The 134,008-nt window shown below is 57.8% G+C and overlaps 8 protein-coding genes and 1 pseudogene across 28 annotated transcripts in view; 4 read left to right on the top strand and 5 right to left on the bottom strand.

Annotated features, from left to right (window-relative positions):
- Positions 1-2,909, bottom strand: part of Diras1 (DIRAS family GTPase 1) — a 7,101-nt gene extending 4,192 nt beyond the window's left edge. Inside the window, exon 1 of one of the 2 annotated variants that reach the window (XM_004865783.4) lies at positions 2,812-2,909. The gene's annotated coding sequence lies outside the window, so the exon portion shown is untranslated. The remainder of the gene's footprint in view (positions 1-2,811) is intronic. The other variant, XM_004865784.3, reaches the window with a different exon arrangement.
- Positions 2,910-9,058: 6,149 nt separating this feature from the next.
- On the bottom strand, positions 9,059-13,880 carry Slc39a3 (solute carrier family 39 member 3). The gene is made up of 3 exons (XM_004865785.4): positions 13,750-13,880; positions 12,166-12,505; positions 9,059-9,991 (listed from the first exon to the last, which is right to left on the bottom strand). Exons 2-3 carry the CDS (start codon positions 12,373-12,375, stop codon positions 9,251-9,253), a joined length of 951 nt encoding a protein of 316 aa, XP_004865842.1. The 5' UTR covers positions 12,376-12,505; positions 13,750-13,880; the 3' UTR covers positions 9,059-9,250.
- A 4,415-nt stretch (positions 13,881-18,295) lies between these two features.
- Positions 18,296-40,497, bottom strand: Sgta (small glutamine rich tetratricopeptide repeat co-chaperone alpha). 9 transcript variants are annotated; one of them, XM_013065984.3, is made up of 13 exons: positions 40,358-40,456; positions 32,466-32,635; positions 29,446-29,551; positions 29,141-29,247; positions 28,916-29,000; positions 27,877-27,976; positions 24,895-24,999; positions 24,199-24,337; positions 23,379-23,441; positions 21,928-21,965; positions 20,889-20,978; positions 20,596-20,717; positions 18,296-19,228 (listed from the first exon to the last, which is right to left on the bottom strand). In XM_013065984.3, the coding sequence occupies exons 2-12, from the start codon at positions 32,508-32,510 to the stop codon at positions 20,603-20,605; spliced, it is 993 nt and encodes a 330-aa protein (XP_012921438.1). In that variant the 5' UTR covers positions 32,511-32,635; positions 40,358-40,456; the 3' UTR covers positions 18,296-19,228; positions 20,596-20,602. The 9 variants fall into 9 exon arrangements, with proteins under 9 accessions (XP_012921438.1, XP_087057801.1, XP_087057802.1 ...); XM_087201675.1 differs by having other exon boundaries at positions 40,274-40,411; XM_087201676.1 differs by lacking the exon at positions 32,466-32,635 and having other exon boundaries at positions 40,358-40,497.
- Positions 40,498-42,572: 2,075 nt separating this feature from the next.
- Positions 42,573-43,861, bottom strand: LOC101717062 (small ribosomal subunit protein eS1 pseudogene; annotated as a pseudogene).
- Positions 43,678-59,000, top strand: Thop1 (thimet oligopeptidase 1). Of its 2 annotated transcripts, none has more exons than XM_004865792.4 (13): positions 43,678-43,875; positions 46,845-47,051; positions 49,826-49,974; positions 51,273-51,380; positions 52,175-52,277; positions 52,557-52,717; positions 53,342-53,477; positions 53,556-53,922; positions 54,257-54,458; positions 56,923-57,109; positions 57,187-57,315; positions 58,053-58,189; positions 58,568-59,000. In XM_004865792.4, the coding sequence occupies exons 1-13, from the start codon at positions 43,860-43,862 to the stop codon at positions 58,721-58,723; spliced, it is 2,058 nt and encodes a 685-aa protein (XP_004865849.1). In that variant the 5' UTR covers positions 43,678-43,859; the 3' UTR covers positions 58,724-59,000. The 2 variants fall into 2 exon arrangements, with proteins under 2 accessions (XP_004865849.1, XP_021100680.1); XM_021245021.2 differs by having other exon boundaries at positions 43,713-43,891.
- Positions 59,001-61,921: 2,921 nt separating this feature from the next.
- On the top strand, positions 61,922-68,290 carry Dohh (deoxyhypusine hydroxylase). Of its 3 annotated transcripts, none has more exons than XM_013065859.3 (5): positions 61,922-62,217; positions 65,047-65,370; positions 66,034-66,110; positions 67,138-67,378; positions 67,493-68,290. In XM_013065859.3, the coding sequence occupies exons 1-5, from the start codon at positions 62,184-62,186 to the stop codon at positions 67,813-67,815; spliced, it is 999 nt and encodes a 332-aa protein (XP_012921313.1). In that variant the 5' UTR covers positions 61,922-62,183; the 3' UTR covers positions 67,816-68,290. The 3 variants fall into 3 exon arrangements, with proteins under 3 accessions (XP_012921313.1, XP_004865851.1, XP_004865852.1); XM_004865794.3 differs by having other exon boundaries at positions 61,922-62,265; XM_004865795.3 differs by having other exon boundaries at positions 62,184-62,282.
- A 1,341-nt stretch (positions 68,291-69,631) lies between these two features.
- Smim44 (small integral membrane protein 44) lies at positions 69,632-70,597 on the top strand. Its single transcript, XM_021245071.2, is given in 3 exon segments — positions 69,632-70,104; positions 70,219-70,374; positions 70,377-70,597. Coding segments are annotated over 3 exon segments (546 nt in total). The 5' UTR covers positions 69,632-69,788; the 3' UTR covers positions 70,451-70,597.
- A 1,466-nt stretch (positions 70,598-72,063) lies between these two features.
- On the top strand, positions 72,064-74,816 carry Smim24 (small integral membrane protein 24). Its single transcript, XM_004865796.4, has 4 exons — positions 72,064-72,241; positions 72,957-73,068; positions 73,320-73,382; positions 74,358-74,816. The coding sequence occupies exons 1-4, from the start codon at positions 72,175-72,177 to the stop codon at positions 74,476-74,478; spliced, it is 363 nt and encodes a 120-aa protein (XP_004865853.1). The 5' UTR covers positions 72,064-72,174; the 3' UTR covers positions 74,479-74,816.
- Positions 74,817-80,808: 5,992 nt separating this feature from the next.
- On the bottom strand, positions 80,809-133,349 carry Nfic (nuclear factor I C). 9 transcript variants are annotated; one of them, XM_087201479.1, is made up of 11 exons: positions 133,115-133,349; positions 117,716-118,247; positions 99,065-99,136; positions 96,265-96,339; positions 95,534-95,657; positions 94,702-94,826; positions 91,300-91,425; positions 89,130-89,314; positions 88,072-88,210; positions 86,285-86,370; positions 80,809-83,187 (listed from the first exon to the last, which is right to left on the bottom strand). In XM_087201479.1, exons 2-11 carry the CDS (start codon positions 118,131-118,133, stop codon positions 83,170-83,172), a joined length of 1,368 nt encoding a protein of 455 aa, XP_087057605.1. In that variant the 5' UTR covers positions 118,134-118,247; positions 133,115-133,349; the 3' UTR covers positions 80,809-83,169. The 9 variants fall into 9 exon arrangements, with proteins under 9 accessions (XP_087057605.1, XP_012921337.1, XP_021100824.2 ...); XM_013065883.3 differs by lacking the exon at positions 133,115-133,349 and adding an exon at positions 132,353-132,676; XM_021245165.2 differs by lacking the exon at positions 133,115-133,349 and adding an exon at positions 126,235-126,367.
- Positions 133,350-134,008: the final 659 nt, after the last annotated feature.

Here is a 134,008-nt window from a genome sequence, read left to right as displayed (position 1 = left end):
CACCCTGGACAATTTAGGAATTTAGCAAGACTGTCTCAAAGATCAAAAAGGAGCTGGGTGTGGTGGCACACATCTGAATCCCAACACTCAGGAGGCTGAAGCAGGAGGACTGGTGCAAGTTAGAGGCCAGCCTGGGCTACATAATGAGACCCTGTCTCAAAAATCCAAAAAAAAAAAAAAAAGGGGGCCAGGGATTTAGCTGAGTGGTGCAGCACCTGCCTTGCAAGTGCAAGGTCCTGAGTTCAATCCCCAGTACCAATAAATAAATAAATAAACAAACAAACAAATAAATAAATAATTTTAAAGGGCTGGGGGGGGCGGGGATTTAGCTCACTGCTTTTGCCGCCTGCTGCGCAAGTGCAAGGACCTGACTTCGATCCCCGGTACCAAAAGAAAAAAGGGGGGTGGGCTGGGGATGTACCTGAGTGGGAAGGCCCTGGGTTCAGCTCCCAGTACCTCAAAAAATGCAGATTTCAGGGGCTCAGTCCTACAAGTGCCAAATTAGTTGGCGTGGGTCATAGCCAACTTACACTTTATTTTATTTTTTGCAGTGCTGGGGATGGAACCCAGGCCTCACATATGCTAGGCAAGCTCTTACTACTGAGCTATAGCCCCAGGGCTGGGAACTAGTATTGTTTAAGCTACCACTCTGTTCCCCGATAACTATGACCCTGGTGCTGAGGGTCTAGGAACCATAATTTGAAAATTGTGATGCTGATTTCCTACAGTGGTACCCAGGGAGGCAGGAACTTTCAGCCCAGGTAAAGATGAGAATCAAAACTAGAGGTAAGCTGGGCACGGTGGCACACACTTGTGATCTCAGCACTTGGGGAACCTGAGGCAGGAGGATCCCAAGTTCCAGTCCAGCCTGGGCAAGTTAGTTAGCCAGACCCTGTCTCTAAATTAAAAAATGAAAAAAGGCTGGGAATGCAGCTCAGTGTGAAGGCCTTGGGTTCCATTCCCAGTACAAAAAAAGAATAGAAAACTCCTGGCTTCCTAAACTCGGCATCCACATAAGGGTCTGGCATGCCCTGGCCTCCTGCTCAAGCCTAATGTGTCCTTAGGAACAGAACTCCCTGGGGAGTCTCTTATCTCTCACTTTTGTGCTCAGAGATGCCCAGTGCCTCAGAAGATCACACAGCACGGAGATTCCTGAAGTGCTTTAGTGCAGGGAGAATTGTGGGCAGAAGCAATGTCCTCACTCAGATAAAGCAGGGGAGACCCCTTCCCTTCATCCTTCCCAGTCAGCTCTGGGTCTGCGGTCCCTCCTCTGGGGAGAGGAGTCACACATTTACCCTGGCCTTGGCCTCCACCTGCCCGGGCGTTTTGGCCAAGTTCCTCTCCTCAGGTGTGTGGGGAGGGTTTAAGGGTCACTTCCCATTCAGGCAAGATCCAGGGCTGTAAACCAGCACTCTGGGAAGGTGAGGCAGGAGGAGTGAAAGTCGGTACTCTGCCTGGGCAACTGTTTCAAAGTAAGAAATTAAAAAAGGGCTGGGGGTGGCACTCAGTGTGAAGGCCCTGGGTTCAATCCCTAGGACTTAAAATTTTTTTTTTAATTATTATTACAGTCCCCAGGCTGCGGGGTGCGGGGGGAATGGCACATATAGCTGCACCAAGGGTTTCGAAGGCACATTCTGAATTATCAAAGGCACCAGATTTGTTAGAAAAGAATGATAAAAGTGGCAGCCGACACATGGCCCAGGGATGCACTGGGTGAACTTTTTGGAGCTTGGAGAGAGGGACCATCTGAAACAGAGAGGTGGGTGCTCAGGGCCCAGGCTCGGCAACTGAGCATGAGGAGGCGGGGGCTGCTGGCCGGGGTGTGGGTCGTGCCAGCCCACTCCCTCTCCGGTGGACATGGGGTACATCCAGACACTGCTACCATGGGGACCTGGGGGGACCTGTGGTGCTGCATTCTGCTGCCCTAGACCCAAGTTCTGATTTGTTCGGTACCGAGGGCTATGCCCTAAGTATCACGCTGTCTCTTCCTGGGACCCCCCATTCAATAACCCCGGTCCACACGCCTGGTGCCCTTTGCATCCACCCCAGCTCCACTGCAGAATGGGGGTCGTGGGTGCCAAGCCTGCGGGGGACAGACAGTCTCAAGGTCACAGAGGCAGGAGGTGGCAGGGCAGAGCAGGACCTGAACTCATCCGGGCTTGGTCATGGGGCCCTGGGGTCCTCCCCTGAGCAACAAGGAAGCCCCCCAGCCCCCCAGGCCAGGCAGAGCTGCCCAGCCCTGGGTCTGCGGCCAACACGGGGCTGGGCCCTGGGACCCTGATGGTAACCTCAGTCCCCAACAGCCCATGGCCCTGGGGAATGCCGTGGGTGGGAGGGACGTGGAAGGGGCGTCTGAGCTGGGGCTGTGGGGCCAGGGAAGGGTTTGGTGGGCACAGGTCCGGCTCCCGGTGCCTGAGAGAGGGGAAGGATGATGGGGGGCTGCCAGGGGCTCCCTGGACTCAAGGAGGATCTACATCCAGGGAGGGGTCCCCATGAGGTCTTGGGTGGGCAGAGGGGACCTAGGGCTGAGTGGTGGGGGAGGTGGGGACGCAGGGCCCAGCAGCCTGCGTGAGGAGGGGACTCGGGCTGGGGAGGTCAGCGGTCAGACGGTCCCGGGCTGGGGGCGCTCAGCCTGCAGGAGAGAGGGAGGGGCGGGAGGAGGAAGGGAGGGAGCTGTCCGAGGTCCGAGCCGAGGCCCTGCGCCAGCCCGGCAGGAGGCCAGGAGGGTGGGGCCGGGACAAAGGAGGGTACGCGGGAGGGTGGGGCCGCCGGGGACCCCCGCCCCGACCCCCACCCGGCCCCGCTGCCTACCTGGGCCGCTGCTGCTCGGGCTCCTGTCCGCGCCGCGCCGCCCCCCGCCGGCCCGCCGCTGCAGTCGTGCTGTCCCCGCCCTGCCCGTCCGCTGCTGTCCCCGCCCTGCCCGTCCGCTGCTGTCCCCGCCCGCCCGCCGGTGTCCCCGCCCCACCGCGCCCGGGACCCGCTGGCGCCCAGGGAGAGGTCGCCAGCCACAGGGACCCCTGCCCGGCCTGGCCGGGGACGTATGGGCCCTGGGGACCGCCAGGGTGGGGGTGGCAGGCGAGGGTTTGGGCAGAGGGGTCTGGTTCAGCTGGGAGCCCAGAGTGGGACAGGACGGCCCAGGGCAAAGCAGAGCGGCCTTTCGGGACCTGGGGGCACAGGGCTGGGGGTGTGGCCAGCCCCAGAGCCTGGACTCAAGGGTTCAACCTGCAGAAAGCACAAAACAGTCAACAGCTCTGAGAGGGCAGAAGCGGGGCTCAGAACAGTGGGGCTTCCCCCACCCCATACCCCAGGGTTTGTCTGGGGCAGGGGTGAAATGGGTGGATAGAAGTCAAGGGCAGGCCTGGGCTGGGTGGGTGAGCCTGGGGCAGGGGCAGCTGGGCTCTGGGGCCCAGGGAGGGGCGGGGCCAGGGTCTAAACTGGGGACTCTGAGAATAAACCTGTACCCTGGGACCTGTGTCGTCTGATGCCTGTGAGTTGTCAGGCCAACCAGAAGCCACTGTCCCTCATCCTCCCTAAGGCCTGGAGCTCATATCCCTCTCCTCCTGCCCCTGGCACTGGGGCTTCTGTAACATGCTCCATGCCCAGCCTTTTATTTAATTTTTTTGAGGCAGGGCCTAAGTTACCCAGGCTGGGCTGGAATTTAAGATCTGCCAGGGCTGGGGATTTAGCTCAGCGGTTCTGCCGCCTGCCTCGAAAGCACAAGGTCCTGAGTTCGATCGCCAGTACAAAAAAAAAAAAAGATCTGCCTGCCTCAGCCTCCTGAGTGCTGGGATGTCAGGCCTGCACACTCCTGCCTTCGAGCTCTTCCTGACCCCATCTGGACAGATCTCAGAGGAAACTGGACTTTGGGCTTGAATTCCACACCCAAGAAGGCACCTGGGGTGGGTGTGAGGCAGTCCCGGGCCAGCATGTCAGAGGAGGGGCCCCTCCACGGGGAGGCCGGCGTTGGGAACCCTAGGAGGGGCTTCCTGGAGGCTGGCAGGTGAGGAGGAGTGTGTTTTCAGTCTCGGGTGTGAGCTGATGCTCTTCCTCTGGCTCCTTGGCTGTTTCTGGGCTGTGACTGAGGTGGGATCCTCCTGTTCTCTCAGACACTCCGAGTTGCCCCAAGCCCACTGTGGCTGAGGCTCTAGGGCTGAGCGCTGGCTTCGCCTTGCCTCATCCCTGGCCTTTCCGGTCCCTTACTCCAGCATCCAGCCATCAGCCCCAGCTCTAACACCGCCCGTGGCTTCTTTCACCTCCTGCATCAAGGTGCAGCTTCTAGGCCTGGGTGCAGGTTCCACCGTGACCTGACCAAGCCTGGCTCCCTGAGCATCATTGGGCCCTGAACATCATCTCAGGCCGCTCGCTCAGGCAGCTACCTCAAGTGACCAGCAGCGCTGCTGGCTGCTCCCTAGGGCTCCAGTCCCAGCCGGCTGGGCTGACTCAGGCGGGGAGTTGGGCCCAGCAGCGATTCCTCGCCACCGCCTGCTATTTATAGCTTCCCAGCCGGCTGGGCTCCAGGCCTCGTGAGCCAGCAGAGGACTGGTCTTGGTCCCTCCTTGCTCTGCCTCAGATCTGGAGCACCAGAGCCAGGGCGGCAGGACCCCTCCCATGGCAGCCAGGGTGGTGGGCATGGCTGGCCCTGCCTGTCCTTGGCAAACTGCATAATCCAGATTTCAGGGGTGGGAGAACGTGGATGTCGGGGAGACTGAGCAGGCTACTGTGGAAACGGGCTTGCGGGTCACCTGGTGCCCATGCCCACTCCCTCTTTGGAGACTCCCTGGGCCTCTGAAAGGCAGAGGTGGCTGAGGGAAGACTCAGAACCGGCTGCTTCCCTGGCAGGAAGAGGGGCCCCCAGTGGCCCAGCTGTAGTCCTTCCACCTCCCCCACCCCGAGCCTGCAGGACATCCAGACAAAAGTGGCACCCTGGCTGGCACTAAGCTGTGCCTGGCAACTGTCCTGCCCACATCTGGAAACCAAGGCTCAGAGAAGTGACTTTTTCAAGGTGGTCCAGCAAGGAAGAGGCCACGGGACTAGAACTCAGCTCCTTGCGGCCCTCCTTCTCATCTGTGGCTGCCTGGAGGCCTGATCCGGGGACTTCTGGTGGACTCTGTCCTCCCGCCACTGAAGTGTGAGGGATGGTCATCTGGCATGTCCTTGTCCTCTCCACACCCCAGTGCCCTGCTGTGGTCATGCAGGCATCATGTTTTTAAAACTGCCATCAATATTTTACTTTATTTGTACAACTTAGTATTATTAGTTTTCTTTTTTCTTTTTTGTCAAGCTGGGGATTGAACCCAGAACACTGCACATTTTAGGCAAGCACTCACCACATTGTTACATCCCCTGGTCCACGGCATCGATATTTTAAAACAAGGAGATCATTTGTCAAAAGCCAGTTTGCTTCCAGAAGCACAGGCTGGCATCTACGAAGTATCACCGTCAGCATCCGTCTGCAGGAGCAGCACTGGATGACATACCTCACTGCAGCACTGGCTGGGCCCCTAGAGGCAACCTGGGCTCCCCTAGCATATGGGAGGCTGTTACAGTGCCATCTTGGAGGAGTGGGGTCCTCAGGCTTTTATCGCTGGTGGATGAACCTCCAACCCCAACACTCGCATCTCTTTACAGAGCCCAGGCTGCCTTGGTCATCAGGAAACTGCGGCCCCAGGGTCTTTGCCTGAGACACTCTTCCTCCAGTGCCTCTCCAATGTCACCTCCTCTGAACCACTTCCTGGGCCCAGGGTAAAATGCCCTCCTCCTGCTTGGCACCCACTGCTACCTGATGATGTGCTGTGTGCTGATGTTACTGGTCTTCCTTGTTGTAACACGAGCTGCCTTAGTTCTGGGCCAGGGGTCCCACCAGGCCCCCAGGGATGCGGGGCAAGGTCCTCGCATGGAGTGGGTGGAGGGCAGGGGCACTGCTCAGCACGTGGAGTGCTCAGGACACTTGAGCAGTGCTGAGGCGGGCAGTCCCTGTTCGAGGGCCACCTCACTGCCTGAGTCCGGCAGGGTCTACACACGGAGACAGAAGCCTCCGAGTCCCTGGGCACCCTGGGGAGAAATGGACAGAGTGGGGGCTGCTCATGACGCTCTCTGGGCAGTGCTCCGGAAGCAGGGGCTCCAAGCTGTCCCTCCTCCAGCCCTGTTCGCCCCGTGACAGGGCACAGTTAGCTGAGTGTGGTGGTGCACCGTTGTCATCCCAGCACTCTGGGAGGCTGAGGCAGGAGGATCATAAGTTGGAGCCCAGCCTGGGTGACTTAGTGAGACCTTGTCTCAAAATAAAAAGTAATATAGGGGCTGGGGATGGAGTTCAATGTGAAGCCCAGGGTTCAATCCCCAGTACAACAAAAATGAAAACAAAAAAATAAAAACTAAGAAATACAGGGCCTAGTGATTATGCTGGCCCTTGGCCGAGGTCAGCAGTGTCATAGCCCCTGCAAAGGGGTCTCCTTGCCTGCTCTAACCTGGCTGCACCACTGCACCCAGGAGCCATGTTCAGGTTTCACAGGGAAGTCCCCACACCCCCCAGTGACATCTTTTAAGGTGAGGACCTTCCTCTACCCCCGGGAGCTAGAGCCCCACCTGTTACTGGGGCACACAGAGAGGGCCACAGGGCATCTTCAGGTATGACGGGCAGGTCCCTGGCTTTTTCTGAAGCCCTAACATGACTCGGTGCCCCTGACCAGCAAGGGTGGACACTGGGCCAGGTGGGACAAGGGCGGGATGCGCAGGGCACGGTCTCGCCTGTCCCCAGCGGCATGTCTGGGCCCTGGAACTCAGCTCTCCCCATCCCGCCCACCCGCAGGGCAGGAACACAAACAAGGGAGAACACAGGCTCGACATGCTATTATTATGGTGACTCCATCGGCAGGCCCGGGGCCGCCCCTTCCTCTTCCCTCTGCTCCAGGCGGGGGAGAGCAAGGTGATTCCACCTGGTGCCTGATGCCGCTGTCTGTGTTGAAGTCTCCCAGGAGGGGCAGGCTGGGGTGGGTGTCCCGGGGTGCTGAATAGCATCGCTGGCCTCTAGCCACACGTGTCCCCAGACAGCACCCAGTGTCCCCTGGGCCAGAATCACCTCAACTGAGAACGCCAGTCAGTATGGACCCCAAGGAGGACTGCCAGCCTCCACAGCCGGGGGCAGTTCTTGGTGTCCCAGCAGCACAGGGGTTGAAGCCTGTCACCTGTGGTGGCGGACTCTGGCCAGCAGTTCTGTGGAGCTCAGGGTGTCCCAGGGTGGTGGCGACTCCTGTCTCACTCAGGCGGAAGCTCGTATTACCATGTGGCAGTGGTCAGGACCCACACGCAGGGCTGGAGCCAGGAGAGGCCTGGGTCCGGGCCACATCCGGGTGTCTCGGAGAGAGCTGTGCTACTTCCTGGGACCCCAGTGGAGACACCTCCACTACCTTTTGAAAAGTGGGGACAGCCACCAAGTTGGGCCCAAGAAACACCATGTAGCTCACTGCTTGGGTTGGGTCACATCTTCCTGTCCCCCTGTGGCTCCAGGAGGCCAGGACCTGTGCTGACGATGCCTCTCTTACCACAGGAGACAGGAGGGGTGGCAGGAGAGCAGGCTGGCCCCGTGACCACAGCCCCTGCCTCCCCCAAATCCTGATGAGGCCTGGATGAACTTCGGGGGCTGGAAGGGATGAGGATCTCTAGGGGCGAAGGGCAGCAGGAATGGCCACAGCCAGATGAGCTGAGGTGTGGCAGCAGCAGGGATGCCCTGGGATGAGGGGTCCCTGGTGGTGCTGAGGACCCTGGGGTGAGCTCCAGCTGAGGGCATGATCTCGGAGGCTCCTCTGGGGGAGGCAAGGAAGAGGCCTGGGGACAGCTCGACAGGCTTGCTGGTGTCCCCAGGGCCATGCCAGGGAGCTGATGTGTGGAGGAGGGTACCCTACTGTGCACTTTGGTGGTGACAGGGGGAGGGACAGAGCTGGGGCCACCAGAGCTGGGACCATTCTCTGCTGTATCAGGGGCACCTGAGCTTTCCTGTCCTGGCCCAGTCATGTCACCTGGCCATGTCTCACACTCATGCAGAGCCTGGGTCCTCCCCAAGAAGCTCTGGCATCTCCATGACACCCACCCTCTGGTGGCAAAAGCAAGGGCGGACAGCGCCTGGTGACGGGGCAGGAAACAGTGCAGGACATAGCGGAGATGTCTTAGCCACAGGGCCACTTCCCGGGCCATGGCAAGGTCAGACTACACCGGGCTCACAAAGGCACAGCCAGAAGTTGCTAGAAAAGGGCCTGACTTCCAACAGCACCAAGGGGAGGCCTTGCCAGAGGACTGGGGTCCCTGACACATGCGCTGGGCCCCAGAGGTGGGGTCTGAACCCTGGCTGATCTACAGGGGTTAAGGTGATTCCTCGCCGTGACATTCAGGCCACAGACGTCCCCAAGGTCAGTTCTCCTGCTGGAGTCCTGGTGGCTGGCCAGGCAGTGGCACCCTCAGGGTGCTTGGCGAGTGACGAGGGACAGGGACCCCCTGGGAGAAACGAGGACCTCTCCTGGTTGGGGAACCTGTCCCACAGAGGGCACAGCACGGGGATGTGGGTGGTAGCTGAGCATCAGGCACAGGAATAATTTGGGCACAGAGAGCACGGTCTGGGTCTGGGGACTACAGGGCAGTGGGCTCTGTGGGGCCACCTGGGAGGCTCTGGCATCCAGCATGTGACCAAGGCCCAGAGATGGGGCTCAGGCTCAGAAGCCTGCTCCTTCCCACTAGGCAAATTCCCCAAAGCAAAGCTGCTCTCGGAACTCCAGGTCCCCAGATGCAGGCACAGGTTTCCAGGGTGATAGGTCAGGCTGGGAGGGGTTGCTAGGACACAACTCGCTCCCTGCCCCATGGGCTTTTGGCCCTGGGAGGGTTACAGTGTGTGTGCTCATGCAAGGGGTGGGTCAGTGCCCGTGCCTGGCCAGAGCCTTGCAGCCGCTCGTCCAGCGTCCTTGGCTGGAGTGTGGCAGGGCAAGCCTGGGGCTGACCTGGCCTGGACATGCTGACCAGGCCCCACCTCCCTGCCCTGCCCAAGGTTGACATGTCCACACGCTCTGGCAAGTCCTTTAGAGTGTTTTTAAAGTTGTATTAGTGGATAGACATGTGGGATCCAGGATGGGGGCCTAGCCTGGTGTGGGGAGGCCACAGCCTCGCACTCCCTCTCCAGGGAGGTGGGGCGTGGGGCGTGGGCTGTGGGCTTTGTGCGGCCAGGGGCTCAGGGCAGTCACAGCGTGGAGGACCAGGAGGAGGAGGCGACTCACCACTTGAGGAAGACCATGCCGGCCAGCACAGCGTAGCCCAGCACCAGGAAGAGGACCTTGAGCAGCCGGTCATTCTTGTCCTCCAGCTCCTTGGCCAGGATCTCCAGGAAGGTGATAAAGAGGAAGGTGCCACCCGCCAGGCCCTGCAGCAGCACGGAGGCCACGCTGCTGGGAATGCCGCGGGCACTCTCGATGCCCAGGCCAATGCCGATGCCCAGCGGGATCATGACGCTCACGGTGACCGCCAGTTTGGCTGCGTCGCGTAGGCGCATGGCGCTGCGGGCCATGCTGATGCCCAGGGCCACTGCCACCAGCGTCTCGTGGATGGCCACGCCCACGAAGAGGCTCACCACCTTCTCGCCCTCCTCCTGCAGGCCCAGCGCCAGGCCCTCAAAGATGGAGTGCGCCGACAGCGCAAAGACCAGGCTGAGCAGGCGCAGCGGCCCCGAGCGCGACAGCTCCTGCACGCTCAGGCCCGCACCGTGCGCATGCGCGTGGCCCTCGGCGTAGAGCACGTGGCCACGAGCGCCCCCTGCGAAAGGGCTCTCGTACTCCGAGTCACTGCCCGCGTCCGAGCCCGCGTTGAAGGTCTCCAGGTCGATGAAAGACGGCTTCTCCTTCCGGAATGTGAGCACCAGCTGCTCTAGGAACACGGTCACGAAGAAGCCCAGCAGCAGCAGGGTCTCTGCCAGCGGGTAGTCGGTGCTCAGGTGCCCGAGGCTCAGTACGCGCTGAAGCTGGCATGGGGACAGGGGCCGTCAGAGGTGGCAGTAGGACACAGCTGCTCAATTCGCAAAGCCCAGAAATATCCCATGTGCACCGGACGACAAAACCTAGGAGGGCTAGGCGTGGTGTTGCATCCCTGTCATCCCAGCACTCTGGGAGGCTGAGGCAGGAGGATCACAAGTTTGAGCTCAGCCTGGGCAACTTAAGTGACTTAGTGAGATCCTGTCTCAATAAAAGGTACGGGGGCTGGGGACATAGGTCAGTGCAAAGGCTCTGGTTTCCATCCTCAATAAATAAATCAATATATCTGCCCACAGGGTCATTAAAGAGGTGACAAATTTTAGCATGAGGCCACGCAGTGGGCCCTAACCCACAGCACAGGGCCCTTCAAAGAGGAGACACCATGGGTCCCTCACAAGGAGCCACCAAGAGGCAAGGCGGTAAGAGGCAATCTGCAGCCCAGGAGGCCACCACAGAGGGGCCATTGATTTCAGCTCCCAAGTGACCAGGAGGGCTCTTCTCCCCCCATTCTGACCCAGGCAGGCATGAATATGAGGTTCACCCTGTGGGTCTGTCGAGCTGGAGCCACCCCACAGAACTTTCTAGAGGGAGACGCTGCTCTCTCGCCATGTTGGACCATGAACTGCAAATGTGGTATAGACAAAGATCAGGATGCTGGATGTTATTTAACTCTAATTTGGACACCTTTCTGGTTTTCTGAGATAGATTCCCACTATGTAGTCACACCTGGCCTTGAACTTGGGATCCTCCTGTCTCATAAGTCATTGAAACTTGAAGAGCTAGATAAGGCGGGTGGCTGTGGGGTCCATGTGCCCTCCCTGGCCTCATCCAGATGTAAGCACGCCAGGCTCTCTGCAACCCCAGGGCCTTTGCACATGCTGCCCACACTGTCAGGGATGTTCCTGCCCCAGCCTGGTCATGGCTGGTGGAGTCTCAGTTTACATGAAATTTCCCAGCAGTGAATTCCTAGAATTTCAGGTTGCCACAGCAGCTCCTCAAAACATAGGTTTAATTTTCTTAGCCAGCAGGGCTTGGTCACCCAACAAGTTCCAGCTCCCATTGCCTGGCTCTTCCACGGGACCTGACAGATCTCTGCCCTGCACAGCCGTTCCTGAGGGCTCCTCGCTGTGGATGCTGTACACAGCCAGTTGGACTTGCCCACTGACCACACCCCGCATGGTGATCCCACCTGTCTCAGGACACCCATAGGAGGAACACTGCTTGCTTTAAAGCTTTTGGTCTTAGCACTTGGCAGCTGAGTATGCAAGTATGAGACCAGCTTGGGTACATAAGACTGTCTCAAACAAAACCTAAAAAGGATCCCCTGGAATGCCTGCCTGGGTGATACCCATGAAGGCTGTGGCTCACAGGTCCCCCTTCCCCTCTTGCTACCCACACATGGCTTTGGGAGCTGTACCCAGAGGGACCCCTTCCTGCTGGCCCCAAGCAGCATGCTGCCCTGCCTCTCTGACCTGACAGAGGTGTTGTGTTTTGTAAGCTGTCACCCGGATGCATGCCTGAGCCTTGTCCTCCTCTCAGTCAGGGCCGGCTCCCTAGCAATGGACATAGGCCAGACAAGGGCCCTGGAGAGCACGTGTGCTGGGGTCCCAGCAACAGGCCACCTGTGAAAGGCACATGGTGAACACAGGTGCCACCTCCCCAGAGAGAGGGACATTAGGCGCCATGGGGCCTGGGCAGGGGCTGGGGAATTTGGGCTGCACTGGAAGTCCCGCCCTTCCCGCAGGGTGGTGAACCAAGCCCAACCTGCACTGGCCCAGGCTCGGCAGAGGTCACCTAGCAGGCACAGCCAAGTTGTTGTGACTTGTTATGCAGCAGTAGCTGACAGACCCAGGAGGCAAAGAGTGGCCTCACTTAATTTGGGACAAAGTGTGATAGTTGGAGTACGGGGACTGGTCTGGATGTTTAGCCCTATTGGGCTCATCCATCTAGTCCTACCCAGGTCTAGTCCAAACCTGCTGTTAACCAGGTAAGGTACAGAGAGGGGTGGCCACCAACATAAGGTCACACAGCAGTTCATTTTCTCCTTTCCCTCACCCTGACAACATTGAGCCCCTCACTGGACTTGGTAACAGTGTTGAAAAACCATCAGAGACCCCTGGGCTAAGGTGCCCAGGGCTGCAGCCACCACCCAGGGAGGCCTTACCTTCTCCCGCACAGCGGGCAGCAGCGCGTTGAAGCAGGTGGCCAGAAAGACCCCACCACCGAAGGTGTTGCAGAGGGAAAGGATCTTTTTGGAGTGATGGGCTTTCTCAAAGTCTGTCTCGATGACCTTCACCGGGAGCAGGGAGCCCAGCAGCATGAAGAAAAACACACCCACCATGCAGAGGATTTTGGCCACCAGCAGCTTCACCATGGTGGCAGGCTGGATTGTGCCAGTCACCGGGGGTCCAAATCGTGCATGGACACATAGGTCAGTCCCACAGACCACTACCGAGCCGATCACGAAGCAGGAAGTTCATGCTCTGCCCAGCAACTGTGAACACCTGGGGGCAACCATATTAGCTGTGGGGTCATCTAAACACCTCTGGGAACTCGGTGTGTCATACCAAGTACTCTGGTCGACTCCACGGCTTGTGCCTATCTCCGCCTCCCTCAGGAAAAAAACCCTCCAGGGGCTGCAGCATCCAATACAGCAGCTAATGACCACATTTGTCTCTACATCAATTACAATCGAACAGTTTAAAATTCTGCTTGGTTGCATTACAAGTGCTTAGTAGCCACTGGCACCTGGTGGCTTCTACCTTAGGCTGCAGAGACAGGAATCGCTTCCTTTGTGGTGAAATTACTTGGGGGCATGGCTTGGGGTTTTCCACTGCCCTGATACAGACTGCAAACTCTTTACACTGAGCTGAGGCTTTGCATGACCGGTTTCCCCTCTCCTCAGCCCATATCAGTGTTCTTCAAATGTGCCAAACTCCTTCCTGGCTCAGGGCCTTTGCATGGGTTGTTCTTTCAGCCTGTAACACCCTTCTACCCCAACCTTCCTTCCAAGGATGTGTTCTCATTTAGGTTCAGTGTCCCCACCTACCCCTTCCCCAAACTGTATCTCCTGAACCCACAAGGCCTGGTGCAAACCAGATACCCAGTGGCCACGAGGTGAACCAGCGGAGTGTGTGGGCCTCTGCATGGGGCTCGATGGACCAAAGTAGAGTTTTCACTCTGGACCCCCAAATGTGGAAATATTAGAAGGAACCTCAGGTCCTCCATCTTTGTGTTTCCCCCGAGTAGGCTCTTTCTCTCTGCCGGCCAAGCCCCACCCCGGCTCTTCTCTCGACCTGCCCCTTTCCTTCATTCATGTTAATAGGCATCTGTTTAGATGATGGGGTTCACAGGGCCCTCCTGTCCCCTTTCCTGCCAGTACTGGCTTCTATTTTGTGCAATAGAGGGAACCATATTATTTAAAAGCGTTCATACTCGCCCCTCCCTCCACAGTGTGCACCCCGCAAAACCGCAAAGGCACACAGTAGGCGCCCCATAAATACCTGCCTGTGTTGTCTGGCTGCCCTAGGCCACGGAGTACGTGAGGGCGGCCTGAACGCTCTCAAACTGGGGGCCGATCGGGCTGGACCGCGGAGGGGACTGGGCCATTCTTTCAGCACTTAGTGAGCGCCTACTGTGTGCCCGCGCAGCCGTACAACGCAGCGGGGCCTTGGCTAACGGGCGGAGTCCCCCAGGCCTCCCAGCCCTGCCCCGCAGCCCAAGACCCCACCCTTCTCCCTGCAGGTACCTGCCCTGGCCCTCTCGCCCCGCCAGCCAGCTCCGCCCGCCGCCAACAGCTGCAGGTTTGCCAACCGATCTCCGCGGTCTAAGCGAGCTCCCGGCTCAGCGCGCCGATGTCCACGTCCAGCCCATAACAACACCTATTGGTCTCCCCGAGCGCCCGTGGCTGAAAGTTACGTGTTATTGGCTGATGAGGCTGCCACTCATCCTACCCCTCCACTTCTCCCACTGGTACGGGAGAGTAGTTTCCTCCCGCCGAGCCCAGGGCGCAGCCACTATGCGGTCCGGGTGGGAAAGTTGAACCATCGAGAATTGGTTCCGAAAGAATTTGGGTTCCAGAACTGTCCATGAGCCTCTGGTGCTGAATCTTGCTCGGCTGGAGGTTTGGCAAGAAGCGATTTACTCCCGGGAAGGTTTCTGTGGAAGCATCTTCGCTGCTGGTGCCCTTCTCGGCAGCTTAAGAAATAAAATACACGCTGGGCGCGGTGGTGCACACTAGGAGGATTCCAAGTTCAAGCCCAGCCTGGGAAACTTAGTCACTTAGCAAGACCCTGTTTCAAAATGAAAAAATGGGGCCGGGGATTTAGCTCAGTAGTTGCACCGCCTGTCTCGCAAGCGCTAGGTCCTGAGTTCGATCCCCGGTACAAAAAAAAGAGAAAGAAAGAAAGAAAGAAAAGAAAAAATGTTGAAAGGGCTGGGGTTTTAGCTGGAAAAAAAAAAAGAGAAAAAAAATAGATATAACTAAATCCAATAGGCGATCTTGGAATAAATCCTGGTTTAAAAATTCTGTTTTACATCCAGGTACAGTGGCACACATTTTATTTATTTATTTTGGTACTGGGGATTGAACTCGGGACCTTGTGCTTGTGAGGCAGTAGACAGAACCACTAAGCTAAATCCCCAGGCCAAGTGGCACACATTTTAATGCCAGCTATTCAGGAGGTGGAGGCAGGTGCATCACTTGGATGCTGTCTCCAGGTAAAAATTTAAAAACAGCCTGGAGGTGTACCAAGGCAGAGAGCTTGCCTAGCATGTGCAAGGCTTGGATTCCATCTACAGACTGCAAAAGAATAATTTTTTTAAAGTTAAAAAAAGAAGTACAATATTTTTTTAAAACATTATTTTAGAATAATTATTTACAGCCAGTTATGGTGATGGTGCATGCCTAAAATCCCAACACTTGGAAGGGTTAGGCAGGAGAATCACCTTGAGTTCGAGGCCAGCCTGGGTTACACAGTGAGTTCAAGGTCAGCCTGAACTGCATAGCAAGATCCTCTCTCTCAAAAAAACCAAAAAATCTAGGGTGGGGATTTAGTTCAGTGATGCCACGCCTTGCTGGAAGTGCAAGGTCCTGAGCCTGATTCCTGATAACCCCCTCAAAAAAAACCCCTATTTATAGAAAAATTGCAAAGAAAGTTGAGTTTACACACTGTCCACCGGTTTCCCTTTTATTAACATTTCACATCCATGTGACATCATGTATTTATCTGGGGTTTTTTTGTTGTTGTTTTTTTTGGTACCGGGGATCAAACTCATGTCCTTGTGCTTGCACAACAGGTGGTGAAACCACTGAGCTAAATCCCTGGCCCCTGTTTTTTTCTTTTTTTTTTTTGGCACTGGCGATCAAACTCAGGACCTTGCACTTGTGACGCAGATGCAGCACCCCTGAAATAAATCTCCAGCCCTTATTTACCTTTTACTTGTCATATTATTAAACAATAATGATACATTGTTAACAGAGATCGAAATTATTCATAATCTCTTAGTTTTCCCTAATATTTTTTCTTTTCAGTACTGGGGATTGAACCCAGGAAATGCTGAGCTACATCTCCGGCCCATTTGCAAATTTTATTTTGAGTCTGGGCTTCACTAAATTGCTCAGTCTATCCTGGAACTTACAATTGTCCTGCCTTAGCTTCTGGAGTAGCTGGGATTACAGGTGTACACCACCATGCTTGGCTACTACTAATGTCCCTTTCTGCCCAAGACTCTGTCCAGCATCTGGGGAAGCCACTTCCCTATCGTGTCTGCTTGTGCTTCTCTGGGCTGTGAGAACTTCTCAGGTGTCCTTTGTTTGATGACTGCGGCAGGGTTCTTGTTTTGGCTTGGTGTTTAGAGACAGGGTCTCACTTTGTAGTGCAGGCTAGCATTGAACTCACTACATAGCCCAGGCTGACCTCAAACTCACAGCGATCCTCCTGCTTCAGCCTCCTGAGTGCTGGGATCACAGGCCTGCACCATCATGCCTGACTTGACCTGGACAGTTTTAAAGAATACTGGTCTATATTTTAGGAAATGCTCCTCTGTTGGGAATTTTCTTCTATTTTGCTACCAATTGTATTGTATTTTTTCTTTTGTTTTTTTGCACTACCGGGGATGGTACCCAGGGCCACCACACTGAGCTCCACTCCCAGCCCTTTTTTCATTTTGAGACAGGGTCTCGATAAGTTGCTAACTTGCCCAGGGTGGGCTTCAACTTTTGATCCTCCTGCCTCAGCCTCCCAGAGTGTTGGGATGACAGGGGTGCGCCATCATGCCTAGCTTTGGAGTTATGCTGCTGAGGACCATGGGGTTGCAATGCCCTGGTCCTGACACTGTGGCCACAATCCATGCTGTCAATGTGACGCAGCACTGTTGACCACCTGCCTGTGCAGTGCTTCTCAGGTCATTCATGGTGAAGTCCTCTGTTCTCCCCATTTCTAGTCTGTCCTCTTGGAAAATGCCACTACATGCAGCCCATGCTAATGGAGGGCAAAGAATCTGTGTACAAGCTGTGCCATCTCAGCAACTCAGGAGGCTGAGGCAGGAGGATTCCAAGTGGAAGACCATCCTGGACAACACAGAGAGACCCTGTCTCAAAACAAAAAATAAAAAGGCTGGGAGTGGAGCTTAGTGGTAGAGTGCCTGTGTAGCATATGCAAGACTCTGATCCAACCCCTAACATTTCAAAAAAATCTATATATGATGTTGAAATTTATCTGCAGGAGAGACTGAAATGCAGTATTTTTTTATACTGTGAGCCCATAGAAATAATTTCTACTCATGAGACATCTCCCCCAAATGGAAACGATAGAAGGGATGTTTAAGGGGAAAAGAGTTAAAGGACAATTTTTTGAGGGAGTGTCTATGTGGTCCAGGCTGGCCGATGTTGCCCATTTTGCCCATTTTGGCATGTACTATTTCCCTGTATACAAATGGGTTGGGACATCTATTTGCTTGGCACATTTATCTGTGCTGGTGACAGATCAGGAGCTGGCGATCATATTCTGAGGTGGGCATCTTGGGCACTGCAGGTGCTGGGCAGCGTCCCTGGCCTCCACCTGCTCCATGCCAGGACTCCCCCAGGGTTACAGCCACACGTGTCCCCTGACATTGACCACTGTGCCTGGGGAGGAAAATTGCCGCCAGTTGGTTTTGTGAAAGACACAACCTGCTCCTTGATCCTTCATGGACTAAACTGGTGGCATCTGCAATCTAGGGACTTCTTCCCCAAGGCTGCAGAGCAGCAGGGAGCAGCCTTCAGAATCCTCTAACTTAAGGAAAGCAATTGCTGCCTCAAACTGCAAGGTTTAACCCACACTGGGGAAGGCAAGTCACGACTTACACTAAATCCACGTTAAATCATTAGTCTTTCATTCTGGCAGGAATGTTCAAAAATAACTCTATTTCCAGCTCGTGTGGGACTGAGCAGTAATTATCTATGACAACTTCCCATTGAAGAAGCAGAAGCCTCCGGTTCAGGGATGAGATGGTGACAGGTCAGCTCTTTAGGGTGCAGGGTGGAGAAGAGGCTGGCCACAGACATAACGGGCGAGGAGCCCGGGTGGCTGCCCTCAGGCTTCTTGGGAGTCAAAGCCCCTGGGAAGATGCAGGAGGTCAAGCATCTGCATTTTCGGGATTCAGGATGGGGGAGATGGAGAGAAGGAAGAGAAAGGATTGAGGTGCGCTGTGTGCGCGCCAGTGCCCCACATGAATGTACCCCTCCTGTCCTGGAAACACGCACCATTAATAACCTGTATGTTCACCACACGTCCCAGGGCCTGGCAGTGTGCAATGCATCATCCTCCCCAGGGTTCTTGACCTGGGCACTGTGGGCGTCCTGGGCACTGCAGGTGCTGGGTCTCATCCCTGGCTACCACCTGCTGTGCCAGGAGGCCCTGGCTGCCATACTTTGCCATCTCTCCTGTCACCAGTGGGAGCTCTCCATGGTGGCGGGGGTAGGGGAGGGGCACGACCTCCCAGCTGCCTGACCCTGGCCTGGCAGGGGAGGCTTGGTAGCCCCAGCGAGCTGCTGTCACCCCACGCTGCTGTTAGGGAGGCTCCCTGGACCACGGGAAAGGGAGAGCACAGCTGACCAGGGCCACTCTGAATGCAGCACCCAGGGGTGATGGGGACCACGGGGCCGCCATCAAGAGCGGGGCCCCTGACAGCACAAGGGCTCACTTGGGGCCCTGTGGTGACTTGGTCATTGGAGTCCCCATGGTCGCTGACAGGGTGTGGGGTGTGGGGAGGGAAGGGAGTCCATGATACCCAGAGGCCAACACAAGCCAAGAGGAGGTCACCATGTCTATTTATTCCCCGCACAGTTCCTGCAGACGGGACGGGCTGGCCGTGTCCTGCCAGTGAGGGCTGAGGAGGCCGTGCCGCCTGCTTCCTACTGGCTGCCTATGATGCACACCGCTGCTGCCACAGAACCCCGCGTCTGGGCCAGTAGCAGTGGGGACATCTGTGAGGGCCACACTTCCCAGCAGCTGCTGCCCCAGAAGCAGCTCCCATGCTGTCTCAGAGCTGAGCGGGAAGCATCAGGGCTGACCTGCAGGACAAGATGTCGTCCTCCTGCACAGGCTGGACAGAGGCCATGCCAAGCCGCTGGCTGCAAGGACCGCAGGAGGATGGAGGGAGCAAGCCTGTCCATGCGCCAGGCTACATGAAGGAGGCGGGGCCAGGGATTTAGCTCAGTGGTTCTGGCGCCTGCCTCGCAATCACAAGGTCCCAAGTTCGATCCCCGGTACCAAAAAGAAAAACCCCACAAAGGAGGAGGCAGGAATCAAGTTGGGCGCCGCAGCTCGAGGTCCTCCGGCAAGGCACGCACAGTCCAGGCTGCGGGTGCCTAGGCTGGGGCTGGCAGTGAGCTCGCCCCAGGCCGAGGGGTCAGCTCAGCTCAGCTCGGCTCTCGAAGTCCATGAGGACAGATCGAGGGGGCGGCAGGGACTACGGGGGCCGAGTTCAGTGACTGCGGGGCTCTTGGAGCCGGGAGAGAGGTCGCTGCTGGTCGGCACTGGGCTGGCTGGCTCTTTCCTCACAAGGGGCCTAGGGCATGGAGGGACAAAGGGGAGGCTGGGCAGGGGCAGCAGGGGCGGGGTCCATCCTAACATGCAGGCCCGACTTCATCTTCTGGTTCTCTCTTGAGCAGTCCAATGAGAGAAAACGGCAAAACACTCAAAGGTTTCTGGTCAGCCAGGAAGGACAGGATGGCGCTGGCTCGGCTGGGGGACAGAGAGACGGGCAGTCAGGGGCGAAAGTGAATGTGAGGCCCATGCACGAGGGAGGACGGCAAGGCTGCATGGGCAGGGGCACTGCAGTGTTCATGAAAACTAATAGGAGAGGTACAGCTGTGGTGTACACCTGTCATCCAGTGCTCTGGGAGGCTGAGGCAGGAGGATGGCAGATGTAAGCCCAGCCCGTGCAACTGAGCGGCTCAATGAGACCCTGTCCCTGGGGGTGTAGCTCAACTGAAGGCTTTAGATTCAACCCCCAGTACTGGAGAAAACTAAAGGGGTTCAGCTCCGTGGTGAGCGCTGGCCCAGCATTCCAGTGCTGCAAACAAAACACACAGCCACCAAAACCCTACCATCACAGTCCCATCATGCTCTGGGCAAATGTCTGATGGCTGTGCGGGGCTGTGGTCACTGACAGCACAGACAGGACAAGGCCATTATTGGGAGGGTGAGACCAGCTTTAAACCCATGTACATGGCCGACATGGATACAGAACTGGTCGCAACTAAGGTGTTTGTTTTCCAGTATGGGAGAGTGAACCCAGGGCTTTCACACTGAGCTCCATCCCCAGGCATTCTCGTTTTTTATTTTAAGACAAAGTCTTGCTAAGTCACAAAGTTGGCCAGTCTGGGCTCAAACTTGCAATCTTCCTGTCTCAGCCTCCCAGGGGGCTGGGATGAAAGGCACTTGACATTGTGCTTGACTCCTGGCTCAAGTATTTTTTTTTCTATAAAATCTTATTGAGCCAGGCATGGCAGTGCATGATTATCATCTTAGGACTCGGGAGGCTGAGACAGGAAATCACTGTGAGTTGGAGGCCTACCTGGGCTATACAGCAAGACTCTGTCTCAAAAACCAAAGCAAAAACAAAAAGCTTATTAAAAGGAAGAGGGCTGGGGTGTGGCTAGGTGGTGAGTCCTTGCTTAGCATGTGCAAGGCCCTGGGTTCTAGCCCCAGCACCAAAGATAAGGAAATTTTAAAAAAAAGGAAGGGCCGGGGATTTAGCTCAGTGGTTTCTCCGCCTGCTATGCAAGCGGAAGGACCCTGAGTTCGATCCCTGGTACCAAAAAAAAAAAAAAAAAGGAAGACACTGAACTTGGAGACCCCAGGGACTGAGACCCAAACCAACCAGGGCCAGCTGGGACACAGTTTAAGAAATCACCAATGTGACACCTGCTCTCTGAGACCAAACAATGGAACATCCCACAAAGTGCAGGCAGTGCTGCCCTGTCCCTCCCGAGACCTCGTCCCCATGGCTGTGCATGCAGAGCAGCACACTCAGCCAGGGCCTGTGCTGGGGAGCATGACGCTCTAACCCCAGGCCCTGTGCTGCCCGTCCCTCTGGCCAGGCTCACCTGCCTGTCACTCCTGCTGCTCATCGTTGCTGGCACTGGGGGTCCGGCTGCGTATCTGGCTACGCAGCTGCTCGATGAACTCAGGGTTCTGCAGCTGCATGTGCTGCGCGAACTGCTGGCCCCTGCGGACAGCTCGGCTCGTGGCCATGCCCCTGTGCCCCCTCAATCCTCTGCCCTCCAGGGTGGTGCCCAAGCAGGGTGGAGGGACTGGGTCCCCAGGGCAGCTGGGACTGGTCCTGAACTGTCCTTGTCCCACCCACCTGCACCCTTACCCCGGGTGTGGCCCCACTTACGCCTGGATGAGGCTGCTCAGGTCATTCTGTGAAGGGCTGGTGCCTGGGGTCCCCAAGGGGTTGTGGCTTCCCGAAATCATCCCGGACATGCTGCAGGAAGATGTGTGCTGGGGTCGCACAGTCCCGGCGCACCGGTCCCACCCGGCCCGGGGATATGCCCTGGGAGGATCGCCTCTCAGCCGATGGCCATTCCAGGAGGGGACAGTCTGTGGCCTCCTCCCCAGGGCCTGTGGCTTTGTCAGTGTTCCCAGAATAGCGGGTCTCAGACAAGGGAGTTCTGCCCCGAGGGGACACTGGGTGACATCTGTGATTGCCAAGACTGGAATGATAGGCACAGAGCGGGCCAGGACGCTGCTCAGCACCGTGGTACCCAGAAGACAGCCCCACAGCTCTGTGGCTCAGAAACTGTTCACAACTGGATCCTGAAGGCAGCCAGTGGGGCCTCAGCCAGTCAGCACCTGACCCAGCGATGACACTGCCAGGTGGGCACCCAGGAGGACAGGGACTCAAAAATGTTCCAATGGGCTTGTGTCCCCAGACACCAGCAGCACAGTTCACAGCAGTCTGTGAGCAGCAGCAGCAGCCCACGCATATCCGGACAGGTGAATGGACACAGTGAAGTCCACCCCACTCAGGGACATCACCGGGCCACGGAGCAGAGCGAGGCTGTGACACTTGCCCTTGTGTGGAGGGACCCCAAGGATGCCGTGCTCAGTGAGACGCCAGACACAGAGGACGCAGTGTGGGCTCCATGGACAGGAAATGCCCAGGACAGGCGACTCCAGAGACAGGAAGTGGCCTTGTAGGTGCCAGGCTGGGAGGGGATGAGTGACTGCTATGGGCACGGATGGGGCTTCTTTTGGGGTGGCAGAATGTTCTGGAATTACACAGGGCAAATGGGTGCCTGCATTGCGAATGTGCTTACTGCCACCAAGTTGCGTACTTTAAAATGGTTCAAAAAAATTTTTTTAATACTATGCCCTTTTTTGCTAGCCAAGAAATGTAACCATGGCAGACACAAAGGGACTGTGTCACTTACAGCTGCTGGAGCTGGGGGTTGTTCATTAAGCTTGATGCCTGAAAAAAAGAACATCTTTCTCACCAAAGGCACTATCCCAACACGTTCTCTTTAACTGAAGTTTTCTTCCCATCTGGTGGTACTGGGAATGCAGGGGTGCTCTACCACTGAGCTACACCACCAGCCCTTTTAAAATTTTGAGACAGAGTCTAAGTTGCCCAGGCTGGTCTGGAACTTGGGATCCTCCTGACTCAGCCCCCCAAAGTGCTGGGATGACACACATGCACCCCTACATCTGCCTAACTGAAACCTGTTCATCCTCATCAAGTGTCCTCATCTACACCGTGGGCCTGGCCTTTTAATTCTTGCCCTACACTTTGCGTCCCTCTGGTCACGAGCTGTGGTTCCTGAATTTGGTGGCTCCTGTCCTATCCTGTCAGATCTTCAGACAGACCCGAAGCCCCACACGCTTTTCTTGCTAGAAGCCTGGGTTCTCTGGTGCACATCTGTCCTTCGTTGTCAACACTGTTTACTTCCAGGCAGCTGGGGCTCTCTGCTTGGCTCTGCCTGTGGACAGTGCTGTCCTGGGCCTCTGCGTCACTCACTTTCCCGTCTGGGATTATTTCATAAGAACTCATTTTTCTGTTTGTTTTTGAGAGAGAGTCTGTGCATGTTGCCTAGTCTGTCCTCGAACCTGCAGCAATCCTCCTGCCTCAGCCTCCCGAGTACTGGGATTAAAGGTGGAAACCACCACACCTGACAGGACTGACTTAAAGCAGCCAACAGTAAGATGCTCTGAGCCTGTGGCCTGCGGTTCTCGTAAAGGGTAGAGTATGTCCAGCTCCACCAGCCGCAGGCTCTGTGACCCAGCTGCTCAGCACAGCCTCTCCAGGATGAGGGTGGCCACTGACCACAGTGTCCAGGCAGGTATGGCTGCATCCCATTAAAAACCCCACTGGTGGTCATGACCTGACAGTTCCCGATGGCTGAGGGCGGGCATCAGAGACCAGGTTCCCTGCTGTGCTGAGAGGCCCCTGAAGGGGTGGTGCCAGGTCCCCATAACAGGGTGAGGGAGATGCCGGGTAACACCAGCAAGGCAGCCTCTGTGGGCTCCATGCCAGAGAGGCGGACAGCACCCTGCAAATGGACAGGTGTTCAGGGCACAGCCCTGTGAGCACAGTGGTGAGGAGGCTGCTGCTGCAGGCCGATGTCCCTCGCACACAGTGGCTGCTGGCCCTGGAGGCTGGGATTGTGGCCCCATTATCTCTGGACCTAGGAGATGCCATGGCAGTGCCTGTCTGTCACTGTCACACTGCCAGGAGGAACTAAGCTGGGGACTGGGGCTTAACTGTCTGGGATTGTTTGGCCAGGACAGGTGGGTGCAAGCCGGGGAGGCCCAGCAGGGCAGTGATACTCGCACGTGGGCAGGCTGCGGTGCGGACACCGTGGAGCAGGGATGGTGGGGTCCTTACCATGTTTATGAAGCTTGGGTTGTTCAGCAAGCCAGCAATGTCGAAGCCGCCCACACTGCCCGTCTGGAGATGAGAAAAACACTGGTTAGTGACACTGAGATGGAGCCCAGGCCAGGCAGGCCCAGGACCTGTGGGAGGGCAGGCCCGAAGCACTCGGATGTCCCATCAACCCAGGAGCCAGCACTGTGCCAGGGTGCTCCGACCACGTGGCTGGCTGGTGGCCATGCCTCTCTGTTTCTGTACTCAGATGTTCACATCTTGGGGCCAGGCTGGCCCTGCAGGAAGAGCCCGATGCCCGTGGTGACAATGTGCACACAGGCTGCTGGGCAAACACAGCCCTAGCCCTGTGGGCTCCCATGCTGACATCACCGCCCACCTGCCCTGGCCACCAGGACCGCCGTCCAGAGCCCACTGCCTCTGCCTCCTGATGTCCCATCACTGGCCCATGGGACCCCGCCTGGAGTGTGCCAACTCAGGGGTCCGAGCATGAACCGCCCTCCTGCCTCTCACCAGTGGTTTCACTGTTTGCAGGTCCTTTTCTTTTTGTTCTATTTCTAACACGGGGACTGAATTCAGGGCCTTCACAATGCACCACACCCCTCCCTTTTTTATTTTGAGACAGGGTCTCACCAAGTTGCTAAGTTGCTCAGGCTGGGCTTGAACATGTGACCCTCTTGTCACAGCCTCCGAGAGGGCTGTGAGGACAGGCATGTGCCACATCTGTGTCTTAACACACCTGGCCACAAGGACCCCTGCCCCAGAGCCTGTGTGCCCACCTGGCCTCCAGTGCATCACCCACCACGGCCACACAAGGACTCACAGGGCTCGGTGCCTCTCTGAGCTTCAGCTCTTCTATCTTGAGGTTGGACTTGTAGGTCTCATTGTCGGGGTCCAGCTCCAGGGCCTTCTTGTAGTAGGCCACAGCCTCCCCATGCTTGTTCAGGCTGGACAGCGCCAGGCTGGGGGCGACAGCGCGGTGGTGGGGTCACCTCTGCCTGGCCCTCCTGAGGCCCTGGACCCAAGGGGACCCAGCAACTAACCCCCTATTCCTTTGGACATCATCGCACCACGACCACTTTCTCCATGGAGACGAAGCCGGCTTCTGGGGGGCTCAGCTGGCAGGGAAACCTGAGCCCGTGAACCCACGCCAGGCACTGCCACAGCCCAAGCAGAGGCACAGGGGCAGGGAGTGAGAGGACAGAGCTGGCCTTGGCACATATCCAGGCACGGCACTCCCAAACCCTCAAACTTAGTGACAGAGTCTCCTGCTGTTTCCAAGGAGCCCCCGGGCCACACCTGAGTCTCTGTGGCTGAGAGAACTTGAGCCACTCCTGTGGCTCAGCAGGAGGCCAGCGACAAGAGGACCGAGCCTTGGGCGGGAACTCAGCTGAGGTGGCTTGTCCAGCTCCAGGGACAGAGGGGACCTGGGTGGCCAGCTATCATTGGTGTGCTCTGCAGCCCCTCTGATGACAAGCAGGACGAGGAGCACAGGACAAACCTTCCTGCTCCCACTCACCCCATGCGGCCGTAGGCCTTGCTGTAGGTAGGGTCGATGCAGATAGCACGCTCGCAGTCCTGCACGGCGCCTGCGTAGTTCCCCAGCTTGCTGTAGGCCGCCGCTCTGGGAAGACAAGGGCAGGAGGGGTCCTGGGTTCCCGGCTGTTAGCGAGAGACAAGGCCCCACTGGGCAGTGTGTGGCCTGCACAGGGCCCATCTGCAGGAAGCAGGGCTGGGCCCAGAGTGGCGGGACCCCTAGAGAGGCTCCACCCCTGGAGGGCTCTCTGGGCCAAAGCCAGCTGCAACCCACGCACACGCGGTGCTCACGGTCCCTGGAGCCACACTGTCCAGTGCAATCCCAGCTCAGCCACTTCCCAGCCAAACCTTACTTTCCCTGTCAGATGGGAGAGCCAGCCCTCACTAGGTGACCGGGAGGCACAGCGAGCCCCCACTGCCCAGCATGGCCCACAGCAGCCAAAACAAAGAGACCAACTGTCGCCCAGTCTCAGTCGTCAGCTTGGCCACACAATGTTTGGTTCCATCCTTTCTTTTCCATTCAGGAAAGCAAACACCAAGCTTCTGTACACCACCAACAGAGTGAAGAGACAACTCACAATGTGGGAAAAAATTTTCACCTGCTGTTCCTCAGACAAAGGTCTACTGTCTAGAATATATGAAGAGCTTAGAAAATCAGACCTCCCAAATTTAAAGACCCAATCCAAAAATGGGGATCTGAAACGAACGAGACATTTCTCAGACAAAGAAGTAAAAGCAGCAAATAAACCTATGAAAACACGTTCAACATCACCGGTCATTCGAGAGATGCAGATGAAAACAACACTGAGATTCCACCTCACCCCAGAAAGAATGGCTGCTATCATGAAATTAACCAATAACAAATGCTGGCGGGGATGTGCGGAAAGAGGAACCCTGCTCCACTGCTGGTTGGAGTGTCAACTGGTGCAATCACTGTGGAAATCAGTATGGAGATGCCTCAGAGAACTAGGACTGGAAGTCCCATTTGACCCAGTTATTCTCCTGCTGGGTATCTTCCCCAAAGAATTAAAAGAAGCATACCACAGTGATATATGTGCACTCGTTCATAGCAGCATGATTTGTAATACCTAAAACTTGGAAGCAGCCCAATTGCCCATCAACTGAAGGCTGGATAAAGAAAATGTGGTTTTTTAATAAATGGAGTACTACTCAGCCATAAAAAATGAAAAATTAGAGACATTTATAGCTAAATGGATGCACATTGAGGTGATACTCTTAAGTGAAATAAATAGGACACATGGATACATACCGAATAGTTTCTCTAGTGTGAGAAACTGAAAGTGTAAATAAGGACTAAAAGGTGTAATAGATAATGTGAAATAGGAAGAAAAGGGGCAAAGGGGAAGGGGAAGTGGGAGGAGTAGGGGAAAGGAAAGAAGGGAACGGAATTAATACAAGAAAATGAAAAAATGGAAACAAAGTCTTTGTAAATAGGGAGGGATGGAGGGGTTGAAGGGAGGGCAGGGGAATGGGGAAAGGTGCAAATTTCCAACGCTGAATATCATTATATTGTACACCTAAAATGTACCAATAAAATATGAAAATGTTAAAAAAAATTAAAAATGAAAAAAAAAAGAAAAGAAAGCAAACACCAGGGTCCCTCCATACCCATGGGGATGCGTGCTAAGGCCACAGAGGGTGCCTGAAGCCACGGCACCAAGGGTCCCCTGAGTAAGCACCTCTGTGACAGGCTTTAATTTATGAACTAGGCAAATTCAGAAATGACAACAAGTAGTAAAACTACAACAAATATACTGTGCCAGAAGCTCCAAATGCAGTTTAACAACTAGGAAAAAAAATAATGCAATACAACAACTGTAGCAACGTGTTATATGAAAAGGTACGGTGAATATACTCTCTCTGAATAGAGTGCAGACAAGTATTAACATCTTCAGACTGTGGTCTACAGCAGATAACCAAAACGGCAGAAGTAAATCCATGAGGCAGGGATGGTGAGGCATGCCTGTTACCAGCACTCTGGGAGGCTGAGGCAGGAGGACTGCATTAGTGACTTATCAAGACCCTGCCTCAAAATAAAAAAACTAGCCAGATATGGTGGTATACACCTGTAATCCCAGCACTCAGGAGGCTGAGGCAGGAAAATCAGTGAGTTCAAGTCAGCCTGAGCTGCATAAAGTTCAAGTCTACCCTGAACTACATAGTGAGACCCTATCTCACACAACAAAACAAAATAAAAAGGAGCTAGGGATAGTAGTGCATACCTTGAAATCCCAACACTTGGGAGGCTGAGGCAGGAGGATCATGAGTTTAAAGCCAGCCTGAGTGCCACAGGGAGTTCAAGGCTGGCCTGGATTACAGAGTGAGACTCTGTTGCAAAACCCAAAACCATGTAGTGCCTGCCTCACAAGCACAAGGTCCTGATTTCGACCCCAATACCAAAAAGAAAAAAAGAAAGAAAGAAAAGGAGGAAGAAACCAACTTTGGGCTGAGGATTTAGCTCAGTGGCACCGTGTCTGCCTGGCAAGCACAAGGTCCTGAGTTCAATCTCTGGTACTGGAAAAACCAAAACAAAACAAAACAAAAAACCCAAAACCAAACCAAACCAAAACCCAAAAGTGGCACCTGCATGTTCACAGGGCTTCAGCTCTGACAGACAGCTCTACTTTCCACACATGGCCTTGGGCCATGAAACCGGTGGGCAGGCGTCTCTTCGGTGACCACTAGCCCAACATGTGCGGGCCTGGGGTCACCTCTGCACCGTGCGGAGGAAGAGGGAAAAAAGAGCGGCCAGACTACCTCCGTGGTGAGGCCATTCTCGACATGCTCCCACAATGCTCTCCAAGTTTTGGATTGTCCCCTTGGGGTGTGTCCTGTGTGGGACTCGCACCCCGGGGCTGTGAGGTCACTGCCGAGTGTCCCAGATGTCCCCACCGGGAGATGCACGCTGACTACCCGACCTGTGGCACTGACGCCCCCACCGTACCTGTTACAGAAGTAGACGGCATTGGCAGGGTTCAGCTCGATGGCCTTGCCGTAGAGGTGCACGGCAGCCTCAAAGTTCTCCACCTTCATCTGCTCATTCCCTGCAGAGAAAGACGGGCAGGCGCCCAGCTGTTCACACGGAGCAGGGCGGGACTCCACGCTTCCATGGGGGCTCTGGCAACATGGGACCCACGGAACCCATGCATGGCTTCTCCAGTGCCATGCTATCTGCACCACGAGTAGCTGTGCCAGGGGGCAGTCACCAACCACAATGCTATGCGCATCCTGGGGACAGGAGGCTGAACATGCGGATCGGGCCAGTGTCCCTCTAGTTTTTGCCCTGGGAAACAGCCTGGTGGGGGCCCAGACTACACTGTCCGCCCTCGGTGTCCGAGGGACGTGTGCCAGGACCCCTGCCCACCAGGACCCGCAGGAGCTCAAGTCCCCTGCACAAAACTATCAAAGGGCATTTGCACAGAACCTGTGCGCTTCCTCCTACTTTTTTTTGTGGCACTAAGGACTGAACCCAGGGCCTTCACACAGAACTATGTACCCAGCCCTTTTATTTTGAGACAGGGTCTCCCTAAGTCACTAAACTGCCCGGGCTGAGCTGGAACTTGTGATCTTCCTGCCTTAGCCTCCAAGAGTGCTGGAAACCATCTCTAGGTAACTTTTAACAACTAACACAATACTACAGGAGTAGAATAGCTGTTACCCTGTCTTGTTTGTCAAGGAAAAACCTATGTGTTCAGGATAAATATAATTTTCCCCCGAGTTTTTCACATGCAGCTGGTTGACTTGGCCAGTGTGGAACCTGTTTATGTGGTGCCCTCAGATACGGCAGGAATGTCAGACTATTTCTCAATGTCACAGGCGACCCAGTCTTTCTTGGCAGCGAGGGTCCCATTTCTAGTGGCTGGGTGGGCACAGACGGGGCACTGCCGGTAGTCTCATCAAGCTTTGCCGGGACACCGTTCAAGCTCCACAGACCTCCATCCCCAGGGCCACCGCCCACAGCCTGGTCCACCACAACCCCTCACCTTCGGTTTTGAGGCGCTCCGCCTCAGCCGAGTCCTCCTCGGAGGGTGGGGTCCGCTCAGGGCTCCTCAGGTCCTGCGGCACCTCCTGCCCAGACCAAGACAACCCACTGTGCCTCGCCCAAACCTGCACCTTTTAGCCTGTTACCCTTGGGTGGCCGCAGGTGGGCTTTGCAGGCAACTTCCTGGCCCTCAGGCGTGGCCCAGGATGAGGAAGGCCCGGCTCACCTTGCCTAAAGCAGCTGCTTCAAATATCTCCGGCAGGGTCTGGGGGAGCGCCAGGTCGCTGTCCTCCGTCGTCACCCCGAACGCGGTCTCCAGGCATTGAATGGCAACTGTGAGGGAGGACAGGTGCCTCTGCCATGTGGCCTCCTCCTCAGGATGCCCCAGTCGCCCCTTCTCTGTGCCCCACAGGGCTCTGAGCCAGTTCCTCTCCTTCCACCAGCCTGGGAGCCCAGGAGAGGGTAGCCTCTGCTCCCACCACCTTCCACGGCGGGGCCGCTCCACAATCCCCAGCCCAGCAGGCCGCATACCTTCCAGGCTCTCCTGGGCATCCGATGAGAGCCCGCCATGCCGCAGCTGGTCATGCAGGAACTGGATGATGGCGTAGGCCAGGCGCTTCTTGTTGTCCATCTTGAGCTGCAGGAGGAGATGCCTGGGATTTCGGATCTGTCGGGCCACGTGCAGAGCTGGGTGGTGCCGAGTCACAGGCAGCCCCTTTGACCCCTTTGCCCGGCCTCTCAGCTCCAGCCACCAGCCACTCGCCAGTCCTGAGTGCCCCACAGTTTTAGCACACCTGTGTCTAAGATGGGGACCCCAGGCTTGGAGGTCCACAGATCTGTCCACGCACACAGAAAATGACCTGGTCCCGAGCGCCATGGGCACCTAGTTCACAGCCAAAGCTCTTGCCTCTGAGTACTCCCTTCCTCATTCATTCATTCATTCATTCATTCTGCAGTACTGGAGATTAAACCCAGGGCCTTCCCACTAAGCCACATCGTCAGCCCTGTTTACTTTTTATCATGAGGCAGGGTCTTGCTAAGTTGCTAAGTTGCGCAGACTGGGCTAGAACTTGTGATCCTCCTACCTCAGCCTCCCTGAGGGCTGGGATGACAGCCTATGCCACTGTAGTTGGCTGCTTCTTTTCTGGGTGAGCAGCAAGCATGGACAGGGCATCTGCCTTTAGCTGGGACCCTCTGGGGCCACCCCTGGGGCTCTCTGAGGATGGCTTGCTCCTCCACACCCCTCTGCCAGAGGTCAGCAGGTGCTTAGCTCATGTCCATGGTCCCTGAAAGCCCTGTCAAAGCGCTAGAGGTGCCAGACAGTGAGACCAGGAGAGGGCCTTGCTTCACATGGGTGACCTGGTGCCCAGACCAGCATGGAGGGACTCTAGCCATGGCAACTGTCATGGTGCTGAGCGGGACACACAGGCGACAGGTGCAAGCGGAGGTGGGACAGGAGTGGGGCCTGTCATACAGCTGTGCCACCTCAGGCAAACCTGGCCTGAGCTAGCATCTCCCCCTGGAGGCCAAGGGATGACACAAAACCTTCTGATGTGACAAAAACCAAAGAGGAGAGGCAACACTCAGGGCCCCCTCGATCGGGACTGAACAATGTCCCCCAAATCATGTCCCCCACCCTTCAGAAGCAAGGTCTCCTTAGATGTTGGCAACTCCAGAGGAAGTCACGAGGGTGGTCACGAGGTGTCCTCAGAAGGGGGGAATGTGGACACAGGTGCGGGAGGTGGTCACATGGTGACGGAGTGTTGTAGCTACAAGCCGAGGGAGGTGCCCAGGGCCTGCTGGTGGAGGCAGGAAGGACCTCCTTTGGGGGCTCGAGGAAGTGTGGCCCACACACCCCTGATTTTAGGCTCCAGGGCTCTTGGCCAGGAGACTCACTCTCTACTGGGTTGGGTTTTTTCTTTTTTCTGTGGTACTGGGGATTGAATCCAGAGCCTGCAGCACTGGCCCTTTTTAAAATTTTGAGACAGGGTCACACTAAGTCACTTAGGCTGGGCTCAAACTTATGATCCTCCTGCCTCAGCCTCCCAGATACTAGGAGGACAGGCATGCACTACCACACATGACCCATCCTGGCCATTTTCAGCTCACCAGCTTGTGGTCGCCTGTGGGCAGCCCAGCCCTTGAAGGTGAAGGGGCCAGAACAGCAGTGGGTCACCCAGGTCACAGCAGCGGGACACACAAACCCACGAGGCTAGGAGCTGGATGACCTGTTGGGTCTCTGAACCTCAGTTTTCCTGTCTGTGACAGAGGATTAAGACATACCACTGTGGCTCCGTTTGAGTCAGGGAAAAAAAATAACTGGAAAGCCTGAAGCCCAGCTCTCAGTCCCTTGTGTGACTCTTGGGAAACTCCAGTCTGGGGGCCGTGGCCCGTGGAACCTCTCCACAGGTCACAGGTCATGGCTGGTTGTACCTGGACAGGTGTGGTTACTCCAGCAGGAGGGCAGGGGACATGGCTCCTCTGGGTGGAGGCAGGGTGTCCCATGATGCTAGGGACACCTGGTGGGGAGGATGAAGCCCTGTGGCCATCCTCAGCCATGGGTCCTTCGCCTGCCCCTCTAGCACATCCTGCGCTGTGTGCTGGCACCCACTGAGCTGTGTGTTCCCTGCTGGATGGAGAGGGTGTAGGTCAGGGCTGGGGGTTCTGGGTCTTCCTCCTGTGCGGCTGTGACCTGTGTCCCGGGTGCCAAGGCACAGGAGAGGTGGCCCAGAGTTTCCAGAGCAGGCGAGGCACTCTGGTCGGAAGTGTGGGTGCTGTGTAGACTGGCAATGGATGGCTCCTGCCGGCCGGGCCACCAACAGTGTCAGTGGACCACGGGATAGGATGGCCCGAGGCTCCCACCTCTGCTGCTACAGCTGCTTTAGACATGTTCCTCAGCTGTGCTTCCAGCCTGGTCCCAGGCTCAAAGGCACTAAAATGCCATGAATTCGGAGAGGGCAGGGCTGCAGCCTCCTCCGCTCTAACAGCACGGAGATGGCACATGAATGCCACTGGAGGCTGGGTCCACCACCGAGCACATACATGAGCAGAGGTGAGGGCCCCAAGGTCTGAGCCACGTTCCCTGAACACCACACGCTGAGCCCCAACCCCCAGGACCCCAGAATGGGACTGCACTTGGAGACAGGGCCTTCAAATACAACATCAGGCTCAAAAGAAGCCAAGGCCTGGGCCCGTGTGGAGGGTACATCTGGATACACACATGGCAAGAATATGGGGCACACATGAAGGCAGAGATGGAGTGACCTTTCGACAAGCAGGGACCTTGAGACTCACCGGCAGGGGACCTGGGTGTAGATCCCTTGGGTTCAGGAGGGGCCAGCCTTGTCTCAGACTTCCAGCCTCCTCTGCCCCACAGCCTGTGGCCCTTGCCAGCCAAGCAAGGCCCATCGGGGACAGGTCACCCCATCCCCCAGCTGGGAGCACCAAGTCATCCTATTTTTAGGTGAGCCGACTCAGGCAGAGGTCCTGGTAAACTGCCCAAGGTCACGCCAAAAGGACACACTGGCTGTCAACACGGAAGCTGTGCTTACCCTGGCAGGACGTGGCTCAGGGACAAAGGAGTGGTGACCGGTCATGCACTGCTAGGGCCGCAGCAACGAAGCTCCCTTGTCTCTGCATAAAGGCCTGCGCTGAGCGCCCGAGACGCTCAGGTTAGCACACTCACGGACAGCGCACCTGGACACAACCAGCCGAGTGCAGCCTGTGTGGTACAACGGGAGGCAAAGTGCTGCATCACCAAGTGCTCAGTGCCGCCTATGCTGCTGGGCGACCTCAAACACCCACTTTGTAAAACACCTGTGGCTGTGGACAAGGAGGCAGGGCAGGAGCCCCCAGAGAAATGTTTTTCTTCTGAGGCAGGGTCTCACTATGTTTAAGATGGGCTTGAACCTCTGGGGTCAAGCAATCCTCCTGCCTCTGCCTCTCAAGTTCTGGGACAACAGGTGCATACCACACCTGGCCTACCAGATTTTTTTTTTTTTTTTTTTTTTTAAGACAAGGTCTCACTAAGTCACTAAGTTGCCTAGGCTGGGCTTGCACTTGTGATCTTCTTGCTTCAGCCTCCCAGAGTGCTGGGGTGACAGGCATGTGCCACTACTCTCAGCTGGTCACCCCCTTTTAATTTACTGTTTAGAAAGAAAAGACCTCATCTAGGGGTGGAGGTGTGTGTCACAGTCACTCAGGAAGTGACAGGCAGGGCTGGGATCCAAACCCCAGAACTTGCTGTCCTGCCCCCATGCTCCACGAGTGATGACCTGTTAAGTGTTTTGTTCCCCTAAGATGCCTTACAGCCCGTGACTGCAGAAGATGAGAAGCAGGGTTACTGCCATACTGACCATACTGCCTTTAACCTGACCCTGCGCCACTGTGCGAGTCCTCAACCCCAAGGTGGTAAGAACCAGCCACACACAGACCCAGGTCATGGGGGCATCAGGGTGCTGATGGCACCACACAGCAGGCTCAAGATGTGCTGGGTTTGTCTGTGGGGCTATTTCTGTGTTGGGGAAACGTCCCAAAAGAAGGCGGACGCAGAGCGTGGTAGTGCACACCTGTCATCCCAGCACTTGGGAGGCTGAGGAAGGAGGATCACCCTGAGTTCAAGGCCAGTCTGGGCTACACAGCAAGACCCTGTCTCAAAAACAACCACTAGGGCCGGGGATTTAGCTCAGTGGTTTCGCCGCTTGCTGCGCACGCACAAGGACCCGAGTTCAATCTCTGGTACCAAAAAAAAAAAACAACCACTAGGGCCGGGGATTTAGCTCAATGGCGCCATGCCTGCCTCCCAAGCGCAAGGTCCTGAGTTCAATCCCCAGTACCAAACAAAACAAAACAAATTAAACCACCACCACCAAATGAGAAGGGGGGAGAAGCCAGATATAGAACAAACAGTGTGGCCTCTATGGACAGGAAATGCCCAGGACAGGTGACTCCAGAGACAGGAAGTGGACTCGTCGTACAGGGGGTGGTGGGATGGATGGGGCTTCCTTCTGGGGTGATAGTGTGGTCTAGAACTAGAGAGGGGACAGTCACAGAACCTTGTGGATGTGCTAGAATCCATCCAGTTTGACGATGTTAACTACATCTCAACATTTACAAAGAGAAAAACTGGAAAGAGCTATGCTTCCTTTAGAGAGAAGCTCCGGTCTCCCTAAGTGCTCCTTGGGGGCATTGTCAGTTTCTGTCCCCATCTCTGGACCCTCAAACTTTGAGACCTTGGATGAGGACAGGCCAGAACCTGGAGAGCAAACAGCCAGTCCCAGTATCTCCTGGGATACAGCAGGGCCCACGAGGTCCACCCAGGAAACGGGATCCCCATCTAAAGGGGCTCAAATATGAACCAGTCAGGTCAGCCCAGCCAAACCTACTCCAAAGGCTAAAAGTTTTGATTTACAGAAGCATGTTCTAAAGATACGTGTCCTCACAGCAGCCCTATTCACAACAGTTTAAAGGTGGAAACAGCCCAAGAGTCCTTTAACAGACAAACAAATAAACACAACATAGCCCCATCCATCTGCATAAAAGGAATGGCGTTCTGACACATGCTGCACTGGGGACCACCTTGAAGACACTGTGCTGAGTGAAACCAGACATGATGCTACTCCCAAGAGGTCCCTAGAGTTACCAGAGCCGCAGAGAGAGTAAGGCAGTAGTGCCCGGGCCTGGGGAGGGACAGGAGTTAAGTGTTTCATGGGGAAAGAGGGTCAGTTTGGGAAGATGTGAACATTCTGGAGGTGAGCCAGGCATGGTGGCACACATCTGTAATCCTAGCACTCTGGAGACTGAGGCAGGAAGATGACTGAGAGTTTGATGGCCAGCCTGGGCTATGTGGTGAGTTTAAGGCTAATCTAGACCATATGTTGAGACCCTATCTCAAAAAATGAAAACAAAAGTCAAAGCAATCCCAGCACTTGGGAGGCTGAGACAAGAGGATCTCCAGTCGTGTGATTCAGCCTGAGCTTCATAGTGACTTCAAGCCTGAACTACAAGCGAGACCCTTTCTCAAAAAAACCAAAAAAACTAACACAAAAACAAAAAAAACCCACAAACAAACCCTTCCCCCAAAACAAAACAAACAAAGCAAAGCAAAAGTTCAGGAGTAGGGTGTGGTGACAGCTGCACTAAAATATAAATGTGCTAAAGGTCTTGAACCATACTTAGAAATGGTTCAGATAATCAAGCTCATATTTTATATTTATTTATTTTTTGATACTGGGGATTGAACTTGGGACCTTGCACTTGTGAGGCAGGCGGTGGAACCACTGAGCTAAAATCCCTGGCCCAAGCTCGTATTTTATAACAACCAAACTTTATTAAAAAGTATTTCCCAATGAGGTCTGGGATTCTCCCTTACCATGAGAATCTGTGAACCCACACCTTTTTTTGGGGGGGGGGCAATACTGGGGATTGAACCCCAGGCCTTCCCACCGAGCTCCATCCCAGCCCCCTTTAAAAATTTTTCTATTTTGAGCCAGGCAGTGGCTAAGTTGTCCAGGCTAAAGGTGGACTCACTGTGACCCTCCTGCTTCAGCCTCCTAGGGGCCACAGGCATGTGTAACAGCGTCCTGCTGATCCTAGACCATGGCTCTTTTGGACGTTGTGGTTTAAACCACGGTGCAAGGTCTCAGTGGTTTCTGAACCTCTGAAGAGGTTACACCCACACAATTACACCAACAGGCTGGATCAGGTCAGGCCACACCTGACTTCCTACACCAGACTTGGAACAAAGCTCCACAGCAGGCCACAGGAGCCGGGCCTGGCCAAGTCCTTCCACAAACCTAGAAGGCTAGAGTCACGGTCCCCTTGCAAGAGGGAGTGACAGGCACAGACAGGTGGCAAGCACACCATCGCAGCTGATGCTGGGCCTCAGTGATCCAGGACCAGTCCTCTCATGCTGAGCTTTGTGTGTGTCCGAGTGGGGGAGGGGCCTACTTTCCTGCCGGTGGCACTGACACAAGAAGACAAGGACATCTGAGCTTTTGTTCAACCGCATACGGAGCTGTGAGGATGCAACCATGCATCTACCCAGGGTCACATCAACCCAGGGTTGGAGAAAGTGGAGCTGGGTGTGGCGGTGCACACCTGTCATCCCAGCACTCTGGGAGGCTGAGGCAGGAGGATCAAAAGTTGGAGCTCAGCCTGAGCAACTTAGTCAGACCCTGTCCCAAAACTGTAAAAGGGCCGGAGATGCAGCTCAGTGTGAAGGCCTTAGGTACAATCCTCAGTACTACAAACAAACACCTCACCAACAAAAAACCTAAGAGCACCCTCGGCTCCCACCCCTGTTCCCCTGCTGCTCCCGGCCTTTGCACACGCTGCTCCCAGCACTTCAACCCCTCCCTCCATTGTGACAGTCAAGCTCAGCAGAGAGGACAGCAATGGTGTCCTGCTGTGTCCCCTCTTTCCTTGTTTTCTGCGAAGGAGGAAACCACTTGCTTTTTTTTTTTTCCCCTCCAGTAGTGGGAATTGAACTCAGGACCTTGTGCTTCCCAGGCAGGCATGGTGCCACTGAGCCAAATCCCCAGCTGACCACTTGCTTTTATAGAGAAAGTTTTATTGGTGCGTTGGCTGTGTGCTGGGGCAGAGATGAGCAGCTGCGAAGGAGACCCTGAGCCTGCAAAGTCTGAGGTGTTTACCATCTGGCCCATGATGGAAGCCTTGTCCACAATTCTGGGGAACCATGACGCCCTCTCCAGCATGGCAGCTGGTCACTTACACGGCCTGGCTGCAGAGGTCAGTCGAGTGATAGATGGGCTCATGACTCAAGCAAGGCCCAGGGGACTCCCGGGGGGCCAGAAGCCTGGAGTCAGGCTGCCCTGTGTCTCACCACCCCACCCAGGCCTGGGAGCTGACCTCAGCCAGGTGATATGCTTTCCTCTTCTTGTGTGGGTGTCCTTGTGGGCTTCTCTGCCTTGGAGCTAGGTCACTCTGTGGCAACAGCTACAGTACCTTGGCCTCTACCCAGTTTCCCCCAGGGGCAGTGCCACCACAGATGAGGTCTCCTGGGTCAAGGGGTCCTGGGGACCCCAAGGGCGATCACCTGCCCTGCTGAGGTCCTAGGACCTCAGTGACATCCACACACTGAGTAGGAGGGTCTCCGGTCATACCGCCTGCCCCTCAGGTGTGTTCTGCTGTCTGCTAGGAGTGGGGAGTGAGCTCAGTTTTGTTCCAAATAATTGACAGAGGGTCCCCCAGGCGCTGTGCACACTAGGCTGGGCGTGCTCTGGGGGCATCCTAGGCACTGCAGGTGCTGGGCAGTATTCCTAGCCTCCACCCGCTTCCCCAGTGTGACAGCCACACGTGTCCCCAGTTGGAGAATTGCTGATAGACACCAAGTAGGCAAAAACCTTCCTAGGTCAGGACGGTAGGCTTGTCTGGCCAAGTGGCTTTTCAACGGGAACTTTGAGAAAATCTTTCATTTGCTGAGTGTTCCGGGTCTCCAGACTGTGGCCGGCAGTGGGGATCTGCGTACTCCAGGTTAGCACAGGGGCACCAAACCTGCTGCCTCCTTCCTTTCCCCAAGGGGAGGACACAACACAGTCCCCCAAGTGGACTCTGAGCCTGGCTTCTCAGACTCCCAAGCTTCCTCCCTGCAGAGGCCTGGCCCAGCACCCCACGAGCATGGACCTCCCTCCACTGCAGGCACCCTATCCTCGGAACAATTATGACTTGTAGGGTTCTGGCCATGGGACAAAATTCTCAAAGGCGGCCTCTCTGGGAACAGCGAGGGCTTTATTAGTGCCCCCGTCAGGCTGTGCCCACCAGGCAAAGGGTACAGTAGGGAGGTGGCGGTCACTGGCCAGGGTGGGCAGACCGAGGACCTGGGCCAGCTCCTCCTGGGTGGGCCTCAAAGCCCCTTTTGTTCCAGCCTTAAAACCCAAACACAACATGACACCCACTGGCTACCCAAGACCAATCATTTAGGGAAAACAGGCCACCTGCTAAAATGTGGTGGTCTCACCACCAGGCACCCCAGTGAGATGAGACCCAGGTGCTGCGCATGTGCCACTGCCCTCCATCCTAACCCACAGCCCCCTCACACACAGCAGGTGCAGCACGGCAGGCTCTGCTCCCTGCCCGCACCCTGGGATCCTCGGATTCTGAGTCCCCTGTGCACACCCCACATCACATTTGTTCTAAAATGCCATCAAGATGTCACTGCTACTGGGCATGGAGACACATACACCTGTCATCCCAGCACTCTGGGAGGCTGATCACAAGTTAGAGCCCGGCCTGGGCAACTTAAGGAGACTCTATCTCAAAATAAAAAATTAAAACAGGCCTGGGATGTAGCTTAGGGTGAAGGCCCTAGGCTATGTCCCTAGTGCTGCAAAAATTAAAATCCAAAAAGAGCCCTCTGTTCCCTGGCACCTTAGGGATGTGCTCACAAGGCCCTGGACCCCTGGGTGTCAGCTCCTGGTGTGGAGGCTCCACTCCAAACCCTCTATGCCCCACCAAATCCAGCCTGGCTCCGAGGGGGAAGTTGTTCCGGTCCTGCAGGCCCCAACACCTGTTCCCGGCTGCGCCTGGTGTTTCTAAGGAGGTCCCTCACAGGTCTTCTCCCAAGGTGGGCTGTGAGCCCCTGGCCCGCTTCCTTTTGGGCATCCTGCACGGACAACACCAGACCATGGGCAAGCAGGCGCTTCAGCTCCAGGCAGTCTTACTCCAGAGCCTCAACTCCAGTGTGCCACCCTCCAGCACTGGGGATGGAACCCAGAGCTTTGCACTGCACTCCATCCCCAGCCCTTTTTTATTTTATTTTTTATTTTGAGACAGGGTGTAAGTTGGTAAGTTGCCCAGGCTGTGCTGGAACTTGTGATCCTCCTGCCTCAGCTCCTAGAAAGATGAGATGACAGGCATGCGCCACCACACTTGGCTCCCAATATTTCTCTCCTCACCCCACAAAAATCGATGACACACAATTTCAGGCCCCATACTCCTCAGAGTGACCATAATGGTGAAGAATCACTCGTCTAGGCCATGACTTTTAATAGCAGCATTATTAACACACAAGGCCAGATTGTTGGGGCACTGCAGGGTGCTGAGCAGAGTCCCTGGCCACTACCTGCTCTGTGCAAAGGGCACCCCCTGCCCATTCGTGACAACTCCACATGTCCCCAGACAATACCATCTCCTCTGGGGGCAGAATCATCCCTGGTTGCAACCCTCTGGGTCAGGGGACCCCATGCTGCATCCCATGGTCATCTGCCCTGCTGAGGTCCTAGGATGCTACCCACAGTGACATCCACTTATGGAGTGGGTAAGGCCAGAGGGCTCAGTGCCAGAAACTGGGTCCCCTGGTCACATGCCTGACCCAGTGGGAGTGTGTTCTGCTGTCCCTGAGGAGCAGGAAGTGAGCTCGACTTGGGATTTGTTTCCCAATGATAGATATAGTGCCCCACTCTGGGGTGGGACATCCTGGGCACTGCAGGGTATGGAGCAGCATCCTTGGCTTCTGCCTGCACCACCCGCAGTCAGGAAAACCACAGGTGTCCCCAGGCATCACCCAGTGTTCCCTGGGGGACAAAATTTCCCTTGATTGAGAACCACTGGTGTAGGGAGAAGGCAGACAAAACAAACAACCAGATTTAGAAACAAAGACAGGAAAACCACTCAGCCTACAGGATTCGGACCATCTTCTCACGCCCCTCCTAGCAAAAGCAGCCAGTCTCTAGCACACTCTTAGCAAGCTTCAGGCACCTCAGAGACGAACGTGTTAGGGGCATTAACTTCCCAGACACCCTGCGAGGCACAGACTTTTATAACTTCTGTATTAGGGTGTAGAAAAGGAGTGCTTGGAGAATGGAAGTGCCTCGCTCAGTCTGCACAGCTGTCAAGCAGATTTGAGCTGGTCCTCGCCCCGCTTTCCCCCACCTCTAACACCACATACAAAAGTCCCTAAATCTGAACTAAAACTACCAATTGCTAAGCCCTTGGGGTTCCCACGTTGTTCCGGGCGCTGTGGCTCTCATGTGCCCAGGGAAGGTCTGACAACACCCATTTCACAGAAAGGGAAACATACTGAAACTCCGAGCAGCCAAGAACCCGGCTTAGGTCATCAGGAGAGGCGGCGCTGGGACAAGAGCCGGGACAAACCCGGTCCCCGAGTAGAAGGAAGTGTTTCCAGGAAGCTCAAAAGAAAGACAGCAGCTATGCGCGAGGTGCTTTTACCACCTGTGGTCCTTGCCACCCACATGCGAACCACCATTTGTAGAGCCCAGGCCGAGGGCTGGGAGACCAGGGCCCGCGCTGGCCGGCCAGACGCCGCCCTGCCTCAGTTTCCCTTTCACACCGCCCACTCATAGGACCTCGCGGGGCGTAGAGACTCCAGCTCTAGACCTACCTCCTCTTACGGACTCCTGAGAACCGTAAGCTCTGATCCGTTGACCCCAGGGCCACCAAGCTATGCGCGGAGCCCCCCACTCACCTCTCAGGCGACAGAGCCCCTACCCACCGACGGCTGCGCCTGCGCACCGTGGCGCCTCCCGCTCCGCCCTCCGGTCGCAACGCTTGCGCAGAAAGAGCCTGCTCCTGTTTGTTTTTACTCTGCGCATGCGCCTCCTTGACTGACCCTTTTGTGAGAGGAAGTGACGCTATTTAGAGGCGGGAACAAATTGGTCGTTAGGGCAACTGACCTCTGTGACCTAATAGAGGCCGGAAATTAGGCCTGACTTGTACTCTACAATGGGAATGGAACGGTGCATGGTGGGACAGTGGCTGACTCCAGCTGGTCCGCGAAGTGGACCACTTGGTGAGGAGATGGCCACGTGGTCTGGCTAAGTCTGGACACCTGATGCGGAGCGTCACAGTCACTCCATTAATGGGAGCCACTGTTACCCGCTCACTATTTTTGTTCATTTGTTCACCTACCCGTCCATCCACTCACCCCCAAATGCATTGTTTCATTCATTCAGTCCGTAAATGTAAAACTTTATACACAGCAGGTGGCTAATGTTTAACAAAAATTTATTGCAAATCAGCCAAAAAAGCAGCAAGGTAGTCTCATTACTTGGTATTGGGGTAGAGGGACTGTCATCTAGTAAAGCAGCGCATAAAGCAGCAAGAAATTTAACTTTGTGGCAGACTATTTTCATGGGAAAAATGAACTCCTGATCTGCGCAATGTCAGATGTGTGAAGTTCACGTCCCCGAAATATCTAAGAATGAATTCCAAGGGACAAAGAAGTTTAAGCGTAGGAGAGGTTTATTAAGAAAAAGCTGAGGGGATTTAACTCACTGGTTCTGCCGCCTAGCGCAAGGTCCCAAGTTCGATCCCTGGTTACAAAAAAAGAAAAAAATAAGAAGAAAAAGCTGAAAAAAATAATAATTTGAAGGGCCAGGGATTTAGCTCAGAGGCGCTACCCCCTGCCTTGTAACCTCAAGGACCCGAGTTCAATCCCCAGTACCAAAGGAAAAACACAAAGTTGAGAAACAGGAGGGGTCCCAAATGGGTGGCCACCAAGGCCCTTTGTCAAGTGTAATTTATACAGCAAAGCACAACAACGTGGGTCAGACGATCATCAATCTATAAAACTACAAGTATAGCCACTGAGTTAATAGTCCAATAGGGAAGCTAGTAGGGTAGTAAAGGTACACGGAAAGATCAAAGGGATTCTTGGAAAGGGAGGGGAACATAGGTGCAGATGTTCTGGTTATCCACCTATGTGTCTGATGCCTGTCTGGCCCCACTGGACCAGGTGGTGCTAATTACAGTGCAATCTCAAATTGTCCTTTATCTTTAGGGAGGCTTGCAAGCCTGGCTATTGCTTCTCCATCTTGAGGCCTGGCTCTTTTCAGATTTGCCTCCAGCCACAATTCTAATATCTCTATTTTTGGTGTTGGTGTATATTAATTTCTATCTAACTTAGCTGTCTATAATAGTTTTACCAAGTTGCTCAGGCTGGTCTGAACCTGTGATCTTCCTGCCTCAGCCGACCCAGTAGTTGAGATTACACATGTGAGCCACCATGTCCAGCTTTCCCAATTAATCCTTAGCCTAGTTAAAACACATGGACAATTAGTGCAGTGAATTATTTTATTTGGCAGAAATAAAGGAGGTGGGGTGTTCTTTTGGGTGTTCTTTAACTCTAGTTAATTTTTTTTCTGATTGCCTTTGGCTTTTTTTTGGTCAACAATACTGGATATTCCTCGCAAGCAGAGGGACCCGAATTTGATCCTTGGTACCGAAAAAAAAAACAACAAAAAAAACCAATACTGGATATAGGTCAGGTTCCGTAATACCTGTGATTTGAAGTTATCCATCCATTTATTGAAGGAGTTTTTAAAAAATTTCTTAAATTTATTTGGTGAACAGCATTCAGTTGACATACGATGTATACCTACTCTGTTCCTTAGATGCTAGTCTGGGCAGGATGCTGGGAAGGAAATAATTTACAAAAAGCACCTGGACACAATAAACGATCAATAACTTGAGGCTCATGAGGGAGAAAACTTGCACAACTAGCCCAATACACAATTATATAAAAAGAGGTGCTGTGAATGGTGGTGCAGGCCTGTAATTCCAGCACTTAGGAGGCAGGGGCAGGAAGTCACCGAGGGCTGGATGCCAGTCTGAACTACATAGCAAAGACCCTGTCTCAAAAAACAAAAGGAAAGAAGGAAGGAAGGAAGTGCAAGGAAACACTGGGCCCTGAAGCCAAGGGAAAGTCGTTTCAGGAAATAGGCTCGAAGGCTAATGGCGTGTGCAGTTTCTTTTTTTTTTTTTTCCCCCACAAATAGGATTTTATTTATCACTATTAAAAATCTGGATTTTAAACAGACTCTTGGGCTGGTGGTTCATGTCCATCAGTTCCTTCAACTTTAGCTCCAGTATTATCACCAGTAGCTTTTCCAGAGCTGCTACCTTCACCATGAAGCTCCATGAGTTTTCCCAATTCAAACTTGGGCTTCTTCAGCATTTTTACTTTTCTGACAAAGACATCATGAAGAGAATAAATAGACTGGCAAGCCTTTTCTATGTCTTTCCCAATGCTGTCTAGAATCAACTTATTTACCCTTTCCTTCAAGTCATTTGTCTGCACCTCTCGGGTCATGATTTCCATCATCTTCTTCCGGATTTGGCAGACCTGTTGGTGCTGATTATTCCGTTTTTTAGTAAAACCAACACAGAACAAACGAAGCAAATAACCATCAGTAGTCTTGACGTCAACATGAGCTTCGATCATGCTCTGCCATCTCTTGAGCGTGGAACAAACACATTTTGTCACGAGTGAGATCCATACCATGGAAGTTAGGCAGTTTTTGCCCTGAACATCTTCAGTAATTAGCTTGAACTTTTTAAAGGCAACTTCATCGTTCTGCAGATCAGCAAGGCTCACTTCAAACGCACGACCTTTGAGCCCATCAGATGCAATTTTGATTCCTTGAGTTCTGGTGACTCGTGTTTTTCCAATATTTCTTATGTTGAACATAACCAGTGCCTTCAAGTCATACCAGTCTTTTTTAGAAAATGGATCAACCACTCTCTGCTTGGCTCCTTTTTTGCCGCCTTTCGTAAGGCGCAAGTTCTTGCCCACCGCAGTGGTGCTGCTCAGAGAGCGTGTGCGGTTTCTAGTGGAAACGCTTATTCCAAATTTTGCTGGAGACTCTGAGGGTGGAGCCCATAGCTCCACCCAATCACCTCTGAGAGCCAATAACGGCCCGGGAGGGTTGCAGCGCGTGCGCAGAGTGCGTCGGCTTGCCAGGCTCTTCCTTGAGGTGTGGGCGGAGCTCCGGCGCGCGTGCCCTCAGACATCTTTGCTCACGCGCCGTCCCAGCATGCCTTGGGCGCGCGGGCGGCGGGCGCCTCAGTCCGCGGGTGAAGGTAGTGGTGTCGGAGCTAAGCGAGCAAAGCGAGGCGTCCACCGCGGCTGAGGCGGCTAGAGGTGGAGCAGGTGCAGCAAGGGTTCCGCCGGTGCAGACCCGTCCGCCATGAAGCCCCCAGCAGGTACCGGCGCCCCTCGGTGAGGTCGGGCTCGCGGGACCCCGGCGTTCCTTGCACCCGCGCGCCTCCCGGGATAGCTACTGGGGCCTAATATCCGAGCCGAGTGGCCCTTGGCCGGCGTTAGGGGAGGACGGTGGGCGACCCTTCCCCTTCGTCTACCGAGTGAATAAACCAACTTTTCCAGAGCTTCTCTCTTGAGCAGACTTCATGGATTTCTATCCCGGAAGGGTCGGGTTCCGGGCTGCACTCGAATGGACTTTGGGGGAGGCAGTGATTTCAGAAACTGTCCCCCTCCCTCCTGGAGCTCTGGATCCGGAAGCAGACGTTCAACAAATAAATAAAGCCGGGTGTGGTGGCGCACACCTATAATCCTAGCACTAGGAGGCTCAGGCAGGAGGAACGTCAAGTTTGAGCCCAGGATGGGGCGACTTGGGAAGACCCTGTCTCAAAATAAATAAAAAGGGCTGGGGATGTAGCTCAGTGAGAAGGCCCTGTGTTCAGTCCCCAGTTCCGGGGGCGAGGGCAGTAAATGAACCATTGAGTTTAGATAGGGATTGGTGGCGCGGAGCAAATCAACACAGACAGGACAGCCTCAGGAACCATTCATTAGAGAGCTGGTCCTTGAGGACTTCTCTGAGAAGGTGGCGTTAGTCTAGATTTTAGGAGGAAGCAGTTTTTCTCTCAAGACCTTTAGGTGCACTGCAGGGCAAAGGCAGGGAAGCAGTAATGCAGGTATTGCATTGGGAGAGTGATGATCAGTTGGCCGGGGAACTTCTGTGTAGTGCAGACTGGCCTTGAACTCACTATGCAGCCCAGGCTGGCCTGCAGCTCACAGCAAGCCTGCCCCAGCCCCCTGAGTGCTGGGACTACAGTTGTTGGGGGACCCTTAAGGGCAAAGGGGCGATATTGGAAGGGAAGTGCTGTGCCCTGGGTTCTGTATTTTGAAGCTCAGGTTGGTGTGTGGGCTCTCCTTGCTGTATTTTTGAGTTTCTTTGTGCCCGCCTATCCTCCCCCCAGTTCTCTCTTCAGCCAGTTGCAACAAGGATGATAATTGTAGTAATGATAATAATAATAATTAGGGTTATTCAGGCTTCAGGGAGGCGGAAATGTTTGCCTTGTTTGCTGCTGGATTGTTGGTTCAGAAACCAACAGGGAGGCAACAGTCAGTAAATAATTTACAGGACCAATGGATGTCCAAGAATCCTAGCTCCTCCCAGAGAACTTTCTGATGATTCCAACTCCCAATGAGCTCCATCATTCCCACCTTCCTGAAGCCCCTCTTGACCACAGATTTCAATACGATGCACAGTTCCCTTCAGGATCCTTCAACCCAACATGCTCTCCACACAGAATATTTGCCTGAAGTTCCCAGCAGCATCACCTCACTAGAAAGTCTGACTTATGTTGAGCTTCTTTTTCCTGAGCAGTGTATCAGTGGCTCTCAGCTGGGGTAATCGTGCTACCTTTGGGGAGTCATCGTAATATGTGGGGAAATCTGTGGTCGTCATGACTCAGGGAGCCCCCCACGTGTCTCAGTTCCCAGGCTGAGCAACCCTGGTGTCCACCCTCTTATTCCACTGCAGAAAGTAATTCGATTCTAGGGTGCTGCTACCCCGCCCCCAGATGTTACATAATAAGCGGCTTTTGTATGTATCACCTTTCTAAAATGCAGGGAATCTTGATTTTCAGGACATCCCTGACCTGGGGACATCTAGATGAGAGATTACAGTGTCACAACAGCTGTCCCTTGAGACCTGTTCCTCTCCCCACCGTGGCGCCCTCAGACAGTTGTGTCCTCTCACCCTGCATGGCTCCCACTGTCCAGGTGGGAATCCCAGGGTTTGGAGAGTCCTGGTCTTGCCCAGTCCAGCAGCCAGTGTGGGGCAGGGTTCCCTCCGGGCAGTCTGACTTTAGCTTCTGTCAGCTCCCCGCTGTCTGTTTTGTAAACGTACACATCTAGGGTCGGAGATTTAGCTCAGTGATGCCACGCCTGCCTAGCAAGTGCAGGGTCCTGAGATCGATCCCCAGTACTGAGAAAATGGGCAGCCCTCTTTCCAGGACTTCACCTGCCACTCAGGAGTAAAGTTCAAACCCTCAGATCTATACCGGGGTGGGCACACTCCAGCCTGCCTATTTGTGTAAGAGCCAGGAGCTAGGAATGATTTTTGGATGGGAAAGAAACTGACTATGGCCTGCAGTTAATGTACTTGGCCCTTTCCAGAGCAGGTTGGTGGCTCTGAGTCTGCATTGTACAGGTGCCACCAAGCTGTGCAGGGTCAGGGGTTGGCAGCTGGTTTTCCTGGCCTCTCTGTGCCCAGCCTTGGAGGAAACCCCTTTTCTGGCCTTCCTGCAGAGCCCCCACCTGCCAGTCTAACACCCTTTCTGGCAGGGGGGTGGGTGGTGGTGGTGGCTAGTTACCTCCTACTGCACCTGTTGGTTCCCACGGTCACGCCCCTTCCTGATTCACTTGTTAATGAATGGGGCCTCTTGCTCCCCAGTTGGGTGTTAAGTGGCCTCTCCAGAAACTCCACTGAGCCTGGGGGGCTTCTTCCTGATTTGTGGGAGTTGGCCAGTGCCACACTGGCAGGGCCTCCCACTTTCTGTAAGTATGGGGCCTTTACGGGGCGACCCTGGGTAGGACCCAGGCTAGGTGTCTCTAGGGCAGGGACCTGACAGTAGCAGCTGGGCATCAGGGCCACATTGTTCTCTGGGGAGAGTGTCCTGGGTACTGCGGGTGCTGAGCAGCATCCCTGGCCTCTACTCACTTCGTGCCACTGTGCCCCTTCCCCAGTCATGACAGCCACAGCTGTCCCCATGCACTGCCCCATGTCCCTGCGAGCAGCTGGGGAGAGAACTGCCTTCCCTGGAGAGTTCCTGGGCCCCTGCGCTCCCCCAGTCACATCGCTGCTGCGCATGGATTGGATGAGACATGGTCAGCAGTGGCCTTTGCCTTCTGTGTGCAACCTGCACAGGGGATGTCCTGGACGCCGCGTCCCCGTGCTCCCTCGTTGTGAACCACCTGAGGTGGGACCTGAGTGCACCACAGATTGAGGAGCTCACCAAGGAGCTCATCGAGCAGACGAAGCGTGTGTATGACCAGGTGGGCATGCAGGAGTTCGAGGATGTGTCCTACGAGAGAACGCTCAAGGCGCTGGCTGGGGTGGAGGTGACCTACACAGGTGAGTGCTGGCCACACCCTGAGCACACCCCACATGGTCATCTGAGAGCCAACTTGAAACCCAAGTCCCTTCTAGCCTCCTCCCCCTCCTAGAGGAGATTTGTTTTCTGTCTGAACCACTGAATGAATGCAGGCTCTGCCTTCGTTTCCTGTTTGGTGTTTTGGTTTGGATTTTCTTTGGGATGAGCTCTCATTATGTTGCCCAGACTGGCCTTCAACTCCTGGGCTCAAGCCACCCTCCTGCCTCAGCTTGCTGAGTAGCTGGGACGTCAGGTGTATACCAGCATGCCTGGCTTTTTGGTCTGTTTTCAGTTGCTGTAACAGAGTGCCCAAGGCTGGATCATTTATAAAGAAAAGACATCTGTTTTGGCTCACAGCCCTTGAGGCTGGGAAACCACTATGAGGGCTGGATCTGGCAAGGGCTTCATACTTCTGTGTCAGGGCTAGAGGGAAGGACAGGTGGGTGTGTGCAGGGACAGGCACAAGAGGTGGCCTTGTTTCCTAATGGCTGCTCCTAAGGAGGCTGAGAAAGGCACTACTCTCTTTTACAACCTGATTACCTCTTAGAGCCCCCTCTGGTACCCCTGTGTCCGCAGGCAAATGTCAGCGTGCCTTTCGGGGGCACAGACTGCATTCAAGTCCTAGTGACGTCCTTTTGGTCCTCCTGGCTACCTCCTTGGCCACCACCCTGTACCTGTATCACCTCCTGTCCCTAGGCATCTTGTTGTCCTTAGCTCCCTCTGCTGCCCTTGTGCGGACTGGGGTGCCTGGTCACAGGGGTGAGGATCCTGTGCCCCGAGCCCCCGGTGGAGCTTGGCAGCAGATGTACACATGTGTGGAAGGGGGGACCTGCTGGCAGCACGCCCCACCCCTCAAGGCGCCGGCAGAGAGCCGTTTCTGGAGGCCACAGAGGCTCCCTGACTCCGAGCTGAGGGGTTCATGTGATCCCCAGGCTGTGTGGGGAAGAATCCATTGCTAGCCACACTGTGGTGTCTCACAGGGCCCAGGTGTCTGCCCGCTCTGCCCTCCCTGACCGGGCTGGGCTGTCCCTGTCTTCTGCCACCTTCTCCCATCTCCATGCTAAGCAGAGTCCCAGGCGAGGTCACCACCCTCTGTTGCCCGAGGGCCTCCTGGCCCCATCTCCAGGATGGGGACCAGAGTCCTCCTCACACTGCTCCTGGCAGACCAAGGCGCTTCACTGTGATCGCAGGCGGAGCCCACCTCCTCTAGGGCCTTCCTGTCCTCTCTGCACCCTGCCCTGCCATCTTGTGACATTGAGTGCCATCACGGTCACTCCTATAACCAGTGGCCTTTCTAGAAGTTGCTCGAGGCCAGAGCCCATTTCTGGTTCTCATCAGCCAGGTCCTGAGCCCCAAACTGGTTAGTAGGACACCATGCCCTCAAACACATGGGCAGGGACACATGCCCTGGCCCAGGGTCATGGTACCAAGCTGATTTGAATTCAGGTCTCTCTGGTGCATGAAGTGTATGCTTTTTTATTTTTTTAAGATGAAGTCTTACATAGTGTCTCAAACTCCTAGGCTCAAGTGATCTTCCTGCCTCGGCTTCCTAAGTAGGTGGGAGTACAGACGCATGTTACCATGCCTTTTTCCTTTTAATTGTTCTATTAAAATATAATTTGCGGGGCCGGGGATTTAGCTCAGTGGTTCCAGTGCGTGCTGCACAAGCACAAGGTCCTGAGTTCAATCCCCGGTACCAAAAATCAACAATAAAATATAATTTGCATACCATGTAATTCACTCATTTAAGGCCTGCGTTTCAGTGGCTTTTAGTATATTTGCAAAGTTGAATGTATATATATAAAATACGTGTATATATAATATATATATGCTTTGTTCTGGGGTTTTTTGTTTTTTGAGACAGGCTGGCCTCAAACTTGCCATGATCTTCCTGCCTCAGCTTCTCAAGTGGTGGGATCACAGGCATGGTGGCACATGTTCTTCATTTTAGAACATTTTCATTCTCTCAGAAAGAATTTCCAAAAAAAAGAAAGAATTTCCATGTCCTGTTGCATCATTCCCTGACCCCTCCCCAGTCCCAGCACCCCTGAGTCCACTTCCTCTCTCTGGAGTCACTGTCCTGGGCATTTCCTTTCCCTGGAGCCCACACCGTATCCTCTGTGTCTGGTGTCACTCACTGAGCACGGCGTTCCTAGGGTCTGTCCACACCATGGCGAGCATCACAGCCATGCTCCTTCCCTGGCTAGTGTCCCTGCTTGGGGATAGGCCTCGCCGTGTGTGTCCCTCTGTCTGTCAACACTGGGCTGTCCTGCTTTGGCTGCTGTGTACCTGGCGCTGTGAAGGTGTGCGGATGTCTTGGCAAGATGCTCTCTGTCGTCCTTCCTGGCTGTGCACCTGCAATCAGGGTCCCGGGGTCTGCGGATCTCTTGGGGCTCAGGCCTGCAGGGCCACCCAGCCTCTCTAACATGAAGTCATGCCTTGGTCTGTGCCTCTGACCTCCAGCTGTCGCTAGCCACAACTCTTTCTAGAATTGAGCTTGCCAGCCTCTTGGACTTGCCCTGCTAGCTCCCTCCTGGTCCGCTTTGGCATGGGTGTGATGAGTCGAGTCCATCTCCTTTCGACTGTGACATCCTGAGGCCATGGGCAGCAGGTCTTTGTCACTGCCCAGTGCCCAGCCCTGCCCTGGTGCAGAGAACTGAGAAGGGGGTTGTAGGGAGGGCCCAGGGGGGCAGGCTCGGCTCATGCCAGATCCATCCAGGGCCATCGTCACTCTGTGTCCTTTGTCCCGTTTCAGTGCAGAGGAACATCCTTGACTTCCCCCAGCATGTGTCCCCATCTAAGGACATCCGGGCGGCCAGCACAGAGGCCGACAAAAAGCTGTCCGAGTTCGATGTGGAGATGAGCATGCGGCAGGACGTGTACCAGAGGATCGTCTGGCTGCAGGTGAGGGCAGGGGGGACACGGCGGCCCGGCGCAGGCTCCACAGCCAGGAGGTAGCAAGGCAGGCGGGGATGGGGACTCAGAAACAGCCACTGGTGGAAACCTCTTCATCGCTGGAGAGCTCCATACCCTTGGTTTTAAAAAGCAGGACCCCAGGCATGGTGGCACATGCCTGTAATCGTAACTGCTTGGGAGACTGAGCCAGGAAGATCTCTAGCTCAAGGCCAGTTTGGGCAAGTTCACAGGATCCTGTCTCAGAATAAAATTTAAAGGGGAAACGTGTAACTCAGAGGTAGTGTCCTAGGTTCAACCCTAGTATTGCAAAAAAAAAATTTAAGTAAATTTTACATTTTGTTTGCTTTATGACAGCTTAAAAAGCAAAAAGCAACAGAAAATGACAAAGGATCCAGTGGGAGGGGCCCTGTGGCCTTTGACACACGCTCTGCTACATGTCCCTGCCACCGGTGTTACTTAGGGACAGCTGCCCACACCCTTGTCAGTTCAGGGGCCCAGGTGTGCGTGGGGCCCCGTTCAGGTTTCTTCCCAGGGGGCCGATGGCCTGAGACCAGGAGGGCCTCTCCCATGTCAGGAAGACCACATGTGCTTTGGTACACAGATTGGGGCAGCATCACTGTGAAAGGAGTCTTTTTTTTAAATTACATTTTTATCTTAAACGCTGTTGTAAGAGTTGACACAGAGGGCTGGGGATTTAGCTCAGTGGTTTCGCCGCCTGCTGCGCAAGTGCAAGAACCTGAGTTCGATCCCCGGTACCAAAAAAACAAAAACCAGAAACCAGGCAGCGTGGCACATACCTGTCATCCCCCTACTCTGGGAGGCTGAGGCAAGACAATTGCAAGCTTGATCCCAGTCTAGGCAACTTAGCAAGACATCTCAAAGTTTAAAAAGGGCTGGGGATGCAGCTCAGTGCAAAGGCCCTGGGTTCAATCCCCTGTACCATTAAAAAAAGAAAGAAAGAAAATCAAGATGCAGAGCACCCTACACACTTTGCCAGGCTCCCCTCGCAGTGACATTGTACGCAGCTGTTGCACAGCCCTGTGACCAGAATGCCAGCCTTGATCCTACCTGGTGCTTGGGTCCAGCTGGGGCTGCTCAGGCAGACACAGGTTGTCACTGCACTGGGACGATGGCCTGGGCCCGTGGGGTCCTGGGCCCAGGGGTCGTGTGATCAGGCTTTTGGGAATCTGCCACACCACTGTCTGTACTGGCTCCACTGTGGTCGGAAGGAGTGTTGGAGTTTGGCTGCCTGACTCCCCCATGACCGTTGTGATTTGCCGCTATAGGAGAAGGTGCAGAAGGACTCCCTGAGGCCCGAGGCGGCACGGTACCTGGAGCGGCTCATCAAGCTGGGCCGCAGGAACGGGCTCCACCTTCCCAAGGAGACTCAGGATGTGAGTGTGGGCACCCCAGGCCTAGGCTCGGCCAGGAGGGTCAGGGCGGGTCCCAGGGCAGGGCATGCTTGCCAGGTGCCATGCAGGGCGGCCCAGGCTCCATTGGGGTCAGAGAGGGGAGGTGTGGGCAGGAGTGCTCACCTGAGGAGGCCCAGGCCAGCTGAACCCCAGACTCAGGGTGGGCTCAATGAGGCACTCCAGGCACAGGACAACCAGGCCCACTAGTGGTAGGGCAGGTGACAGTGCCCCAAATGAGGGTCCTCTAGGGAGGAGGCGGGGCCTGGAGGGTGCGGAGCTGGTCGTTGTGTCTGCAGGAATGGCTGTCCTCAGAGGGGCTGTGGCTGCAGGGTCAGCCGGCCTGGGTTGAAGCATCAGAGCAGAGTCACAGACCTGGCTAGTATAGGCAGCAGCCTGTGCCAGAGCTGGGCCCTTACCCACCCAAGTACCTAAGGCGCCATTGCTGCTGTGTAGGTGGGGCCTAGAGTGCGGTCTCCAGGCCATGCAGGAGTTAGTTCCCTGTGGAGTTGGTTCCCTCATTACTGGGGGTGATAAAGGATTCAGATGCATCCCAGGTGAATGGTCAGCAGGCTCACGCCACCCTCTGTGAGTAGGGCCTGAGCAGGAGGGACCGCAGGGGCCCTCAGGTGAGGACAGACACACAGGTTCCAGCTCTGTGGGCTGTGTCCTTTCTGTCCCCCTTCCTCTTTTCATCCCAGCTGTCCTGCTCCTGTCTGGGTCTGGGAGGAAGCTCTCGGGTGCCAGGGCCCCCATCCCATCTCTGCCATCTCCTGCAGAAAATCAAGAGCATCAAGAAGAAGCTGAGCCTGCTGTGCATCGACTTTAACAAGAACCTGAATGAGGACACCACCTTCCTGCCCTTCACGAGAGAGGAACTGGGTACACAGCTGGGTGCTGCCCTGGAGCGAGGTCCTGCCCGCCCCAAGCTGCTGCTCCTTCTCGGGTCATCGCGCTTTGCATGGGGACCCTGATGTCCTTGTTTTCCTGGTGGCTCTTTTCTGACCTCGTTTTTGGCATATGAGGTCTCTGGCATCTCCCCAAGGGACCCTGCCTGCCTTCCCTGCCACTCAGGGCCCTGTGCACTGTAGGTTTCTTGCCCCAGGTGCAGGGAGGGGGGTGGTTTCCCTGTCCCCTCCAGTGCCACCTCCGGCCCTGCAGGGGGGCTTCCTGAGGACTTTGTGAATGCACTGGAGAAGACAGAAGATGGCAAGCTGAAGGTCACGCTGAAGTACCCCCATTACTTCCCACTCCTGAAGAAGTGCCACGTGCCAGAGACTAGGAGGAAGGTGGAGAAGGCCTTCAACTCCCGCTGCAAAGAGGTAACACAGCTGCTGGCTCTGGCGCTGGCTGTGCCCGTAGGGAGGCGGCTGTGTGGGTGCAGCTTGGCCTCAGCTCCACAGGTGCCGCTGGCCTGCAGTGTGGCCTGGCGCTCACTGTCGGCTCCTGTGTGGATGCCATGTGTGTCCGCATCCCTGTGGGGCTGAGCTAAGGGCCAGGCCCGAGGGGACTGTGTTGTCAGTGCTGCCACACAGAGGGGTCTGCCCTGTGGACCCAGGTCTGCACCTCACTTGCAGTCTCCTAACTCCCAGGCTCAAGGGGGATCAGGGAGTCACATGGGTCTCACTGTGTGTACCCCCAAGCCCACAGCCACAAGCTTTGCAAGCCTCGGACCTCGGTCCCTACGAGTGTGCAGGGGAGGCTGGCAGAGCTGGGCACAGGGGCTAGACCCTGGGTGGTGTGGGGTCCCCAAACACTACTGTGATGCACTCAAACTCCCTTACCCCCTCTTACCCCCCATGTCATTTCCTATTCATAGCCCTTCCTGGTTTTGAAAAGGACTGGGGTTTGCATGTAGCTGTGGGAAGCTAGATGGGGCAGACTCCCCTGTCCAGGGGTACAGGTGGCAGAGGGCACGGCGCCCACAGCCACCGTGTTGCCTGCAGGAGAACTGCGCCATCCTCAAGGAGCTAGTGGCGCTGCGGGCGCAGAAGTGCAGCCTGCTGGGCTTCGGCACCCACGCCGACTACGTCCTGGAGATGAACATGGCCAAGACCAGCCAGGCCGTGGCCACCTTCCTAGGTAACTGGCCCACCAAGCACCACGGGCTCTGGGTGGGTGGGGCGGGGCGGAGTGTAACAGCGCCTCCTGGCCCTGCAGATGAGCTGGCACAGAAGCTGAAGCCCCTGGGGGAGCAGGAGCGCGCTGTGATCCTGGAGCTGAAGGAGGCAGAGTGCGCGCGCCGGGGGCTGCCCTTCGATGGCCGCATCCACGCGTGGGACATGCGCTACTACATGAACCAGGTGGAGGAGACGCGCTACCGCGTGGACCAGAACCTCCTCAAGGAGTACTTCCCCATGCAGGTGGTCACCCGCGGGCTGCTGGGCATCTACCAGGAGCTCCTGGGGCTCACCTTCCAGTTGGAGGAGGCAGGCGCCGTGTGGCACGAAGATGTGCAGTTCTACTCGGTGCACGATGCGGCCTCAGGCCAGCTCATCGGCCAGTTCTACCTGGACCTTTACCCCAGGTGGGCGCCCTGGGGTCGCCACAAACCCTGTCTCCATTCACGGGGTGGGAAGGATGGATGGCTATCAAGGGGAGGATCAGCGGAGGAGCACAGGGGACCTGGCCGGCACTGCCACCTCACCCCACTGTGTGGCTGCACAGACCGGGCCTTGCTCTGTCTTGGCCCGGGGGTGGGGGTGGCGCACGCAGCACAGAGTTCCCCGCCCAGGAGCTCAGGCCCTGCAGTGCATCCCATGGGCTCAGTGGCATTGTTGGGGACCCCTGGAGCTTCTGGTCCCCTGGGAAGTCTACCTGTGTGGCAGCCCCAGGCCAGGCCTGACCCACTGCCTCCCCAGGGAAGGCAAGTACGGCCATGCGGCCTGCTTCGGACTGCAGCCTGGCTGCCTTCGGCAAGACGGTGGCCGCCAGGTCGCGGTGGCAGCCATGGTGGCCAACTTTACCAAGCCCACGCCAGATGCCCCGTCGTTGCTGCAGCATGATGAGGTGGAAACCTACTTCCATGAGTTCGGGCATGTGATGCACCAGCTCTGCTCTCAGGTGTGTGGGCTCCCACAGCCTTTCCTCAGGTCCTGGAGGCCAACGGCCAGGTCAGGGTGCAGTTCCGTGTCTCCCTGCAACCGTGTCACCATCCCCTCTTCTCCAGGGACCCAGGCAGGTTGGGTTAGGCCACCCGGATGCCCTCGTTCTACCTTTCCTTCTGTTATTGGGTAGCTTTCTTCTGAAAAGTGGCTCACCACCTAAATGTTCCTGGGTGTGGGGACTGCTGGCCTTTCCTGGAGTTGGAGTCTAGGTTCTTGTCTCTGACAAAGAATTGAGCGAAACGACCAAAAAGCAGTGGCAAAGTTTATTCAGCAAAGTAAAAGTGAAGAATGGGAGAGAAACTAGCTCTGGAGAACGAGCTTGGGCTGAGTAAATTGAAAAAGGCTTAGAACAAAGATAAAAGTACACACTGCATCTGGGAAATGTAGCGTGGGCTATTGAGCTGTCGCAGAAAGCTATGATAGAAGCTCTTCATGGCTTGCCTCTCCTGTTATGCTGTCCGAATCTCAGGAAACCCACAAGAACTCCTCCATGCGAGTCCTGAGGGGCGGCACTGGGGTCCACCTCAGGCTGATATCAGGTCTAGCCCATCCAGTTGAAAACCGGCTGGAGTTTGAGAGTCCACCTGCAGGGCTTTGGGAACTATTCTGCGTGTGTGTCTGGATCTTTGTCATCAACAGGTCCAGCCTGCTTCCCCAGCCAGCTTTTGCCATGCCCCAGTCTCCTGTCTCACTTCGTCTTCCAAGGCCCTGTCTCCCATGTGGTCACAGGCTGATGTTCGGTGGGGTGGGACCTGGTCTCGTGGCTCTGGGCCATAGGCCTAATTCAGTCACACACCTCCTAGCACTGTGGAGGTGCTGGGCGCCTTCTCCCGGTGGTGCTTGGTGCAGAGGCCCAGCTCCTTGCTGGTTCCCAGTGAGTGGCTCATGAGAAGCCAGTGACGGGCACAGTGAGGCCACAAGCCCCACCTGCGAGCACCACTCTGGCCCAGTGGACACTGAGCCTAAGGAAGTTGAGATGCCGCCTTGCCCAGGGGACACCAAGGCTCTCAGAGGATTTGTGTGACCCTGTCTGATAGGCCCTCAACGGCCAGCACAGGCTCAGCTCTGGTGCACTGCACCCTGGCTCATGTCTGTTCCCGGACCCTGGTGTGTGGGCCCTCGCTTACTCTCGGGACCCCATCTCCTGACAGCAGGGATGTTCTTGGAGGCTGAGAGGAGAGCGGGGGAGCAGGGCTGGTTCATTTCTAATAAGGTCACGTGCAGCTGTCACCACAGTCCACTTTTAGAACGTTCCATTGCCCCACGGGCATCTGTCCCCTCCCCAGCCCCACACCCTTGAGTTTACTTCCTGTCTCTGGAGTCACCTGTCCTGGGCGTTTCCTGTCCGTGGAGCCCACACTGTGTCCTGTGTCTGGCATCACTCACTGAGCAGTGTCCCCAAGGTCCGTCCACATGGAGTCCAGTCACAGCTGGCTCCTTTTCCTGGCTGAGTGACACTCCCCTGTAGTGAGTGATGGACTTTTTAACAGTGTCTTTTGACAGGCACACGTTTTTAACTTGATTGAAACTCAGTGCATAACTAATTTTGGCAGTGCTGAGGTTAGAACCCAGGGCCCCACATATGTTAGGCAGGTGCTCACCATAGAGGCCTTTTTTGTTTGTCTTGAGATAGGGACTCCCTATGTAGCCCAGGGAGGCCTTGAACTCATGGTGATCTTCCTGCCTCAGCCTCCCTAGTGCTGGGATTACAGGTGTGCACCACCATGCTCAGCTCACTGAGGCCTTTTTTTTTTTTTTTGGTACTGGGGATCGAACTCAGGTCCTTGCGCTTACAAGGCAGGCGGCAGAACCACTGAGCTAAATCCCCAGCCCTGGAATTTTTTTTTTTTTTTTGGTACCGGGGATTGAACTTGGGTCCTTGTGCTTGCACAGCAGGCAGTGAAACCACTGAGCTAAATCTCCGGCTCCCCTGAGGCCTTTTTTTAATTTTGAGTTTCTTCGGTTTGCCAGGGCTAGATTTGATCTTGCAGTCCTCGATTTGATCTTGCAATCCTCCTGCCTCAGCCTTCTGAGTAGCTGGAATGACAGCATGCAATGCAACCCCCAGCTTCAGTCTTAAACTTTGCTCTTCTTTGGGCTTCTCTGTGCCCTGCGGAAGATGCTCTTCCACCCACCATACTGGCTCATCTGCCCCTTGGAGAAGCAGGGTTTTCTGGAACAGTGGCTACATGGGGAGGGAGGAACTTAGGGGACTGCAGGCCAGATGCGTGTAGCGCTGTCCTCAGGTGTGTCCTGGACTGGGACATCATTTGTCCCTATTGTCTTTCCAGTTCCACAGGCTAGGGGAGAGGCCTCAAGTGACACTCACTGGCCCAGGTGTGTTCGGAAGGGTAGATGCAGGGCGGTGCGTGCGAGGGAGGCCGGCCCGGCACTGCTGAGTCTCCCACCCTGCCCCACAGGCCGAGTTCGCCATGTTCAGCGGGACCCACGTGGAGCGAGATTTCGTGGAGGCGCCGTCACAGATGCTGGAGAACTGGGTGTGGGAAAAGGAGCCACTGCTGCGCATGTCCCAGCACTACCGCTCGGGCCGAGCTGTGCCGCAGGAGCTGCTGGACAAGCTCATCCAGTCCCGCCAGGCTAACACCGGTGGGGACGGCATGGGGTGGGCACAGGCCCAGGCACTGTGTGGGCGGGTGGCCTCTAACCTGCACTCCCACCACCAGGGCTTTTCAACCTGCGCCAGATCGTGCTGGCCAAGGTGGACCAGGCCCTGCACACACGCACGGACGTCGACCCAGCCGAGGAGTACGCGCAGCTCTGCCGGGAGATCCTCGGGGTCCCTGCCACACCAGGTAGCCACACCCATTCCCCTCTCACGGCAGCTCCTGGCCTCCCTTCCGCTCCCCAGAGAAGCACCTGGCCCCGCATGTCAAAGGTGAGGGCTTGCAGTGTCCCTGTGCTGTCGGGGACAGGAGAGGACACAGCCGCTCTCAGCCCCCCAACCCTGGCTGCCCTCCCTGTGGAGGGGACATGATACAGGTCAGCTCCTGGGGCCAAGTCCCTGCCCAGAGCCTGGGAGCAGCCAACAGTGAGAGGAGTGGCCCCCAGGCTCAGGAGAAGCAGAGGGAGGCAGGAGGATGGCGCCCTTCCCTGTACTGAGGAGGGCAGTGCCCACCCTTAGTGTGTGTGTGGTTGTGGGACCCCCTATGTGTAGAGTTATCTCAGTGGATGGTGTTTTGTCAGTGTAAGGTCCCATGAGCGTTTGCTTTTTTTCAACTGAGGATTCAACCCAGCCATGCTGTACTGTGAGCTGCACCCCTAGCTGTCTTTATTTTGAGATGGGGTCTTGCTAAGTTGTCCAAGCTGTCCTGGAACACACGATCCCCCTGCCTCAGCCTCTTGCGTAGCTGGGATGCACCACAGGGCCTGGCGAATATTTCTCATGGGGGTTTGAAGCAGCACACAGTGTCCTGTTGCATGGGCACCCCTGACTCCTGGAGGCCAGCTTCTCATGGAGCTGTGGGTGGGTGTGGTCCGTGGGACCCTTGGGCTCGCCCATCCCTAGGCTCACCTATCCCTGTCTATCCAGGGACCAACATGCCTGCCACCTTCGGCCACCTGGCAGGTGGCTATGATGCCCAGTACTACGGCTACCTGTGGAGTGAGGTGTTCTCTATGGACATGTTCCACACACGCTTCAAGCAGGAGGGTGTGCTGAGCCCCAAGGTGAGGGTGGGGATGTGGTGGGTGGGGTGGGACGGCCCAGGTCCCCCACAGCTGCAGCTCAGCCTGTACCAGCCCCGCTCTGGGACAGCACTGGTCCCGCAGCCAGAGAACAGTGAGACTGGAGCCTCAGCCCTGAGCCAGGCCGCATTCCTGGCCTTGGTCAGCCCTTCCAACCCCTGTGACAGGGTGGGGTGACATCCGTGCCCATGCTGGGCTCTCTGGTGCTGTCCTGTGTGCTTTGATGTCCAAGGTTCTATGTCCCCGCACCCTCACCCACGGTGCCCTGCCCTGGCACCCACAGCCTCCCTTGGACCAGTCACAGGGGCGGGCAGACCCTGGGGCCTCTACCCACAGCCAGCCCTACCTTGTGCCCCACAGGTGGGCATGGACTACAGAACCACCATCCTGAGGCCGGGTGGGTCTGAGGACGCCAGTGCCATGCTGAAGCTCTTCCTGGGCCGAGACCCCAGGCAGGACGCCTTCCTCCTGAGCAAGGGGCTGCAGGTGGAGGCCACCGACCCGGCCGCCTGCTGACGCCTGGAGCCCTCAGCCCCGTGCCCGCCCGCTGCCCTGTGCCTTAGCCCTAGCCCGACAGTGGCCGCCAGGACGGCGCTCCGGGCCACAGGGTGAGCTCCAGCGACTCGGCGTCCCCGTCTGTCCCACCCCGGCCCCGGACCCACGGGGGCCAGCCAGTTGGAGAAAGCTCCCTGAGGGCCTCATTTTTGTTGCACTAGCGTCCCTCCCGGGGCAGCACCTGTTGTACAAGGTGGTTCTGAGAGACACAGCCAGTAAACACTTGAAACACTTGAAACAGCTCCCAGGTTGGTCCTTGGCTCCGTCCCCTCAGTGCAGGGCCGCTGGGATGGTCCCAGGTTGTCCTGGCTTCGACTCTGGGCAAACACGCATGGGTCCCTGGGGATGGCTGTGCTCTAGGACTAGTTGGGCCAGGGCCAGGGAACCTGGGAAGGCCCAGTTCTATCTGAGGGCCTGGCTGACCAGGATCACCCCTCAGGCTATGCCCCTCTCTCGCCGTGTTCAGCTGCGTCCCACTGTGGACCACACTCAGCTCTTCTAGGGTGCCGGCCTCACAGCCAGCAGCTGCCTTGGGTGCATGCAGAGCCACTGACCTCCGGCACCTGCAGGGGAAGTTCATGGCCGATGCTGTGGATTTCGGCTTCCGGTTGATCAGTGCTGCTGTGTAAGGGCTGAGCCTCCCTGGGCCAGAGATGCATCGGCCACTGGGCCCTGGGGCTGCCAGAACCACCAAATCCTTGACCATGGTGGGTGAGCAGTGTCTTGGATCCTCTGGTATTTTTCAGAAATATCCCAGTGGCTTTTAGTTCTCTGGTTGTACCGAGGATTGAACCCAGGGCCTCCAGGCTACGTCACATCTCCAGCCCTTTTAATTTTTTTTTGGTACCAGGGATTAAACTTGGGACCTTGCACTTTCGAGGCAGGTGGCGGCACCACTGAGCCAAATTTCCAGCCCCAAGCCCTTTTTATTTTCGACACGGGGTCTCAATAAGTTCCAAGTGGCACAGGTTGGGGTCTCAGAATGCTGAGATGACAGGTGGTGGCTCTCCACCCTGTCCCTGGGTTCCATGTCGGTAGGGCCCTTTCCCAGGGGAGGCCTGCACTGGCTGGCAGACACCTCCATGTGGACAGGATGTCTGGGGCTGTGTTGCCCGCTGTCACCAAGCCAGGACCAGTCTGCTGTGGACCCCGGCTGTGGGATCCTCTTTGCACCCAAGAGACACCAGCCTCAGCTTCCTGTTCTGTGACACTACAGCCTCGATGCTGGGGGGATTGATCTTAGCTAAGCTGGCAGTTGTGCCCATGGCTGAAACTGTCATCAGAGTCATGGCAGCTGTCACTTATGTTTAAACACCTGGTGCTCCAAAAGGAAAGATGAAGACCAAGCCGGGTGTGATGGTGCACACCTGCGATTCCAGCACTCTGGGAGGCTGAGGCAGGCAAACTGAAAGTTCCAGGACAAACTCAGCAAATTAGTGAGACCTTGTCTCCAAATTAAAATACAGAAAAGGGGCCGGGGAAGTAACTCAGTGCAGAGGCCATCAGTTCAATCCCCAGTACTGTAAAACAAAACAAAACAAAACCACCTGAGGGCGTCAGGCCCTTCCCAGTGGACAGGCTGAATCTACCTGGCCATCTCTGCCTAAAATCACACGCACCTCCCCTCCCTCTCAACTCCTTACTTCGCTTTCCATTTCTTCGCAGCCCGAATTACTCTGGAACCCACTCTTATTTTCCCACCGTCTGTGAACAGCCGGCCCACTGTAGCGCGCAGGATTCATGTCTGCGGTTGCTGCAATCCTGGCGGGGTCCAGCAGGTGGCAGGACCTGGCCACATCCGGGCCTCAAAAGTAATTCCCAGTCATAGCAGTTCTGGTCTCCCAGCTTCCGTTCTCCTTTCTGGTGTTTTATACCCATCAGCCCATTTCTCCTAAATTAGAAAAGTCCTTTTCCTGCTTAGGACACGCCAGTGGTTGCTTTTTTTCCTTTTGGAGTACTGGGACTGGAACCCAGGGCCTTCACACTGAGCTACATCCCAGCCCTTTCTTATTATTTATTTTGAGACAGGGTCTCATTAAATGGCTACGTTGCCCAGGATAGGCTCAAACTTGTGATCCTCCTGCCTCAGCCCCCTAGAGAGCTGGGATTACAGCCTGCGCCACCACACTGTGCTAGTGTTTGCTTATTTTGTCAGAGTAAAGGGCAAGTTCTTCATAGGCCTCGGTCTCTTCTTCCAAACACACTCAGGACTGTCTCCTTCAGCCTTTGGTTATTTTATGTTTGTGATTACCCAAATGCCACTACCTCAGATCCTCAGAGTGCACACCCCACAGACACCACTCTTGCCTACTCCATGTTTCTCCATACTTGTACTTTAGGCCACCATCTAATATGTATTCTATCCGCTTAAAATAGTATTTGTCTTTTTCCTCCCTGCATTACTGGGGATGGAACCCAGGGCCTCAAGCATGCTAGGCAAGTGCTCATCACTGAGCTGCACCCCTGCCCCATCTTGTTTTCTGCCTCCCTCAATTTAATGTTTTTTTGTTTTGGGGGTTTTGGGGGTTTTTTTGGTACCGGGGATTGAACTCAGGACCTTGTGCTTGCGAGGCAGGTGCGGCGCCACTGAACTAAAACCCCGGCCATACAATTTAATGTTTTTGCAACCTCCTTGGATATGTAATTATGTCAGCATTAAACTTTTTTTTTTACATTACAGCCAGTGGTGGCACATATATGTAATCCCAGCACTTTGAGAGGCTGAGGCAGAAGGATGGCAAATTCGAGCCCAGTCTGGGCAACTTAGCGACTTTCTCAAAATGAAAAATAAGGGCTGAGGATGTAGTTTAGTGTTTATGTTCAGTGATCATGACCAGCGGCAGCCTTTTCACTACTCATTTCCTATGGGTTTTGTTTTTGTGTTTTTGTACGGGGATCGAACTCAGGACCTTGTGCTTCCGAGGGAGGCAGCGCTAACTCCTGGCTGTTTGTTTTTTGAGACAGTCTCTCTATCCAGGTTGACCTTGAACTCAAGGCTATCCTCACGCCTCAGCCTCTCAAGTGCTGGGATTACATACAGGCCGGAGCCACCGTGCCGGCCATTTCCTGTTTTAAATCCCGCCCCTAGGTCGGAGCCCCCAAACTCGTTGACCACGCCCTTAAAATCTGACCTCGCCCCTGGGACGCTGCGCATGCTCTGTCGCTAGCAAGCGCCAAGTCACGCTTAATCGGCACAAACTACTGCTTACTATTCCGGGTGGGCAGGTCGCTGGGACTCTTCTTCCAATGGAAAGGCGGGATTTGCCTTTTCTCTTGCCTGCGGAGTGGCTCTGGGCAGGTCCTTCTATGTGGATTTAATTTATGTCTCTGGTCCTGACTGGGGCTTCGAGGTTTCCCCTGCGCTGCGGGCGCCTTAACTGGATTCCCCCGCGGCAGCATTGGTGCCGTCCGGCCCGGTCACATGGGCGGCAAGATGGCGGCCTGCAGGGCACGCTGTGAGTGTCGCGGCTGGTGAGACTCAGGCGGCGGCGCCGGGAAGACAGGTTGGACAACTCGGGAGGTGGGCGGCGGAGGACGCGGTGCGGGGCCCCGTTCTAGCGGGTGGCATCCGGTTTCCGGAATTCATTGGCTGGGGATTGAAGCCCCGAGTCCCTCCGATCTCTTCCCCCTGGGTCTTGGGGGTCTCCTGTCACCAGGGATCCCTGGGAAGCCAGCGCATAAGACATTCCTGTTGGGTGACCACCTTGTCAGCATTGGGGAACCTTGTGAGGGACCCAGGAGTAGAGGATCCTATGAGGAAGGATCTTCAGGCATCTGACTCCCGGGGAGCTCCCAAGGGATCCCAGAGAGCCAGTCGTCTCTGGGGGATCCTGAGCGGCCCCCGCCACACATACACCTTGAGGCATTCCTTGTCAGGGAGATCCCTTGCGGCCAGTGGGGCCCTAGCTATAGAACATTTTTGTGTTGGAGAGTTGATTTAGAGCGATGTGTAGAAGCGGGACGGGTTTGTATGTCTTCAGTCTCCACCTACTTCATTTTGCTTTTTTCCAGTGCTGGGGATTAAATCCAAAGCCTCTGCCCTGAGCTCCATCCCCAGCCCTTTTTATTTTTTGAGACAGGGTCTTGCTAAATCGCTGAGTTGCCCTGGTTGGCCTCGAACTTGGCGTCCACCTGCCTCAGCCTTCTAGAGTGTTGGGATAACCAGTGTGCCCTACCGTGCCCCAGCTCTCTAAGATGCCTTGATAGAGGCCGGGCACAGGAAGCCAGGCGCCCCGGGCGCTGTCAGCCCTTGAGTCAAGTGGAAGCTCGACTGGTAGAGTGAGGAGTCAGGTCCCATTGTTCCCAGTGCCCCGCCAGCTCACACCTCCTGCCTGGTGTGCTCTCTGATGATCCTTCCTACGTGTGCCGTGTGACCTTCTGCTGGCCACTTGTGCAGGGGCAGCCCGCACATGCCGCTGGAAACAAGGCAGGCTGTGGTTCGCCACCATTGAGAAGCGTCTTCCAGGCTCTCAGCTGGTGTGTAGGCCAGAGAGGGGTCCTTTCTCACAGTACAGCTGTGTCAGTTCATTTCACTTCATCCAGGCTACAGAGCACTTGTGGTTTCCAGTTGTACTCTGGATCCATAACTCCCCACCCCCTTCCTAAACAAGCCTGCCTCAGTTTCCTAGCCTATACAGCAGGGACAGTGCTACTTCCTACCCTCCGAGGTGAGGATGACTGAGTTAATGCAAGGGGTTTATCAGACTGCTTGGGACACAGCAAATGATACATAAAGGTCAGCTGCTGTTTCTGAGTTTTTGTTCTTATTGAGGACCTACTGTGTGCATGTGTTTGTGATGAGTGCTACTCAGAGCACAGTGGTGACCCAAAATAGTCTCACTCCCTGCCTTCAGAGTTCTGTTCTCATGAGGGAAAAGATGAAGCATAAGTAGCTGGGCTGGTGGTGCACACTTGTCATCCCAGCACTCTGGGAGGCTGAGGCAGGAGGGTTGCACATTCAAGCCCAACCCTGGCACCTTACAGACTTAGCAAGATTCTATCTCACAATTTACAAAAATATTTTAAGAAGGGAGGAGGATGTAGCTCAGTTGAACTCCCTGTGTTCCATCCCCAGTACCATACACAAAAATAAATTTTTCGAAAGGTCAATCATAAGTGAGCCAGTAAGTATCCAGTAATTACTCTGTCTGGTGGTGGTTAATGCTTTGAAGAAAAAAATTGTCATCAGGGAAGGTTTCCCTGAGGAGGTGGCATTTGAGAGCCAGGGAAGTGAGAGCAACAGCCCCAGGGGCATTTTGGGTTGCTTTTGTTGTTTTGAGACTGAACCTTGCTTTGTCGTTTGGGCTGACCTTGAACTCACTGTGTAGCACAGATGATCCCCCTGCCTCAGTCTTCTGAGTGCTGGGATGACAGGTGTGTACCACCATGCCTAGTCCATAGGTACATTTTGGGAGGATTTTTTCTCATGACAAGAACAGCCTGTGCAAAGGGCCTGGGGCAGGACAGAGCCTGAGGAGCAGTGAGGAGCCCCAAGTGTGTAGAGGATAGGGGTGGGGAGGCAGAGGCGAGTGGGTCCTGCAGGGCCTTTGGGACTGTCTGGGAGTTTGGAGCAATGAAGAGCCATGGGAGGATTTTCAGCCGGGCAGTGACAGTCCAGCTTGCACACCGAGCAGGTCCTCTTCAGTTATCTAAGCTATGGAACTGATGGCTCGGTGCTCAGCAGCTTTAAACACTGCCTCACACGGTGATCCAGGGGCTGGGAAGACTGGCAGGGGCCACATCCCGCCTCTCTTGGGGCTGCTGGCAGGAGGTCTCAGCGCCCTGTCACAAGCGCCGTCATGTCTCTAGTGACCTTGTCACATGGGTGGGCCCTATTTGGCATGGGAGGGGACAGTCAATACCAGAGCATGAGTTCCTGGTGGTGGGATGCCTGGGGACATCTCGGGGATCAGCCGCCACGATCCCAGGGGCCGCCCTGTGAAGAACAGAGGTCATGGCTGACCCAGAGGGCAGGGATAAACACTGAGGCCCAGAGAGGGAAAGCAGCTTGTGGAAAGCTGCACAGCAAGTGCGTTAGTCAGGTGGGATCTCAACCCCCACACCCTCCTAGGTCCTGTGAATAATCACAGAGGGCGAAGGATGTCTCTGACCCAGCTTCACTTTGACTTTTAAAATGTTTTATGTTTTTGTGGTACTGGGGATTGAACTGAAGGCCTTTGCACTGAGCTATATTCCCAGCCCCACTTTAAACATTTTCGGTGCGCCACCACCATGCCCGCCCCCAGCTTCTCACTTAGTGCTGTGTGTGCATTCTTGTGCTGCAGGCTCTCCAGGTTTAGCTGCGGAGGACCTGCACTGTGGACGGGCGGGAACCATGGTGACGGAGCAGGAGGTGGAGGCCATCGGGCAGACGCTGGTGGACCCCTTGCAGCCCCTACAGGCCCGCTTCCGGGCCCTCTTCACACTGCGTGGGCTCGGCGGCCCCCACGCCATCGCCTGGATCAGCCGGGCCTTCGGGGACAACTCGGCCCTGCTGAAGCATGAGCTGGCCTACTGCCTGGGCCAGATGCAGGACCCCCGTGCCATCCCTGTGCTCGTGGATGTGCTGCAGGACACAGGCCAGGAGCCCATGGTGCGCCACGAGGCGGGTGAGCAGCCTGTCCTTCTGCCTTGCACACCGTCACCCACAGTTGACAGGCCTCAGGGGCAACCCACTGGCTGTACTGTGAAGTCGAGTAGTAAAGATTTTCAGCTCTGTTTTAGAGACAGCACTGGCCACAGTGACTCATAAAAGTCACCCATCAGTGGCACACACCTGTCATCCCAGCTACTCGGGGAGGCTGAGGCAGGAGGATTGCAAATTTGAGCCCAGCCCGAACAACTTAGCGAGACTCTGTCTCAAATACTCCAGGCTTCAGGGCCTTGGCCCGCGCCAGTCCCCCCTTGCTGAAGGCTGTGGGGGTCTACTGACTCCCCTCCCTCACATCCCAGCTTAAAATCTCCTCCTGCAGAGAGGGCTCCCTGAGGGGCTGGAGCTCCTTGTCCCCTGTGGCATTAGGTGTAATGACACCCTCTTTCCATCCAGGGTCGCTGTCTGGGGTGAGGTGTTTTGCTGGTCACTGCAACTTTGTGAGGTTATGGGCCAGGTCCAGGTTCTGCAGAAAGATTCTGATTGGTCCACTTTGGAGTCTGTATTTGCTGCTGCTCCAGTCAGCCATGGCCAGGGGCAGGGGGTCGACAGCTGGTTGATGGCTCCCATGAGGTAGTGGGCATTCCCCATTTATCCACCCTGAGCTCTGGTTTGTTCTCAGGGGAGGCCCTGGGCGCCATCGGGAACCCGGAGGTTCTGGAGCTCCTGAAGCAGTACTCTGCTGACCCTGTGCTTGAGGTAAGGAGGGCCTTAGCGGCCATCTCTGGTTGCCAGGGCAACCGCTTAGCCAAGGACGTTCCAGGGATGAGGGAGGGGAGGGGAGCAGCAACTGGGAGGGACCCCTTCTCCTCACCACTATATCCAGTCACTCTGCCAGGTCTCCCTGTTCTCTCCCTTGCTGTCCCTCCTCGGCCCACTGGACCCTGCAGCAGTCTCTGCTGCCTCGAGAGTGGCCATTACTTCCTCTTTTTGAACTGAACCCAGGGCCTTTGCCCTGAGCTCCATCCCCAGTCCTTTATTATTTTTTGAGTCTTGCTGAGATGTCCAGGCTGGGCTCGAACTTGGAATCTTTCTGCCTCAGCTCCCCAGAGCTGGGGGATGATAGATAGGTGTGTGCCAGCAAAGTCAGCCTTTGAAAGTATACACTGAAGCACATTTAGTGCATTCCAAACTGTGCAGGCATCAATATTAGCTATCTCATCACCTCAAAAAGAAGCCCCAGGGCCGGGGATTTAGCTCAGTGGTTCTGCTGCTTGTTTTGCAAGCGCAAAGTCCCGAGTTTGATCTCTGGTACCAAAAAAAAAAAAAAGCCCCAACTCCGGGCACCCATGAGTTCACTTCCTGTCTCCGGAGTCGCCTGTCCTGGGCGTTTCCTGTCCACGGAGCCCCATGCTCTGTCCTCTGTGTCTGGCGTCTCTCACTGAGCACGGCGTCCTTAAGGTCCGTCCATGCTGTGGAGTGTCACAGCCTTGCTCCTTTCCCTGTCTCCACTTTGGGCCATTATGAATGGTGCTGCTGTGGAGGTTCTGTGGGAAGCTGAGGCCCGGATCTGCCCCATACTCAAAGCACTAGTGGCCTTTCATCCCCTCAGAACCAAATTCCAAGTCCCTGCACAGCTTGGCTGGACCCTGCCGTCCCTCCCTCAGCCGCTCACTTCCACCTGAGCCTCTTTGCTGGTCCTCCGTGGCCCTGCCTCCGGGCCTTTGCACTGGCCATGCCCTCTCCCCTGCTCTCCGCCTGACTCCCTTGCGCCCCTGCCCTGCAGGTGGCAGAGACCTGCCAGCTGGCGGTGCGGCGGCTGGAGTGGCTACAGCGGCACCCTGGGCAGCTGGCGGCCGCTGGTCCCTACCTCTCGGTGGACCCGGCCCCTCCCGCCGAGGAACGCGACGTGGGGCTGCTTCGGGAAGCGCTGCTGGACGAGGGCCGGCCTCTCTTCGAGCGGTACCGCGCCATGTTCGCGCTGCGCAACGCAGGCGGGGAGGAGGCCGCCCTGGCTCTGGCCGAGGGTGAGGAGGGCCCCGGGGGTGGTTGCGGGCCCGGGCCCGGGCCTGGGGTGGGCGGGCGCCCCTTCCCATCCCCACCGCCCTGCCCAGCCTCCCTGACGCCTCTCCCCCCCACAGGCCTGCGCTGCGGCAGCGCGCTTTTCCGCCACGAGGTGGGCTACGTGCTGGGCCAGCTGCAGCACGAGGCCACAGTGCCGCACCTGGCCGCCGCCCTGGCCCGCCGCGCCGAGAGCCCCATGGTACGACACGAGTGCGCCGAGGCCCTGGGCGCCATCGCCCGGCCCGCCTGCCTGGCTGCGCTTCGGGCGCACGCGGCCGACCCCGAGCGCGTGGTGCGGGAGAGCTGCGAGGTGGCGCTGGACATGTATGAGCACGAGACCGGCCCGGCCTTCCAGTACGCCGATGGGCTGGAGCTGCTGCGGCTGCGGACCCCGCCCTAGTCCCCGCCCGGCCCAGGCTCTGCGGGTCTCCCCCTTGCCCCACTTGGCATCTAAACTGGGCCTACGTACCGTGGGTTCCATTTCCAGCCCTGCGCCTGGGTGTCCTCTCTTGCTGGCTGAGCACTTGGGACGAGGTTGGTGTCCCTGTGCACAGGGCGCGGCCCGAGGTCTGCATCTGGACACCCAGAGCGGCGGACCGGAAGCGCCCCAGGACCCAGACCAGGCGGACCGGAAGGGGCGTGTCCTGGGGGGCGAGAATGTTGGGGAATCAGGAACTGGGTCTCTTGGGAAGGGTCACGGCGACTGGCTCAGGCTTCATTAGGAATGGGGAACAGGGTTTGGGGGTCCCTTGTCCCCCTCACCTTTGGGGCCCAAGCAGGAACCGAGAAGCGGCCTCTGGGTAGGCTGGGCTCAGGGCACTTGCTGGCCCTGGGGTGCTGCCCAGATGGAATATTAAACTGTTTTTGCCAACCAATGATTCCTCCGAGTGTGGGATTGGGGCTGCCCCCCAGGACCTTTGACACTCCAGTCTAGCAGGGCATTTGGAGCCATAGTTGGGCCCTTGGGTTCTTCCCACCAGCTTAGAGCACAGTCTTCCCAGATAGCTCCCTTAAGAGGACTCTGAGGAAGCAGCCCTCCACCCCAGGTCTCTCCAGACCCTCATCGTCCCCCATATCCTATTTGGGGCACAAAGGAAGGGGTTTTGTGATATGGGTAGGAGTCTGGGCTGTGGCTTGTCATCCGGATTCCCACAGTTCCCCCATGGACAGCAGGGGGCGGCCCATTCACATCTGCCAGGGATCCCACAATGCCCTGCTACCTACCATAGCATAAGCTGGCCCAGAAGTTGAGAACCGTCCTGGGAGATTGTGTGTGGTCCCAGACCCAGAGGGGAGCTGCTGGGTTTTAACTCCACCTGCCCAGCGAGCACCTGAGGCCACGTCTGTCAGATTCCTACGCACGTGGCCAGTTGCTCTAAGCCTCCCAGTTGGACCCCGTCCTGTCCACATGACCCCTGTTGGCCAATGAACGGAGTGGGCATGGCCAGCATCGCTAGCAGGCAGAGCTCCAAGGTAGCAGCACTGTGGGGGAAGGCAGCTTCCCACCTGCCGGCTCCTGTGGGTCCTGGACGCCATGCAACAGAATCACCGGCTGGCCCACAGTGGTCACAACTGCGTGTTTCCTGTTAGACCGGGCTCTGTGATGCTTGCCTGTAATCCTAGGCACCACCCACCACCCCCGCCTAGCTGCTCCTCGATGTCTCCATTTAGGAGCGGGGGCGGCTGACCTCAGTTACAACTCGAGTTTACAGTGCACTAAGCACGGTCACATCTCAGGTTGTGCCTCTCGGGCCTGCACAGTCACCTGCTTGGCTCCCCGCTCCCACCCTCACACCACAGCCTGGCATCCCTATGGTAGCCACCAGAGGGCGCCCGTGAAACCCCTCCCTGCAGCCCACAGGGCCCCGCCTGCCCGCTCCCTGTGCCCTTCGCTTCCTCTGCTCCAGCCAGTCAGTTCCTCGCTGCTCCTCCACTGCGCCAGGGCCTTTGCATAGCCTTGCCTTTGCCATGTACTGCTCCACCCTGGTCTTCCATGGCTAATTTGCCTGTAGGAGGCCTTGGCCACCCTATTTGGAACTCTAGCTGCTCCCCCACTGCCATTCATCACTACATCATTTACTCCAAGGTTCCACCTTATCCATCTCCCTGCTGAAACGCCAGCTCTATAGACAAGGGAGTCAGGTCTGCTATGTTCACATCTAAAAGGGGTGCCAGGCAGTAGTAGGTGTTTAGTGCATACAAAGTGCAGGAATGAATGGAAGGAAACAGTCATGGGAAAATCTGGGTGGTTTCAGGAGCAGGCACAGCAGGTGCAAAGGCCCTGAGGTCAGAGGTATTCATAGCCACAGCTGGAGCCAAGCAAGGGAGGAGGCAGTGGGCAGAAGTGATTTGTACCATGATTAATCCAGGCAGATGGTGCGGGGTGGGGGTTGGGGGTGTTGCCCGAATCCTCTTAGCTCAAAGCCCCTAATACTTCCGCTGCCCGCTGCATGGGTCACCTCCGGGCCTTTGCTCCAGGCAGCTGCCATGCCGGGGCTGATGGGCGAGGAGGAGGCTGAGGGCCGGAGCCCAGGCCCACCCCTGTACGAGGACCACCGGCCCCCCCAGCTGGACGCCATCCGCCTGCCCCGGCATGTGCTCTACCTGCTGATGGCTGCGCTCCTGGTAGTGGCCGTGGCCTACGCCATTGTGGGGCACCTCATCAAAGATCTCGCCCACGACCTGGCCGGTGAGCGCTGCCCTCCACGCGTGTGGCCAGGGACAGGGGTCCTCAGGCCCCTTCTGGGCAGGGAGGGCTGGGGAAAGGAAAGGGTGGGGGGCCTCACAGGTGTCCCTGCTGCAGACTGGGCTTTCGGCCCGAAGCCGGACCAGGAGGACGGCCCCCTGGAGCTCTGTGCCAGCCTGGCTGGTGAGGACCTGGAAGAGCTGGACCTGCAGCTGGCCTTGGCCTGGCGGGGCGATGACGCCGGTAGAGGTGGCCAGGGGGCCCCCTCGGAAGCACCTTCCAGGATCGCTGGCGCCCCTCCATCGCCTTCAGGGCCCTACTGGTCCAGAGCTCCTGGAGGCTGGGCTGAGCTGGGCTGTGGCCGTAGACAGCTTTGTGCCCTGGGCCTTTTCTGCACAGAGACCCGCATGGCGCCATACCCTGCAACCCACTCCCCCAGCCCCAGCCACGCTGTAGGCAATCTGTAAATGGACACTAAGACATTTTTTAAAATTAAGAGTCATCAGCCTTTTCTTTGTGGTACTGCAGATTGCACTGAGCTCCATTCCCAGCCCTTATTTTGAGACAAGTTTTCGCCAAGTCACCAAGTGGTCCAGGCAGGGCTCCAACTTGCAGTCCTTCTGCCTCAGCCTCCCAGAGTGCTGGGATGACAGGTGTGGGCCACTGTGGCCGGCTTCAAGCTTTTCCTAGTCCCTGCTCCTGTGCTAAGTATGCCCACTGTTCATGCGACCTCACTGAATCCTCCCATGTAGGACTTACAGCTCCACCTGACAGCTGGGGACACTGAGGCATGCCTTGGTGAAATGGCCCCACTCTTCAGTGGAGGGGACTGTCACAGAGCTATGCTGGGTGACTCACCTGGAAGGCAGCTCTGAGGCAGGGTCCCACCTCCCCTACAGCTGTGCATCTCCTCCGCCCCCACCCAGGCTGCCATGTCTGGGGGGGTTCTGATTTCCCAGGGGATGCAGGGTGCCAAGGTGCCCTTCCTTTTGGAGCTTTGCACAGGGTGGGGTACACAGTAGGAGCTTAATAGCATCTGCCTAGCTGAAGTTGGCACATGGTTTATCCCAGCTCTGCCTTGTCCTCCACCTGCACCGTGGGGACCCTTGGGCCTCCCTTTCATGTGCCCTGGCCATGACAGCCAGGGAGGGGTCCCCCTTTGCCTGGGAAGGGCTCACTATCTAATCAAGCCAAGGACCAAGGTTGAGGACAGAAGAGCCAGAGCCTGAGTCATCTCTTCTCATGGGTGTCCCCAGTTCTGTAGCCATACACAGTCCAGGGTCGGGCGTGGATAGTGGCCTATGGCCTTGTGCTTTTGGGTCCCCAAGACCGGGAGCCTGGTGCACTCATATAAGCTGGTAGCCAGCAAGACCCTGCTTCATATCCCCGCTCTGATAGGGGCTGGCTGCCTGGGGTCCCATGGGCTCTGTAAAATAAAGTTGGCAAAATGTTGTGGATAGAGTAGCTGGGCTCCGTGGCTCATGCTTGTGATGCTGGCACCTTGGGAGGCTGAGGCAGGAGGATCTCAAGTTCCTGCCCAGCCTAGGCAGCTAAGCAAGAGCTTGTCTCAAGGTAAAAATGAAAAAGACTCGAGGGTGGAGCTGTGTGGAGTGCTTGCTGAGCTTGTGCAAGGTGCTGGGTTCCATCCCCTGCACCTCCCCAAAATTTGGGTGGCCAAGAGAAGGGACTAGGATCTCCAAAGTCACAGAGCACGGAGCCTTGTGCACCCTGCAAGCCACCAAGAGTGACTGTGATATTCCCGTTGGATTTGTGAGCTCACACAGCAGGGGCAGGGGCCCGGAGGGGATGCAAGGTCGAGCCCAAGGTCATTTTAGCCAGGTCCCCGAAGCAGCAGGGACGCTGGGGATCCCGAGGGGCCCCTGAGGCCCTCGGTTCCCGGGCGTGGTGCAGGGCCGGGCGGAGTCCGGAGGAGTTAATGTTACACCGGGTCCAGAGTCTGCTGGGGGAGCGGGGCGGGACGGAAGGAGGGCGGCCCTCCACTGCAGCCCCTTATCTCTCCTGGCAACCGGGGCTCGCTCACACCGGGCTGGCGCGGACCTGTCGCTGGAGGCCATGAGCGCCCTGGGGATGCTGCTCGTGCTGGCGACCTTGCTCCTGCCGTCTGTCCAGGCCCAGCAGGGTAGGGCGCTGGCGGGAGGGGGGAGGGGGTTGCGGGGGTCCGTTCAGTCCCCACTTTCCACAACCGAGAAACTGAGGCCTGGGCGAGACACCTCCCATTTCCTCTGGGCTCTCCCTGCTCCCTCAGCCCCTCCGCAGCCTGGGCCCCCTCCCCTCTCCAGACCCCGCCCCTCTCCAAGATTCCCCTCTTAGGCCCTCCGGAGCCCTGCTTCTGAGTTTCCCTCCCCACCAAGCTGTTCTCCTCTCTGATCCCCTTGGGGACCCCTCCTCCTCTGGCCAGCTTCTCTTTTATAAGCCCCCTCCAAGCCCCTTCCCTCTGAGCCCCTCCTCCTTTATCAGCCACGCCCTTCTGCCAGCCGCCTCCTTTATAACCCCCCTCCCAAGCTCCTCCCCATCCCCACCTTTTTCACGAGCCCCGCCCCTCACTGCTCTATGGCCCGCCTCTTCCTAAGCCACGCCCGACCCGAAGTTCCTCTCAGCCCGCCTCCTTAAAAGCCCCTCCCAAACCCCTCCCCTCCGCCCCTCTGTGCCCTTCTTCTTTTGTAAGTCACGCCCTCTAGGCCCCGCCCTTTGGATCCCCGCTTCTTTTATAAGCCCCACCCTCTCCAAGCTCCTCCCCTCCTGAGAACCCCTCCCCCTCTCTAGGGAGTCTCTGAGGTCTCCCCAGGACCTTTGTCCCTCTCCCCTACCTCTGAGCCCCACCCCATCCTTGGCAGCCACAGAACGTCACCTGAAGCCATGGCTGGTGGGCCTGACGGCGGTTGTGGTCTTCCTGTTCATCGTCTTCGTGCTCTTACTGGCCAACCGCATCTGGTGCTCCAAAGCCAGGTGGGGACCCCGCTCCACCCGGAAGCCCGCCCTCCCCGGACAGGCCCCCACCCCTCCTTCCCGGGTCACCCCTGCCAAAGGTCAGCTCCTTTTCCTGCTCCTGCTTGGACCCTGGGCCTGCACCTGTCCAAGAGCCAGGCAGCCCACCCCTGCTTTCTGGAGTTCATGAGCCCTGGTGGGGGAAACTGAGGCCCAGCCTATGCTTAACTCCTGCCCTTCCCCCAGTCTCATGGCCCTGTCCACATCTGCAGAGCCGAGGATGAGGAGACCACCATGAGAATACAGCCCAACCCTTACGAGAGCATGGGCCCAAGGTACTGTCCATGTGAGCGCGTGTAGACTTGTGTGGTGTAGGGGACTGAGGCCCCCCTTACAATTGGGGGGTTGCACAGATGACCTCTTTCTGGCCTCCATCACCTCCAGTGCTCACGTGCCCCCGACCTTTGCACATGCTGTTCCTGTTAATTATGCCTTTCCCTCTACCTCCTGGCTGGCTCCTCCTCCTCCTGCTCGGGAGTTTGGTCCACATAGAGAACCACTCGGACCACCAGCCCTCCTTCCCTGGCACCAGACCTGCATCTTTTCTTCTTCACACTTAGCCACCAGCTGAAATGCTCCTAGTTATTCACGGGTGTCACCGCACTTGATGATGGCTTCCAGCATGCGAGAACTTAGCTTGGCTGGCACACAGTAGGCCCTCGGTACCCACTGGACAAGACCACCAGTGTGGGACAGGCTCTCTTGGTCTCTGTGTCTGCTAAGGATGAAGGAAGGACCTGGGAGTGTGGTCAGGGCTGGGGCCTCTGCTGGGGCCCAAGCTTGAACCGAGAAGGGAGGGGCTGGGGAGGGGCCAACCTGCCTGGGACTTGAAGTGGAGGCTCAGATGTGCTGAGGGGGCTGTGGACCTGAGGGTCCAGCTCAGCCCCAGTGAAGTGGGTTCCTGCTCCCCAGATGAGCTGAGGACCAGATCCCAGCTGCACTGCTAACTGGTCTCTCTCCCTGCTTCCACTCACCCATCCACCTCTCCGCCTGCCTATGCAGTCAAGTCCCCTATCCACCTGTCCACCCAACCACTCACCCGCCCAACCACCCATCTGTCCATGTGTCCGTCCATCTACCAGTCCACCCGCCTGCCCCTACAGTGGCTCTGTAGTTCTCTGCCTTTGTGGGCAGGACTCCTGCAGCCTCTCCACCCATGCACCCCTGGTCCTGCAGCCCAGCACAGGTGCATGTCCATGAAATAGAAGCAACTATGTGTATTATGGTCTGGAGCCTTTGTGTCCCTCCAGGAAAGACAGCAAGAAGGAGAAGAAACAGAAGAAAAAGGAGAAAGGAGGGGAGAGCAATTTGGGATTGGAGCTGGAAGAGAAAGAGCCCGAAGAGTATGAAGAGATCAAGACGAGTATGTGAAGATGCCCTGTCACTACTCCTGGCAGGGGCCCCCCCGGAGTGGCACTTTCCCACCCAGTGAGCAGCACCCCAAGCTTGAAGGCAGCGATGCCAACTGGGATCCGATTATGGAGACCTCAGGGCAGGGTTCTCCGGGACCCGGTCCCACTGGTGATTCTTATGCTTGGAGAGTATCCCTGCCTGGAGAAGCTGCTGTTTCCCCACAGTTCATGGCTCTGCGGGATTTATTTTCCCTCTGCCTGATCTCTTTTGGCCAGAACGTGCCTGTCTCATGCAGCCTTAGGGCCATATCGGCTAAAGGCTCGCTGTTGAGGCCCCCAATAAAAAAACCAGTCTGAGCTCTTTATATTTATTTAGCTTTTTGGGGGAAGGGGGTGAGACAGAGTCTCGCCATGTAGTCCAGGCTGCCCAGAAAGTGATCCTCCTGCCTCAGGCTCCTGGGTGGTGGGATGAAAAATGTGCACCACCACACTTGGCAATAGGAGCTTTTTGGAAGGGCTCTTGTTATCTCTCAGGACTCAGTTTCCCCCCTGGGAACAGCTGCCAGGGGTTGGCAATGCCTGGCCAGGAGGAGGGCTCAAACTTTGAAGTGCCCAGGTTACCAGGCTGGGGACATTATGTACTTGTGGTGCCAATCTTGTTTTGCTGAGCTGAGCCCTGGACTTTGAGCCTCATCTCCCGGGGAATCCTTGCTCCCTTGGGCCCCTTGGGTTTTTTTGGGCCACGTGACTGTTCTTGGAAGCTTGGAGGGTGGGGTGCCCCAGGGCCCTGTCATGTCCCAGAAAGGCCCAGGTTTGGCCCTCCCCGTTTCTTGTCTCCCCATTTTCTCCACTCCCTGGACTTTGCCCGGAACATTAACCTTTCCTTAATGAGGACCTTGATACAGGGCAGGCGTTTGGGGCTCCACGCTGGGGCCGGTTACTGGGGCGAGGGGAGCTTTGTCTGCGACACCTCCAGGATCGTCCACCAGGGGGCGGAAGAGCCCCAGATAATGAGAGGGACCAAGTCAGCGACACACGCTCTGTGCGACCACTTGAGCCGGGCGTAATGGCACACGGCTGTGATCCCAGCACTAGGGAGACTGAGGCGGGAAGATTGCTGCGAGTTCGAGGCCACCCTGGACTACATAGCGAGACCAAGTCTGGAAAAAAAAAAAAAGCAGGGCCTATGAGTGATTACAAAGCCTAGTGCTTTGAAGGTGGGGGCTCCACTGTCTCCCCACCCCGCTGTGTCCCACAACCGGCTGGACAAGGACAGGGAGAGATGGGCCGATCCCAGGACACCCGGCCAGTCCTCCTTTCTTGAACCCGTGGCCAGGCCCAATCTTGTAAGACATGGGGGTGGGGGGCAGGGACCCCAACCTTGCTGCCTGCCATTGCCTGGCCCTGTTCTCCACCCAGTGGCCAAAAAATAATTTGCCCCTCCTCCTCTTCCTCGTGTTGCCCACCTAGTGCAGCGAGTCTGTGACAGGCGGAGCCCTTCCTGCCCTGGGGGGGGGGCAGGGAGTCTCTTTTAGACTCGGAGGCTCGAACCTTACTGTGAACCCAATCCCTAATATGTGTTTCAAATGGGATTTGCGATATCCTTATCACCCGTCCCATCCATTTACCCTGGGCCTGTTTATCCACCCATCCCTTCCTCTCTTGCCTCCCTTCTTTCTTTTTTCCACCCCTCCATCCATTCCCCTTTCTACCATTCATCCATCCCTTGATCTATCCATCCACTCATACTTACAATCCATCCATCCATCCATCTACCACCCAGTCATCTGTCCATCCAGCTGTCGCGAGCCACGCACACCCACCCACCCATCTACCAACCATCCATCCAACCACCCATCCACCAAACACCCACCCACCTGTCCGTCCACCCACCCATCCATCCATCCCTTCCTCCAACCATCCATGCCTCCATCCATCCACCTTTACCTGGATAAGCCCCTGACCCGGGCCAGCCCTTGCCATTGGCTGAGCTTCGACCCCGGCTGACCTCTCCCTCTGGTTGCTGAAGGTGCTGGGGAAGCGGAGGAGAGCCCGCCCCCCTCCATGGACTCTGATGCTGGGCTAGAGTCTGCGTCTGACCACAAGAGGGCGCCGGAACTTCGCTGCTGAGAGCAACCGGGCCCACCCCTCCCGCGGATGGGAAAGGGAAGGAATGCCTGGCTCTGGCGCCACCCACCCCATCGGGAGCGCGTCTTCTGCGGCTGTCACTGGGCGGTGCCCTGTCAGATGGGCATAGTGTGCCTGAGGCCTATCAACGAGTCTTGCCGCCTCCTTTCTGCCTCAGTTTCCCTATCTGAAGGAAAGGCAGAATGATCCCTGCCTTGAGGTTTTGTAGAGGGGATGGAACAGCCCCGTGCAGCAGAGAACTTTGCTTGCTCATCCTGAGGTTACCTTGTGGGTTGCTGGGAGAATTGGCCTAGTGGGCAGGAGGGGGACCCCATCCAAGATCGCAAGACGTGACTGGTCCGACCTTGTGGCCTCCCTCCTCACCCCCAGCCTCCCACACACCCATCCACTCACCCGCAATCCATGCACCCATTGCCCCATCCATCCACCCGCCCTGGCTGGAGGAGGCAGCCGGGCCTGGACACGTCTAATTCTGAGTGCACCAGGAGACACTGGGCATACAGGGTACTCAGAAGGTCAGCAGCAGTTCTGCTGGGCAGGTGGGGAAGGATTCCTGGAGGAGGAAGAGGAGGAGGAGGAGGACCAAGATAGGGATAGGTCCCCTCCCTCCTCTGCCCTCTATGGCTTTCCCCTGCCTTGGGATCAAAGCCCAAGTCCTCCCTGCAGCCCACAGGGCCCTGCACAGCCACCTGTCCCCTCCCTGCCTCCCCTCCTCCCTCTCTGCCCTAGCCACACAGGTTCCTCAATGTTTCTGTACCACACCAGATTCTATGCTGCCCCAGGGCCTTTGCACAGCTGTGCCTCTGACTGGAACACACTCCCGGCAGATATTCAGGGCACTCACTACATCCCTTCACTTAAGCCTCTGTATAAATGCTGCTCCTTTTTATTGTCACTGTCCTTCCTGTCTGTCATGACAGAAGGCGTCAGCTCCAGAGGCAGGCCATTGGGGCATCTTCTCCCCTGCACTGTCCCAGGGTCTGGCGCAGGTTCCAGCAGATGCTTAGGCAGCCCTTTCAGGAGACTGGAAAGGGACCCTGCACAGGTATGGAGCTCGACTGCGTGCCAGGCCGTCCCACTGAGGGAAGAGGTGGGGTCCGGGGCCTCTCTGTGGGGGACTGTGGGGTCCATTGATCCAATCCTTGAGGATCGGAAGCTCCTGGGGAGCACTGACAGCCCCTCAGCCCCGGCACCGAGGTCCTGGGCCCCACTGTGCCCCTTCCTGGCCCTCGGCTGCCTCCGCACCAGGACCACCCCAGTCCTGACAGCCACACGGGTCCTCAACCTTGTGGGACGTCCCCCGGGGCACCCTAAGTTCGTGGGTCCCCACGTCCCTGCCCCCCAGCCGGACGCAGAAAAGAGGACTCCACAGTCCAGCAAGAGTCAAAGCATAGCTTGTTTAATTTTTATACATTTTCCTCTTTTTTTTGCCTTTTATTGAATCTTTTATGGAACCCCCTTTTTTCAGTTTTTTTTTGTGTATGTGTTTTGTTTTGTTTTTTGCATAGGGAAACAAACAAAATAACAGCCAGAGTCACTTTCCGTAAATGGTGCTCAGGCAGGCGGGCGGCGGAACTGAATGAGTGCACGTGTACACGGTTATGATCGCACGGGTCCCGTCCCCGGCCCTGCCACGTGTGGTATGGGGACAGGGGATGGCGGGGCACAGGCCTAAGGGCGCCTTCCCCGCCCCGGGTTCTGAGCACAGGTGTGTGTGCGTGTGTGTGTGTGCGTGCGTGTGTGTGTGTGTGTGTTTCCGGGGTGGGAAGCAAGCAGAAAGCGAGAAAACAGAACTATCCTGGTATTATGAGTAAAATACAAAATGGATACAAGAACAACAATCTCAAAAAAAAAAAAAAAAAATCTCGGAGGGAAGATGAAAGAGAATCAACACCCGAAAATGAAGGGGGAAGAAAAGAGGGAAAGAGAAAAGAATCCATGGAGAGGAAAAGGCCGCCTCCTTCCTGCTGCCCCCAAGCTGAGCCCATCCTGCTGCGGCCCTCAGATCGCTGCTTCTCCAGGTGCTGGGGTGCACGGGCTGGCACCCCCAGACGTGCAAGGGGCCTTGGGTTCCGAGGGACAGCAGCCTGACAGGGACTTGTGATAGGAAGATGGGGTGCAGATGCGTTTGGGGGACAGGAGACTGGGGGTGCACGGCTTCCTCCCTCTCTGGAGCCCTGATCCCCACTGGATTCATCCTCTCCTTCCCGACCCCCTCCTCCTCTGTGCCGGGGTGGGGGGAGCCCCAAAACCACACCAGCAGACCTGTGAGGCACTGCTGGGAAAAGTCTAATTTGGTATCATGGGCAACAAGTTCGCGGTGTGGTTCTGACTCTGCCTCCCTGCCTCGTCTAGGGGCCGGGGTGATGGTCTGATCCCTGCACCCCGAAACACTCAGGGGGGTATGGAGCGGTGCGTGCGGGGAAATATCCGCAGAGCAGGAAGGGGGCAGCCGGTGAGGGTGACCTTGCTCCTGACCACTCCACAAAACCAAAGCGAGAGCCAAGTCGGGGTCTCAGAGACAGGTTTGGGCCGAGATCAAAAACAGCCACTGTGTCCCCTGCATTGTGAGAGAACAATGCCGATCCTGTGTATAAATGTTCGCATGCTCACTACAGCCTCCCTGCCCGGGGGAGCCAAGCGCCACAGAGGCCTGGACGTTGCAGTCTCGGGTGGCCCCAGGACCCTGCCTTGCGTGGGACGCTGTGAGTGGCCCTGCTTGCCTGTGCCCGGGATGCTGGTACCTCTGGGGACAATGGGAAGGGGACACTGGGCAGGTGGAGGCTGCTGGTGTCAAGGTGGGGAACCGCGTGGGGTCTAAGACAACTGCCCGGCCCCAAGCCTTCCCACGCCCCTCCGGTGCATTCCTGATTGTCTCCTGGCTCGCCTGACAGCGTCTGGGCCCAGCCGCGGGGACCCCTGGAAGCCCCTCTTCCCAAAGCCACGTGCTCTCACAGGGCCTCTCACGCCTCCACATGGGGACAGGGACTGGGGGATCTGCATCGATCTGGCACCTTTCTAGGCCCAGGGGTCGGGCGTGGCCTGCTGGGGCGAAGCATCTCGCTGAGGTGGGGGGTGGGGGTGACGGTGGGCTCAGGAGAAGCAGGTTTGAAAGGGTGTCAGTTTCACACGCAGAAGAGACAAAAAAAAAAGATCTGGTCCCCCCCACCCCAACGGCGCCATCCTATCCCAAACCTGGGGACCCCGGATGCAGGCCTGCGTGGGGGACCCCGGCTCCTGGCGTTTCTGCCTTGTTCTGCCTTGCAGCCCGGGACCTGGAATTATCACTCTGAGAAGACGGGGTGGGGGAGCCGAGGGGGCCCAATACCCCATGCCGAAAGGCTGCCTGGCGCGGGCCTGCCCTCCGCGCCCGAGGAAGGGCTCCGGGGCGTGCAGAGGTGACTTCCGGGAGCGTGGGAGAGCGACTCTGGGACGGGTGTGCGTCCCGAGGGGCGAGGGAGGGTGGGTGTGGACCCTGCACGCCTGGGCCTGGGTGGCTCGGCCCGCTGACCCCAAACACCTGGCTACTGTCTAAGCTTTGGTCAAGATCAAAGCAAAGGAAGCTGGAATTAAAGAAGAGAAAGGAAAAAGCAAGAACAAGGAAAACAAATCAAAGACAAGACAACATCCTGGCCGGCTGCCCGGACAGAGCCCTGCGACTCAGGGTCCCCCATGTCCCTCCAGAGGCTGAGCACGGCCCCAGTATGGACAGACAGATATTGCATATATGGACGGGTTTTTGTCTTTCATAGCAGACGCTCTTCATTTTCATAGCTGGAAGACGGAGTTCGGGGACTAGGGCGCGGAGGCCCCCCCAGGCTGTCTCGGGATTGGTGGGAAGTAAGGTGCTTTAGTGAGGAGGACGGGGTGCACAGGGCGGGGCAGAGGGGTTGCTGGGAGGGCGGGGCGAGTGTTGGACCCCGACCCCCGGGGTCGCCAGCCTGACTGGGGGGGGGATGGGGGGGTAGGGGCGCCCTGGGCCCAGCGACATCACAAAGCCGCCGCCTCAGGGCCAGGGCGCGCCCCTGAGGTCTGACCCCGGGGACCCCGGAGCTGGAGGTGGCAGAGTGAGCACCAGGGACCGACCACCCCCACTGCGACCGAGCCGGGGTGCGGCGGGGTGCGGGGTGCAGGGCAGACCGCAGGGGCGGGGGGCGGGTGTAGCTTACTTCATAGCAATTTTCATCTTTTTTAAAAAAAATTCTCATTTTCTTATTCATTTATTTTTTCTTACAAATAGAAATACATCCCTTTTCAATTTTTATTTTTAATTTTATGTCATTGTTTTCTCTTTCTCTCTTTTGCTTAACTACACGTGCATTTCATGCAACTGTGCGGATATTGTTTAAAGGTAATAATACTTATTCTCCAAGGCAAGGCACGTCATGTGGTAGAAAATTTCGTGCAAATTAGGAAAAATGGAAATTTTCGTAAAGGAATTTTTTTTTTTTTTTTTTTGTGTGTGTGTGTGTGTTTTTTAGGAGGAGGTGAGGGTGGAGGGCGGGAGGCAGGAGGGAGACAGAGCCAGGTATAATCTGCCATGCAGGCCGCCAGCCGCTGCGAGCTGGGGCAGGAGCCGGGTCGCCGGGCCCTAAGCACCATGCAAAGTTAGGTAAAGAGTTGGTTCTCATCGCACCTGACCCTCAGTGGGCCTGGCTGGGGGCTGCCAGGTGCACCCCTCCCACCCCGCCTCCCCCACCATGGCTGAGAAGCTGCCAGGCCCGGACACCGGCAGGAACTTAAGTAGCCCCTGCCCTCCCCGACAGGACAGCAGCCCACCCTTCGGTCCCCAAGGGCCACCTGGCCCTGAGGACGGACGGACGGATGGATGGAGGGTTTGCATACTGCACTGGGTCACAGGGGCACGAAGGGGACCGGGTGGGGTCCAAGGTCCTGGGTCCTTCTGTTTGCTGGCCGGAGTGGGCGTGCCGAGGCCCTGGGGCTGGTTTGGGAGGAGGGCCCGGGTCCTGGGGCCCCGAGAGGGGTGGAGGGCAGGGCTGGGGTGGACAAGACAGGGACCCCTGCCCTGGACAATGGCTTTGGCCTAGGATGGCCGGGGGTCGGGGGCATTTATTCCCTAGCGCCAGGCGTGATGGAGCTGGGCAGGGGCTGGGCCAGTAGGGGCCCTGTGTTGGGCTTGGAGGCCAAAGACACCGAGCCCCCTCTTCCCAGCAATGGGTGTGGATGGGGCTGGGGCGGAGCCGGGTCAGGGGGCACCCGGTGACCCCAGCTTAGTGTTTTTGGAGCAGCTCAACGGAAACCCTTTAGCAGATGGGCGGCTCCCCCACTGGCTGGCCCCCAAGACCCCGATCCGATCCAGGGTCTGAGTGGGCCCCCGTCCTGGACCGGCCTCCTCTCTCCTTCTGGGGGCCCCGGCTGCGACGCACCCCCTCCACCGTGCCCCATTTGGGGGGATGAAAGTGCAAACGGCGGCCCCCCAGGCAGCCGGGGACACGGGAGGGGGCGTCTCTCCAGGATGTAAGGCACTGGCGGGGGAGGGGCATCCCCAGAACCCGCCCCCGCGCTGCCCCGGGGGAGGGGTCCCGTCCCTAGCTGGGGGGGCTCTGAGATGGGGCGGTTGGGGGGCGTGAGGGGGTCCTCGCGACTGGACCGAGGGGGGCGGGCGGTGGGGAATCAGGCACTTAAACCACTTGCTGTCACCTGCCAGTCCAGACGGCACCCCTCCTCCCGGACAGCGCCCCCTCGGAAAGTGCATGGCGGAGAGTGTGCAACCAGGGGCCCGGGCGGCGGGCGGTTGGGCGGGTGGGGCGCAGGGTGGCCTGGTGCCGGCGGGGCGGGGGTCAAATTGCATAGATGTCTCCTCCCAAAGGGGGTGGGCACCACAAGGCCCCCGAAATCGGGGACCCCAGCGCCAGAGAGCAAGAGCGAGTCCTTCGGGAGGGGCCAGGTGAGCCTGCAGGACCCCCACTCCCCGGTGTCCCGAAGTACCTGCGTGGCTGGGTCCTTCTCCGTGGAGGGCGGCGCACCCTCTCCCGCCGCCCTGCCCAACTCCGAGGTCTCTGCGGCCGAGGCCTGGTCCTCGCTGTCCCCTGACCCTCCGGCCAGCACCTGCCTCCCTCTTTGGCAAACACCGTTCGTGGGGCCGGCGACGTCCCCGCGCCCCTTCCGTCCGTCCGTCCATCCGGGCTCACCTGGTTTCTGGGCGGCGAGGGGTCCTGGAGAGCGGGCGGGTGGGCGACGGGGAGATGTCCCGGGCCGATGCCCCGAGGGGTGGCTGGGCCCTGCAGTCCTGCGGCTGTGGTGTCCTCAGCGCTGGAAACGGTGCGGTCTTTACCTTTTGTCTTCTTGGTTGGGTGGGGTTTTTTTTTTCTTATTTTTTTGTTTGTCTTTTTTTTTTTTTTTCCTTTTCTCCCCTCTTTTCTTTTCCTTCTGCGTGCATAGGTCTGTGTGGTGTCTTTTTGGCCGGGCTGGGACTCGGCAGGGTGCTTTTTGCTCGCTCTGATTTTCCACCGAAAATGTGGGCAGGGGGAGGGGGGGCTGGCGGTGCTGCCCCGAGATGCCCGGGATGATGGAGGAGGCGTGGAGCCAGCGGAGACCTCGGCTACCCCAGGTACCAGGACTGCCACCATCGGGCACGGAGGAGAGAGAGAGGGGGTGGGCGTCAGGCTTGACCGCAGACTGAATGGCCCCACACCGCCCACCTCCTCCCACCGCACCGCATCGGTTTCCCCGGCCAGGTGACCAGCTGGGTGACCCTGGCCACGTGACTTTGGCTCTGAACAAGGCTGTGGCTAAAACACAGGACACCCAGTGAGGCCGAATTCTGGGTAAACAATGCACGATTTGTTTAGTGTAAGAATAACCTATGCAATCTGGTGATAAGTTTATCCGCTCGATATAAGTTTATCCCACACAATTCAGGGAGGGATTCAGTATAAGCAGACTCGGTCCAGTTTTGCAGGATGAACTTACACAGTGCGTCCCATGCAACTTCAGGGGTCTAGTACCTTCCATGGGGATTTGGGGGTCTACATACATATATGGCCGATACAAGTCCATCCATACAATTTTGGAAATGTACCATGGTAAAAGTGCTCAGTGTGTCTGAAATCCAAATGGTACGGACTGTTGCGTATTTTCATCCTGTGATTCCAGCAACCTGGCCTCAGAACCTCCTTGGCCTACGTATGAAGTGGGGCTGGGGGGAGGTTTTGGGGAGAAGGGGACATGGTCCCACCCTCTGCCCAGCTCCAAGATATGAGGCAGAGTGGGACACCACCTTACCTAGGTACTGTGACCAAGGCCAGCTATTATTTCTCTTAACAATCCCTCCCTAGGTCCTGACCCCCAGAACCTCCCTCCGTGAGGGGGACCAGGTCTCCTCCTCCTCACACTGTCAGTGATGGACACGGGACTTAGTGATGCCGAGCAACTCGCCCCAGGGTGACCACCATGAAGGTGGCAGAGTAGGGATTTGAACTCAGCCCTGTCAGGCTCCAGATCGCTTATGTGCAGCCAGCCCCCTGGCCTGGCTCTGGGGACTCCTTGGGCAGTGTCTGGGGTACCACCCTGTCATAGAGGCCCCCAAAAGGCACTTGATAATCTGGCCTGCTGCATTTGTGTCCTATTTTACAAAGAGGACATTGGGGCCCATGGAGCATCTGGGGAGGCCCTGTCCCATCCAGTCTAACCGAGGGGGCCTGGGGACCCTTGTTCCCCCACCTGCTGAGCCTGGCTGCACCCACCCTGCCACCCCACTGCATCCAGGCTGGCAGGCCACTCTATGGAGCTGACGCCACTGTGCTCCCAGCCCCCACCTCCAGCCAAGTTCAAGTTCATCTCGGCCATTACCTCATGTCTGGTTTCCCTTGGCAACCAGACAGGCTCTGGGCGTGACCCTCCTGGTGGACGGAGTCTCCCCTGGCCTTTCCTCCCTGCCCTCAGCTCCTGGGGCAGCTGTCTGCCTGGCTCTCACCCGAGGAACAGGGGAGGGGGTGAGGTAGGGCACCCCATGCCCACCTCGGGTGGTAGGAGGCCAAGGGAGTGCAGTGTGGGGCCGGCTGGGTGCTCGGGCAACCCCGGGAGACCTTGGTGGCCAGTGGCCCTGGGCCTGTGGCTTCACCCTCTCACCCTGTCCACTGCCTGTGGGGTGAAGGTGCCGGGGGCAGCTGCTGAGTACAGCACTGTGGGGGTGCAGGGCAGGTGGGGTCACACCATGGGCCACAGTGATGGGCTCTGTGGAGAAGGCAGCGCCCACCCAGGGGTAGGCCAACGGGTACTGATCGGGGGGCGGGCAGAGCTGAGGAAGGGCACAGATCAGGCGAGTGATCGATGGGGCACAGGTCTGAGTCAGGTATCGATCAGGGGAGGGCACAGATGGGGCCTCTGCTGGGGCTCAGGCGCTGGGGGAGCCAGTGGAGCCTGGCAGGCTGCAGCGTGGGGAGGAGGAGACAGAGCAAGGCCCAAGGCCGCCAGGAGTAACAAGGGCGAGCTAAGGGAGTGCTGACTGGGCAGAGCGGGCGCTGTGGCCCAGGGGTCTGCACTGTACCCTCTCAGCCACCCTCCCTCCGGGCCTGCAGGAGGTTGTGTCGGGGGCGGCCCTACACTACCCCACCAGGGTCCTCCCCTTCCTGGACATCATCACGGGGACCTCCCTCTCCACGTCTGCCACCTCCCTTCCGTGCCCTCAGGAAGTTCCTCCCACCCGCAGACTAGGCTGTGCCCCTCCCTCTTTCTAAATCCATCCGTGGCTCCCTACTGTCCCCGGGGTCAAGCCTAGGTCCATCTGTGCCAGCTGCCCAGGGTCTTTCACACTCAGGAGACCCCGCCTTTGCCTGTGCTGAACCCCCTAACCTCCTGCCCCAACACCACCCTGGCAGCCACCAGCCGTGAGCCCAGCCCTGGTGGCGTAGGGGGTGCAGCAGCTGGGAAACTGAGTCCCATGGAGAGGGTGAGGAGGCTGCCTCCTCCCTCCCCCTTTTATTAGCTTTTGTTTCTGAAGCTGGGACTTCCCAGCCTGTGGGGGGTGGGACAGACAGCACACAGGGCTTCGTCCAGGGGCTGGGGGGTGCTGGGGGGCTTCCTGGGAGGAGCCTGAGGCCCAAGACAGAGGTTTGGAGTGGGTGAGGCAGAACCAGGCTGGAGCCTTGGTCTCCGGACTCCAGGGACCCCCAGACCCCCAATACACCAGTCTCCCCCAAACCCAGGAGAAGCGGCTGGACACCTCCAGCTTCCACCCTGGCTGGATCCTTGTCAAGGAGGGGAGGGGCTGCCTCAGCCCGGGGTTCCCTGGGACCAACACCGTTTGTGGGGATCCCAGCATCCCTCACTGAGTGCAGGCAGCCTTCAGGAACCCAGTTCTCTCTGAGCCTTCTGAGGGGCTGGGCCCTGCTGTTACCCACCCGGGCACTGTCCTGGGAGGTCCCACCCCTTGCTGTCCGCTGCCTCTGTTTCCCCATCTGGCCTAGTGATCCGGCGGCAGCAGCAGTGGTGGCGTGGAAGGGGACGGAGGCTGGGGCGGGATGGGTCCTAGCTGGCGTGCTGTGTGACCACAGGGAAAGCCACTTTCCTCTCTGGGCCGAGATCTCCCCGTCTGTACAGAGGGCTCCCCAGCTCCGTCACTAGGGGAAGCCCTGGGCATGGGCTGTGACTCGGCCCCCCAGGCTGGCCCCTCTGCCCTGCCCCCCACCCCCGCCAGCCGGCCTCTTGGCCCCTACCTGTGCCTGATAAATGCCCGCAGGATCCCTTGGTCCTAATCCCACAAAGGAACGGTTTGCAGGGGGCGTGTCGGGCGGAGCGTAGGCTGCGGGGAGGAGAGAGACCAGAGCCCGTTAGCGAGGGGGCCGGCCGGGCCCAGAGAGGGTGCCCACTGCCCGGGGTCACACAGCCAGCCCGAAGCACCCAGCTCCCGTGGCCTCCGAGCCTATTGCCCTCTCCCTGGGGAGCCGGGGGATCCTGTCTCGAGGGGTCCCAGGGCGCAGGGATCACAGTCAAGGTGGGCAGGTGGCAGGGTGGGGGAAGGCAGAGGATGAACGATTCATAACTCAAAACCCGCCGTGAATTATTCAGCACATTCCGCTGCTGAGCGGGCTGCATCCCGTGTCGGGCTCCCTGAATTATTGAGGGCGCTTTATTTATTAATTTTCCTCCTGGAAAACCCCGGGCGAGGCTGGTGTCTGCACATCTGCTGCCTGCTTCTGAATCTCACCGGGCATGCTCCGCCCTAACTAAGGAGCTCAGAGCCCAGGGTCATGCGGGGGCGCGCATGTGTGCATGCGCATGCGCTGGGGACCCCAGTGGTGCCCAGGGGCCACAGGCCGGGTACCCACAGAACCCCGGGTAGGGGAGGACAGGGGACCTGAGCTTGTTCTGCGTCTACGCTACGCCAGGTGCTCGGCGGAGTTCATCGCTCAGCTCTGTTTCTGGTGGAGCCGGGGTCAGAGCCGGGCCCTGTGAGCCAGGCAGGCGCTGCCCACGGAGCCGTGCCTCCTCCGCTCTCCTCCACCCCAGGGCCCCTCGCCAGCTGTCCCCATTTCCCAGATGCGCAGGGGTAGACAGTCAGCGAGAGCCGTGGGCGGGACCGGCCCGAACTGCCCAGGCGCTGCCGCCCGCTGGGCCCCTGCTGCCCTGCCAGTCAGGCGCCCGGGCCGGCGTTCTGGGGCGCAGGGGACCGCAGCTCAGGAAAGGAAGGCGCCTGCCCGAGTCACACGGAGCCCAGGGCCACTCCAGGGCCGGCCTCGGTTCAGGAGAGCCGCCCTGGGCGTGGTAGGGTCTGCCAGAGGAGGGGTCATGACCCCCTCACCCCCGGGACAAAGCCCAGCCCTGGAGCCAACGGAGCATGGGCTGAGGGGGGCACGCAGGGGCAGGGGGCCGGGGCAGGGGGGTCTGTCCCATCTGCAGTGTCGCCCACCTTGGGTGCCCCGAAGGAATGGGGCTCTGTGTGACCTGTTTTTCGCCCCACGAATCTAGAACTATGGAAATTTTACGTGAAACGCTCCGATTTTAAAATGGTACCAAGAAGGTCTCACTTTTCACAGACATAAGCTTTCTGGGGGCCGGGGTGGGCTCTTGGGCAGCCAGTTTGAGACCTGGCTGCTTTTATTTTTCTATAGTGCTGGGGACTGAACTCAGTTTTCACATTGAGCTGCATCCCCAGCCCTTTTTGGAAATTTTGAGACACGGTCTCCCTAGGTCACAAAGTTCCCCAGGTTGGAACTTGCGATTCTCCTGCCTCAGCCTCCCAGAGTGCTGGGATGACAGGTGCACTTGGCCAGGTGCTTATGGCGTGGAGGGGGCACTTCTAGAAACCCGGTGGGAACTTGGTGAGGACAGACCCAGGACTGTCACCCTGGCCCGTGGCGTGGTCCTGCTGCCCCTGAGGCTACCCTGCCCCGTGTGGCCCCGGATGCTCTCTGGGCCCCCAAGTTCGCCCGAGCCTGCAGGACTGGGCAGCAGGGCGGGGAGGGCCCCGAGGGCAGGGGCACGCTGGCTCCCGCGTGCTTACTGGGCGAGATCTGCGGTGTGGCTCGTCGCTGGGAGGTGGCAGTGGGTTTGGTAGCCGGGGACAGCGCCAGGGGCGGAGGGGCCAGCATCGAGGTGGGGACGCAGTAACTGGACATTTTGAGCTGGCCACTTCCGTTTAACTGAGGGGGGACAGAGAGACACGTGGTTAAGGGGGTGGGCGTCCCCTCCACCTCGGGATGCTGGCACCGACGTCCCCAGCTCTGTGCACAGGGCCTGCGGGCCACAACCGGTCTGGTGGGGCAGAGGACAGCCAGCCCTGGAGGTGCCTGGAGCCACCGTGACCCCGGGTACTGCTGGGGTCACATGTACCTCATCTTAGGCCACCTGTGCCCGGACCCGCTTTCCTCCCTAGCGATGTCACCACGCAGCAAACCACACCACCAGATGTCTTCCTAAATGGCTCAGACGGCACAGTGGGCTGTGACCTTGGCCACCGCTTCAAGTTCAGAAAAGTTTGGAATGCCAAAAACTCTAGGAAAGCTGAACAAACCTGCCTCGGGCTGAGCCTGGCTGAGTGTTTCCTTCCTGCCTGGCTCCTTCCCACCCGCCCTGGTTCCGTTCTGCAGCCCTAGGGATTGAACCCCAGGCCTTCACACTGAGCTCCATCTCCAACCCTGTTTATTTTTTATTTTGAGACAGGGTCTCGCTAAGTCACCAAGTTCCCCAGGCTGGGCTTGCACTTGCGATCCTCCTGCCTCAGCCTCCCACAGTGCTGGGATGTCAGGTGTGCGCCATGGCCAGCACGGCTGCTTTTCTGTCCAGTCCCTACCACCCCATGTAGCTTGTACTCTGCACCACTGGACTCTATGAGCTCAGTGGGGGCCGGCAGGGCCCTGCCGCACCCTAAGTACCATTAACTGCAACATCTGGAAGAGTCTAAATCCACTGACCCAAACCAACCAACTCTGGACCTGTGCTTCAAAAACCAGCTCAAACAGGAGTCGTGCATTTCAGCATGGCCGATCGATCGCTGCAGCAGGGGTCCCCAGGGTCGCCTGGGGCCACTGAGAGGCCTGCGCCCCTGCTGCGTGCACTCACCGGTCCGGGCTGCTGGCTGGCCGGGTCGCAGGCCAGCGAGACGAGATCTTTGAGTGGGTCCTGGGGGTTGAGGTGGGGTGGGTAGCGGATGGCTGTGTGCGGGAAGTAGGTGGAGGCCGTCTGGGGCAGGATGGAGGTCGTGGGGAAGTGCAGGGCGGAGGGCGGGTGGGGACTCCGGGTGATCCCTGCAGAGACAGCAGAAGGCAGTGGTCAGGCCCATACCCACAACTGTCAAGATGCTGAGTGTGATGAGCACGGGCGGGTGGCAGCCACAGGCCGCACACGTACGGACCCCACAGCAAGCCCCTGGCGTTCCCACTTCGCTCACGTCTTTTACACTTCCGCAGTCCTGGGATGGAACCCAGGGCCTTCACACTGAGCTACGTCCCCAGCTCTTTTTATTTTTTCTTTTGAGACAGGGTCTCAATAAACTGCTACGTCACCCAGGCTGGGCTCAAACTTGCCATCCTCCTGCCTCAGCCTCCTGGCTAGGATTACAACCAGGCGCCACCATGCCTTGCACTTTTGTAAAGAGAAGCCAAGGTGGCCCACAGAAGATATGTGACCTCCCAAAGGCCACACAGCAAGCAGGTGGCAGACCCAGGGTTTGGGCCCAGCAAATCTGGCTCTAGTGTCCACCGTCCGACCCAGGGGTCAGCAAGCTCTTTCTGTAAAAGGTCAGACAATAAATCTTTTTTTAAAAAAATCAAACATGGTCGGCCCCCTGTACACTCAGGGTCAACTCCAAGGACTCGATCAACCTTGGACGGAAAAGTTTTAGAAGAAAAAATAATTTAAAATAATGTATCACTCAGTGGTTCTGCCGCCTGCCTCACAAGCACAAGGACCCGAGTTCGATCCCCAGTACCAAAAAAATAAAATAAAATAATGTATCAAAGCCAGGTGTGGTGGTGCCCGCCTGTTATCCCAGCACTCGGGAGGCTGAGGCAGGGGGACTGCCGAGAGTTCAAGGCCAGCCTGGGCTGCACAGTGAGGCCCTGTCTCAAAACACAGTACTGAACATGCACTTTCCCTTGCGGGTGCCCCTCGACAATACGTGTCTTGTCCCCTCCATATGCAGCATTCACTGTGCCATGTGTTAGAAGCTGCCAGTTGATGGTTTAAAAAGGGGACAGCAGGATGTGCTACAAGAAGCCCTTAGACCGAGTGCCGCGGGTACTAAGGGTTGTACACCATGAAGTCACCTTGTTACAGTGCACGCTTCAGTAGTAGTTACTACTTTCACAGAGCTGTGTATCCACCTTTAATTCTGGAACATCCTGTCACCCAAGAAGGAAACCCATCTGTCCCCATGAGCAGTCACCTGTCCCCTCCCCACCCCTGGCACCCACCAGTCCACTTCCTGTCTCTGGATTTACCTGACCTGGGCATTTCCTGTCCACGGAGCCCCAGGCTGTGTGTCCTCTCATTGAGCACAGCGTCTTCAAGGTCCATCCACACTGTGGCAAGTGTCAGACCCTTGTGCCAGACCTCTTTTTCCTGGCTGAGTAATATTCTACGGTGGCATTTACTTGGCTTTCCCTAACCAGTTCAGTGACCGGCAGAATATTTACTCTGCAGCAGCCACGCCCTGTCTCTTCTGTCCCTGGCCCCTGAGCAGAATACAGACTTTTGGCTTTGGGCTGTTAACCAACTCTGCCCCCTGTGCAGAAGCAGCAGGTGTTGGGCTGTGTGCCAATAAAACTTTATCAACAAGAACAGCCAGCTAAGGGTCATCACTTGCCAGCTCCAGCCCCCAAGACAAGCTGTTCTGATTCACACTGGCTCCCCTCACCTGTCTCCTCCCAAAGGAGAGTCAGCCCCATGGGAGGGCCCCAGACTCCTCTCCTGGAACATGGCCAGGGCATTAATCAGCCCTGAGAGCCCTGAGGGTGATGACCTGGGGTTGCCGCACTGTCTTTGTCCTCCTGTCCCTTTAGAAGGGACGTGTATGATCCTGGGCACCCTGTCTAAGCCTTGGCCTGGATCTGGGAAGTGGGGGTGCAGGCTGACCTCCCAAGGGCACTGGGGCTCTCTGCAGAGCTAGGACCTGGCCGGGCTCTGCACCAGGGCGCCCTGTGTCTCCAGCCTGCTGCAGGGCACCAGTGTGCAGCGTGTGGCCCCACACCCGAGGGACCTCCCTGGCCAGAGGGACCCGGCCGAGTCTCACCGCTGTGCACTGCGATGACAGGCCGGTGGTGCTGGGTGAAGCTGGAGAGGCGGGGCGAGTCCTGGGGGGATGGGCTGTTGAATGGGGACTTGTCCATCTCCGTCTTCTTCACTGGGGAGGAGATGCCTGGGGGAGGGGACCAGAGCGTCACAGGCGGCCACGATCCCAGGGTCCCCGGGCCGCCCCCAGAGCCAAGGCCGACATGCTGGGCGATGTCACCCTGCCTCTTGCTGTCCCAGAACCCGAGGGCAGCCCAGTTCAGAGGAGTAAACGGGCCCAGAGAGGACATGGCGCTGCCCAGGGTTGGGTGGCAGGTCACCCACAGGAGCCCCTGCCTGCCACAGCTCGGCCCCACCTGCCTTCCGTTTAGAGAAGCGGGACAGCTCAGGGCCGTCCTCCTCCAAGCTTGTGGTCACCAGCTTGGATGGCTCCACTGATGGAAGACTCACTACCTCCCCGCTGCCCGAGCAGCCCTGGCCCTCAGTGAACAAATGAACAGAGAAAGGGATGAGACTTGGGTCTCACGGTTTGTGAGGCTGGAAATCCCGCCTGAAAGCGGTGTGGGAAAATGGGCCGGGGCACAGTGACCCGGGACTCGCCAGCTGTCACGTGTGCCGGGACACCCACAACACCAGATTCTGGGGCATCACATTTGCCCAGGGGGACCTCAGCCCCCTTTCCCAGACACCCAGCTCACCGGGGTGAGCTCTGGGGTCCTGCTGCAGCTGGGCTGTGGGGACCAGGGCGAGCACAGACGATTCTGGGGTCCCCCCAGGCACTTCCACCCCTTCTCTTGAAAATTAATCCAGAACCCAGTTTGGGCGGCATCGAGGCCCAAGCAAGGGCATTTTGGGAACTCCCGGGGCTGCCTCAGTGGGCTGCTGCTGTAGGCCTTTCAGTGCCTCCGTGGGCCCATCTGTTAAATGGGCGCCTTCGGACCCACGGAGGCCAGCGTGGAGCACACAGCAGTTGGGACACAGCCCACGTGTCACACTGAGCTCAGCCCCAGTGTGGGGCAGGCGAGGCCCTGGGACACCCGAGCGCCCCCCTGCCCCAGCAGGGCCCAGGGCCCAGAGGACCACAATTTTAGAAATGATTTTTAACACTGATTTTCAACTATGGCGACTGAGTTTTTCTCCACCTATCTGAAGTTCTTGTTCCAAAGTTTTTCCCCTGGGTGTTGGGACTCCGGGGCGGAGGTGCGATGGGGTGGGCGTCCTGGGCACTGCAGGGTGCTGAGCAGCTGCCCTGGCCTCAGCCAGCTCCATGCCAGGAGCTCCTCAGTGGCCCAGTGTCTCCTGGAGGCCGCATTCCCCGCAGCCCCTCTCTTCCTCCTCCTCTCCTCCCTGCCTCGTCCTGGCTTCCTGTCTAGACAGCCCAATCAGCCGTCACTAAGGCAGCTAAACTGATTACTCTCCCCCTCCTGACATGGGCCGGTCTGTTCCTGGCAGTGGCAGCACGAGAGCCCCCTGCCTCAGCAGCCTGGGAGGGGCAGGGCCTGGGGTCAGAGCCCCAGCAAGCTTCCAGGTCTCCACCCACCCTGTCCGGGTCCAGCCTCAGGGCCCCTGTGCTTTGCAGCTCTGTGGCCATGGGTAGTGGGTTTCTTTCTCGACCTGACAGACAGGGGTGACCTCTGTGACCTTTGCACAGGCAGCTCGTGACCCTGGCTGTGCTGTGAGGACAGACGCAGGTGGCAGAAAGTGAAGTCCCAAAGCTCAGGGCTCAGCTTTTCGCCGTGGGACCTCTCGATGCGGCCTCTTGAACCTGAGGGTTCCCCTTCTCAAAGTGAGGTGCTTTTTAGATGCCAATCAATGGCAGAGCAGAAACTGTCACCTGGTATCTACTTAGTGTCAGAAACCTTGGTTCTGAGACAGTCCTGTGACAGTGCACAGGAAGACTACATTCCCCCAGCATCCATCAGAGCCAACTATGTGACCAGCTCCCGGGCACAGAGACAAATAGAAGAGGTAAATGCCACTTCTGTGAATAATTCTGAAAGGGAGAGGGAATGCCCACACTTAACAGCCCTCTCCCCCAACCCATTTTCTTTTGGCTGAATAAAATGTAGATGTGATACCAGGAGCTTCAGCAACCATCTTGGACCATGAAGTGGGAATAAAAATCACATTCAAATTTTTTAAAAATCACATTCAGTAGAACATAAAGCAGGAGCCTGAATCCCTCACACTGCATTTGTCCAGTCTACTTGCGACTGTCCTTTGGGTTATACTTCTCAAATTCCTACATAGGACTGGAGATTTAGCTCAGTGGCGCCAACCACAAGGTGCTGAGTTCAATCCTTGGTACCAAAAAAAGAAAAAAAAAAATCCCATATAATTCCAACAGCTTATGAGGGGGCACTTCAGGGATGAACATCCCCATTTTGTAGGTGAGGAAACTAAGGCCTCAGGTAGGGGAGTGGGGGCCACCAGGCAACTGAGGGGCTGGGCTGTCCCCCCAGGCAGGCAGATGTGGGGATTCCAGCTGGGATATCTCAGGATAAAGGACACCGGGCGGTGTTTCTAGAATTTAGGGGTGCCAGCCCCACATTTTGGATACTTGTTTCCTGAAAGTCAGTCGCCAGCCCACTGGAGAGCAGAATATTTTGTGGTGGGGGTGGGGTTTGGTTGTTTGTTTTGGTTTTTTGAGACAGGGTCTCACTATGTAGTTCAGGCTGGCCTTGAGCTACCCCCCTGCCTTGGCTCTCAAGTGCGGGGATGACAGACATGCACCGCCACGCCTGGCAGAAAACAGAATTTTAGAGTAAAGGGATTCTTTAAGATGAGAACCGGAGCAGACGCTGGAACCCCAAAGAAGGGAAATCTTTGGAGAAATCCCAGGTGGCGATAGTAAGTTAACAGAACGGTCTAAGGAGCTATCCTTCAATAGAAAGGCGACTAGAAAGCCGCTGACCCTATGAAATGGGAGTTCCGGGAGAAAGTCACCTGGAGACGACTCCAGGAACAGAGGAGCAACACGACAAAATCTTCCCGGAAAGGGACGCTGTGGGACTTGAGGCTCTATGGACGAGATGGGGTCCCCTACACGACAGATTCTATGGAGACCCCAGGAAGAAGCACCCTGCTGATCCGAATCTCTGAGTTAATCTAAGAGCTCAGGAACCCCAAAGACAAGTGGCTTTAACAGTAGGGGACAAAAATCCAACAAGGGAAAGGCTCTGTCCTCTGTCAGAGCGGAATCAAAGAGCTGCTGGAACGTGTGAGACCAAACTTCATTTCCACAGGCGCGTAGCCAGTGTGAATACAACTCCCAGGAGGCCCCGGGGCTTTGGGCCAGCTTCCTACCCGAGGCGCCCGCGCAGTGCCTGCCGGGATACGTAGTCCCGGTTGGCGAACTCCCTACCGGAAGACTGGCTTCCCCATCCCCCTCCATCAGCCCTACCTCCTTCCATGTCCTCCGTCCAGTTGCGGCTGCTACTCGTGGGAGAACTGGGCGAAGTGTAGTAGTCTCCGCCAGGGCTCGTGTCCACGTCTTCCTCCATGGAGCCCGATTTGTGCCTCTTGCTCCTAAGGGGCGAGGGTGAGGCCAGTTACCATGGCGACACGGGGAGCGGTAGATGGCGGGCTTCGCTGACTTCCGGTTCTGAGAGAAGCGGGACTAGGGAGGTGTTATCGCGAGACATCGCGAGAGCCACGGCCTTTCAGCCTGGTCTCCCTTAACACCTGTTCCAATCTGCCCGTTATTTGGAGGGCACACCCGGGGCCAGAGGCGGGAGGGGTTCCACAGAGGTCTCAGTGCGAACTGGCAGGGCGGAGACTAAATTCCAGGCTGCCTGCCCAGAAGGATTATGATCTCATTTTACAGACGGGGAAACTGAGGCAATGTGACCAGCTCACTGTCACTGTATCTCAGCAAGAACCTGCCTCTGCATTCTCAAGTGGCTCCCAAGGGCTGGCTGGGCCAGCAGGACTTGAGGCTGGCCCAAGTGGGCTATCAAGGATGGAGAGAAGGGGCACTTGGGGTTGGGTTTTAAAGGATGAATAGGAGGGCCAGGGATTTAGCTCAGTGGTTCCGCCGTCTGCCTCTCAAGCACAAGGACCCGAGTTTGATCCCCGGTACCAAAAAGGAAAAGAAAAAAGGATGAATAGGAGTTTCTAGGCTTGGGGAATGAGAAGATGGGAATTCTAGGGAAGGAATGAGCCGGCTAGGTCAACAAGGGTCTGGGCTTGTGGGTGGGGTCACGGAGTGCCTAGCGGAGGCCTGGGGAACGTACCCGCTGGAAGAGGTGCTGGGGAGCGTTCTTCTCATGCCGGTACTGGCTGGATTCAGGTCGTAGGCCAAGTGCCCCTGCAGCTCTCCCAGAGAGAAGTTGGGACCTGTTCCGGTCACCACCGGTGCTGAACAGGGCAAGGGAGAGGAGCATGAGGGAGGGCGGGGAGGGCCTTCCAGGGGCCTCTTCCAAGGGGGGCTGCTCCCCAAGTTGGCTTGGCCCAAACCTGCTTCTGCCTACGGGTCAGAAGAGGCTGTGGAGAGAGGCCAAGGTCACACCTGGGGTGGAGGCCAGGGTTCAGGCAGAGCAGGGGTGTCTGGGAAGTGTGGGCCCCAGCAGGACCACGGGAAGGCAGACGACAGGATGGGGCCCTGGCAGACAGAGGCCATGGGATGCTCTTTCTTTCTTCTTCATGGTCCTGGGGATGAATCTAGGGCCTGCGCACTAAGCTCCCTCCCCAGCCCTTTTCCTTTATTTTGAGACGGGGTCTGAGTTGCTATGTTGCCCAGGCTGGGCTGGAACTTGTGATCTTCCTGCCTCAGCCTCCCCCACCCAGCATTTGGATCCCATGCCCTGGGAGGTGGGTGGCCCAGGATGTGTTACTTGACCTTGGGCGCTGGGAAGGACTTGGTCACCTTCCTTCCTGGGAGCCCAAGGTTGGGGCGGGAACCGGAGAGGACAAGGGACAGGGAGCGCTCTGTGCCTTCTACTCCTCCCAGCTCAGGGACACTCACTCCGAGACACTTGGATGAGTTCGGTGACACTGAACACGCCGGAGGTGACAAAGCTCTCCTGGAAGTCAGTTGTGTCTGGAATGGAGAGAGCAGGGGTCAGCAGGTGGGCACAGGATCTGGGGTGGTTGGGACCCATTTCCAGGATATGGAGACTAGTTGGGTCCAGGTGAAGCGGAGCTGAGGCCAAACCTGGACATCCCGGAATAGCCCTGTCCTGCCCTGGGGTCTAATCACCCAACCAGCATGCAGTGGGCACCATGGACAAGGGGACGGGACACGGGCCCAGCCATGCTGGAACAGTAAGCAGCCAGGAAGAGGACCAGGACTGTGACACTTGCTGAAGAGTGGACAGACCTTGAGGATGCCGTGCTCAGTGAGAGACACCAGTCACAGAGGACACAGAGTGGGCTCTGCGGACAGGAAATGCCCGGGACAAGTGATTCCAGAGACAGGAAGTGGACTCTGGGGTGTCAGGGCTGGGGAAGGAATGGGGAACTGCTCATGGGGACGGACAGAGCTTCCTCCTGGGCCGATGGACTGCTCTGGAACTAGACAGTGGTGACGGCCGCACAGCCTTGTGACTGTATTTAATGACATTAACTTGTAGACTTAAAAGTGGCGAAGTTGACAATCTTTTACAGGATGTGCATTTTATCACAATGAATTTTTTAAAAATAAAAGCTCAGGACCGGGGATTTAGCTCAGTGGTTTCGCCACCTGCTGCACAAGTGCAAGGACCCGAGTTCGATCCCCAGTGCCACTAAAACTAAAAGCTCAAGAAGTCAGAAGAGGGGCGGCAGAGGGTGGAGAGGCAGGCGCGTGGATGGAGCCAGTTCATGCAGAGCTCACAGCGAGCTCCTGACAGGGCGACACTGCTTGGTGCAGGCAGGGAAGGGGAAGAAATCTGCTAAAATATGTGAAGCAGGGAGACATGCAGCTGGCTACGCCCCGCCAGTGTTGAGGGGAGCTTTTTGTTTTCACTGAGACCAGGGCTCGCTATGGAGTCCATGCTGCCCCTGAACTCCTGATCTTCCTGCCTCAGGCTCCTGGATGTTGGGATTACAGGTGCACACCATCACAGCCACCCAGATGGGAGAAATTTTTTTTGGTACCAGGAATCAAACTCAGGGGCTTGCACTTGCCAGGGCAGGTGCTGTGCCGCTGAACTACATCCCTGGACTGACGGGAGGATTTTTAAACGTGACAATTCTCTGCCTCACTGAGGCTGCGGGAATGGCCCATGCAAAGGCCTGGGGGGTTGGAAGGCCTTGGGCAAGTTGAAAGCCAGCAGGGCAGGGCAGAACAGAAAGGGCCAGAGAGAGGGGTCTCAGCAGGGGTGGAACCAAGTGGCGGCTCATGGCTTTGCCTTGTTGGTGGGGACAGTTCCTCTCCTGGCCCCCAGGGGGCAGCATGGACTGTGGGGTGGCTGCCTGGCTTGCTTGCTTGCTTTTTCTTTTCTTTTCTTTCTTTTTTTGACTGTACTGCGAGTTGAACCCAGGGCCTCCACACAGAGCTCCATCTGCAGCCTTTTTATTTTGAGACAGGGTCTCCCTAAGTCACTAAATTGCCCAGGCTGGGTTCAAACTTGGGATCCTCCTGCTTCAGCCTCCACTGTGCCCGGGGGGGGGGGGCGCTCATCACCACCTTGGCGCACACCATCTGCGGAGCAGCAACTCGGAATGGACATCTGGGGACAACAGGGCGGGGCTGTCCGGGTGTCTAGGGGAAGTGGCCGGACTGTTTCCTGCTGACCCAGCTGGGCAGCTGGTATGGACACGGCCCCTCCACCCTCCCCGAGGCCAGGGTTTCCTGTTTGTACAGGGCCCGCCCAGCTCTCTCCGGGGGACTCCCTGGTGAGCAGTGAGGACGAGATTTCCTCTGCCAGACACTGCGGCCGCCAAGGTCCCTCTGGACCCAGCCAGCACTGATGTCCTCACCTCCCCCCAACATCTGGCTCCAGGGAGGGCCTGAGGTCACAGCCACAGGGCGGGGGAGGCAGCAGCCAGGAGGAGAGGCCTGTGGCTGTGGCCCCCCTTGCTTTCCCTGGTTCCTTGCATCCCTTCTTCCCTCCGTTGTACCGGCCTCTCTCTGCCCCTCCCTCTCTCCCTGTCTTTCTACAAATACTGAGCACCGCCTGTGCACCAGGGCCTCTTCCAATGATCCAGACAGACACACTGTCTTGTGGAGATGACACCCTTCTGGGGGGAAATAAGTAAATGCCTACACAGTTGCTGTGCAGCCACACAAATGCATATGCAACCACTAACTTCCTCGGGAGGAGATAAAACAGAGGTCTGTGGCCTAGGGAGACCAGAAGGCATTTGATTTGAAGGGGCTCGGGGAAGAGCTCTCAGAGAAGGGACATTGGGGAGATCTGGAGAGAGATGGAGAATAGTTAGCTGTCCAGCTAGAAAGCATGGGACGTGCAAAGGCCCTGGGGCAGCCAGGAGCCTGGTGTTGCAGGAGCAGTGAAAAGGCTGTGTGGCTGGAACAGAGGGAGTGAGGGGCAGAGGGGGAGGAGGGGACAAGCAGGTTGTGCAGGGCCCTGTGGGCTGCAGGGAGGACTTGGGCTTTGGCCTCAGAGAGGTGGAGTCCTGGAGGGCCGAGGGCTGAGGAGGGAGAGTCTGACTCGGTGCTCACGGCCACCTCTGGCAGTGGCTGCAGGATGAGGGTGTGAGTGGGGTCCGAGCAAAGCCTTCCTGCCTCCTTCCTGTTCGCTCCAGGCCCTGTCTCAGGCGAGTCCTCCCGGTCCAACTCAGCTTAGTGTGGCCCTGTCCAGCTGCAAGCACCCCGAACTCACCCAGCGTGATGGGCTTGCTGTCTTCCTGCTCCGAGCCCATCCCCGCCCGGGGACTGCTGCTCTGCTCGGCATCTGCAAGACAGGGAGAGTTGGTGACATGCTGGGGAATAAGAATTTGGGCACCCGCAGTCTTGACAGACTCAGGTTCAAATCGTAGCTTTGCTTATTATTTTGTGGTACTGGGACTTACCTCAGGGCCTTTGTACTGAGCTTCATCCCCAGCCCTTTTTATTTTTTGTTTTTGTTTTGGTACCAGGAATCGAACTCGGGACCTTATGCTTTCGAGGCAAGCCGTGGAACCACTGAGCTAAATCCCCAGCCCATTTTTTACTTTTTATTTTGAGACAGGGTCTTGCTAAGTTTCCCAGGCTAGGCTGGAATTGTGACTCTCCTGCCTCAGCCTCCCAAAGTGCTGGGATGACAGGTATGCACCACCACACCTGGACACAAGGCTCCAGCTTTGTCATTTTTGTGCTGTGTGTCCCTGGGCAAGTCCCTTGCCCTCTCTGAGTGTCTTCCTGGAAATGAAGATACTCTGGAAGGACAACTCTTCATCCGACCTCACCCTATCCTTCTGCCTGTTTTACAGGTGGTGTAACGGCGACTCCTTGAGCCTCCCTGGTCTGCTGGCCTCCACCTCTGCCCCCGAGGCCCTGGGGACTGGGCCCTTGCTCTTGGGTTTGTATTCCAGGAGCTTAAGGGTGGCTGTCTGCGGTTGCAATGCCCCTATGTGCCCCGGTGCTCTCTCTCCATCTTATCTAAAAATAATCAGGCTCCTTGGCAGATGAGAGAGAGAGAGAGAGAGAGAGAGAGAGAGAGAGAGAGAGAGAGACGCTGAGCTCAGCACTCTCGGCTCCTGCAGCCGGGATGCAGGGCGCGGCGTGGCTCTCTGCAGTGCCGGAGCTGCGGATGGCAGCCAAGCATGGCATTATGAGCTGCACGGAGATGGCAGGGAGAGCACATCTGGAGCCCTCAGGGAGCACGGGGGTCCCCATAAATGGTACCATTCGCTGCATGGTTAGGAAGTATTTTATTCATTTATTTTGCAGCACTGGGGGTTGAACCCAGGGCCTTTGCACTGAGCTCCATCCCCGCCCTTTCTATTTTTTATTTTGAGTCAGGGTTTCTGTAAGTTGCCCAGTCTGGGTTCAAACTTGAGATCCCCCTGCCTCAGCCTCCCAGAGTGCTGAGATGACAGGCCTGTGCCGCCATGCTTGGCTTATTATCCTTAAATCCTCAAGATAACCACAAGGGTGGTATTTTTATCTTATTTTATATCCCTAAGACAACCTTCAGCACAGCATTGCTATTGGATGAGGAAAACAGGGTGACAATGACAAATGTCCCCACCCCAGGCCAGAAGCCAGTCAAGGGAGTGTGATGGGGACAATAAAAATGGTGATGTTTCAGCCAGGCGTGGTGGTGTGCACCTAGCATCTCAGTACTTTAGGGGGCTGAGGCAGGAGGATCTCAAGTCTCAGCCCAGCCAGGCCACTTAGGGACTTAGTGAAACCCTGTTTCAAAATAAAAAATAAAGCAGGGCTGGGGATGGAGCTTAGTGCGAAGGCCTTGGGTTCTATTCCCAGCACAACAAAAAAGAAAAAAATGTGGCATTGCTCCGAACAGCACAATAGCAGCCACATGCCTCAGTTTTCCAATCCAGAAGAGCAGCCGGCAGAGCAGCCCCACTTGGCCTGGCTCTGCCACTAGGCCAGCGTCGGGCAGGGCAGACTGCAGCCGACTTGGCGGCTCCCGGGCTGGGCAGAGTGGCCCCCAGAGCCAGCCAGCCCTCTTGGATGCCTCGGCTGGGTGCTGGCCACTGTGTTGGGAAGGAACCAGCCTGGGCAGCCGGCCGCTGGGCCTCGGCACGGGACCCTCTTCCGAAGGCTGGCTGTGCCCAGCTGGCACTGCCAGGCGCTTCCCTAGACACCCACTGAGCCCCAGCCTCCCGGGCCGAACCTCCTGCCTCCCTTCAGGGAAACAGGCACAGCCATGGCCTCGGCCTTGGCCTGGAAGCCGCCCAGGAGGGAACGAGCCCATCCCAGCTCTCAGGAGGCTGAGGCAGGAGGATTACAAGTTTGAGCCTAGCGTGGGCGACTTAGCAAGATGCTGTCTTTCCCAAAATCCTTAAGGAAAGAAAAAGATGCTCAGACAGTCATCCCCTCGGGTGTGCAGAGAGCTGCCTAGCAGCCCCGTGTCCCCGTGGGACGGGCTCCACGCATGGCCCATGTCCAGCGCCCCGGGGGCCACAGCCTGAGGCACCTTGGCACCCCATCCAATGTGCTCACCTGGGGGTAAACTGAGACAGGGCATGCAGTGCCCTTGCGAAGCAGCTTTGCCTCACTCAGCAGCCCTCCCTCCACTCCAGGAGATCCGGCCCGGGCCCTGGGCCAACCACAGAGCTCACTGGGCCAAGTGAGAACCTGGCTGGGTCCTGTCTCCGAAGCCCCTGGTTGCATCCCCTGGTTTCAGGGCAGAAGTTGGCTAAATATTTTTAGCATTCGCAAAGCACAGACAGATACAGGGACCCCATCGCAGGGCACAAACAGATCCGTCCTGCCCCAGCCATTATAATTTCACAGGGCGAATGGACCTCTCTGGGGAGAAGCCTCAGAGAAGCCCCCTTCCATAGCCCACCCTGCCCCAGGTATACAATAAATGCGCATCCCTGAACAGTCTCACTAAAGCCTTCCACAAATCCTGCTTCCCGGAAGACCCGGGCATCTTCCCTGAAGTTCCCCAAGGAGAGTTTTAACCCCAGTTTGCTACAGATGGGGTGCACGGGGTGAGGGAGCAGATCCGGGTTCCCCCTCGTTGCTGTGTGGCCTCAGGAAAAACACTGGCCATCTTTGGGCTTCAGGGCCCCTCATTCCCCAAACGTGTCCCCTTCAGAGAGACACACAGAGGTCTTTAAGCACCAGACACTCAAAGACAGCCATGCTCACGCTAGTATAAACAAGACCCTGGACTTGGCAGCTGCTCGATTGCTTCCCAAGTCGGGGTGGGGTTTTTGTGCAGCCCAGAACCACCCGCCAACTCTACTCAAGCAAACACCAGATCACGGGCACCAACGGCAACACAACCGGGCCTGCTGACCAGCGTACAAACTGTTCCTTCCTGCCTGTGGCTGAGAGCCCAAATTTGGTCTGTGGCAGATCAGGACAAAGGCTCTGTGGCAGTGGTCACGGCCCTGCCTTTCCTCTGTCCGGGACAACTCCCTCCCCATCGTGGAGGCAGTGCTTCCGCTGGTCACGGTCACGGCTGGAGGTCACCATGTGGCCCAGAGTCCATCTAGCAGATGTTCTCTGACCACCTAGTTAACCTGGCAGGCGCTGGGGAAATGGCAGAGGATCAGGTGGGAGGGACGAGAGGGAACCACAGGCAGCAGGGGCTAGGAGGAGCCCGCAGGGTTCTGCCTCCTGCTATGAGCTGGTCATGCCACTGGACAAAGCAAGTGCAAAGGTCCTGGGGCAGGGACAGACGGGGGATGTGTGAGGGCCACGGAGAGGCTGTAGGGCTGGACCATGGTGTCCAGAGCAGAGACAAGAAGGCAAGAGGGCAGAGATCACTCCAGGCTCCTCCGGTCACAGCGAGAAGCTCAAGGTTATTCTGCAGGACCACTAGGCGTGACTGACCTGATGTGTATTTCTTTATCTTTTTCCCAGTACTGGAGAAAGAATCCAGGGCCTTTGTATCCCCAGCCCTTTTTTTTTTTGAGACAGGGAATACTAAGTTGCTAAGTTTCCTAGGCTGGGCTTCAACTTGCGATCCTCCTGCCTCAGCCTCTTGAGTGCCTGGATGACAGGTGTGTGGTACTGCACTAGGCTGTGTTTCTGAAAGCCTCCAGCTGGTGATGTGCAGAAACCGGAAGCCCCTGGTCCTGGGATGGAATTCAAAGTGGCAAAGCAGCTACGGGAAACAGCCGGGCAGGGGGTGGGGTGGAGGGGTGGTCCTTGAACGGCTAACTGTACACTCATCACATGACTCATCTCTGTTCCAAGGGACCCACCCAACTGACTTGAAAACGGAGGTGCAAACAGATGCCTGCACAACGTGCTCACAGCAGTGGGGCTCACAGCAGATGAAGGTGGGGACGGCACAGTGGAGAGGTTCGGAGGGACGCCACTGTCCATGCGCTGGAATACTACTCAGCCAGGAAAAGGAGCGAGGCCACGACACTAGCCACAGCGTGGAGGGACCCTGAGGACGCTGTGCTTAGTGAGAGACGCCAGACACAAAGGACACGGGGTGGGCTCCACAGACAGGAAGCGCCCAGGACAGGCGACTCCAGAGACAGGAAGTGGACTTGGGTGCCTGGTCTGGGAGGAGACAGGAGTCAGTGTCTCATGGGACAGAGGTTCGGTTTAGGAAGGTGAGAAGTATTGGAGGTAGACAGCGGCGACGGCTGCACAGCCATGGGACTCTAACACCACTGAACTGGGTGCTCAGACGTGGTTAAAAGAAACTGGGCATGGTGGTGCTCGCCTGTGTTCCCAGCACTCAAGGGAGGCTGAGGCAGGAGGATTGCCATGAGTTCAAGGGCAGCCTGGGCTCCACAGCAAGACCCTGTCTCACTCCCCCACCCCCATCCCCAAAAGGAAAGAAATGGTTAACGTGGTCAGTGTGTGCTATCTGTGTTTGTGATGGTTAAATATTATTTTTGGATGCCTGGCTGCTGCAGGGCCCCTCGGGAGGTGTGGGTAGCTGTCCCTACGAGGGTCACCCTGGCCCAGCCTAGCGGTCTGGGAACAGCCCCACGGGGCACGTTTAACGTCTGCCTGGGATGCAGAAACCCCCACGTCGTGCGCTTAGAGCCTGGCGGCAGTGGCAACAAAACCAGGCCTTTCCACGCGGCGGCAGAGCCAGCTCCAGCCTGGCTCCCGCGCAGCTGGCTCTGCCGCCGCCACGTCCGCCTCCCTCCAAAGCAGCTGCCAAAGCGAGAGGCAAAGCCAGGCCCTGGAATCCCCGTTGCAGGCTCAGCTTGCTCAAGACCTGGCAGGCGCCAGTGCCTACATGCTCCCCTGCTCCCCCTGTCCAAACCCTGTCCTAATTCTCTCGGCCCAGACTCAGTCTGGACCTGAGCAGGGTAAGAAAGCCCAAGTCCTTAACACTTGAGCCAGGTCCTCCTTCCTCTGCCTTTGGCTCCGTGGCTCCCACTGCCTTGGGCCAAAGCTCCTCCTGCAGCCCACTGGGCCCTGCAGGGCTGCCCGTCCCCTCCCTGCCTCCCTTTCTGCCCCTCCTCCCTCTGCTCCAGTCACAGGAGCTCCTTGCTGCTTCTGGGCTCCATGCTGCCCCAGGGCCTTTGCACAGCCAAACCCTCCACCTGGATCATCCTCCCTGCACCCCCCGACCCTGCCACTTCATTCCTGTCTTAGTTCAGATGTGGTTTATGTGTCCACAGCCGCTGGACCCCTCCTGGAGGTGGGCTGAAAGCCTAGGACGTTTGGGGCTTTACCTCCTCGTGTCTCCCCAAGAGCTATTGTCAAAGATGCCCCTGCCGCTGCACCTCGTTCTGTTGCTTTGCATCCCCTCAGCCTCTGCTGTATCCCTTGCTAGGCCTGCAAGCCTGAGCATAAAGGGGAACCCGGGTTCTTTCACCCAGCACATCCTGAGCACCCAGTGTATACCAGGCCCTGTTCCAGGCAGCGCGAACATGGCAGGGACACAAGAGCTGGTACCCACGCCTCTCCTTCCAGCCCTCCTGAGGAGACCCTGGGGCCAACACCTCTCACAGTTGACACTGCCCTGGGCTTCCAGGAGCCCCAGAGGACCCCCCTTTTTCCCCGGAGAAAGAACATCCCCCCAAAGCGCTCCAATGGGGGCAACCAGCTGATGTGGACCCGACGCTGTGTAACCTCATAGAAAGCCCTTCCCCTCTCTGAGCGTCTGTGGCTGACTACAGAAGCCCCCACGCCCCTGCCTGGCCCTACACCAGGGGCTATCAGGACCAAAAGGAAAGAAGCAGCGGGAAGTGGTGTCAGAGGGACACCTGTCACCCCAGCACTCGGGAGGCTGAGGCAGGAGAGCACCCAGAGTTCACAGACAGCCTGGGCTCCACAGTGAGACTCTGTCTAAAAAAAAAGGAAAAAAGGAAAAAGCAAGGCCTGGAGGTACCGGCACACAGGGCCCTGGGGACGCGCGGCCATCTGGCGGTGGCCTGGGCCCTGCCGGCCGAGTCTGGCCCGCACTTTCCAGCTCCCTCTCGGCGGCGCTGGGCCAGGGCCAAGGAATCATGGAATCATGTCCAGAGCGGTTCCTTCCTCCCGCTCCGCCCGGCCTCGAGGGCTGGGTCCCCGCCGTCCCCTGCCCCATCGGTCCCCTTCCGTCCCGGGGGTCCCCGGCCGAGCTGCGTCCTCATGCTCGGGAGGCCCGGGTGGCCCAGGGCGGCCCTGGCAAGCCGGGGCCAGGTGGCGCTGCGAGGGGCCCCCGGGGGACACTTGGCAGGGGCGCCTGGGCGTGGAGCTGGGCTCGGGTCGGGGGCGGCTGCAGGCCGCGGGGGCGTCGGGGAGGCCGCGGCCCGGACCTGTCCTCAGCACCACGGCCGCCCGCCCTGGTGACATCACGCGGGCGGCCATTTTCTGGCCTTCGGGTTCCAGATGCTTCTCTGGCCCAGCGGCCATTTTATGGGCTCACAAGAGCCAGTGACCCAGGCCTCGGTGTCCCCTCCCAGACACGGGACACAGCGGGGACACGGCCGGAGGGGACAGCGGCCCCGGCCCCGGGGGGCTCCATCCTCCCTCCCCACCGCCCCGGCCCCTCTGCGGCCCGCAAGGGGTTAACAGGGCCTCTGCCAGGGCCAGGGCCACGCCAAGTGTCCTGGCCAGGCAGCGGCCACCACCAGGCCACCACAGCCACCCGGCCAATGTCAAATGTGCACGGGGACGGGGACGGGATGGGGACTGTGACAGGCAGCCTTAAAATAACCCGCTGTTTACATCTGGAGAGAATTCTTGGCTCCCCTGCGGCTGCGCCACCCCCATCTTCCTGGAGCGCGTCCCTCCCTCCCTGGGTGCTGGGAGGGGACAAAGTGGGATCAGCCACGACCAGGGACACGGTGTGGACGTGGCCCAGAGGCAAGAGGGCCAGGACACCTCTGCCAGAGCCAGAGACCCAAGGCCCCTCCAGTTTCCATGTGTCCTGAGCTATGTCCCTGATTCCCCAAGGCCCCACAGGACTTGGGAAGGTGACAGCAGAGTGCTGTGTGGCTCCAGACCAGCGCTGACCCTCTCTGTGCCTCTGGGGGAAGAAAAAGCCCAGAGCTGGAGGTGGGGTCCAGAGTACAGGCCCCACTGGCTCCCTGAGTTCTGCTTTCATCTACTGGAAAAATCAGACACTGACATACAGTAGTGGCACACACCTGTCATCCCACCACACAGGAGGCTGAGGCAGGAAGATCTCCAGGAGTTCAAGGCCAGCCTGGGCTACATAGCAAGATTCTGTCTCAGAAAACAACAGCAATAACAAAGTAACAATGATAATAATAGAGTAGAGGTCCTGGCTTATAGGGGTGTAGATTCCAACCCACAGGAACAACAAGGAGTCCAGGCTGGGGGAGAATGTGGGATGCCACCCAAGTGCTGCCCACCTCAGTGCCTTTGTCCTTTGAAGGTTCCCAAAAGTCATGTGTCTTTTGAGAAGCTCCCCCAATGGACCAAGGTCCTGGATGTAAGAAGAATGTGGCCTGAGGGGTTGGGGTGGGTGAGGAGGGGACACTGGAGCTGGGGCCTTGATGTATGAGCAGGAGTTTGTCAGGCACAGATGGGACTCGGGGAAGAGTATAGTGTGTGAAATTACTAATCCGTCCTTTACTGAATTCTTACTGCACATCGTGAGCAAGGGATTCAATAGAGATTTACAGGTGGCAGATGGAGCCCAGTTAGGCGATTGATCTAAGGGCTGTCCCAGGGCCCCTCCCTCCTCCCTCCTGAGCCTTGCACCTCTCTGCTGTAAATCACTCAGTTGGCACCTACTGTATGCTATACAAACTCAGCCTGTTGGATAGGCAGAGATGGTTGTCTCCATTTCACAGAGCGGTAAACTGAGGCATGGGGGCAGAGAAAGGCTGGGCCAAGCCCACCTGGCAAGCCAACTGGAAACGAAGAACAACCTTCCTGGCCATCCACATTGAGAGCCGGAGGGTGGTCCCAGGGGCTCCCAGCTCCCACCCTCATCCCCCAGCCTGTCCTCCCCATACCAGCCACCAGAGGGCGCCATGAGCAACCAGGTCCTCCCTCCTCTGCCCTCAGCCCTCCATGGCTCCCACCTCCCTGGGACCAAAGCCCAAGTCCTCCCTGCAGCCCACAGGGCCCTGCACAGCCTGCCTGTCCCCTCCCCGCCTCCCTCTCTGCCCCTCACTACCTCTGCTCCAGCCACCCGGGCTCCTTGCTGCTCCTGCACCACACTGGGCTCTGAGCTGCCCCAGGGCCTTTGCACAGCTGTGCCCTCTGCCTTCAGTCCTTCACACTCTGGCTCCTTGTCCTGCCTTGGGCTCAGCTCCCCGACAGCCACTCCGTCACACAGCCCTCCCTGGACCTTCCCAAGCAGCCCCAGCCCTCTTTCCCCTTGATCTTCATTTTCCTGATGCCTGTGATTGCTGCCCTGCAACGGGCTGTCTCTCTCACCGCAGGATCGCACACAGCTGGTGCCTACTGCATGCTCACTGCCTCCAGGGTGGCTCTGCTGGCTGAGCGCCCCGCTGTCTGCCCGGGCCTGCCCTAAACTCCTTATGTAGCTCAACTCGTTTCCTTCACGGCAACCTCACCACTTGGGTGCCATTTTACAGGTGGGGGGACTGAGGCCCTGACAGAAGACACCACCAGGCAGTGGATGCAGAACGGCTGGGGGAGGCCCCACAGCCTCTTTGGGTGACATCCTCCATTGCTCGGATGGGGAAACTGAGGCTCCAAGAGGTAAGGACTTTTCGTTTCTGTTTAAATTTTGAGACAGGGTCTCATTGAGTCACTGAGTTGTCCGGGCTGGGTTTGAATCTGAGACCCTCCTGCCTCAGCCTCCCAGTCTTGGAATGACAGACGTGCTCTGCCAGGCCCGGTCTTTTAGGAATAAACAAGATTACCAGCAATAACAATAGCGGTGAGCCTAGGGTGTCGGTGAGCACAGCAGTGTGCAGAGCCAGGCCCCATGGCTTTGCACCCACCCAAGAGTGGCTCGGGACAGCGCTGGCCCCTTTAAGAGCCCCGGGCCCGAGCAGGTGGTGCCACACCTTGCATCAGCGTGTCTTGCATAACCACTTACACAAGGAGCAGGCGGGCTCGGCCACGCAGCGACCTGTCCTGGGCCATGCGCCAGGTGGACGGACAGACACTCGGGTGCCCAGAGCCAGTGGGCTCCAGGGCCCCTGTGCTGCCTCCTTTCTGGGGCACAGGTGCCCAAGTCCCAGAGGAGCACCCTGCGGGAGGTGGGGGCCCTCCTGTGAGATGGGGCTCCTGCCGCTCTCCCCACAGCCCTGGTATGCAGTCAGCGCTCAATAAATGCAGCCAGGGTAACACCTGGCAGCATGCAGGGCCTGGCTCTAAAGCCTAACCTTTTTTTCTAAGTCAGGGTCTCACTATGCAGCCCAGGCCGGCCTGGAGCTCCTGGTGAGCCTCCTGCCTCAGCCTCCCAAGTATGCATCACCACGCCCGGCTCTAAGGCCCTTTTTTTTGGTACCGGGGATCGAACTGAACTCGGGACCTTGTGCTTTTGAGGCAGGCGGCAGAACCACTGAGCTAAATCCCCCGCCCAAGGGCCCTTTTAATTTGACAAAAAGATTTCATCATTGCATTCCTCTCCATCAGAGAAACTGAGGCACAGAGGAAGGTGGTCAAGCAATCCCCGGTCCACACGGCGAGTGAGCCCAAGAGGGAAACGGCAGGTGCTCTATTACTGCCCAGTGAGCACAAGGACAGTGCCAGGTGCCAAATTCTGGCCCTCAAAATGTCAGTTGCCCCAGCGACCCATGGTGTGTGGGGGAGCCCAAGGAGCCCTCCATCTAACTGGGGAAACTGAGGCCCAGCAAGAAGAGACACAGCCAAGATTGCCCTCAAGCCTCAGCACATCTCCCGCCCCCGCACCCCCCCCAGACCGTGGGGGTGGGGAGCTGGCACCCAGGTCCTCCACAGCCCATGGGTGGGGCGGGGCGGGGCGGGGCGGGGTGGGGCTGCAGACCCACCTCCCTGCACCCTCCTCTGTGGTGCTGGCCCTTTAAAACAGCAGGCAGCCTGAGAACGTCCCAGGGTGACCCCAACGGGAAGGTGTGGCCAGGAACAAGGGGCCCATTCAGCTGCCCAGGGCGCCTCTGCCTCCGACTCCACCTCCGGGCGGCCCACGGGTGGCAGGCAGGCAGACGGGGGGCAGGGAGGGGACCCGCAGGGCTGCAGGGAGAGTGGGGCAGAGGGAGAGGAGACAGAGACGGACAGAGATGCTGGCCTTGGCCACCGCCCGCTGGCCCAGGTCGTGTCTTTGAGCCCTGCCAACTGCCCAGTCCGGCTGGGGTCCTGAAGCTGCTCCTTGATCCAGCCGGACCTGCAGCTGCTCAGCAGCACCAGAGTCCTCTAGGCCCAGGGCCAGGATCCAGGGAACACTGTGGGGAGTAACTCAGGCACCCCCTTCCCAGCCCACCCTGAGGAGACCATCGTGGGGCTCACCCTTGCCCTCGGGTGAGGCTGTGTGACCCTGGGCATGACTGTGTCTCTCTGGGCCTCAGTTTCCCCATCTGTCAAATGCAGTTAATGATAACAGCAACCTCAGCAGGTCTCGTGAGGTTAAATGAGCTGGGGGTGAGCGTTCCTCCTGTTTCCTGGAGAGACCCCGATGCCCCTGCGGGTCCCACAGCTACACCTGGTGCCCCCCCCCTCCCCGTAAACACAGACACTGGCCCCTCCCGCTGGATGCGGCCACCAGCAATCACCGCGTGGCCTTGGCAGGGTGGCAGCAGGAAGTCCTCCCAGAGGTCCGCCCACCGGGAGGAAGCCCTATCACCCTGCCTCCAGGTGCCAGCACCCACACAGCCATTCAGGGTTTAAAGCGAGCCACCCCTGGGCCCTGAGCTTCCGGATCAGAACCAGCGAATTCTAGCCCTGCACCTGGGGTGACCCAAACCCCAGCTCCAAGCCGGGTGTGGTGGCACAGGCCTGTGATCCCAGCACTCGGGAGGCTGAGGCAGGACAATTGCTCTCAGTTCCAGGCCAGCCTGGGCTACATAGCAAGACCCTGATTCAAAACTAAAAAGATGGGGCCGGGGATTTACCTTGGTGGTTCCGGCACCTGCCGCGCACGTGCAAGGTGCCGAGTTCCATCCCCGGTACCAAAAACAGACAAAAACAAAACTAAAAAGAGAAAACTCAGGTCCAGAAACCCCAGGACCTGCCCTTGGGCATGAAAGATGGAGTGCAAAGAATCTGGGCCGGTCCACGGGGCGTCTCCTCTGCACTTACAGGTTTCTGCCACGCTGACTGAAGCAGTAACCAGCCAGGCAACTGACCACAAATGTGGGATTTCTAGATCTGCCCTGATATCCGCCTAAGACTCCCAACATGGAGGGTGTGGGCACCCACTGCTACCACAACACATCTAGAACCCTCCTGGGACCCCGCTGGGGCTCTAGAACTGGATCTTTCAGGGACCGAGAACCCCATGTAGAATATTCCAGAAGCCCAACCCAGGAAAATCTGTCCCACCACCTGCAGGTCAAGAACACAGGTGAGGGATTCTAAATCAAGCAACTGGCTCCAGGGCCAAGAACTGTTTCTTGGATTTCTTGCACTTCAGGCTGGCCTCAAACTTGCGGGGATCCTCCTGCCTCAGCCTCCTGAGTGCTGGGATGACAGGCGTGCATGACTGTGCCTCTGGGATTCCGAAGTCACCCCAGCCCTCCGTCCCTCATGCATCTGCCCTGGTGGCTCTGCCGAGCTGACTTGTGATGTCTAAAAGGACTCAGAGACCACACAGAGGGCCCAAACCCTGGGCAATACCCTGTCCCTCTTTGTGCCTCAGTTTCCCCATCTGCACAAACCATCCCTGTCCCCAAGTGCCCCTTCTACCACCCACCCTTGGCCAACACGACCCATCTGTGACTTCCTGTTCACACCCAGTGGTAGGCAGAGGGGCTGGGCTGGCAGCTGTCGGGGTGGGGGACACATGGCTGTGTCCCCAGCTACCCTCAGTGCCCCTGCGCTCCCGGGCCCAGGGCCAGAGTGCCAACTGCAGCCTTGTCACACACCGGGTGACAGCCACAGATGTGTGTGCCGCCTGCCTGCTCTGCTGCCTTCACAGGGCCAATCCTGCCCGCCTGGGGGCGGGGGGCAGGGGACAGTTGTTCCCCTGGGTGCTGGAGCCACACGGGGCACACGGTCACTGCTCACCCCCAGCCCACCTTTCCAAAGCACCTGGCAGAAGCCAGCCTGAGCAACTTAGCAACTTAGAGAGATCCTGTCATCCTAGCACTCGGGAGGCTGAGACAGGAGGGTTGCACGTTCCAGCCCAAACCCAGGCAATTTAGCAAGACCCTCAAAAAATCAAAAGGGCTGGGGATGGAGCTCAGTGTGAAGGCCCTGGGAGAGGAGAAGCTAGGGTGATGATAACAATATTGTGCTATTGTTGCAATGGACCAAACTTTTTTTTTTTTTTTGGTACCGGAGATCGAACTCGGATCCTTGTGCTTACACAGCAGTCAGCGAAACTGCAATGGACCAAATGTAATAGAATGACTGATTGATTGTTTGATTGTAATACTGGGGAGGAACCCAGGGAGGGCCTCCACACTGAGCTACATCTCCAGCCTTTTGTTTTTTTGCTTTTTTAAGAATGGATCTCTCTAAATTGCTTCGTTACCCAGGCTGGCTTCGAATGTGTAATCCTTCTCCCTCAGCCTATGGACAGGTGGGTAACCCTACCACGCTCACTTTCTATTTTTCTTATTATTCCACTATCCTAGAGGACATATGATTACTTGTTTATAATCAGCATAGGCAACAGTACTATTTACTGTTAAAAGGATTATTAGCAGGTGGGTTGTCGTGGCCCAGCCCTGTAATCCCAGCACTCAGGAGGCTGAGGCAGGAGGATCGTCTCAAGTTCAAGGCCAGCCTGGGCTACAAAGGGAGACGCTGTCTCAGAAAAAAAAAAAAAAAAATCATTAAAAAATTATAATTTTTCAAAACTGTGGTAAAATATGGGTATAAAATTAAATGTTTCCATCTTAGGCTTTTTTTTCCAGTGCTGGGCCTGGAACCTGGGAGCTCCTGCATGCTGGGCCACCTGCACGCCAGCCCTGTTCTGCCTGTGTCTAAACCTGGCCCCGGTGGCATCGAGCGCATCCCTCAGCTGTGCCGGCCCCGCCTCCCACCTCCAGGGCTTTCCATCTCCCCAGCTGAGCTGTCCCAGGAAGCGCTGACCCCCATCCCCTCCCCACCCCGGCACCGTCCTCCTTCCTGTCCCTGTGGATCTGACCACACTGGGCCTGCTGGGGGTGGGGCCCTGCGCTTCGTGTCCTCCTGTGTCTGCCGCAGCTCCCTGAGCAGCGTGACCTCAAGGTCCATCCACGCTGTAGCAGTGTCAGGACTTTCTTTCTCTTTAAGGTAATGAATCCTGTGAGTGCCTTGCGTATGCTAGGCCCTGTTGTAGCCCTGGGCATCAGCTAATTTACCCACCCGGCCCTCTCAGCCCTGGGATCACAATCACCCCATTAAAAAAATTTTTTTTGAATTCTCCAGTACCAAAAAAACCAAAACAAAACACATTTTTTTTGAGACAGGGTCTCATTATGTAGCCCAGGCTGGCCTTGAACTCGAGGGAATCTTCCTGCCTCAGCCTCCTGAGTGCTGGGACCACAGCATGTGCCACTACCGCCTGGCCAGAATCACCCCGTTTCACAGGGAGGGAAGCTGAGGCTCAGTGCAGGGGGAGATCGCTCACCAGAGGCCACATAGCTTCGGGCCGAGGATGTGACTTGGTCCCTGAGCCCCCCACCTGCTGCCACCTGTCCTGGCCCCAAAGCCACTAGGCACACCCCGCGGCCATGTCCCACCAGCAGTGGCCACCTGGACCCCTGCAGGGCCACCCCCGCTGCTCCCTGGCGTGAGAAGGAGGCCTGGGGACTCCCTCCCTCCCTCCCTCCCTCCCGGGGCCAGGAAAGAGATCCAGAAAGTGAATAAGCCTGTACTGAGCACTCTCTGTATGCTTTCTGGGGATCACCGACTCCAGGCCATGGTGCAAGTACACACAGTTCTCATTCCAGGACCAGAGAGGGCAGGGTTCTACCCATGCTCACACAGCATGGCCCCAAGCCTGGTCCCCATTCCTGAGTTCGTCCGCGCTGCGTTCGGGGGACCTGGCTGCTTCTTATTATCGCTGTGCTGTGGGTATGTTTGGCTTCTGTCAGATAACCAGAAATGAGCTTTTCTGTTCGGGTTTTTGAAAGGGGTTTCAGTCCTTTTGTTTTTTTGTGGTCCTGAGAATGGAACTCAGGAACTCTCTACCACTGAACTCTGCTCTCAGCCCTTTTTATTTTGAGACAAGGTCTTGCTAAGCCACTTAGTTGCCCAGGCTGGCCTCACACTTGTGATCCTCCTGCCTCAGCCTCCCGAGTCACCGGGATGGCAGGCATGCACCACCATGTTTGGCATCAATACTTTTTTTTTGAGACAGGGTCTCACTATGTACTCCAGGCTGGCCTTGAACTCACAGCGATCCTCCTGCCTCAGCCTCTCGACTTTTTATAAGACCCCTGGGTTCTTGTTCCAGCTCTGCCTCTTAAGAGTTGTGTGATGGAGCTAGGGATTTAGCTCAATGGTGCCGACACCTGCCTCCCAAGCACAAGGTCCTGAGTTCAATCCCCAGTACCGAAATAAAAAGAGTTGGGTGACCTCAGGCAAGTGGCTGACCGCCTCTGAGCCTGTGCTTCCATGTAAACCTGGGAGAAAGTGAGAGTCCCTGCCTCTAGGATGGAGAGAGATAGAAACGGTCGGTCAGGATGTACAATCCGGATGGGGTTCGGCTCAGAGGTGAGCGCCTGCCTAGCACGCAGGAGGCCCTGGGTTCCATCCCCAGCACCGCAAGTAAATAAAAATAAAAAGAAGAGCAGGGCTGGGGCCCCATGTCCACCGTAACCGTGATCCTTGTGGGCGTCACTGCGCCCCATCCTGCCCAGGCGGGTGGACCCTGCCCGTTCTCCCGCCACCCTCTGGGGCCCACTGCACCATGGCGGCTGGCACGGCCGAGGCGGGAACAGGAGGGAGGGAGGCCGGCCCAGGGCGGCGGCGTCAGCACATGGGCACCATCTGGGCTGGCAGCTGCCGGGGCGGGCGGACCAGGCAGCCCCTCCCCCACTGCCCTGGCACGGCGCCTGCCCGCGCTCGAGTCGGGTTTCTCTGGCTGCCAGAGGGGGCGGGGAGGCTGGCTGGGGCTCAGGCCCTGGGCCTAACTTCCCAGGCTGCTTCCCAAAGCCAGGCAGGGCAGGCAGCGCCAGGCTCACCCTCTCCCGGCCCCACAGCCCCGCATGAGGCACTTCCTGTGGGGGTGAGCTCTGGTCTCAGGCAGCCCCAGGCCCTTTGCACAGGCTGCACCCCTACCTGGCCCAGCAGAGGCTCACTTCTCCCTCTCCACCAGGGCTCCTTGGTGCCCTTCAGGCCTCATCTCCAGTCACCTCTCCAGGAGGCCTGCACCATCCGGAGTGCTTCCCAGACCCTCCACAACTGTCTCCTCCTTTCTGCCTGATGTTAAATCTATTCTTTTTTTTCCAGTACTGGAGATTGAACCCAGGGCCTTTGCACTGAGCTCCATCCCCAGCCCTGTTTTTTTTTTTATTTTTTTATTTTGAGGCAGGGTCTCACTAAGTCACTAAGTTGCCCAGGCTGGGATGGAACTTGCTATCCTCCTGCCTCAGCCTCCCAGAGTGCTGGGATCACAGGTGTGTCCGGCTTCTCTCCCACTCCCAGGGTGAGTGATCCCTACTATTCACCCTTGTTGTCTGTCTTGCTCCTAACGCTGGCTGAGCACAATGCCCCCTTTGGCTGTGTGGCAGGTGCTCCCAACAGCAAGCCCGTGTCCCCACAAGGGACCAGGCTCCACCACACCCGCCCATCCGCCCACGGTCATGGCCCCCAGCGGGGCTGACTGAAGCTGACACCGCACCCTCCCTGCTCAGACTCACAGCTAACAGGGCTGGGAACAGCAAAAGAGCCCTGGCCCAGGTTTCAGGGCTCAGTGGGGGTACTGGGCATGGCCTTGGGGGGGGGCCTTACACTCCACAGAGCCCAAAGTCCACCTGTCCTCTCCCACCACGACTCCCCGATTCCCTTCTGCTTCGAGGGTAAGGACAGGGGTGGGGGGCAGTGACAAGGGCAGAGGCCACCTAAGTCCAAGCCCCACCCTGACCCCTCTCAACCTTAGGGATTCAGGCAGATCAAACCCCCACCTTGGGCCTCTGTTTCCCCCTCTGTAAAATGGGTACAACACAGCTCCTGCCTCACTGGGCTGCTGTGAGAACAGAAAAGAACTGATAATGGGGCTGGGGATTTAGCTCAGTGGTTCCAGCGCCTGCCTTGAAAGCACAAGGACCCAAGTTCAATCCCCGGTACCAAAAAAAAAAAAAGAACTGATAAGACCTCAGAAAAATGCCTGGCAGATAATAGAGTTAGGACCTGGGTTTTTTTGTTTTTGTAAACACAATATACCTATTTTGTGTTTATTACCATTGGCTTTCTTCTTAAGAATATTTGTTTCAGTAACTGAAATTTTACTCATTCTATTTCTTTCCCCGCTTTTGCACTTTGGCAAGGAGTGGAAAGGTTAAGAAACCAGTTAGTCTTTCAAGGGGCATTTATTGAGCATCTACTATATGCAAGGTGTCGTCTTAAAGGTTTGGAGGGCGTCAGTCCAAGAAGACGCATTAAAAGATATCTATGAGTCACCTGCTTCATACAAGGCACTCAGAGAGATGTTAAGAGGACCACTAAATGGACTGGGCTGGGTGAGGTGGAACACGCCTGTAATACTAATACCAGCTACTCCACAGGGTGAAGCAGGAGGGTCACAAGTTCAAGGCCAGCCTGGGCTACACAGCGAGACCCTATCCCAAAACAAAAACTAAAAAGAGCTGTGGATGTAGAGGACCTGGGGTTTTGATGTATAAGTAGGAGCTTTCCAAATGGGAAAGGTGTTCCAGGCCAGGGAACAGCATGAGCAAAGGAAACCATAATCCTATGAATATAACAATGCTAGAAACAAAAAATGGTCTTTTCAACCCATGAAGCCTGTTTCCTGAGCCTTATCATAGCCACCTAACATCCCCACAGTGGCTGGGTTTTGTTTGTTTGTTTTGTTTTTCAGTGCTGGAGAAGGAGCTTAGGGCCTCACGCATGGTAGGCAACCCCACAGAGCTACAACCCCAGCCCTTTCCCTCCCTCCTTCCTTCAGTCTTTCTTTCTTCCTTCTTTCCTTCTTTCTTTCGAGACAGGGTCTTGCCATGTAGTTCAGGCTGTCCTTGAACTCACTGCGTAGCCAGCCCAGGCTGGGCTCAAACTCCCAGCGATCCTCCTGCCTCAGCCTCCCGAGTGCTGGGATGACAGGTGTGTGCCACCCCTGCCTTCCTTCTTCCTGTATTGGTGATGGAACTCGAGGTCTTCCGTCCCCAGCCCTTTTTATTCTGGGACAGGGTCCCACTAAATCATTAAATTCTCCAGGCAGGGCTCCAATTTTCCATTCTCCTGCCTCAGCCTCCCTGAGTCCCTGGGCTTACAGACCTGTCACTGTACCCAGCTGCAGGCTGTTTCCCAACTTCTTATTTTACCAGGGAGAAAACAAGGCCCAAAGAGGGTCGAGAGGTCCCCGGGATCACGCAAGCAGGCCCGGGGATCCAGGAGCGGGCGCCCACAATGCCAATGGAACAGTCAGTCCCGGCTCCCCGGGGCCCTGGGGGACTGGAGGCCCGGCGGGTGGCAGCCTTGACCTTCCTGGCCCTGGGGGAGGAGGCTGGGCAGCGGGCAGCTGGGCTCGAAGGTGTCGCCAGGCCGAGGCCCGGCTGCTGCCGGCGCGGGGGAGGGGCGGCCAGAGGATTGTGCTGACTGCGCAGAAACCGCGCACAATTTTATCAGCTCAGCCGCGGGTGGGGGCGGGGCGGGGCGCGCGGAGGAAACGCTGCCCCCACCCCGCCCCCACCCGGTCACCTTGCCCGCGCCGCTGCTGCTTCGCGGGGGGGGGGGGGGGCAGAGGTCAAGGTCAGCGGGCCAAGGTCACGACTGGGTGACCGCGGCTCCCTCCAGGCACAGCTGGCAGGCGAGAGCCCATGGGGGTTCTGGTCGGCGGGTCGCCCTGGACGCCGCGGGGCTGCTGAAGGCCACGGAGGGAACCGAGGCGCGGAAGACACGGACGGCGCCTGCAGGCCGGGCCCGGTTACCCGCCACTTCGCGGGGGGGAAACTGAGGCCTGGGAGGAAGTCACGGGACAGCGGCGAGCTCGTGTCCATCAAGGCCCGGCCAGCGCCTCGTCCGGGGGAAGCCACCCGCGGGGGCCCGGCCTCCCCGCTGCTGACCCCGACCGAGGCTGAGGCGCCGCCCCAGGCCCTGGGGTCACCGTGGGCCCCCGGCCCCCGCTGGCCTCGCGTCTCTGGCCCGGCCCCCGCCGCCCACTGGCTCCCGACCGGACCCGGCCGCTCACCTCGCTCGCGCACGAAGTAGGCCAGGTAGAGGTCCAGCTCCTTGACGGCCACGCCGATGTGGTGCGGCTGCACGCAGAGCACCGGGTGGCCGCACTGCGCAGCCTTCACCAGCCGCTCGCCGTCCGTGCTCTCGAGCGGGATGCCCTTGAACAGGATGACCATGACCAGGTCGAGGCGCCACACCTTGTCGGCCTGGCGCAGGCAGTCGATGCGCCGCATCTTGCCCTTCTGGTCGGGGTTGGACAGCACGCAGCCCGGCGCCTTCTTGCCCGTGATGGCCAGCACGAAGTCCTCGCGGCACTCGGGCCGGATGTCCTTGCGCAGCTTGGCCAGCAGCCGCGACGCCCACTTCTGCTTCACCTCGGCCTTCTCGCCCAGCAGCTCGTCCTTCACGGCCCGCTCCTCGTCCTTGGACATCCGCTTCTCATGCTTCTTGAAGTACTTACGCTTCCGCGCCTGCAGGTTGAACCAGGTGTAGGCGAAGGCGCGCACATGCGGCAGCAGCGCCTCGATGAACGGGTGGAACTCATCCTGCGGGCGACAGGCCAAGGTCACTGCGGGGAAACTGAGGCGGGGGCGCGGGCGAGGCCGGGTTCCCCGGGGCTTCTGGGACCCCAGAAACACACGAGCGACCTAAGGTCCCTGCGCCCGGAGACCTGAACCACAGACGGGACGGCGGGCAATGTCTCGGCCCCTTCTGGGCCTGCTGGAGCTGGGGTCTAGGCACTTTCTCATAAAGGACCAGAAACAGCCATGCAGCGTCTGTCTGCAACTGTTCAGCTCTGTGGTTCTTCCAGTACTAGGAGTGACCCCAGGACCTTTGTACTGAGCTGCATCCCTAGCCCTTTTTATTTTTTAATTTATTATTATTATCATCAGTATTTTGCAGTACTAGGGATGGAACCCAGGGCCTTCACACTGAGCTCCATCCCCAGCCCTTTCTATTTTTTATTTTGAGGTAGGGTCTCCCTAAGTCACTAAGTTGCCCAGGCCGGCCTGGGACTTTCGATCTTCCTGCCTCAGCCTCCCAGGGTGCTGGGTTGACCAGCGTGCACCACTGCACCCAATTTCAACTCTTATATTTTGCTGCAAAATGACCCACAGATGAGAGGAACAGGACAGGTGTGGCCACAGCTCAGTAAAGTTTTATTTACAGAAACAGATGCCAGGCATTCACCCTGGACTGTAGTTTGAAAACCTCTGTCATGGCCCGGGAGCTACAGAGTCCCCAGATGCCTAGAAGGGTCATGCAAAGGGTTGGAGCTCAATGCCTGCAGGAGGAAGTGGGCTCGGAGAACAATATCCAGGTCTGGTCTCCGGCCCTGTGCCAGGCAGGCAGCAGTGAGGCCGGGGTGGGGGGGTGAGAGGTCCAGAGCTGGGTTTGCAGCCCACACTACTGTGACTTCCTAATAAAAAACAGCCACAGGCCAGGTGCAGTGGCACACACCTGTAATGCCAGCACTCGGGAGGCTGGGGCAGGAGGATCACTCTGAGTTCAAGGCCAGCCTGAGCTACGTAGTGAGACCTTGTCTTTAAAAAAAAATAGCAAAGGTCTTGTTATGTTGCACAGGCTGGGCTGGAAGTTGCAATCCCCCTGCCCCAGCCTCTCAAGTGCTGGGATGACAGGCCTGTGCCTCCACACCTGGTCAGCAATGCTATTATTTTTCACTATTTTTGGCATATTGTCCTGGTTATTCTGGTTGCTTATGATCTTCCAGGAAGCAGGAAAGGCCCCCAAAACTCTGCTACCTCACATATAATGGGGAAACGGAGGCTTAAAAAGGGGCCGAGACCTGACCAAGATCCCACAGGGTTTCAAGGCCAGTGTGAGGAGGAGAACTAGGACCTTCGTGGTGGTGGTGAACACCTGTCATCCCAGCACAAAGGGAGGCTGAGACAGGAGGATCCCAAGTTCAAGTTGAGCTTTTGCAATTTAGCAGCTTAGCAAGACCCAGTCTCAAATAAAAAAGCCCAGGATGCAGCTCAGTGCTAAGTCCCTGGGTTCAGTCCCCTGTACTGCAAAAACAAAAAACAAGAAACAAAAATCCAGCATCTTGACCCTCTATACGGCTGTCAACCCCTGTCCCCAAACAGCCTGTCCTCTCTGGGGTCATGGGACACAGGGCTCGGCCCCCCCAGGCCCCTAGCTCAATTTCCAGCAAGCTCAGTGCCACTTCTAGGCCCAGCTGCACTGGGTGCCCTGCCAGCACCCTCCCCGAGCCACCTCCGGCCCTGGGTGCTGGGGAAGAGGGACATCAGGTTTCACCTCTTACCACGGGTCTGAAAATAGCCTCCTGCCCCAAGACCAGGGCCCGGCGTGGCGTGTGAATCACCGGAACAGCTGTGGGGGCACTGGACCCCAGCCTTCCCTGCTGCCCTCTGCCCAGGACCCTCTCCCATCCCCGTCCCCACCTGGCTGCCTTCCCTGGCCTGGATGCCAGTTGACACAGGGAGCGATTTGTCCCGATTTGTCCCGGGCACATGGGTGCCTGCCTGGCAGAGATGGGAACGGAGCCCAGACCACCTGGCCCAGCAGCCACAGGGGGAGGGGACAGCAAGACGAGGTGAGGGATCAACAGTGGCCAGAGTCACTGCCTCTGGGCCGGGTGGGTAGGTGGCCAGGAGCACAGTGACATGGGCTGTGGCTGCCACCCATGCTGGGGCTCGCTGGGGACATCAGCGGGGCTGGAAGGGGCAGCTGGGGTGGGGAAGGGGGAGGCAATTACCCCTCCTCTCCCTGGCCCCACCCCTTCTCCAAGCCCTCCCCTTCCTCTTAGCTCCTCCCCTTCCCCAAGCCCCTCTCCCTCCCACAGAAGTGCCAGAGAGGCAGGCAGGGGCGGGAGCCCACGTCACTGATGACCACGATGGGTCAGTCATGGAGGCAGGAAGACAAACAGCCTGTAACTGGGTCATGGACCTGCTGCCTGGTCCACCTTTGTCCTCCCCTAGGAGGTCAGACCAGGTGAGATGAAGAGTCTGTCCCTTTCTTTGTCCCACAAGACCTGTAATAGCCAGGGTCTATTTCCCAGGCATCTCCCAGTGCCCTCATAGGCAGAACTGGACAAAGGAGACACGCTGCTGAGCATTTCCCCAAACTCCTACACATTCCTCAATGCCCTTTCCCCCAATCCCCCCCTTCCTGTTCTCCCCAGAGTTTGCCCTAAACCAAGCCTAGACCACAAAGAACAGGGATCTCTGAGACCTGCTCTGTCATCCTGCTGAACTGTGTTCCTCTTTGTGCCTCCCCATGGCCCAGGGTAGCAAACCAGAATCTGAAACTGCTCTTCCCAGTCCCAAAGGTAAGCAATCCAACAGTCCCTAGTAAACACCAAATCCACCTCTGCTCATGTGAAACACCTATGCATCCATCAAAGCCTTCATCCCAATGCCCCCTTCTCCAAGCTGGAAGAGCACACACAGCTAGTGAGCAACACAGCTCATATTCACACCCAGGCCCATCTAGCATCACAGTTGCAAACATGGGTAATTCCTTCCCCCCAAGTCAAAGCTTGAGATACCTCTCATCTTGCCCTGTGAGCCAAAGATTTACTTGGTCATTCAGTAAACACACTGAGTGCCTGCTGTGTGGCAGCCTCAAGCACGGTGCCAGGGATCTGGCTGAGACCAGGGTCCCGCCTTCACTGGGTCTTATCTGGGGTGGATGTAAAACAGATCTGCAGATAGGTGATTCGATGTGTTGCTGAGTAGAGAACTCTGAAGGCACTGAGTGGAGTTTAGGGGCCAGGGGCCCTGGGGGCTCCTGTCTTAGTTGGGACTGCCAGGGAGGTCTCTTGTGGAAGGGGACACGTGGATAAGACCTGGAAGCTGACAGTCCCAGTGAAGACCTTTCCAGGGACAGAACCCGAGTAAAGGCCCTGGGGCCACAGGGATCCCAGTGGTGCAGGAGCAGCCAGAGCATGGGGTGGAGACAGGAGGATGCTGAGTCTCTCCGGGGTTCACAGTGTGCAACACAGGCACTGTCACTGCACCTGCGCTCAGGGGAAGCCACCAAGGCCCCACACTCCAGATCCCCCTGGGACCCCTTCCTCTCGCTTGGGGTCCTGCCCTGATACCCTATGTCCTGGCAGGACTCCCAACCCTGCACCCGCATGGATTTTATATTTTACTCACTGCTACATCTCCAGCATTCAGACCAGTCAGGAGACAATGCCGTGACCCCTCATCCCTGCACCCCAACTTACAACGATGTCCCCCCGGGTCTGGCCAGGCTCAGGAGGACCCTGCGCAGGGCTGGGCAGGAAGAGCCTTTTGTTTTCAGCACACTTGGGGTAGAACCAGGGCCTTCGCACTGAGCTCCATCCCCAGCCCCTTTTTATCCTGAGAGGTCTCACTAAATCACTAAGTTCCCCAGGCTGGGTTCAAACTTGTGATCCTCCTGCCTCAGCCTCCTAGAGTGCTAAGACGGGTGTGCCACTGCACTAGCCACAGCCAGGATCTTCTGGCTACTATCAGTCTGTCCAAAGCCCAGTTCACACGCGGTAGTGACAGGATGACGTTGGAAACACCCAAGAGATGTTTAACACAGCTATTAGTCTATCGATGACTGCCATTGCAGTAGCACTTATTTGGCGCCTACTGTACACCGGGTACCACACTAAGGGAGGGTATCTGAGAAAAGCATGACTCTGCCCCCATTTTATGTGGGGTGAGAGGGAACCTCAGGGAGACCAAAGTCCCTTCTCTCAACCGACAGAATCACTCATGCACGAAATGGGCATTTATTGAGCACCTACTGAGTGCCAGGCCCTTCTAAATCTCGAAAGTGTCCCCGCCCTCCCCAGCTCAGAGGTGAGGGGCATGGTTCCCTTCCTCTCACGGTGGGGAAACTGTGAGCGTGGGGATGCAGCCACCTCCAGTGTCACCTTCCTGGGTGTCACAGAGCTGGGGACGAGAACAGTGAGTCTGAGCTTCCTGAGCATGATTTTCAGGTGTATCTGACAGAGGCCCCGGGGGCTCGGACTTGTGGACTGACGCGTGGGCATGGCGCCCCGCATGGGGTCGCTGGGGGCCGGGGAGGCGGGGCTGCACGTGCGCATGCGCAGCATGTGCGTGGTGGGCAGGGGAGGACTCAGGTGCCCCAGCCAGTGGTGGGAGCACGGGGCGGGGGAGGGGGCCTGGCTGGGACATGGTGGCCTTTGCCATCTATGTGGTGAGAGATGGAGAGATGGGGGGGAGAGAGGGAGAGAGAGAGAGAGAGAGAGAGAGAGAGAGAGAGAGAGAGAGAGAGAGAGAGAGAGAGAGAGGAGAGAGAATTGCTGAGTCTGCCAGAATCCCAGCTTGGTGATTTACCGGGCGCCTGACCCGGGCTCTGGGAGGCACAGAGCGGGGAGGCGGAGACAGAGACAGAGACGGACAGAGACAGGGGAGAGGGGACACGCGGGGAGCCCCCACCTGCGCAGCAGCCAGGTGGAACCTGGCCCTAAGCTCCCCACGCGGCTGCCCTGGCCAGGCCCTGTCCCTCTCTGAGTCAGCCCCTTTCCCGGCCTGAGGTGCTGGGGGGCCTGCTCCAGCCCCACTCCAGAACCCACCCTGGGCCTGCACCCCGCTGCCTCAGCCTCCCCAGCCCAGCTGCCACTTGGGGCCACAGAGCAGCTGCATGATCCTCTATTCGATCCAACAGAAGCCAGGGAACCACTGCTCGCCTCAGTTTCCCCACTGGGATCCTGGCAGTTGAAAGCTGCCGCCGCCGGGAGAGGCAAGGAGGGGGAGGAATGAATGACTTCGGGAGGCGCTGTGGAGGTGGCCCAGGCCCAGCCCGAGGCCGGGGAAGCCTCCGCACCGCAGCCAGCAGGGCTTTGGCCCCAAACCCGGAATAACTAACGTGGCGCTGATGGGAGGGAGAGAGGGCGGGCGGAGGGAGGGAGGCCACCTCCCTGGCAGGATTTATGGAAGGAGCGGCAGGTCCACACAGTTCCTCTTAGGAGTAAAAGTGAAAAAGTGTTTGAGTCACCGCCGGACCTGGCTCGGGCTCCCAGAATCCTCCAGGGCGCCCGCCGCAGCGGCCCGGGTGGCACTGGGCGAGCTGGCACCAGCGCGGCCCCCGCCTCCCTCCCTCAGGGCTGCCGGGCTCCCCGGGAGGATCCGGGTCAGCTCAGCTAAAAAGGGAGCTATTTTAGGGAGGACCCGGGTTGTAAAATTAGCTGAGTGAGAGATAGAGAGACACACAGAGACAGAGAGACGGATGGAGAGACAGACTGAGAGACTGGGACTCTTCGGAGTGAAGGGAGGAGGAGAGAAAGGAGGAGGGAGACGGAGAGGGAGGAGGATAGGAATCGGAGAGGCACAGACGCCAGGAGAGACAGCGATAAAGACCGGAAGGGACCAGCATGGCGGGCACCAGGCAGCAGAGGGGTTGGGGAGACTGAGGCAGGAAGCCGGGGCTGGGGAGTCCTTCTGAGCCCCCTGGAGACCCCAGAGCAGGCTGGACCTGTAAGGGACAAACACAGGCTGCAGAGAACCTGAAGGGGTCCCAGACTCCTCTCCAGGGCACCAGGGGCAAAGAGGACCCCAGGGGGGCAGCGGGGACCCCACCTGCACCCCGGCCTGCACCTCGAGCCTCTGTCCTGTGCCTTTGCCTGCCTCTCTGTCCCTTGGGTGCTGCAAGGTGCGGTCCTTATGTCTCCACCACAGCCCTCCTGGAAGGCCTTGCCCGGCTGCCAGGGACACTGAGGCCAGGTCTGCACCCCACCCCAGCAGCAGTGTGGACGCAGCGTCCTGGCCCTGGTGGGGGAATTCCATGACACCAGGGCGGCCTTCCAGCTGTCTGTCCCTGCAGTTAGAGGGGACCCAGTGAGGGCCCCTCGCCAGCACAGAGACTTCAAAGCCCGCCCAAGGTCACACAGCAAGCCTTAGTTGTTCGGGAGACCTTCAAGGGGACACCTGCTTCGGGGGACGCCCCCAAAAGCTGCTCAGAAAGGGAAACTGAGGCCTAGGAGGCACTGGGACTTGTCCAAGGTCACCCGGGGAGCCTGGGGAGGACAGGGCTGGGAGCCCCCTCAGCACCAGTCCCACGTCCCTCTCATGAGGGGGCGCTGCAGGATCGCGCATAGGGGGACCCCAAACCGGCACCCTCCCCCGCAAGCCCTGGCTGGTTTTGCAGTTCATTCCCGCTGGCCCTGAGCTTTCCAGTCTGGAGGACGCCTTGCCTCTGCCTTAGCCCCAGTTAACCTGGGGGAAACTGAGGCCAGAGCCTCCGCGGGGGCCCAACACACCGCAACCCTAGAGGGGCACCAAGAGCTGGGACCAGGATCTGCGGGTCTTGGGGGTGGGGGTTCCGGCCCCCTCCCACACCTCTCCCTACCCCTGGCCCAAAGCTCAGCCCGGGGCATCTGGGAGCTGCGCCAGGGGTGACAGCGAGCCAGGGAGGGGGCAGGTGGCGCTGGCAGCGCTGCAGTGACCCGCCGGGCCCGGCCGCCCCGCTTCTCCCGCCCCAAGCCGCGGCGGCGGCGGCAGCTCAATAATTCACGATCGATGCGTCGAAAATACCGGACGGGGCTGGGGAACTGGGCAGGGAGGAGGCGAGCGGGGACCCCAGAGCCCCCATCCCCCGCCCCGCGCCTCCAACTCCGTACGCCCCCCCCCGCGCACACGTGGGCCGAGTGGGGGAGGCGCGGGCTGGGGGACACGGAGGGGTCCCCTTCCCTGGCACAGCTGGGGTAGGGGCTCCAGCGGGGACCCTCTGGATGCCTCCCAGGCGCGGAACCTCGCCTTTGCCTCTTTCGGGGTCTCCCGCTCCCCAATCTCCCCAAGTTGGGGGGAGCGTGCCCCGGGTGGGGGGAGGCCAGGGTTGCAGCCGGAGCCCCGCGTCCAGAAGTGGGGAGCGGTCCCGAGCTCGGGTGGGCGAGCTGGGCGGGAGTCTCTACTCTTGGGGGCCCCCGCGAGTGCTTGTGATGGGGGGGTCTTCGGCCTAACCCGTCCTCCACCGGACCCCCGACCCGTGGAGGTGGCGGGAGAGACGCGCGCCTTTTTCGTCCCGCCTTGTCCGGCTTCCAAACTCGGGGTGCACAGGGGGGCGCAGAGCCGGGGTTGGGGGCTCCCTTTGGGGGGAAGGTTTCGGGGGGCGCCGGGCGGGGGGCGTACCTGGGTCAGACACAGCGGGGACGAATACATCCCGGGCGCGGCGGGAGGCGCAGGGCGGCCGGAGCGGGCGCGGAACTTACTGAGTCATTTTCCAACCCCCCCAGGCCGCCGCCTCCTCCCGCGGCCTCCCGCCTCCTCCCTCAGGCTCCCCCTCCTCCTCCTCCCTCGCTCCGGCGCGCGCCTCCCCGATCTCCCCGTCTCTGTCCGACTCCCTCTCCTTTGCTGCGCCCCCTTCTTCTCTCCGTCTCGCCCTCCCCCCATTTCTCTCCCCTCCCACTTTGCAGGATCCAACTTTCAAAGAAAAGAGGGAAAAAAGAGCGCGAGTCAGGAAGGAACGTCCCCCCCCCCAAAGTCTCAGGAACCCTGCGCCTGACTAACCCTCCCAGCTCCCTCCGCCCCCCGCGCCCCCCCAACGCACCCCAGCCTGGGTCCTCGTGGGCCCCCGACGCCCCCACCGCAAGTGTCCCGCCCGCGCCAAGGGGAGGTGGTGACGACGGGGGCTGGGCCGTTGCTGGACACGGAGGGGCCGGGGCTGGATTTTAGGCGCGCACCCCCCACCCCGCCCGGCGCCCCGAGCTGGCCGGGAAGTTGCAGGACCGAGCCAAGGGGGGAGGGAGGGAATGGAGCAGTGTCGTGCGCAGAGCGGCGGGAGCGCGCCTTTCCCCTTAAAGATGTAGAGCTGGGCGGGCTCGGGGGCGCGCGTGGAGCGGGCGTGGGGTGCGCGGCACGGGGCGGGGGGCTCAAGGGACCCCCTTTCCCTGCGTCCCAGGAGCCACACAGGAGCTGCAGCTCTGGGGCCGCAGAGATTTGGGAACAAGGGTTTCTCTTGTGGCCAGAAAGGCCTCCCCTCCTCCGCCAGCCCCAAAGGAGAAACCGGGGTGGGGGGACACTGGCCGTGCTCTGGGTCTCCCCAAGACTCTGGAAGGACCGGGCCAGCCCGATGCGCAGCTGGCCACTTCAATCCTAGCATCACCTCTGCCCTTCCTGCTCAGCAGTTCCTACCAGCCCCAGTGGTGTGCTCACTTCACAGATCGGGAAACTGAGGTTGTGAGCACCACGTGGAGAAAGGTGTCTCCAGGCCACTGGAGCCCTGATTCCTTTTTTCCCCTTTGAGGTACTAGGGATCAAAGCCAGGGCCCCTCCATCAAAGCAAATGCTTGTCACGGAGGAACACCCCAGCCCTTTCGATTTTATTTTGATACCAGGTTTTATAAAATTGCCCAGGCTGCCCTTGAACTAGTGATCCTCCTGCCTCAGCCTCCTGGATAGCAATCCTCCTGCCACACCTGGGATAACAGGTGTGCGCCACCAGGTCCGAGCCCAAAGCTCCTAAAGAGGCACTGTTCTCCCACCTGGTGACCTCCAGCCAGCTTGGAGTCTGTCTCTCCTCCTCTCTCTTCGAAGTGGCCCAGCCACACACCCCAAGGGGTCACCCGCATAAGAACAAAGTCACTTTAGCACAACATTACTTGGTCATTCTTAGAAAACCTGGCCCACTGTGACTCACCCCTCCAGGCATCCTGAAGCCACATGATGCCCTCTCAACAGGTTGAGCCGAGAGCTGGGGCAGGGATGACATCCACAGCCTTGTTATCCTCTAGTTCCAGCAATGGAAACTGAGGCCAGGAGGACAAACCCACTCTCTCAGGGCCACCAGCTGGCTCAGGAGGCTGCCAGATTCTGGTTGCCCCTGTCCCTTGGCCCCCTGCCGGGTCCCTGCTCCACAGAATGAAAGCTGAAGCCTCAATAAATGTTTTCTAACCTACTGTACAGCTGGAAGGGGCATTAACATCCCAGCAGGATGAACGAGGAGGGGGCATCTAGGAATCCAAATGCCAACATAGCAAAAGGTGCTATCTTACTAAAGCAAGCCATGAGCACATACGGGGTGAAATCTAAACTGCACAGGCAGCTGAATGTGGGAGTACACGCCTGTAGTCCCAGCACTCAGGAGGCTGAGGCAGGAGGATCACCACAAAGTTTGAAGCCAGCTTGGGCTACACAGTGAGTTCAAAGCCAGCCTGAACTATACAGGGAGACCCTGTCTCTCTTTTTTTTTTTGTGGTACCAGGGACTGAACTCGGGTCCTTGCGCTTGCGAAGCAGGTGTTGAAACCACTGAGCTAAATCCCCGGCCCAGGGAGACCCTGTCTCAAAAAAAACAAACCAAAAAACAAACAAACAAACAAAAATGCACAGGTACTTAGGAGTTGAAGTTGACCTCAGACTGCTCTCCCAGCCCACATGGAGCCCCAGATGCCCCCCAGCCCCTCCCACTTGCCAGCCATGCAGCAGTTACTTAGCAGTAGTGGTAAGCACCCATAGTAGGTCTGCTAAACACACTAAAGGTGGTGCAGGGCGGCTGCCTGGGTCTATGTCTCCTCCAGCCTGCAATCTGGCCTGTCTGCCTCATTTTCCCCTCTGTGAAATGCGGCCATGACAATTCCTATGCCCCTGGATTGTGGATAAACCAATAAATACCCAGTGTCCCAGATACAGGTGCGCAAGGTGGTGTGACTGCCATCTGATAGCACAAAGACCACTAACTGGAAAGCAGCCACCGTGTGCCCCTAAAGAGGGCCAGTTCATGACCCCGGAATACTATACAGCCAGGCACAGACCACAGCTCCCCACAATCATCTCCAAAGGCTGTAGGGGCGGGGTGGGGCAACCCATAGATTAGAGCCGCTTCTCTTGGCTTCCCGTTGGTGGCTGTCCTGGGCACTGCAGGGTGCTGACCAGCATCCTGGCCTCCACCCGTTCACACCAGGACCACCTCTCCCACATGTGGCCACTGAAATACCCCCAAGGGCAGAATCCCCTGGTTGAGACCCCCTGCAATAGAGAACCCAGGCGCTCAGTTAGGATTTTTAGAATTTTTTTTTTTTTTTGGTTCTGGGGATTGAACTTGGGTCCTTGTGCTTGTGCAGCAGGCGGTGAAGCCACTGAGCTAAATGCCCAGTCCTCACTTAGGATTTTTAAAAAGTATACACACGTATTCCTTATAAAATCATGCAAGTATCCTTTATAAGAATACATATGTAACCCTACATAGTTACAAATGTATCCTTTTTTTTTTTTTTTGGTGCCAGAGGAATCAAACTCGAGACCTTGTGCTTGCAAGGCAGATGGCAGTACCACTGAGCTAAATCCCTGGCCCTAAATGTATCCTTAATAGCAGTATACCTAGCAGGCTGGTGGCCTACACCCTTCATCCCGATACTCAGGGAGGCTGAGGCAGGAGGATCCCAAGCTTGAGCCCAGCCTGGGCAACTTAGCTACTTAGCGAGACCCTGTCTCAAAATAAAAAATGTTTTAAAGGGCTGGGGATGTAGGTCAGCACAAAGGCCCTGAGTTTGGTCCACAGGACTTGCAGGGTAGTTCCCTTCGAGAAATACTCACGTATCCTTTACAAGAATACACGTATCCTTTATAAGAACTCCCTATGTAGCTGCAGTGTCCTCTGCAAGGCTACACATCTGGTCCCTCAGGTGAATGGTCAGGGACCCCCGAGGCTGGGAATCTGTGGGGCAGTCACTCAGGCAAAGCTCAGGAGGGCACCTCCAAAGTGGGGTCCCACCCAGAGACGGGGTGCAGACAGAGAGGCTCTCTCTTCACTCTGCACCCTCCTCCCCATCTGACACACTTGTGTGATTAAACAGCAAACCTTAAAACATTCAGCACACAACACTGATCAGCTCTCGCGCAGGGCCCCCAGGACCCCAGGGTCACCCCACAGCTACCACACCCCGAGAGCAAGGGAACGAAGCCAGGCCACATAAGCTCCTGCTGAATGCACCGTGGTGGCCACACCACCCTTGGCACATTCCCTCTGCTCTTGCAACGGGTCCGTGTGGTCCCCATTTTACCCATTATGGGGACAGAAGGCTCTGAGAGAGGACAGGAGGCTCTTTGGTCACAAAGGGAAAGGTGGGGGGCTGGGGATTTAGCTCAGTGGTTCTGTCACCTGCCTTGAAAGCGCAAGGACCTGAGTTGGATCCCCGGTACCAAAAGAAAAAAGGGAAAGGTGGGTTGTGTCACTGGGCTGGATCAGACACACCACACCCACACATGCACACCACAGACTCAAACTGATACACACACACAGACTCTATAGACAGATACACACACACAAAACCTCCACCACACCTCCTCTCAAATACCGCAGAGACCCCCTAGATACACACAGCCATACAACCCCCTCCCAGCTCCCCACAACACACCACTGCCAGCCACACACCAGCTCCCACAGGAGCCCGCCCTCCACCACGCCCCCCCCCCCGCACTGCACACACTCCTCAAGCACACACCTGTGCCCACAGGTGGAAGCTCTGTTCACACAAAGCACACACTCTGCCATGTACACGGGATCACACACACACATCACTGCTCCTCCCCCAGAATGTCCCTGTGACCTCGTCCCAGAGCTGGGCAAAGGAACACGGTGGGGGGACAGGGGAGCGGAGCGGGAAAAGGGAAGGACGCGGTTGTCTTTCTCTGGGCCGGCTGCTGTGAGTCCCTGTGCCTGAGTGTGTGCGTGTGTCCACGTGGGTCTGTGGGTGGTGTGAGCAGACACACCTATACCGTGAGGGTGTCCTGCCATATGTTGTGCCCCACACAGGGGCGTAGTGGGACCTGAGGTGTGTGTCCGAGCAGCAGCGAGAGAGACTTCCGAGGCTGGGCAGGGGCAGCTCTCACTCACTCAGGTGTGCATCCTTGTGCACTTGGGGGACCAATTTTTCTCCCCTTTACAAACAGTACCCCCAAATGGGATGGGGATTTAAAAAAAAACAAAAACAAAACAGGAGCGATGACGGCCTGGCCTTGCAGCTTTTATATTTAGAAAATTATATAAAAAGGCGCGAGTGGGGGCGGGGCGCGGCGGGGATTCCCCCGGAGGCGAGAAAACAGCTCCGAGCGCCCGCCCCGTCTGGGCCACACGGGGCCAGGGCTGGGGGCGCGCCCGGCGCCACGCGGGATCCTCCGGGCAAAGGGAGTCCCCGGGGTCTCCTTAGCCACCCCTCCACCCCGGCCTAGGCCAGCACTGCGCTTGTGAGACCGACACCTTCCCCTGGGGTCCTCCGGGGCCGCAGAGGGAGGGGGAACCCCGCGCCCGCCCCGCCCCGCCCCGCCCCGCCCCGGGCAGGTCGCTGCGCACGCGCAGCCCCGGGTGACCGCGTCCCGGCGCCACCTCGCGCCCAGCCGGGACCACCTCGAGCCCCGCAGATGGGAGACACTGAGGCTGAGTGGAGTAGAAGAGGTTGGACAGGGGTCGGACGAAGGGGGACAGCGTTTTGCAGAGGCCCAGAAAGCTCCTGTCCACCCCCCACCAGCACCCAGCTGCCTGAGTTATAGGAAAAAAAGAAGGGGGGTGCAGTGAGGGGGGGTGGGGTCAGGGCAGACCCGTCCCCAGGGACACTCGTCCCGGAGTCGCGCGCACACAGCGACACCCAACTATCCCCTGGGACGCAGCCACACGATACAGTTTCGCTCTCACCAGCCACCACCCCCAAACACACAACCTGCCACGGCCTCAAGCAGGGACACCCCACGGTCACCCAGGGACGCACAGCACGGACACTTTCCCACTGCCGCCCCGCAGGACGCGCGGTACCGTGACCCAGGCGCACCATGCTGTCGCGCAGCCACACAAAGCGCAGACCGCACATACAACACACAACACACGTGGATTCGCAGACACCCACGGTCGCGCGCAAAGAGGACCAGGACAAGGCAGGACCCGCGCGCCGGTGGATGCGCGGGGGACCCCCATGTGGGCGCGGGAGTCCCCCGCGCACCGACGCTCACGCGCGCAGCACACCGGACCCCCGCCCTCCCCAAGAGCAGCCGCTGTCGCCGGGCCTGGGGCGCGCGTTGGCGCAGAGCCCGAGGTCGCGGCCGGGCCGGGGTCGCGGGGGCGGGGCCGGGCTGCGCCCCCTCCCGGCCTCAAGTTCAAGGCGGCTCGAGCCCCGCTCCCCGCCCTCTCGGAGCGGCCATTTTCCGCTAGCTGTGCGCCGCGCTCCCGGGCCGGGAGCCCGCAGGGCCAAGCGCCCCCTGCCTGGCCGCCCGCGCGCCCCTACCCGGCTGGGGGGGGGTGACGTGTCTGCATCCGGGTGCTGGCTCGGGGGAAGGGGTCGCGCACCCCGGACCGCGGCCCCCCCGCTAAAGTCTGGCCAGGAGGGGGCGGGGGATTGGCCGGAGGAAATGGGGGGGCCCTTCTGCGGGAGCCCCGCCTTCCCCGCCAACTCCGCAGCGCCCGCGAGGGGCCCCCCACTTGGGGTCCCCCGCTGCGCCCCGCGCGCCAGCTCCGCCCCCAGCCCGGGAGGGAGGAGGAAAGGGGGGTGATCGGCGGGTGTAAAGAGGGGGGTCCTGTGGAGATCGGCAAGGTGTGGGGGTCCCCGCTTCGAGCCCCTCCTCCGGTGGCCCCCGCCTCCTGCCTCCCCCCCTCACTCCCAGACCTGGCAACTTTCGCTCGGAGCCCACGCACCACCCCCAAAAAGTCCCTGGGCGAAAACGAAAGTGGGGGGGGCGACGTACCATGGCGCTGCGACGAGGCGGCCAGGCCGGAGCGAGCGCGCTCGGTGCCCGGCGAGCGGGGGGGGGGGGGGAGGCGGCGGCGAGGGAGGGCGCGTGGGGAGGGAGGGGGTGCGCCGTGCCCGCCCCCCCGGCCCGCAGGACCCTCCCCTCGGCCCACCCTCCCCCCCGGGGCCGCGCTCAGGCTGCTTCGCGCCCGGAATCGCGCGGAGGCTGCATCCCCAGCTCGGTTCGGCCTGGTTCGGCTTGGGCGGCGCGGAGCAGCGCGGGGGAGGAGGAGGCAGCCGGGGCCCGCTTCACTGCGCAGGGAGCGGATCCACCTTCGCCACGGCGCGCACGCGCGCGCGCGCACACACAGCACAAACGCGCGCGGGCGACTCGGGGACACAAGCGGGCCAAGCCGGCAAGACTCAGGCAGGGACACGGGCGGACCGGGGCCTGCAGCGGGTTAGTGACACACGGCCTACGCGGGTGGCACCTGGACCCGCGGGGACCCCAGACTCAGCCTCCTGCAGGATGCCACCCACACAGACAGGCAGACGCACGGTGACAGCCTGCGGGGTGTCACCTAGCACTCGTCTGCAGTGACACCGCGGAGAAATCAGACCCAGACTTGACCCCGCGCCGACCCTGGGACCCCTCCCAGCCCAACCCCCCACCCCCTCCTGGGTGAGCGCAGGTGTCTGGGATGCGGAGTTGACACACGCACAGCGAGCAGAGACGGGACGGACGGGGACACAGACTGGGGCGCCGATGGAGACAGACCTGGGGGCGGGTGTCCCCTGGGGGTCCCTCAAGGGCTCCAAGCTGGATCGGAAGGGAACGAGGGGGTGGAAACAGGTGCCCCCTGCCCGATCAGCATGAATGTCGAAGTCTCCGCAGCGGGGAGGGGCCCGGCTGGGCCAAGTCATCGCCCCCGCCCCTGCCGCGCGGAGTGTCACACGTGGGACGCGCTGTCACGGGTGGGAAGACCTGCCGCAGCCCCCCCCCCCGCGCTCGCGCCCGCGCCCGCGCCCGCAATGCGCCCTCCGCCTCCGGCCGCAGAGCATGCGCCGCTCCCTCCCCCCAGCTGTGCGTCCGGCTCGTGTAGGGGGAGCAGCTGCCCCAGCCTGGTCGCCCTCCGACTCTCTGCTTCTGTCCTAGGTCCCTGCACCAAGGCTCCGGGATTTCAGAGACCCCTTGGGGGAACTGATTCCCGGCTCTTCCAGGGAGGGCCCCAGGGTGTGAGTGCAGGCGAGAGCTCCGCTTGCAGGACCGGGCCTGAACAGCAGTCCCGGGGTGGCCGCAAGTTGATTCTGTGATTGATATGGGGACCCTAGGCAATTGTCAGTGAATATGGTGACCGCAGGTCTGTTTTAGTAGTTGCTCAATAAAAGCTGGCCGTATAATCAATACCTCAGCCACGCAGAAAGCATCTACTCTTCAGTAACCCAGCTCTTTAGAGGCTGAGGTTTTTCTCTTTTTTTTTTCACCACTGAGCTAAATCCCCGGCTACGGTTTTCTCTTTGTATTATGCATGCTTCCATTTTATTTTACTTGTTTATTTGTTTTGTTTTTTTGAGACAGGGCGTCTCTATATAGTCCAGGCTAGACTCACACTTGCAGCTATCCTCCTGTCTCAGCCTCCCAAGTGCTGGTTTTAGTCATGCGCCACTGCAC

Source organism: Heterocephalus glaber, unplaced genomic scaffold, assembly GCF_053883595.1.
Source record: "Heterocephalus glaber isolate CG9 unplaced genomic scaffold, H.glaber_assembly_v1.0 deba00001760, whole genome shotgun sequence".
Taxonomy (NCBI): Eukaryota; Metazoa; Chordata; class Mammalia; order Rodentia; family Bathyergidae; genus Heterocephalus; species Heterocephalus glaber.
Note: the sequence above shows the minus strand (reverse complement) of the source record. Positions and strands in the feature narration are given on the sequence as shown.

Bases quoted from the DNA above. Each gene is read 5' to 3' on its own strand.
- Smim24 (XM_004865796.4), top strand. From the start codon at position 72,175: ATGAGCGCCCTGGGGATGCTGCTCGTGCTGGCGACCTTGCTCCTGCCG. The intron at 72,242-72,956 runs GTAGGGCGCTGG...CATCCTTGGCAG, and splicing joins GTCTGTCCAGGCCCAGCAGG to CCACAGAACGTCACCTGAAG. The intron at 73,383-74,357 runs GTACTGTCCATG...GTGTCCCTCCAG, and splicing joins TACGAGAGCATGGGCCCAAG to GAAAGACAGCAAGAAGGAGA.
- Thop1 (XM_004865792.4), top strand. The intron at 47,052-49,825 runs GTGAGTGCTGGC...GTCCCGTTTCAG, and splicing joins GGTGGAGGTGACCTACACAG to TGCAGAGGAACATCCTTGAC. The intron at 53,923-54,256 runs GTGGGCGCCCTG...CTGCCTCCCCAG, and splicing joins TACCTGGACCTTTACCCCAG to GGAAGGCAAGTACGGCCATG.
- Sgta (XM_004865787.4), bottom strand. From the start codon at position 32,510: ATGACCGGTCACCACTCCTTTGTCCCTGAGCCACGTCCTGCCAGG. The intron at 27,977-28,915 runs GTGAGGGGTTGT...CTTTCTCTGCAG, and splicing joins GGAGCGCCTCAAAACCGAAG to GGAATGAGCAGATGAAGGTG. The intron at 23,442-24,198 runs GTGAGTCCTTGT...TCTCATCTCCAG, and splicing joins TCAGAGAGGCACCGAGCCCT to ACGGGCAGTGTGGGCGGCTT.
- Slc39a3 (XM_004865785.4), bottom strand. From the start codon at position 12,375: ATGGTGAAGCTGCTGGTGGCCAAAATCCTCTGCATGGTGGGTGTGTTT. The intron at 9,992-12,165 runs GTAAGGCCTCCC...TCCCCATGCCAG, and splicing joins TGCCCGCTGTGCGGGAGAAG to CTTCAGCGCGTACTGAGCCT.
- Nfic (XM_004865803.4), bottom strand. From the start codon at position 125,846: ATGTATTCGTCCCCGCTGTGTCTGACCCAG. The intron at 118,248-125,816 runs GTACGCCCCCCG...TGTCGCCCGCAG, and splicing joins CCCCGCTGTGTCTGACCCAG to GATGAGTTCCACCCGTTCAT. The intron at 99,137-117,715 runs GTGAGCGGCCGG...CCTGTCTTGCAG, and splicing joins CTACTTCGTGCGCGAGCGAG to ATGCCGAGCAGAGCAGCAGT.
- Dohh (XM_013065859.3), top strand. From the start codon at position 62,184: ATGGGCGGCAAGATGGCGGCCTGCAGGGCACGCT. The intron at 65,371-66,033 runs GTGAGCAGCCTG...GTTTGTTCTCAG, and splicing joins CATGGTGCGCCACGAGGCGG to GGGAGGCCCTGGGCGCCATC. The intron at 66,111-67,137 runs GTAAGGAGGGCC...CCTGCCCTGCAG, and splicing joins CTGCTGACCCTGTGCTTGAG to GTGGCAGAGACCTGCCAGCT.